Source organism: Astatotilapia calliptera, chromosome 11 (assembly GCF_964374335.1).
Source record: "Astatotilapia calliptera chromosome 11, fAstCal68.1, whole genome shotgun sequence".
Lineage (NCBI taxonomy): Eukaryota > Metazoa > Chordata > Actinopteri > Cichliformes > Cichlidae > Astatotilapia > Astatotilapia calliptera.
Window position 1 is genome coordinate 25,953,501 of NC_137432.1, and position 121,877 is coordinate 26,075,377.

The window sequence follows — 121,877 nt, forward strand, 5'->3', positions numbered from 1 at the left end:
GTGGTAAAGGGTGTCAGCTTAGCCATCAGCAGATGTGAATTGAGTTGGTCTGACTTTGTGGCCTGCTCGATCCATTACCACTTCCACAGGGTCACTCCAGGCAAACTGTATGCAACACTGGAGATGTGCCCCTCAGAAGCTTTATATGTCAAAGATGAACCTCTGAACATCATTGCTTTTTTAATCAGCGGAGCGTCGAAGGGCATCAGTAGTCCAGGTCAGCATGTAGACATCTGCAGTGCTTTGAAAAAAAAACAACGTTCTGCCTTTGTGTTATTGGACGGCACAGCTAGCTTAAAAGCTCATGTGTTTCCAATCTGTGCTGCCCTCATCTTATTTACTTTACCTTCCTCTCTATTAATTCATATACAGTGCTTTTTCCTGGCTCAGAATGGGCTTTTGGGTGGATGAATGACCACACTTTCACCCTCCTCTTTTTATTGACTTGATAAAAGGCTTTGACAAGGCCACGGTAGTCAATATCATCAGCTTTCATTTTTATCCTAAGTTCTTGGTGTTTCCAAAGCTGGTGATTTTACTTTAAGCGCTGGTCTAAAGCTTTTCTGGGGAATCCAAAACAAACCAGGAAAAACTCCTGATGTAAGATTATAAAATAGTACTTTACATGCTCCTTAGTATGAAACAGCGTACCCTCTATCTACAGCTTGAAAATGTCTGAAGTCATTTAAAAAGAGTGTCTCTGATCATTTTCCTTACATTGAGTGAATTTATAAAAGCTTATGTGAGTACAGTTTTATATGATGTGTATTTATGTAGATAATTCATACTTTTTATTATAATTATATAAGCTATAATAAGCTGTGTGAAGCTCTTCCATCTTTACTGGTTATCAGCTGCAGGTCTGGCTGCCAAACATCCCCTGGGAGAGTGGACAGAAATACATAATGAGAGTAAAAAAAAAAATAAAAGTATAAAAAATATACACATATAAAAGTTGCAAAGGAGAAGCTTTGTCATTTGATCGATTTCTTAGTGTGGAGGTCGGTGGCTTTCTGCCTTATGAGGCTTATGAGTCATTTACATGACTCATAACTTCCAGAGTGTTGTTTACTTGGTTCATTGGATTGTTTAGAGATGAGGAAAATTAAGACAGTATTTGATACTCATTTGGAAAGTGGGAGGACAAAAATGGAAGTCACGTGGGGCCTGCAGCACCAATTTGGGAAAGAAGATAATAGTAATTGTGAATTGTGCCATCACTTGCAGTGTTAAACTATCGCCACTAGATGTCAGTCTGAACCAACATTTAAACTATCTCTACCCTTCCTTCAGTCTTTCTTCTTACACACACGCGCACGAATGCACACTAGTCATACTCATACAAAGCATATAGCTCCCCTCAGCCAATCAGCACTTTCTTCTGTTTTTAGGTCTACACATTTCCACTCATTGCCGAGCTGGCGTGTGGACCCGCTCTCACCAGCAGGGGGCGCCGCCCCCGTGAGCTCGCACGGGCTGTCTGCCTCAGCGTGAGTCTGGTCTTTACTACACACACACATAAACACACACACACACAGAGCAGAGGATTATGTAATGTTTACTATTATGCCACTGTATCTTTTGTAAAGCAGCCGCATTTGCCTTCCTCTGTGCGAAGGTCAAAGGTCACAGAGAATGTGCCATGCTTCAAAATGATGGCACGTGCTATCATCTCAAACATCTTTCAGTGCTCGGTGCACAGGTTCATCTCCACCACCAGCATCACTATCACCATTACCACCACCACCACCACTGCCTGCAAAGTTGCAAACACGGGGTTAGCCGAGTTTACGCCAGTCCACGCCCCCACAGTCCAGCTGGTGGCAACACTCGTGATGACTTCACCGCCGCGCGCGACCATTGGCCCCGAGACGCCGCGCACCTGTCCAATAGACTGCCGGTGAAGTGACGTCAGCCTGTACTAGTCCCGTTCACTTTAACAGTAGTGGGCAGGGCGGAGAGGGTGCCGACGTCAGAAGCCGCGCTGTGATTGGCTGAGGGCGCTGAAAGTGAGCGTCTGTTGCTGAGAGAAAAAGGGAGAGCGGTTTGCGTCGGCTGCGCCACACAAACATCTGAGCAGCTCCTAAACTAACTTTCTGAAAACAGCGCACTGGTTTTCTGTGCTCCTTCGTTTTCACTCTTTGTGAGCAGCGATGACATAATAATGATAATTAGAGGCGAAAAAACACATTTTCGATGTGGGACCAACAGCGAGAGTAAAGCCGCGCTGAGGCGCTACTTTCCCGCTGCACCACACTGTTTGTGGATGAGCACAAACAGTTGATGCATTATCACCGTCTGCTCGGGGATGGCACTTGTGCTGTCAATTATGGTAAACATACTCCTTTTCAGAAGGGGAGGGGGCATTTGTGCCTTTCTATTGGCTCTGGGTCATTTGATCCCTCCTCTCGGCCCGCCCACATGCTGTTCCTATGGTTCCCAATCCTCTTATTGGATACTGTAAAGTTTGGGACAGGACACCGGTCTAGCTCAGCATCCACTTCACTATTCGCTAGTCCCCCCAGTCCGTCAAGTGGACTTTGACAGGCCGCCACACCCACTGATCTTTGGCGCCGATGCTGACTGGCTACTGTACATGTCAACGACCTCTCATTGGTCGGCTTGCCCAGCTGTTAGTGGTTCATTCACCATTTTGTGACTGTAGTGGGAAAGAAGAGCGATAGTTTTTTATATCCTTGTTTGAGTTTCTGTGGGGGAAAGACATGTTTTGCGGAGGAAAAGTAAAGAGTGAGTCCGGCCCGCACAGCCACCACAGCCGACAGCCGAGGGATGTTACCATGAGTTACGCGAGCCTCCTCATCGGCAAAATAAGACCATAAATCTTTCTCTGGCCAGTGGTGAAAAGCTCTGTTTGGGTGAGTTGAAACTAAGTTGGCACACGGCAGTGAAGCTAAACTGACTTAAATTTTCCATTTTCAGGAGCTGCGAGTTACCACGACGCGAGAGCCAACTGCCAACGGTCGGTCGTTCGGTTGTTCCGCTACCGTGTGAAGAAATGGAGTGACAACGCGAGGAAGTATCGAGAGAAAGGGGAGGGGTGTGGGGGGTGTAACAGCCTAAAAACTTTCTGAAATGTTTTTACCGCAGTCCCACGGACACCCACGGAACATTTCAGCTCCGTTTCAGCTCCGTTAAAACGGCGAGGTTAGTGTGGAGTACTTTTTCCTTGACCTTAGTTTACGAGTTTTGCGTGGAGCAGCGCTAGCGTAGTAAAAAAAAGAGAGAGAGAGAGCGAGAAAGAAAAACAACCGACCTATTTGCGGCACTGCAGCCCAAATGTTTACTAACAGGCTCGCTCGGTGTTAAAAAAGCGCACTTTAGGAGGAAACGGATAACACCTACAGAGCGAATTGCACCCAGTTTTCCTGCGCTCTGACTCACGGTGTCATTATTTGGGTGCTGTATCCGCTACCGTTTGCGTACTACCACTACTACAACCACCACTACTACTAACGTTACTGAGCTGCTTACTAGAGCGAAACACCAAGACGAAGAAGATTCTGCTTCATTTATTTTTTCCCAAGTTTTTTTTTTTTTAAATTAGAGTGACTGGCACCATTAAAAGGAAGCCTCCCCCGGAGTGGATACGTGCACTCCAGGCGTTGTAGTGAGTATTTGCATGCCAAGAATCGCTGTATAAGGAAGACTTGGGACCGTCTATAAGGGGACAATAAAGCGTCACTTGAAACCGGTTGTTTGTGTTTGTTACCGAGGACCGTGCAGCACGACAGACCGCCTGACTGTCTCGAGTCATAATACTCCTTTGACATTGTGTAGTACTCTCAGAGATCAGCTAAAAAAAAAGATGCACACCGTGTTTTCTCGTCTCTTCCATCGCCAACACTACACTTTTTTCTTTTTTTGCACAGCAATCCTGCAATCAGTGTCGATGCAACCTTGACATCTCTGACTAGGCAGTTTTTAACAGTTGTGTCATGTTTGTCTTTAGGTATTTTTTCAGTGGCAGGAATTGTGTTTACATTTTAGGTTCAGATTTCCTCTTTTTTTTTTTATTAATTGTTGCACTTGTGTGGCCCTGGTGCTGTATAGCTTGTTGAGCTGTTGGCCATTGATATGGCATTGGCAGTTCTGCCATTTGGTCCCAAACAGGACCAGTCGCCTGTGATCTATGCTCCAACCTTCCTTGCTGATCAATACGAGCCAGGATGCACAAATTTCAGCTCTCGTTGTTTCTTCTTTATTAGTCAGATATGTCATCCGCTAAACAGCTGCCGGTATTCATGCTACCTCACAATGGATGCGTCTGTATATAACGCACACACACACACACACACACTTAAAATACCCTAACAACATATTTTTCTTTCTGTGTCAGTTGTCTGTTAAATCACTTCCCACACACTCATGAGCTCACAAACCACAGCATGAGTGTGCATAGCAGCAGAGAGATTTATCTTCTTTTCTTTTTTTAATGTATTTTTTTTGGTGCTGTTTCATGTGAGACTGTGTTCTCCCCGGTGACCCAGTTAAGGGCAAAGGCTCCCTAACACGCTGAAGTGTACGAGGGCCACGGCACACTTCAGTATCATCATCACACGTTCCTCCTTCTCCCGCGTATGTCCCCGTCACTGCAGCCCCTGCGCCCGTACAGACACCCATAAAATGCTTTGAGGAGAGGGATGAGCTGCAGTGTGTGTATGTGTGTGTGTGTGTGTGTGCGCACGCGCCTGCTAACTACGTACACTCATACTGACATACGGTGCAAATGCAGTGCTGAACAAGGTGGACTCAACCTGAAGACCGCTGTATAAACTCTGACATTAGTGTAGTGTAAGTAGCTCTAATGCCACATGTCACATACACACACGTTTTGTGCCACGTTGTGTTGGGGCATAGGCTAAATTCTCTACGACTGACCGAAATAAACTGGCATCAAGGCAGATGTTTATTAGGATTTTATATTCCAGTAATAAACACTGTACAACTCATTTTATTTTGTAGTGTTGACACTGAGATGATGTCGACAAATGCCTTGTGTGTGTGTGTGTGTGTGTGTGTGTGCGTGTGAAATGGGTTCTTGGTAGCACCTATGTTTAAACTGTTCACTAAATTTTCTCTTTGCAAAAAAAAGTGAAGAATTTTCATCTCCAAATTCATTTCGTAAAAGCCTATTTATCCTTATTGTTGTTGTTTTTTCCCCCCCTCCTGCATACGTCAGTGTGGACAAGTGCTTGTACGACACAATGACTGTGTGACAATATATATAGGTCCAAGGGAGATTTTAACAGGGTATGCATGACTGCACGATGAATTCCTGAGAGAGCATTTAATGTGTGTGTGTAAAGTTTGGAGGAGGAGGAGGGGTGCATTATGGGCTCCTGTGTGTTTATTGGGAGAAACAGCAGCTTTTTGCAGTTTAAAGAGGAGTCCAGTCCAGCGCCGTGGAGACGCTGATTATCTGTCTGTTCAAGATTTACAGCAGCTTTAGATCAGACCAGCACATATTCTGCTATTAACCTGCTCTAACGCTGGAAGGTGGAGACCTCTTGAATTACCTAAATTATGACCGAGCTTCTCTCTCCGCTTCACCCAGATTCAGCATTATATTTTGTAGTCCTAATTTTTTGATTAACAATTCATGTTGAAAAGCAACACCCAGGAGGGGATGTTCTGAGTTTCTGGACATGTTTTTTTGGTATTGTGATAGTCTCTAGTAAACAATAAGAGTTAAAGGTCTGCCGTTATTTTCAGGTTAGGGGGTGCACGGCTGAGCGCGCAGTGTGTATGGTGCTTTTGATCTTTCAGCAAGGGATTAGGACATGTGAAACGTTCTTTTTCATTTATTTATGTGGTAACACAGGAATTATAGATGCGTCGTGCATAAATGTATATATTCTTTTTACAAATAAAATCATAGTTCAACATATCTGTGGTGTCTTTAGCAACATTTTTGTGTCATCTGGACATTTCAAATAAGATTTTGTGGAGTACAAGCATGCTTGAAGAATTTAACCCAATGATAAATAAATACACCCGTTGCAAACTTGCACCAAATATCTAACTCTTATGTCCCACGCTGAAACTCCTCTTCACTGCACATAATCTGCTCAGCTGTAGAGTCCCTTAAAAGTTACAGAATGTGAATACACACACATGCTTGCCACTGTCTTATCAGCCAAAGCCTAAAGCATTTTGGAGGGCCATTAGCATGACCAAACGCATTTTTCTGAGCTAAGATCAGATCCTCTCGAGTCATTTACCCAACTAGTCAGTCAGCCATTTGGCCCTCAGTCCTTCCTGTCTTTTCCAGTACTCCAGAGTATCTGTACTGGACCAGCATTCCCAGTCTAGGCATCCGTGTCTAGTCTAATAAAGGGCAAACTTGGCCTGGGAAGGAACATTCCAGCAGTCTGAGATTTTTTCTTTTTCTGGGATGAATGTTTTTTTAAATGAAAAATTTAAAACGACAAAGAGCTTTTTAGTAATTAGGGAGTGAGTAATGTATGTTTGCTTATACCGCCTTTTTATTAGGTTTTGTTTCTGGTGTGTAGTGCACAGTATTTTTGATAAATAAGGTGCATTAATTTCCCTTTGAAGCTGTCAAAGATCGGGATACGTTTACTCTGAAAACATCGAAGAAGTCTGGAAACATTTAATTTAAGCATAAAATAAACAGTGCTCGACTTCTTTTACATACACTTAGGAAGAGTTTTGTAGTTGATGGTAAATACAGTATGCAAAGATATAAATAGAGTGATATACTCAATCTGCATCTGCAGGAAGCCTCGCAGTTACAGTCCATGTGTTAACCTTCACACGTGGCACCCTTGCAGTGAAATAACCAACGTCAGTATCAGCATTTACAGAGGAAATTATGAAGATGTGATTATTTCACTTCTGTCCATCGATATGCAACATAATTACGAGAATGTGGAGTAAATGGAAATTAAAGCCTGTTTGTACAATAAATAATGTTTTGTGTTGAGGGCAGAGGTCCAAATGCAGAGTCAGTGATGAGTGTGTGAAAGACTCAAGTTGTTTATTAGTCATTCAGGAAGAGATGCTTTTCTGCGCTGCAGGAAGTGGAACTGGTGTGTGTCATATTGGGTGTTGTTTTGGCAAACAGATAGTTAACAACAAAGGTCACCTTATTTGTGTGTGTGTGTGTGTGTGTGTGTGTGAGAGAGAGAGAGAGAGAGTAACAAACTTTTCCAGCATCTAGCACAGGAAGCCTGAATGTGTATGTGTAAGTTTGTATCTATTTGTGTGAATTCAGGCATTTGGTCATGTTTGTGAGCTGCTGAGCTTGATCGAGAGGAGCACATATACGCACGTCTGCGTACGAGTGTGTGTGAGACTGTTTGTGCGTGCCATTGTATTTAGCCTGTAATCTTGCATCAGTGAGTGTGCCTGATCCTGTGCCAGCCTTTTAATTTCTCTCATTTTGGGCATATCTTGCCATGGCAGATTATTCCAATTAAATTGTCTTTTTGTACAAATGTGTGTGTGTGTGTGTGTGTGTGTGTGTGTGTGTGTGTGTGTGTGTGTGTGTGTGTGTGACATTGACAAAAGACGACTGTGAAAGACTGAGACATCGAGAAAGGGGGAGAGGGGAGAGAAAAAGAGAGGGGGGGCCAGCGAGTGCTAGAATGACAGTGGAAATTCCCAGTGACTATACAAGAACGGCCTATCTGAGCAAACATCCTAAGAGCCACATGCTCCAGCCTCTTTCTCTCTTTCATGTTGTTGGGTGACCTCACGCAGGCCACTGCCAGGCTTCTAGCTCCCGATGAAAGTCAGGAAAAATAAATGCTCGTTCCCAAGTTGATCACATGGCATCAAGTCTGTAACACTTGTCGTGAGAAAGCGGCCCCGTCGCACGTCGAAGTAGCTGAAGCGAGTATAGCAGAGATCTGTGTGCGACTCGAGTGCATTTATGTGTGCATTTAAAATTGACGAGATGAAGGCCTCATTGAAGACTTGTTCCTTCTTTTTTCTTTCTTTCTTTCTTTGCTGACCTTTTCTTTTAAATCACGCTCACTCAGACCTAACCAGAGTAAACATAGCTCTCAGACATGCTTGACCAGGATTACCTAGGCAGCGATCGCTCATAATCATCACAGTTTAAATCAGCTGGTATCATTAGTAATAAGCTAACTATTAAAAGGTCTTGAGAAGAATAAAAAGAGTGTTTGAGTAGGATTCAGACTGTTTTTGTTTGAGATGCCCTTCAAGTTTATATGTGTGTGTGTATATAAACCCCCTGATGAAGTCTTATCCTGGAGTTTTTTAGGTTAAATATGCCCATCCTGTGAGAGTAAAGGCATTTACAGAGACTGCCTTGGAGTGCTTTGATTATTAGTCTATAGGAGATTATTGATATTTAAAACAAAACCCACCATGTCCTTCATTTTAGTTGTTTTGAAATGTTGTCATTAATGTTATAATCGAGATTTTGTGTTTTGAGTGCACACACTCTGCAGGGATGTGGTGATATGTCGTCCTAAAATAACTAACGCTGTATCGGCAAAAAGATGACATTTACCGATGTCAGTGGCCGATGTTGTGTCACTGAGCTCACTTGTCACATCTGTATTCTGTTGAATAAATGTTCAAAGATAATATGATGATAAGCAGCTATTTATTTATAATTAAAATGCCTTTGTTCCTTTTTTGAGGTAATAAATATCAAAAACACAATACACAAAAAGAAGACAAATATTTTTATCAGCTGCCATACAAACTGTTATCTAAATCTTTGGTATCGGCCCACAGTTTTAGAAAACAGTGCATCCTTAAACTCTCGTTTATACACGTACGCTTTATGGACCAAAGTACGCCTACACATCAGGGCCCATTAATGCTCGACGTTGTTGCCCTCGCAAACAGAGCTGGACCACAAAAGTGACCTCACGTTGATGTCATTTCAGCCGGTCCTGCACTTCTTGATTTTTATGTTTTTTTGAAAGCCTTGCTGTCATCGAGTCAGCGCAGTGTTGGCGACTTTTACGCACAATGCACTTGCCAACCCTGCTCTGTACCTTTGCAAGAATACCACCTAACATTTAATGTCAAATTATCTACGTGGAAGAAATTTCATGAGCTGACCGGTTACAGTGCCCATCTTTTTGAGTTTATACACCTGTGGTAGCAGGAAAACCTGATTCCAGATTAAGATTAAGTACTTTTGTCCTTGTTGTTTATGTAGTTTATCTCGAATCAGGCATAAACTAGGAGAGTGAACAGACTTCAGATATTGAGCCAATGTGATAGCCAACATACTCTTAATCGTCATTTTTGTTCTCTGCACTTCTTGGTTATGAATATAATAAATGACCACTTGTCTTCTGCACCTCTTTTTTTCTTTTCAGATTCCAGTACAGAGGGAACAGAAAAAACGGGCAAAAGAAAAAGTGTCGGAAAACAAGGAGTGCTTTGGAAGTAGAAAAAAAAGGAAACGCCGTGCAATCTGCAGGACTTGGTGAGCAGTGAAGAAAAGATGAGGCCATTAAAGAAACACAGAGGGCGTTCTCCCCCGTTAACTAGAGGCAGAGGGGGGAGGAGGAGAGGGGGCTCTCAGCCTCCCCAAGAAAAGGACCCCAGAAGAGTCAAGAGGGAGACTCTTGTCAAAACCACACAAAGCACCCCTTCCAAACGCAAACACGGCCAACCCAACTCTGACAAGGAACCAATCACAAATAGCAATACCCCCATGAGGGAGGAGCCTACTGAACTGAGGAAACCTGTGGAGTCAGCTGAGAATGGTGGAAAGCAAGCAGAAGAAAAGACAGAAAAGGAGAAGATAGCGGGCACAAATGGAAACAGTACTATGCCCGCTGATTCTGTAGCATTTCCTACCTCTGCCCCAGCGCCACTCACCACAGCTACACCCTCTATAGCCACCAGTCACAGCCCCAGTTTAGGCTCAGTTTCTAGTAGGAAAACAGCCACGTTTAAGGCTCGTGTACCCAAAAAAAAATACACATATGAGCACTTTGCCAACAGTGCAAGTGTTACATCTACCATTCCTACCTCCAGCCCTGCTCTCGTAAATAACAGTTACTGCAATATCAACAGCAAAGTTAGTGATAGTGTTAATAGTCCCAATAACCATTTCAAGACTAGTAACAGTGTTAGTAATAGCATTAATAAAAGCACTAACAGTAGTACTAATAGTAACGCTACAAGTGGTATTAATAACATGAGCAGTAACAGTTGTGATGGGAGCCATACTACTTTTATCAATAGCAGTAATAGCATAAGTAACAGTTGCTCAGGTAATCAGCCATCAGTGCTAACTGTGGACAGTAAAGCTACAGAAGCAAACCATTTTGTCTCCATGGAGGATAAAACCCTCAGGACAGCAGATTCCCAGGAAAAAGCGTCCCAGTCTGGGGAAAATGAGCCTGAGGGGGCCCCGAACTCTGTGCGCTCCTCCTCCACGGATACAGCTAGTGAGCACTCGGCTGACCTGGATGTGATGGAAGCATCAGGACCAAGTCTTCATCAGAAGAACTACCACATCCCAGCTCCTCTACACAACTCACACCCTAAAGAGCCCAATCTGTCAGAGGGGCTAGCTGAAGCTCTGGCCAAAGGCATGAAGAACCAGAGAGTCCTGGCTCGCTGTGTCACAAGCGGTGGTGAGGCTGCGAATAGTGGACACTCACGCCCCCCGTCACATATTTTTAGACCAGGGGTGGTGCGTAGGGTGTGTGGGGGTACTGTCGAAGTTCAGCTCCAAGGAGAGGAGACCCTTGTAAAATATCCATTTCATAGTGGAAGTACAATGACGTCGTCAGGGACTGAGAGCACTGTGGATTTTATTTTAGATGCCCCCCCACCTGGCATGACACCTGTAGCTGTTGGGACCCAAGTGTGTGTGCCGTTTGGTGGGGAGGAAGGAGATTCTCTGTTGTACAGAGAGGGGATTGTTACTGAGGTGGACCCACACCCTGGTGTCTCATTTCCTTACCAGGTGCTCCTGAGTGAAAAAAAAGAAACTCTGGGTGGAGGGGCAATAGAGGAGAAAGAGAAAAGGAGCACAAGCAGCCAGGCTGTGTGGGTGTCCCGACAGAGCCTGAGATTACTCACTCCTCCTTGGGAGGTCTCACATTTAGATGGTGGGAGAGCAAAGGAGAGAGAGCGGGAGAGGGAACGGGAAGAGAGACAGCGGCGGGAGGAGATGGAGGTCGAGAGAGAGGTTTGCCAGCTGAGTATTGGAATGGGAGTGTTGGGAGGTGGAGTAAGGCTGGGTCATGGTTTTTCACATGGCGGGGTCATAGGAGGACATAACTATGGAACTGTACATCCACCCACAAATTCCTCCACTGGGACTTCTAGTGCCGTTACCAGCACAGGTCACGGATGCAGCGATAATTACTCTGATCAAGAAAGACAGAAAGAGCCAAACACACCAGAAGAAGATGTTGAGGTGTCTCGTTTTACACACACCGTTAGTCATAAGACAAATCCTGCAACCTCTCAGCACAACAGCATCCTCTGCAAGTCCAGCGGCTATCCTCCCTCCTCCCCCCACCTCTCTGTGGTGAGAAGCTTGGGACCCCCACACCTCTCCACTGTAGCTAGTCCTCAGCCAACTCCATCCCCAGCCTTACTGGGGTCTGAAATGAACAACACCACTTTAAACCTACCTCCATCCAAAACCACTCCTACTCAGACCCTTACTCCTACTTCTGGTGGGGGGTCCTCCTCTACCTCCTCACGCTCAAGGACGCCCCTTTCATTGGCTCAGCAGAAATACAAAAAGGGTGATGTTGTCTGCACACCTAATGGTATCCGTAAGAAGTTCAATGGTAAGCAGTGGAGGAGGCTGTGCTCCAGGGAGGGTTGTATGAAGGAGTCTCAGCGCCGAGGATACTGCTCTAGACACCTGTCCATGAGGACCAAAGAGATGGAGGCTGCAGGTGCAGAGAGGGGAGGAGGAGGAGGCAGCAGCTCAGGGACAGTCACCCCTTCTGACCTCCGGGGAAGAGCAAGCAGTGAGTTTGAGTGGGACGACACATCAAGAGAGAGCAGTGAGGCCAGCAGCAGAGGAGACTCCAGACCCCGACTGGTCCTCCCCTCCCTCCTCCCTCATGACCTGTCGTCACGGTTTGACTTTGATGAGTGTGAGGCTGCCACCATGCTGGTGTCATTAGGAAGCTCCCGCTCTGGCACCCCCTCCTTTTCTCCCATCTCCAACCAGTCACCCTTTTCCCCTGCCCCCTCTCCCTCGCCCTCTCCACTGTTCGGTTTCAGGCCGGCCAACTTCTCCCCGATTACGGCATCCCCGGTCCTGCAACATCGGAGGCACAGACAGCCCAGTGGCACGGGGGGAGGAGGGGGAGGGGGCAGTAAGGCATCATCCACATCTGGAGGAGAAAGGGAGAGACACACTTCAGGCGTCCAACCCACCTTACAGAGTAACCTTACGTTTACAGTCCCCATGAGCCCCAGTAAGCGAAAGCCAGATGCACCTCTTCCACCACCCCTGCCCTCACATCACCATGATTACACACCCAAAACAGAGCTGGATCCTGGCGACCATAACAGCTCTTTCAGAGTGCTGTCACCCCAAACGCCAGCTTTGCATTCCCGCACACACACTCCCACCTTCTCCCGACCCAGAGGAGTGACCACTCCCTCCTCCAGCAGGCCCCCTTCTTCCACTGCTGTCTCCCCTCCTCCTCTTCTGGTGTCCCCAACTCCTCCTTCTCCTCTCACTACTGACGGAGGGCCTCGTCGTGTGGTCCCTGTTTCCCAACAGGCCTTGCGGGACTCTCCTGTTATTGTGAGGAATCCCGAAGTCCCACTGGCAAAATTTACAGAGTGTCCCCTGGGAAGAGGAGGAGGAGGAGTAGGTGGTGTTGGAAATGAGGGAGGGAAGGAAAACAGTTTGTCTAAAGACATCACCCAAACCCACCTGACTACTCAGCCAGTTTCTGGCCTCCAGGTTCCTGTCCCAATTAACGCTGCTGCAGCCGCAGTACCTAATGGCACTGTCCTCTTACGGAGCCCAGCCCAAACTCTGGTGCTCGTGTCCCCAACACCTTCCTCCTTGCCCACCGCTGACACCCCTGCTACTGCGCTGCAGGCCCTGTCAGTTACTGTCAGCACAACCGTCACAGTTCCTGCTCCAAGTAGCACGGACAGCTGTGGGGAACGAGAAGAGAACAGGGGCGCAGGGTTTGGTGGTGAGGTCCAGCAGCCAGTTCCCTGTCACCCTTCCCCCACAGCTCTGCTGCCCCTGATCCTGCCAGCGGAAAGTCTTCACCCCGTCCCACGCAAGGACATCATCATGGGACGTCCAGGCACAGGTGAGAATTGGCGCAGATGTGTGGGTGTATTTTGTGTGTGAGGGAATAAGAAAAAGTAAGGGAAAGAGACATAAACTGCAAAATGCAGTTATTTCAACAATAGGAGGAAAAGAGATATTAAATATGTTAATATTATCATTTAAGTTCAAGTCAATCATAAAGATACAGATTTATAGATTATTATTCAGTGAAAATAAACTGAAAAATGTTGTTTTATACTTTCTGCATGTTTCAAAATTCAAAGGTTAAGAGTTTAGACTTTCTTTAAAGGATATGTTGTGGTTTTCTAAATACAAATCACTTGAGTTAAACTTTATTCCAGCTTGATTCATATAATTCCTTCTCTGTATTTACAGTAAGAAAATTAACAAAATAGTATCCTATAGTTTTATTTTACTTAACAACCTTAGTATGATTTTTTTTTCTTGCAACCCTAGTATTGTGATGAACTCTCAATGCATAATTAGCACCATTTAGTTTAAATTTGTTTACACATTTTCAGTAAAAAATTTTTTTTTTCTAATTCTCTCACTCTTTAAAAGGTATTCTTTTTAATCTGTGTGATTCTGTAGCATCAGTTGCTGACACACACAGAAAACGTGTCGGCTGTGAATGGCCAGAGATGTGTCGTATACTGACGTTGAACCAGCATTTTGCAACCAGAACCCAATAATTATTTCACACAGAAAATGAGACTTGCAGTGAATGTGAAGCTAAATCTTGTGAAAAGTGATGATAGAATTTTTTTTGCATTATCTAGAATTCAGCTGAAACTGCTGCAAACACACACGCTCTCTCTCTCTCTCTCTCTCTCTCTCTCTCTCTCTCTCACACACACACACACTGATTGAAATATACATTTATTTAAAATCTGTAATTCCAAAATTACATTCGTCTGTCAATTCTAATAGTAAATTGAAAGGAAATAGCTTTGTATTTTGTATGTGTCTCTTCCTGTATATGTACGATATATATGTATATGCATATATAATCTATTTTTTCTATTTCGTTCATCTGAACAATCATCCATAAATCGATCATATTTCTTTTGAACAATGCTGCATAATGTTTTTCTGGTTTACATCATAACGTCCCACTCTCATAATCTGAGAGCAGATGACTGCCATGGTGCATTAGAGGGTTAGATTCACATGGACGTGCCACAACCTGGGTGTGCTGCTGCCCAGTGAAAGGAGCTCCTGTTAGCCATCATGCTGTTGTCCCATATGGCTATCTCGATTTGTCTGTCCACCATCCTCACTTCTGCTGGTAACACTAAACTAAGTGCTAAAGCTGGTCACATGATCCGTGTAAGCTCTGGAGCGAGCACATATGAAACACCAGGTCAGGACTAGACTTGTTCCAGGAGTCACTGCTGATGACTATAAATTCACTACGGTCACTAAAATCACTAGTCAGCACTCAGTGCAGGTAATGAACTCTGATCCTTTGTGGTACCTCTAAGCAAAGGGAGTTTGGTGTATTTTCTAGCGTGTTTTACATGCTGTATGATAATTGCATGTTGCACACAGACATTGTTATGAGAATAGGGAAATTAGCAAAAACAATATTTAAATTGTTCTTGGTTTGGATTTCGCTTGCAAATGCGAATAGGGCAAAAATAATTTCTGTGTGCTAATGTTAGAAAAATGCAAAAGAAGCTCATGGACACATGTGGTTCGCTGTTCTTGTGAGGTCTATAAGGAATAAACTCTATGTCATACAGGATTAGTGTGGTTTGTACCAGAAAGTGTTATATTCCCAGTCATAGACAGAAACTTTAAGTTATACCTCGCTAAAGCCAGGATACAGCACAACAGCACTGATTTGTTTGATTAAAAAGGTATACAAAAGAACGGGGAGAAATAAATGTTGTCACAAGCTGCACACGACATTAACAATTAAAAGCGGGTATGGAGCATGTGGGCTCGATGAGCAGTATGTAGGCCAGTTATAGACTCTTTCCCCCAACTTGTCTTTTATTTAGTCTTTTAAAAAGAGAGAATGAGAATGAAGGAGGCCTCAGTAAAGACGGCAGAATCCTTTTTTTTAAAAAAGCTCAACTGAAATGCATGTTTTGTCTAATTGTTTCTCCTGTTTATTTTTATGAAAAACTCTGACCATTGTGCTTATTATAAGTGCACGTGTGATGTTGACTTCCTGACCCCAGCAGCTGTTATTCTAACTCACTACAAACTATTTCCACTAGCTCTTGCTGTGTGTATGTCCATGCGCTTGTTTGTTTAACAGTGACTCATGTAACAGTATAGCGAAACAAAGTGCGAGCAGCTTTTTTGGACAGGAGTACTGAGGTGGCTCGACTCTAATGTGTGTAGGATATACTCTGTAATTTTCAGTATGTTGTGTGGGAATATTATGGAGTATTATGGAGTACGTGTGTGTGCATACGTGTATGAGAAAGCATTATTCATCAGCTGTTGAAACTAAAAGCTTACTTTTCCGTTGTGTTATATATGGACACGTACTATCAGTAAGAGTAATTCACTTCACCGGGGCCTCTTGCCCTCACCACTGTTCAGACCTTCAGGAGTGTGACAGAGAAGTGGACAGGGAAGGGAGCGCTGTCATTTTGAGTGTACGGTTCGTCCTCAGATCCCCTTTTTTGCAGCTGAAGGGACGCCGGATGAATGAATAGGCTCTCTTTGTGTGAGTGCACGCACACTCGGCTGTGTGCGCGCGAGGATGTTTTCTGTAGAGTCAGAAAGGGTGTGTGAGCTTTTGCATATGGCCGTAGGAGAGTGTGAAATACAACAGGGAAAAAAGGTGCGCGTTTATGTGTGTGTGTGTGTGTGTGTGTGTGTGTGTGTGTGTGTGTGTGTGTGTGTGTGTGTGTGTGCACGCAATCACACGTTTTGCGTGTTTATAATTTGCAAGTACATGTAGGTGTTAGTGTATTCTCATCAGCTTGGAGAATACGAGCAGTTGGTGGAGTTTTTCAGATAATTTTAAATATTGTTTTGTGAATTTGTTATTATTAAAAAGGTGTCGGATAATTTTCCTGTCTTGGAGTCATGGGGAATTGTTTCACAAACGCTAACAGGCACTCTAAACCCTTTGAAAAAAAATAATGTTGACACTCTTCAGCTTCTACTATATTAGCATGATAAGTATGTGAGTATTTGGGTGATAGTATTAGCAATGATGTGGAGTATCAGTATTGTTATAAATTAGCTTGTATTTATAGCAAACCATACTCACACCTGTTAATAAGGTGGCGGAAACATCCTCACTGAAATCCTCATCCTTATCGAAATTCTCATAGATGGGTTACTAACTCAGCAGTGACAACATGTTACAACTGTTTCACGCCCTGAAATGTTTTAGGCCATTAAAAGAAAATAATATGTTAAAAGCTACAGAAGATTAAAAAAACTTTAGATTGATTAGGACTGAACTAAAATTCTGCACCGTAAAAAAAAAAAAAATCCTAAAAAAACAGTAACATTCCGGCAGCTGGGGCGCCAAAATAATACCATAAAATAACAGAAAATAACTTTCTCATGAAAATACGGTTATTTTCAGTAATGACAATACAGTTTGTTGCCCTAATTTTACATGGGATTTTGCCTTTTTCAAGTGCTTTTAAGCATTAAATTAGGAACATTTTAATATGATTAAACAATGAAATTACCTATAAACAAGGTCAATGAATGCGGCAATATGAATAATAATACTTAAATGTACAGAAATATACAGTTAACAGTTGGTTTAAATAGTAATGGATTGCATTCATATAGTGCTTTTTGAGACCCTCAAATTCCACTTTATAATTCCCCTCTGGCCATCACCAGTAGGTGGTAGGTGAAGTGTCTTGCCCAAGGACACAAGGACCGAGAGTGTCCGAGCCAGGGCTCGAACCGGCAACCTTCTGATTACAAGGCGAACTGCCAACTCTTGAGCCACGATCGTCCTAAACAACAATAATAATAATAATTATTTGATGTAAAAACAGTTTATAAGAATCATTTTATATATTTTTCCATAGCATTACATTTGAATTTAACAGTTCAATCTTCAAATAACGGACAACTAGTTGTGAGATTATGATACATTTGTGAATGTATTTTAACAATCTAAATATACATATGTACAGACAAATACATTTAAAAAACAAGAAAGTTATGTTTTATTACATTTACAGTGATTTTACATTAACTTACATTTGAAATGTAAAATCACAGTCTATTTATGTGAATTTAATGATATTCTAGAAGAACAGTACAAAACTGTAAAATACACAGTAAAATACTTTTACATTACTTTTTTACAGTGTGTGAAAAACCTGATACTTAAGCTGCCGCTACTATTAAATAATATCAAATCTAGCATCCCTTAGATCATTTACTCAAGTGTATAGTTAGTGTGTAAAAATAGAAAAGATCAAAGGGACAATACATGCAATTACTTTATTGGTAATCAGTCCTGTCTTCTCTGCAGTATAATCCTGCACACACGCATCGGTAGGTTGTGTTTTCATTAATTCACTCTGAAATAACACAGCAACGCCCTGCCGTGGGTAAGCTGACACTGTGATGTACTTTTTAAGACGAAGCTGCATATGTTCCCTGTGTGTGTGCGTGTGTATGTGTGTGTGTTTCACCATCTATGAGGTGCTAATGAGGCTTTACATTGTCGTGTCTTTTTAAGCACCCCTGTAACTTCCTGCAACATAAAAACAACAACAACAACAAAAAGCTATTAAACAAACCGTCTGAAAAGGTAAAGGACAAGAGCCGCCTTCTTCTTCTTCTCCTTTTTTTTAAAATGGTGTCACATGTGTATTACATGCAGTGTGTCTGTGTGTGCGCACATCTATGAGACAGACTAACAAAGTGTCAATCACTGGGTACCGGATATGATGTGTGAGCGCTAAATGTCTGTTGCCATGGCAACAAAGCAAACATCACACTGATGTAGCTTGTACATAACACAGAATATTCACAAATAGAAAAGGCAGTCCCCCCCTTTTTCTGTGTGTGTGTGTGTGTGTGTGTGTGTGTGTGTGTGTGTGTGTGTGTGTGTGTGTGTGTGTGTGTGTGTGTGTGTGTGGCACGTGTGCTTGTGTCCCTTTTCTCTGAGAGAAGAAGAACTTCAGCAGGCTCACATGTTTTTACTCTCTAACGTGTTACTAACGGCTCCTTCTTTCTTACATCTCGGGCATCTTTAGTCAACATTCTCAGAAAATGGAAACAATCTAGGATAACTGGAGGGGGTTTCCTTTAATTCAGGCGTGTAAAACTCATTTTATTTTATGGGCCACATACAGACTAATCTGATCTCAAGTGTGCCAGACCAGTAAAACCACTGCATAATAAACTATGAAAATAAAGCCCTCCATATTGTTCCCTAGGTGTAAAGAAATGCTCTCAGAATACAGCAGCAGCTGCTTCCTCATCTTCTGCTGTTGTCTGTAATTTTGAAAGTTGTCTTAAAATCAGCAGAAAATACGTGACTTTTTATATTTAATGAAAGTTGTAGCCTTCTTTAGTGACGACTTTCATCAGTTCAGCTCTGAAGTCGGTGAAGAAGATGTTTATGGTGGGTTTTTTGTGTATTTGTTCTCTTGTGTCCAGATCACTAGTTCCTCTCTTCTCTATACGACCATGTAGTGAAACTACCTCTCTGTGCAGACTCATTGTAAGCATGAACGTTTTCTTAAAGAGCACCTTTAATTATTAGATTTATATTTGAATATTATTTATATGTCATTATTCCTCAGCATTTTTACCAAATCTTCATAATTCTTTGTCTCAGTGTCACATGCACACGCAGTTTGTGCAACATGGAGTAAACATGTCACACTCCCTTAAGAACACGTGAATACACTTTTTTGCACTGCTGTTCTGCACTTCGATGCATCTTTTTGACGTTCGCCCGCCTTCGTCTATCTCATTTTTGATTTTTTTTTCTAAACAATTATGAGACTTTTTTTTTAACCCTTTGCTCCATCGCATTGCAGTGGCTTCGCTTCCCCTCCTTTTACACTTCGCTCTCTTCATCCTGGTCTACCCGGATACGGATACCCGGGAATAACATCCCCACTCCCTCCCGTCCCTGCTTTACGTAACGCTTAAAGCCCTGCATATCCTCCCTGGCCATGGCAACAACCACATCTGGATCACGCAGCCCATCTAGACTGGCACCAAAGCAAATGTGAAGCCCTCAAGACTTACCACAAAAGTCATGTGCAGTCATAATCCTGTTTCCTGATGGACTTTGGGGAGATTCTCAAAATGCATTGGTGCACTGGGAGTTTGTAGTCTGAGGTGGCTCCAAGACTTTGAATGCATGTAAAGTTAGAGCGATATTGAGATTTGTTACTGCTTCTTTAAGGTTTCTGTCAAACCCACATTCATTATTCTTTTCAGGTGCTCCTCATATGACAAAGTTTACAACGAGTTTGTAGTTTCCTTCACAATTTCTTCTCTGTCCTTCATCCCACTCTCCTCCTCTCCTTTCCCTTTGCATCTCTACTTCCACAGTCTATGCACTTGCTTTCTGGTTTGTTAGCCATTTATCTGCAGGCTAGTAGTGCCCCCAGATGGTCAGACACATACATTACAAGTTCCCTCACTCGGTTGATGGAGGGATCTGGGTCTTAACTTCGTGTTTCACATATTTTTCCTGCTGCTCATCATTTGATGTTGGTAGCAGTGTTAATGAGTCTTGTAGAGCCTTTTGCATTGATTCTATTCAATTCCCTAATGTGTGTCATTCATCAAAGTAATCACTGAACATAATCTGTAGTCACAGTTTTTGTTTTTTTTTGTCTAACTTTCAATGAAACTGGAACAAAATGAGGAGCGAATCAAGCATCTTAAGAAAGCCCCCACAGAGCCGTCCCTCCTGGTATCCGTATGCCACATAACAGCGATTGGTTTATTTTAATGCAATAGGTGGTGATGGTCAGTAGTAGAGTTGTGACCGCGGGCGACATGGAGAACCTGTGCCCAACATAGCTGTTGCCATGGTAACTGCAAAAGACTGGTGGATCGAGTTATAATTGGACGGAGCAAAATGGTGGGTTGTGGGAGGGAGAGACAGAGGACAGGGGTGGAAGATGAATTAAGGGATGAGAGAGATGGGATGGGAAGAAGGAGCGAAGGCGGTGCTCCGCCTGCACAGTGCCAGTGTAGGTAAAGACGAGGAGGAGGAGGAGGAGGAGGAGGAGGAGGAGGAAAAGTTTCTCGTGTGATGTCACGAGGCGTTTGACAGATGTAATTGGGGGGTAAAGGCATGCACACATATGCACATGAAAAGCATGATGTCTGTGAGAAGAGACAGCACATGAAAGCTGCTGAACACCTACACAGATACTGCACCGCCAGCACAGCAGCAGGGAGAGATGGTGAAGCCAAGCTTTAGGGGAATTTCTCTTTTACTGTTTGTCTTCACACCTTCTATCTTAGTCTTACCAGTCTGCACCACTTATCTCTTGTTTTATGTGACTAAGTGCTAAAATTCTGTGGTTTCCCAGCGTGTTGATTTCGCCTCCCTTGCATATGCAGCTTCTTGTGCACGCGATCAACTGATTTTCTTATCTGCACATCTTTTGCTCTAAAAAGGTATGACGGCCAGAAACCGTTAATCTACTTTTGTGCAAATACATGTGCAGTATTATTACAACACTAAGTGAACTGGAATTGTGCCGTACTCAGACCAGGATAAAGGAAAAACCCATTATTCCGCTCTGAATAATTGGTCAGTTGCAGTTCCAGTTATGTTTACCCAGGGTTGCAACCACTGAACAGCCACAGCAATCTTTCATCTCCACCCCTAACCCTCTTTCACTCTTTTTTCCTTTTCATTCTCTGAGCCAAGCTGTCCAGCATCCCCTCCTTAACACACCATGTTTGCTTGATTGACTTGTTGAGAGTGCAGTGCAGTTGATAAGCTTTAGTCTCTTAGTCTGTGTCAGTGATTAAAGTTTTGTATTTTCCAATTACATTTTATTTATGTTTCATTCTGAATGTTTTGAATTCAGGTCAGTTTCAGTTAGTTTCCAAAGTGGTTTTGCTTGTTTCAGTTTAGTTTTTACTGCTTAGTTTTAGTTCAGTTTTTGTTAGTTTTTCTATGTAATTTCTAGTGTTTTTAAAGATTATTATATTGGACGTGTGCCCCAGGGATAGGTATTATAATACAAGCCCAAGACTTTACAGAAATAGTTGATTTGGTCATGTAGACCAGCGGTCCCCGGGCCTCGGACCGGTACCGGTCCATGAGTCGTTTGGTACCGGGCCGCGAGGGTAGAGGCTCAGGTGTGAAATGTATGGTTTTCAGGGTTTTTATCGGTTTTCAGCGTTATTTTGTTATTGTTTTTATCGTTAACTCGGTTTTCCTGGGTCTTTTCACGTGTGTTATGAATAAATCTTCTTTTTCGGTACCAGTACTAGTTTTATTTTGTTGTATTTATCCGCGACACCTTAAAGGCCGGTCCGTGAAAATATTGTCGGGCATAAACCGGTCCGTGGCGCAAAAAAGGTTGGGGACCGCTGATGTAGACACTCTGATTCTAAATAAATGTGTCCATAAAATACTCGTCAAACAAGTTGTGCTTTTCAGATGTGACGAAAGACTAAAAGTAAGGAAATGTCCTCAATACCCTTGAGTTGCAAACATTTCCAAATACTCTTATAGAAGTGTAACCCAGGACTTAGAGGGTTAACTTTTTTACTACTAAGGGCAGCTGCTGCCAGTGTGTCTCTCAGCCTTATTGGTCAGGTCTCAAGCTCCCGATGTGCTGACTGGCTGCTGGTGATAAATTCAGTCCCTCCCAGTATTGTATTTGTCTTATGGAACCATTAAAAAGGCTGAGAAGCAGTTCTTGCCTCAGTGAGAACCCACATCACAAATACCCATCCTCTTTCTATCTGTCTCATCAGTATAATGTCTATAAAATCTATTTAAATGCTTCCCCTTTGTCTGCCCCATCTCAGGCCTCTCACACCCTTCCTCCTTTTGAAAGAAGTTCTGTTTTCACAAGTTGTTTTCTCTCCACCCCCCATACCTCCCCCCCTCTCTCTCTCTCTGGCTCTCCTGCTGAAAATGACTCTCAGTCTATTTTTACCCTCTGGTCCTCTCCAATGTTAGTCTGTTCCACCCATTTTTTCCTCTCTTTCTAACCAGTCCTGCTCTCCTGTTTTCAATTCTCTTCTTCTTTTCTTTCACTTTTCCTCCTTGTCCCTGTGAGTGTTGCATCAGAACATTTTTAATTCTGTCTTGGAGGAGGCACATTTGCATGATGAAGAGATGGAAAATATTTGAAGAGCTTTTTATTGGGGAAAATTGCACCACTTGCCTCGTGGCTCTTGGCTGTGTTTCTGAAAGCAAACGTGTAGCATCACCAGAAAATGGTTATATGTATTTCAAATTCCTTTTTCGAATGATTTATATTTCTAACTTGTAATGACCCTGCATGCTTATCTAGGTTTATTGGGTGAGGGTATGCATTGCAATCTTGACCCCAAAGTCCTCATCAGAGTCCACCCCCTGTGCAGATTCCCTAGAGAGACCGAAGCAGCGTGATAGGTAAAGCGCAGATAGCACACTAGCGCCTCCCTGCATGTGTGGTCTTTTTGTGTATTAAAACTGGAGCCGAGCATTAGTAAGGGGGCGGAGCTTCTCTAAATTCTGTTAAGCTATCGGTTGGCCTACATCTGAGTGTCGGCGTTTGATACGCGCTTTCACCCACCACTCAAGGTTTACTACGACTCCTCCACCAATGAAAGAAAGAAGCACAAAAATACTCACTTTTGAGGCCTTACACGGACTCCAGCTCGTGTTCCCATATCGATACAGTGAAAATATTTATTAACTATTATTGAGTATTTTAAAGAAGCTTCGAGATTAGAGGGAGAAGAGGTTATAGTTGTAACGCCGGGTGTAATTTGCATATGACTGGCATTCCAGCGCACCCTTCCGCCAATCAGCGTGCGCGGCGGGTAGATGACGGTTCGATGCCAGGGCGAATAGCCGAATAGTATTCGCCCAGGGGGGGCGGGACAAGGCTGGGCGAGGTTGACAGGACGAGAAGGGGAGGGGTACGAGTACAGGAGGTGTGTGGGGGGGGGGCAAGCAGCCTAGTTTACAACAAGAGGAAGAGGAGGGAAAGAGAAAGAAAGGGCCAAGGCTTACGCGCGAGAGAGAGCGAATGAGGCAAAAATAAGGGAGTAAACTCGGGCTGGGAGGTGTGGAGATGTGATACAAGGACTTTTCTGGGCCAAAACAACACGAGTAACAGCAAGTAGTCAGCGGACTGGACGGTGTGCGCGCCGATGTCGTCCGCACGAAGTGGCTAGCTAACCTGCTGCAGACAGACCGACCTCTCAAACGGCTATCACCCAGCGTCGCGGGGTTTAAAGCCCCCACCTCCTTCCACCACCCCCCGCCGTGTTCTGGTCCTGTACTGGGGGGGGGGCATCTACAACCGGTCACTCTTTTGCTGCCTCGAAAGCTTGATCGAGGAGGAGTAAGAAAAATACAACAGCAACTGCGATTCATCTCACCCCCCTCCCCTCCTTCCTTTTCTCCTCGCTGACTTGAGCCAGGAGTCCTCACCGTGGTTGCTTTCATCGCTGTGTTGTAGTCTCATCATTTGCTAGCTAACGTCAGGTTTGTGGCCAGATTCGTCAGGCAGGATAGGAACTGCTAAATCGGAGACAGTACAGGTGGTTTTCTCGGTAATCAAACTGATGGATAGCGGGATTGTGAGCGCAGGGTGATGGATGAATGCACCAGATTTACGGTAACGATGTCTTCTTATGAGTGGGAACAAATACAACTAGTTCGGTGTTTCTTTTATAGGTGTTAACTGAATTGCCTGGTTAAAACAGGTGGATATCGTAATCCCGAGGGGGGTGGGGGGCATATATCAGAGAAACAAGTTTCGGAGTAATGCACTTAACAGACAGTGTTATATTTGATGTCAGTACATTTGAAAATAGGATTTTATAGTTGCGACATGAAAATAATTGCGTTTCTTTTGCCCGTGTCTGTGCGGCGGGTGCACGACCAGGGGCGTTCCCGAGAGGTTGGTCCAATTTGGAGCGGTGCACTTGAGGCTCCGGTTATTGCAAGAGGCAGCTAAATTTGCCGTGATTTCTTTACCCCCCCCCCCCCCCCTCTTTTTCTTTTAAAATGCCCGAATCAGCAAGTGTTGAAAGTCGGTGTTGAGGGAAACGGCGAACACTTGGACATTAAGCAGATTCACAGTAGTTGGAAATAGAAGAATCACTTGAGCTGTGATCAGCCCACTTTGCTTGTTGGAGCGCTGTTTTACCCTGATCGATACGGCGCTCTGTAGCTGTGCGAGTCCGGGACTTCATGTGCTTCTCAGTACCTGCCGAGCCCCACCTGCCCAAAACCGTGTAGTAGCGCAGAGCACGTTTTGACATGGCCCAGAAGGACTGCGTAGTTTCCGGGTGGCTGTATCAATCCAGGCCGTGGATGGGCTCGAGGCCTTGTTAACCCCTTCATGCCCTGCTGTAGTAATGTAAACAAACAGGGAGAGAGGGCATCGGGGGTAATTAGACCAAAGGGAGGCGGAACCCTGCCTTCGATCATAATCGTCTTTTTTCAGTGGCTCGTCTGTACACCGCTACATTCGCACAAATGTAACATTATTTAGTTTTTTCTTACGAATCGTTTACAGTACACCCTGTCCACTGATGTTTGTTCCGTGTGCGTTATTAGATTGCGGCATACTGCGATACGGATATATGGACTCTTATCTCGTATTTTAGTTAGGTTAAAAATAAATAAATAAGGATACCTCTTGAAGACCTCATCATGTCGGGAAGTGATGCAGTTATTCTTCTGAATGATGGCTGCAACCTGTAGGGATGAAAGGGATCCAGACACACTATGAGCTTCCCAGATTTTTGGAGTAAACATGTTCTCTTACCTGGATATCTACATGTTATAGAAGAAAGATTTTAAAAGGACTCATTATCATTACGTTTTAAAAAAAAGATTTTTTCTTTTGAAAACATCAAGGATTTCTTTCAACAATGTTCTCATCAGAGAATCCTCAGTATCTTCGCCAAGGATTAAGCATGTTTGGTTAGTCCATATCTTATTGTTTACCTGAAGTGTAATGCAGGTACACAGTGTAATGCCTTTCTGAGTGTTTTTGTTAATGTATGAAGCATTTTTATCTAGAGATTCTTTCTTTCTTTCTTTCTTTCTTTCTTTCTTTCTTTCTTTCTTTCAGTAAAGGAAATAGTGAGTTATACAGCATTTGTTTTATTTATGACATTTGGTAATGGCTTCTGTTCTCCATTCAGCCTGTTATTGGGAACAGAGAGTCCTTTTGTACATCTGCAGTTTTTGGAATGATTTAACCAGTTTAGTGGATGGAGGTCTGATCTGTTACTGTGGCAGTACTGATATTACTGGTAGCTTTCAAAGCACTGGTTCTTTCTTATTCTGCCATGTAACCACCGACCTTTACCTATTATCCCAGATGTTATCCAGCCTGTGGTTAGATGGCTAAAATGCAAGATGCTACTGTGGCCAAAGTACTACTGCAAGAAGTACTCTGTTGTTGTCTGTCTGATTTTTAGTATTTTTTGTTGTTTTTCCCATCCAAAATAATATAACATTTGTGCTTGATCACATTGTAAACTAATTGGTCATTGAGTAGGAATGCGACTGTTGTGTAAGTGTTACAGTGACTCCTCTAAATAAGTAAGCTGTTTCTTGATTTGTTAGTACGAATGACAGATTGTTTTGAATCTGAATTCAAGGCAAGGCCTCATATTGTGAATTTATCAGGTAAATTAATCTGAATTCCTTTTATCTTCTGCAGTGTGGACCAATGTAGAGCCCCGGTCAGTGCCAGTCTTCCCTTGGCATTCATTGGTCCCCTTTCTGGCACCTACCCAATCAGATGCTACTTCTCAGCCAGGAGAGGGCCAGCACCCAGTCAACCACCCTCAAGCAGCCAGTCTGAAGACGGGTAATGTTTATATTAAGACTGACCTAGAAGCTGTAAGGAGGGGGGGGGGGGGGGGAAAGGTGTTGTCACCAGTTTTGGGTTATTTTCCTTTGAAACTTCAGCAGCATTTACTGCTTTCTTTGCCCTGAATAATTTGTTGTTTTTCCTCAGAGTGTCAGGGGGTGGCAGCGCTGCCACAGGAGCCTGCAGAGGCACCTCCCACTGTAGAGAGAGGTCCCCCATCAAGGCCTCCCCCTGCTTCAGATGAGCCGCCTCCAGAGAAAGAGAAAGGAGATACAGAGAGGGAGAGGCCTGACAGTGAAACTGAGAGTGATGTGGATGACCCGTAAGAGCAGCTTTCTTTCTTTCTTTCTTTCTTTCTTTCTTTCTTTCTTTCTTTCTTTCTTTCTTTCTTTCTTTCTTTCTTTCTTTCTTTCTTTCTTTCTTTCTTTCTTTCTTTCTTTCTTTCTTTCTTTCTTTCTTTCTTTCTTTCTTTCTTTCTTTCTTTCTTTCTTTCTTTCTTTCTTTCTTTCTTTCTTTCTTTCTTTCTTTCTTTCTTTCTTTTCACTGTATTGGGATTTTGTGGGTAAATCTGTCAGGCTAAAAGAACACAGAGAAATAGAGGTAGCACAAACCCTCATGTTTTATCTGTTAAAGTGGTTATGTATTTGTCCAAGCCAGCTTTCACAGTAATTTTCTGTGTGGTGCTGTGTACCCACACATACAGTAAGGGAGTGTGATATTTTCTGTATCCTTGTGCTAATTTGGGCAGAAGAGCTCAATGCCAGAACAAAGCAGATGGGAACAAAAGCATTCCATCTCTGGTTTCTATCACTATATGAAAGGCAGTGGCCAGGCTGTCAGACATTGAAATGGATTAGCTATCTGCTGAATCTGCTGCTGTATCTCATGGGAGATGAACTACTTGTGCTCAGTGTCTACATCTCATAGACTCGCAGCCTTAAGGTAAATAATACCTGATGTTAAGTAGAAAATTACCGGGTTTTTAAATATTAGAGATGGAAAGAGAAGAAGTGCTAATGGGCCAGCCTCCATGCGGGTATGGAAAATTAAAGATTATAGACCCAGAGATGTTTTTCTGTCTCCTTTAGCTTCCTTCCAGGAGTCGTACAAGAGCAGCCTCTCTCTACATCACCAGGAAAGAGACGTACTCAGTCGCTCAGTGCACTGCCCAAAGATGGAGACAAGAGCAGCCCTGGAAAGGTGGTGTTTGTCTTTTTTTTTTTATTCACTGCATCCACAAAAACACAATTCTCAGTGTGTCCTTAATTAAGATATGTCACGTAATATCTGACTGTTTTTCTTGCTCACTCTTTCAGAGGGAGAAGGACCACATCAGGCGACCAATGAATGCATTTATGATTTTCAGCAAGCGCCATCGAGCATTGGTTCACCAGCGTCACCCGAACCAGGACAACAGGACAGTCAGCAAGATTCTTGGGGAATGGTGGTACGCTCTAGGACCTAAAGAGAAACAGAAGTACCATGATTTGGCTTTCCAGGTATCCAGATACATACAGAAAGATGTACATAATTTTAGAAAAATGGTTCAGTCGTATATCAGTTTAGATGCATACCTGTCCCTTCTCTTGGTCTCAGGTCAAAGAGGCCCACTTCAAGGCCCACCCAGACTGGAAGTGGTGCAATAAAGACAGAAAGAAGTCCAGCTCTGAAGGTCGTGGGGTACCAGGGAGCAAAGACATCAGAGAGAGGAGCATGTCTGAATCCACAGGTTGGTCAATATGCAGCATACATTTACAGAGATTCTCATATGCCCGTTATTCTTCAAGTCCTTATCAGTGATATTTTTGCCTTGGGATAGAGCCCCATTCTGTCGAGCTGAAGGGTGTCAGTCCAGGACTGGTGGGCGTGTCCGAGAGGACTACAGGAGAGGGCCATGCGAGCCAGCTTACTCGCCCCAGAGCCTTCTCCCAAAGTGCTGTGCACAGCCTGGAGCGGAGTGACAGGGGTAATACGCAAGCCCTTGCAGAACTGGCACAGGTGAGAGAGGAGAACAGCTCATCAACTGAGAACGTTGAATATTGAATGTTGAAGCTTAGTATTTTCTTTTTAAAGAATAAATGAAAGGCAGCCATTACTGCTACCAGTGCAGTCAGAAATTTAAAGATGTGTTTTGTGAATTCATTTTGTATTCCCAGCAATAGAAGATGTTTTCTACTTTTGCTTTCCACAAACATGAAAAAACTGTTTTGGCAGTAGGATGGTGCATTTTCAGTCCCAGACTGGCATCTTGAACACATTTAACACATTGCTACATCAAACCCAAATAAGGTTACAACAAGAAGGTCATCCTAATATGTCTTTTGTCTCAGATGTGTGGGGATGGTGGCAATCAGTTCTCGAGCCATGCCCCTCCTTTGGCACAGTCTCAGCGTGGGGTCAGCGAGGACATGACCAGTGATGAGGAGCGCATGGTCATCTGTGAGGAGGAGGGAGATGATGATGTCATTGGTGAGAAATGAATACTACTGTGCTCATGCAGCCATATTAGATTAGAGCAATTAATGTGTTAGTAAACTGCTTCCAGCAGCACTGAACCACACTGCGTATTGTCATCTTCTGTATGTTTAAAAAAAACAAAACACCCACTCAGTACTAAGAGGTAATGTCAGCAATTAGTTCCTTGTGAAACAGTCACATGTTGTTTAGTCTCTCCTGTTATTGGCCACTTTGACATTTCAGATTTTAAGAAGTGAGAGCAGTTTCAGACATGCCCCAATTATCTGGTTATTTAAACGGTAATTATGAGCAGCTGAGTGTGAAAAACTGTTCACGTCAGCTTCTCGCTTGTAATTACAAGTCTGAAGTTTCAGGTATCACTGACATTAACAATATCCTTGCTAAATGGCTGCAAATGCACATCATCTGGGATTTGCATTAGAAATAAAATAAAAAATAATACAGCGAGTTCAACCTCTTTTGAAAGGGCTTAACTCTGTAACAGCAAAAATGGCTAATTAAAGTTGTCTAACTGGTCTGACTACAAGATTGCAATGCAAGCTGACAACCTTGGATAAAAGGTGTTCTCTGCTTTCTCCCAGCATTACATGAATGCATCACAAGTTTTCCCTGACCTTTTGAGTGGATGTTAAATTTTAAGGAATATCAAGTGTAGCTGGAGTGTGTGCTTCTTTCCGCAGAGGACCCTTATCCCAGCAGCTCCATAGACCTCAAGTGTAAGGAGCGTGTGACTGACAGCGATAGTGAGAACGGTTCGGGTGATGAAAGCGATCGAAAGGTAATGGTATTGATAGCTATCAGTTTAACACACACAGATTTCTTGAAACATTTTAAAGGTGATTATCCTGTGTAACATCTGTATATTTGTCCTTTTCAGAGAGTTTTTGCTCCAGTCATTTGCTCTTCTGCTTCCTCCTCTTCCTCACACCATACTCCTCATGGTAGGAGTGTCTCACTGTCCTCCTACCCCACCACCAAGCGCTATGATGAGGGGAGATCAGGAGGGGGAGCATTTATGGACCACAGGAGGAAGGAAAGAGCAGAGGGAGAGAATAAGGATGCATTTGGAGGGGAGGAAGGTGGAAGTGGGCAAGCCACTTCTCTCTCCCTTTCTTCTGGTCAGTCAGTCATGTCCACTTCTCCAGCCGGAGGGCCTCTTCCCTCATCAGTAAGTTCGCTGGGGGCGAACCCACTCCTTAGGGTGGCCTCTACAGTGGTGACCAATGTAATGCGTCCTGTTATCAGCACACCGCTCCCTATCGCCAGCAAACCTAGAGATGGAGCCACTTCATCCAACCCTCACCCTTCCGAAAGGAAGTCTCTGACTCCCCAGCAGCAGCCGCAATTCTTGATTGGTTCAGCTTCAGGAGGCGGGGCCACAGCCACAGGGGGTGGGTACTATTCTTCGTCATCACCCAGTCCAGCTATGGGTCCAGGTGGTGTAGTGACTAATTTGGTGTTAGGAGGGGCTTTGCCTCCCCAACCCTCTATACAGCTTGTAACCCCCTCCCCACAACCCCAGCCATCTCAGCCACAGGCTCTTCCACCCACTGCTGTTTCAGCTCAGCATAGCCAAACCAACGGGCCCCTGCCTCTGCCCCTGCTTCAGCCCCAGTTCCTTCCTGCTTCCTCCCTGGCACCCCCTGGGAGTAAGGCCATCACTCAAGTCCAGTACATTCTGCCTACCCTACCTGCCAACACCAACCCAAAGAGTCCACCTCAGCAGCTCAGCCAGCCAACCAGTGTCTTCAACCTGCCCACAGCTCCACCGACACATGTGTCCTTGGCCAATGGAAAGCAGCAGGGTACAAGTCCACTGACGGGATACACGTCCAGCCCAGCAGTAGGAGTCGGCCCAGGAACTAGAGGTGAAAGCTCTAACAGGAGACACAGCACTGGAGCTAATAGTCTGTGTTGACTTCTAATGAAATGCTCATTCCCCCTGTTTATCCGCGTTTTCATCAGTGCAAGCACAGTCTCCGGCGCTCCAGGGTAAAATGCTTGTTCCCATGGCAACAGTGCGGACTGCGCCAGCACCTGCCCAGCAGTTTCCGATTGTGGCTCCACCTCTTCCTGTCCAGAATGGAGCTCAGTCCGGAAGCAAGGTCAGCGGTGCTTCACTGATGACGTGTTTTTAAACTGTAGTCATTTTCTTATTAAAGCTTTATCTGAGCAAAGCTGCAAATAAACATTTGTGTTGGTTCTTCTATCTTTATTTTTTTCCCCCCCAGATCATCCATATAGCTCCTATGCCCGTTGTTCAATCTCAGCTGCCTCAGGGTGGAGCAGTACATCCTGCCAGCCCCTTCCCTGTAACAGTGGGCACAGCTGCTGTGGTAGCACCAGGATCAGCCCCCTCCCAGGCTGTTCTAGTGCCACCAGCACCTACAAGGTAGGAGATATCAAACTGCAGTGAGACAGTGAATATGAATATGGGACCAATAGTTCACCAATAGCACTTGGTGACAGTGGGGAGGAAGGACTCCTCTTTAAAAGAAAGAGACCTATATCAGAAACAGCTCTAAGGAGGGGCGGCACTCTGCTGTAACCAGCTGGGGGTTGGGAAAGTAGATGAAACCAGAAAGAGGAGTGCAGAGATCCCATAAAGAACAAGGAACGAAATAAACACCACCATCACCATGTTGGCACTCTTTAAAAATCATTAAAAAATATTTTTAATTGTGTGCTTGTTTGTAACCTTGTGGTGTCCTATCTTTCTTCTTAATTAGAATCAGTAACAAAATTTCTTTAGGTGCAAAATATAGTAATGTGATTAAAAAGAAAAAAGTTAATGTGTTGAAAACAGAAAATGTTAGTATTTAAAGAACTTATATCATGTCTGCTGCCTTATTATGACAGCTGAGTACACATGCACAGCTAATTCCTCCAACTGTTTCTTATGAGAAAGAAAGCATGATCTGTTGAATAGCCCTTTGAGCCAAAATTAAAAGAGGCATAAGAAAAGTGTTTTGTTCACTGAGAACATTGTTGATCTGGCAGTGCAGGGCAACAATAGAAGAAAAAAAAAAACTCATCTGAAAAGCACCGTCGATTTACCCACATTTGCCCCCCTCTTTGGATTTTCTTTCATTCCACTCACTTTAAAAATGAAAATCCAGTAAATGCTTTACCTATAAATTACACAGCATGTGAGCAAGATGAGGAATTACCCGGCAGCCAAATGTTGACCTATCTGTTTCCCATTTTTCATAGCTAACTGGAACAGCTTTAGTGCTGTCAGCCTGTGTTAAACACATTTTAAATTCTAGTTAATAAATGAAGTGAAACTTCCAGTGTGGTTATTGGGGCTGTTTGTCACTACTCACAGTATTTCTAAACTTTCCACTGCTGTTCATAACAGACGTGTTTGAACTGACATAAAGCATTTATATAATGGAGACTGATGTTTGACAGCTTAAAAGCTATTTTCTAACAGATAGATAAACCCAGCAATGCAACACATCACATGTCTGAGAGCAGCTGTAAACAAATGTGCCAGTAAGGCTTGACTCAGCTCTGATTAACAAGCACTCATTTATAAACATATGCCAGCCCTTGTGCACCCTAGTCCCCAGTATCCCTGAGCTGCAGTTGATCTCTGTAATTGTTCACTTATTGGAAGTGTCTTTGCATTAGGGCTGCAACAATTCATCAAGTAACTCGATTACAAAAAAATCTTTGAGGCAAATTCTTGGCTTCGATGCTTCGTTTGCACTCGGTTGTCACCGTGTAAGCGTGAGCGTTTCACCCACATTTGTGACTAAAAATAGACCCGCAGTAGGAATGTATTTAGGAGCACGTGTGAACAAAAAGTATTATAATATTAAGGTCATGCAGCCCCCAGTTTTTCCACAAAAAGACTGATAGTACAACAGCAGCAGTGAAGATGATGCTGTCGTAGTTTAATGTGGAGCTGTCGTCAAGACGCTCAGGTGGCGTAAAAGAAAACAGCATTTGTTACTTTAATCACTGTAAAAACCTTTACTTGGAAAAAGCTGCATGCAAAGCTTTAAACCCACCTGTTCAACAAGCTGCAACGTTTTAGCTGCTCACATCCACCGCCATTTATCTTAGACTACAAGCTATCTGCGTTAGTGCTATAGAAGTTCACATAAAATATGCAGATGAGCTGTTAACCTAATTTAATACATTTAATTTAAATTAGGCAGATTGATAAAGGCTGCAGCTGGCCACTTTCTATCACAGTGATACCTGCAGCAAGCAGGGGCGAATCTAAAGGGGGGTATAGGGTGTACTAAACCCCGTACCTTCCTTTACAGCTTATTTCAAGGCTCTAGTAATGTAAAATATATATAAAAATAAAAACAAAAGTTAAAACAAAATTCAAAAGTTGCTTTTGTTTTTTTGTTTGCATGGGCAAGTGAAACTCTCAGCCACTGACCTGGGGCTGTTAGGTTGAACACTGAATTATTATTATCACTAATTATCATTAATCATTGATTATTATTGGAACAACCTCCCTCAAAATAGTAGGCAGGCATGCTCTGTGGAGGTTTTTAAAACTAAGTTGAAGACACATTTGTTCACCCTATCTTACATGTCTTAATTTCTATGTCTTTTACTTTTTAAATTCTTACTGTTTTTAACTTGTATTGTGTTTTTACTTGTACTGCTATTTATCCCTTTTTATTTATTCATCTTTTTAGTTTCAAATAGCTGTACAGCACTTTGTTTTAAAGCGCTTTATAAATAAAGTTATTATTATTATTATTAACATCTACACCATCAGAACATCCGTTTTCTGAATTGGGACATGCTGCAGCTCAGCACATGGCAAACAGTTCAGTTCAGAGAACGTTTTTCTTCATTGCAATCACCACATACAAGACTTAAAAACACATACACGTGAACACACAGCAAATGTACCTCATCCAGGAGGTACAATCCTGTCAGAACTCAGTCTGAAGTCTGTTGTTTTTATGTACCTTTTTTTTTTTTTAATTTTTATTGCCAACTGTCCAGGGTGTACCCTGTATCCCCCCCTATGATAGCTGCGATAGCTCCAGATTTCTGTATTTGTTATCTGTCTATTGTTGCATTTTTAATTTTTATTTTAATTTAGCAGTTTAGTTCTGTGGATGGGTGTTTAATTCAGTTAAACTATTAAAATTTGTAATTTCTAAAGTGTAAACCAATAAGCAATCTCATTAATAAGGCAAAAGTATTTCTTATCCGATAACTTACTTAATTGATAAGATACTCGATTAACAAAGAAATCAATAGCTGCAGCCGTATTTTGCAGGCTTTCTGCATATGACAGATGTGCTGTATATATATACACATAAATACTTAGAGGGAACACGTTGATCCTCCCTTTACAGGTTTGCTGCTGTGCTTTCTTTGATGCAACATTAAAATGGAGAAGGCAAGCCACGCGTGCAGCTTCATTCACAATCTGTAGTAAACATCAGTTAACCAGCGATAATTCCCTGAAATCATTTTGAGCTTAAAGACATGCTCTGTCTCCGTGTGCACTCAATTTGGTTACTTCCAAAATAGAAGTTAATCAGAAGGAGTGTTTTTACATGACGATTTTGCCCACTGGCTAGATAATAAAAGGTTTATTCAACAGTTTTAGACCAAATGAAATACTTTCTAAATGGGCCAGTTTATGCCTTCCAAGGTTTTAAAAAAAGGCACTTTAATTCCAAACAGGCTTTTACTGCAGTTAATGGGGAAATAAAACTCTCTGAGTAATCACCAACAATATTATAAGTTAACAGCTGAGTTATTAAAAAACAATATGCTATCTTTTCCTTGCAGCATATAAGCTGAAGCTGTGTAGCTTCTCCATATTTCCTGTAACACAGTGAGCAGACAACACGAGAAACCGAAATTCCAGTAGGGGTGCAGCTGTAACACTACAGCTCTATTCTGGATATGTTAGTCATGCTGCTGGTGGCCCAAGTTGCCTCTGCCTGCCACCCCCACACTACCTCTCATCTCCTCTCTCACACACACACACACACACACACACACGCAGCACTAGTTATCTAGTGCTACTTGCTGTGATGTACACTCACCAACTGACCCTCACTGCAGCACTTCTCTTTTTGTCTTCCTCTTTCCTTCCAATCGTGTCTCTGTTCCCTGCACTCTCAGTCTGCCTCATTATTCTACTGTAACATGGGCTGTCGCTGCCTCTGCACCCTTCCTGACATTTCTTATTACAATAAATGTCATCCTCCTTCCGCCTGCTTCTTCTTCTTGCCTTCTTCTTCTGTTGTTGTTTTTTTCATTTTATAATAATCACCTCACCTGTATCTGTACCTCCTGTCCAGGATCACCTACGTCCAGTCCACTCCAGGGGTACCATCCACCCTGCCTCTAGTCTCCAATGCAACAGCCTCCTCCCCTTCGCAGCAAGCTCTGCCAGTTCCTGGGTCTGCATACGTACCCGCGCCCCTTGCAACTCTTGGGTTCACAGCCATTGCCCCGCCTGGACAGACGCTTGTACAGCCGCTGATTGCAGGTCAGAGCCGTGGAAAAAATAATCCAAAGATCCTGGGTTGTTTTTTTTGTTTTGTTTTTAATACAGCAATTCTGTATTTTGAATACATCATACTGTGTGGGTCACATATGGCCCTCTGAATAATGTTGATGTAACAATGCCAGCATCAAAGTGCATTGATGACTGATGACCTTTTCTGCTAGCTGAAACATACACTAACCCTGCATTCATGTGCTCTTTGGATGGTCCTGAGTTCAAAATATCTGCTTTAAGTAAAACATTGATAGCTTCTTCGTGTTTAGAATTATTTTATTATAGGCTTTTAGGCTAATAAATAACGAATCTAGGTCACTCTACGAGGAGGGCAACAAATCGTTAAAAACTGTCACATGACAAAGTAAATTCAAGCCTAAAAATTAATTTACTATGCATGAGTTTTTATCATTGTTAAACAAATTCTTCTAATGTTCACTTTACATGGTGGATATGATGTTTTTGAGGTTGAGATCAACAACTCAACTTTCCCTGACTTCCCAAGTTGCTTTTTCATCTTGGTTTAGCATTCATTTGAATTTTTAGCAGTAACACTACACTAAAATTACAAAACACAGGTTGTTACTGGTCGATGGCACACTTCGTTACACAACAGTGTCAAAGACGTTGAGATAAGCTGGAGGACAAACCTTTTTGTAAACATGATTTACTACAAAACCATTTGTAAAGCTAGTTTTTGGTGAAGAGGAGCGCTGACAGAACGTCCTGCGTTCAGGGTTAGAGGACCTGCAGGGGAGAGCTGCACAGCCGGGAAGCAGCATGATCAAAGCACCTGGAAATGCAAAGAGCAACACAGCAGAGATGTAGAGGAAAAGAGGGTCTCGGCTAAGATCTTACATCAGCTGGCCGAAGCTGTTACGGTGTTGGGGTATATGGTGTCAGCTGTGGGGGGAAAATGGATGATTTTGTGCCCTCATGAAAGCTCATGTTAATAGTCTGAATTGGGGGATGTTTCTTTCCGTTTAAATGTGGTGCTCCTGCCTCCACATGTAGGCAAGGTAGCCCCTCACTCTGACCCAGAAAACAGGTTTTCCAATGCTCTTAGCTAATATATGAAATCTACTAGACTATTATGTCTCTGAGTATTTCCATGAGCTTATACAGTTACAGGCCACAGTGAGCAAAGTTCACAAACTTGTTTAACTCTTGGCCCAAGTTGTAAATTCAGTCTATTTATAGAGCACAGGGTTCAACAGCTTTTACTATCAAGAGCCAGTTTGGACCCGAAGACAAAAATGAAAGTAAATATAACTTAATGTGGTGTAAAAATAAGAGATAACAAAGGTGACACAGCATTTTAAGTATACATTAACATTACTAAATGTCCACGGGTCATTTTTGTCCTCTAAAGAAATCTTTTGCTATCAAAAATGTATTTGTTATTCATCAAATGGGCTGAAAATAACAGAAGTTATTCATTACTATACTATGAATGATTGGAATAAGTTTCAAGTAATTTGATTTATTTATGTGGTTTTTATTGAATTTTATAACGTTGTTGGCCCTCGTGGACAAAAATGACCCCAAAGTACAAAGTGTTGCAAAGAGCCGTATTTTCACACCATACTGTTTTCAAACATCTTTGATCTTGGATCACTGATGTGTGGGGTCAAGCACTGGTCATAACAACCACAACAGGCAGCACAATGAGGAGGCAGGTGCTCTATATTCAATGAAATTTTATTTATACAGCGCCAAATCACAACAACAGCCGCATCAAAGTGTTTCGTATTGTAAGGTAGACTCTACAATAATACATACACAGAAAGTATCCTCAAAAGCCTCCATTGCACTGGAGATTTGCATACTTTGATGAGCATACTTTTTTTTACCATGTTGTGCAAAGCAATGACCAGTAGGACAAAGCACATATTGTCCTCTAGTATAATGAGGAGGGAGAATCAATGTTCAGGAAGATCCAGGGTTAGAAGATATAGAAAATATTGTCAATATTTAGAGCACATGCTACCCTTTCTCTGAAAAAGCACATCAGCCACCTGCAGAAGTGGAAGAAGGCTATGAAGTGAAGAAAAGTGATGAAGAATCTGAACTATGTTCAAGTAGGTTCTCAGGCATCCAGGACATGGTAGTCTGAGGAGCTTGGAGAGAAAGTGACTGGGCTTCTTGAAGTTTCTTGAATTTTCAGAATGTGAAACTGAAATAGAAGATGTGTCAGAGGACTACACATCATCCATTTCAATTATGATGAAGACAAAGAATCAAGCAGGAAAGAGGAATCAGCTGAGACAGAGGAATATTTGCAGTAACGTGAGGAAACACTGATCTGGTCTTCTAACCTTCCCAGTGACAGACGATGCATGACTCTCTCATGTGCCTCAGAGAAAGATGATCTACCACAGTCCAAGCACATGTGCCAGGTCCCATACTCCTTCAGTGGCTTTTCTACTCGAGTACTGAAAGCATTATACACAGTGTATTCTGCTTGTATTCTGCTTTTTAACGTTCACATGCCAATGGATGCATCAGAGACCAAGTTGGGGTTCAGTAACTTGCCCAAGGACACCTTGGTAAGAACTCCAGACTAGAGCACACAGAGATTGAACCAACAACCATCCAATTAGCAGATGACCTGCTCTACAGCCAACTCAATGATGAACAAGGAGGGACAACAAGAGAGGAAGAAAAATGGACCGAATGCAGCTGTAGGCATATGTGGGTGTGTTGATTCTTACTGCCGTGCATCCAGTAGAGTCGCTACGGCCAGTTTATGACATCCTGAGTCTGGTAGAGAAGTTTTCATGCTGACACAAGATTAATCATAGAAGCACAAAAGGGACATAATTTCTTGATAAAGACACAATAGATGATCGTCGTTCATGACACAAACGTGCTCCCATTTGAGGTGTATGATGTGTGTTGGTGTTGACTTGACTTGAAACACAAGTGGGTGTTCCTCCTGCTGTGATGTAAGATCCTGGTACTGATGTGACTGTATGAGCAACAAGTCCCCTTCATAGGACTCTGTCCCCTCCAACAGAACATCCAAGTAAACCAGGGAACTTTGAGACAAAAACATGGGCAGCATGTGATGCAGGTCCAGCTGTACATGGAACATGCTCGTGTGCGATGGCAAACCGTCTGTCCTGCAGTCAGGACACGAGTTGTCCCTAACATTGCAGGTTTCCAAAAGAAAACAATCACCTGTAACAGCTTGTTTACTGTATATGACCCTTGGCCTGCAACTGCAGAAAGAATGCTGTCCATGATGGGCCCAGTGCAGAGGAATAAACCTGAGCTTCCTCCTGCACTTGGGTCAAATATGGACACGCCTTTGTCCTCATGAAAGTTTGCCTTCACTCAGACTCATGCCCTCCTACCATGCCAAAATATAGAAAACTGTCAGGCAATGAGTTGGAATAAAGTTGAATAAAACCTTGAAACACAGAGATGGATGATATTTTATACTTGTTGCTTCAAAGCAAACGGGGTCATTTTTGAGCCCTGAGGACCACAGGTGTGATTATGTGCTGCCATTTAAAATTTATAAATGGTTCAAAAAAACTTTCTCACTAAAGTTCAACATACAGCACTCTGTATGTTGAACTTTAGTGAGAATTTTTAAAAAAAAAATTTTTTTTTAAATATTTAATTTAATTAAATATTTAATTTTCTTGTTTTATTTTCGCTAAAAAACAGGGTGTATTTTTTGTAAACAAGGTCTGGTGGCCCTAAAATGTAAAATGTTGGGTAAATTATGTGTTAATGTGTTGGTCTTAAGTAAAACTAAGGTGTAACACTGAATTGATTGACAATTTATACTTTTTACTTTAAAAAACAGTCAAATGAAGTGGGGACATTTTGACCCCTGAGGACCACCAGTGTGATTATTTGCTGCCATTAAAAAAATTTAAATGGTTCAAAAAAAAAATTCTCACTAAAGTTCAACATACAGCACTCTCTAGTTATTCAGATAGTCAAAATTATCTAAACAATTAAATATTTAATTTTCTCAATTTGTTTTCGCTAAAAAACAGGGTTTATTTTTTTGTAAAGAAGGTCTGGTGGCCCTAAAATGTAAAATGTTGAGTAAATTTTGTGTTAATGTGTTGGTCTTAAGTAAAACTAAGGTGTAACACTGAATTGATTGACAATTTATACTTTTTACTTTAAAAAACAGTCAAATGAAGTGGGGACATTTTTGACCCCTGATGGCTCACATTGTATGCAAATCGGGAGGACATCACAAGGGCTAATAAGGGTAAATCTTTTACCACTCGTTAGTTCTCTGCAGTGGGCTGTTTATGATTATTCAGTCCGTTAACAATCCCTTTTCATTACAATAATAAATGTTTTTGATTCATTTAGACCACCATTGGGGGGAAAAAAGACAAATGATTTACTTTTTAAACTTTTAGCACCAACAAAATGGAACAGTTGTCAAGTGGAAATGTCCAGTAGCTATGAAGACACACAGGCCATTTTGAATCCTACCTGTGTTTGTACAAATGCTTAAGTTTAGCCTGTTTTGATAACAAATGAAGCTTAAAAAAAGGCCTGTTCCCATTTTAACTAAACTAAACCTTACCTAATCAAAAACAGCCATTTTATAGGCTAAAGTTCAGCTGTAGAAATCCATGTCCATGCACTCTTCCATTCCCCATTTTCCTCTCTGACTTTTCATTTTTGGATTTGTAGTACACAACATACTTGCGTTTATATAGTAGTTTTCTAGTCTTATTAGCCACTCGAGCACTTTAGACTAAAATTCACATTATAAAGCTTTTTCACTCTGTACACTTTTATCATAGCCAGTTAGAGTCACCACTTAACCTAACATGTATGTGTGTAGACTGTGGGAGGAAGCCAGAGGCAAAGGGAAAACATGCACACAGAAAGCACATTTGACAGAGATGAAAAATCTTAATGCAGAACTACATCTCTCAGCTCTTACGAGATATCATATGATTACTTCTTCTTTTTTTTTTGTGGCCTTGAAGAGTTGCAGAGTAAGAGAGCGGATATCTCTCTTGGTATTAGATGTACTGAAGTGCTGGGAAAAGACTAAGCTTGACCTCTTCACCACCTATATATGCATATATAGTAAAAATAAGCCTCTGCATAATTGAATATTGTATACTTCCATTTCATACTCGGTTGATTAAACAACACGTGGATATTGTTTGCTTCCCGGTGTCTCTTTTCAGTAGTAACCTTCATCTGCGGTAAAACTTTTTCCAGCATTTATTTAGTGCATGGTACTGTGGGAGAGTGGATTCCATCGACTCCATTGAACCGGTGATTTTTTTATTTTCTTAGGCCAATTTATAAATCACTACTTTATAGAGCTATTGCCAAAATTAAGTCTGATTTTTAACTATTTTTTATTAACTTGTTAAAAAAATACATGCAACAAACCACAAGAGTCTATAAATAAAGTTATCATTTTCATTTAGGTTAAATGGCCTTTGAATTAAAACACAAATTTTATAATTTAGTCCAAAGCATATATGCATTAAGTAATTTCAGTCATCCATAAATGAAGTGAGTCAGTGTTAATTATGTGCAAATAACCTCATCAGTTACACCCTCAGCCTTGCAGAGCAGCAGAGAAATATACATTAACTTATGAGTAGTTTTGAGTAAAGTAAGCATTAATGCTGTTAAACCTGGGCTAATCCAGTTTGTACATTTTATTTATTCTCATATGACATGAAGGGAATACATGAACAAAAAGTACTGTTAGCAGTGTTAGCTTGTATTTTTGCCTTTAATATTTGCATTTCTATTTTGCTTAAATACATAAACAAACATATCTCAGTAAAATCTTGGTTCATCGAGTCCAGGTGGAAATCTGGATTGATAGTTGTCAATAAAGACTGTAATTTGTCAGATTATTGAGAGAAGAGAAGGAATAGGTATTCATCGTGTTGAAAATGTCGCAGATCATCATAGCAATGTGGAAAATTATGAGGTTATTTTTGCCCTCTTGGTTTCCTGTCTCCTTCATCCAGGTCAACCACCACTCCTGGCCACAGCTCAGTCTCCACAGCCCTCCACCTCAGCCCCTGCTTCAGGCTCCGGGGGCCAGATAGTAACTGCCATCTACCCTCCTTCACCTAGCGTCACCATGGCAACAGGGGTGGTCTCCATGGCAGCAGTACCCCCCAGCGTGGTCTACTCTGTCTCCAGCCCGTCGAGCGCTTCTCCCCACATCCTGCCCAAACACACAGCAACCCCCTCCATCATCACGCACCCACATCCGGACAGACAGACTGACAGGCACCTGCCTCCGGACAGACCTGCGGATCGACAAACTGACAGGCAGACAGAGAGGCAGGCAGAACTGCTGACACATTCGGAAAGACAGCTTGAGAGGCAGACGCAGCCCTCCAGCAGCTCAGCGGCGCCTCCCAGTGGCTCTGCTGGCTCCATAAGGCCCTGCAGTCCTTCGCTTCAGATCCAAACACCCGGTACAACTGCACCCACTGTTTTTTAACCTGCCACTAAAGTTCATTGCTTGAATGAGTGAGCGAATACTTTCATTCATAAGTATTTTTATTTCTTTTCTTTTTTACAGGAAGCACACCAGGCACACCCAAACTCACCCTGCTTCCAGTCAGGGTCCCACAGAAAGTGAAGGCAACAGTGGCCACCATTCCCGTAGGCAGCTATGAAGGAGGAGGCCGAGGGAAGGAGAGAGAGCGTGACAAAGACAAGGAGCGAGAGCGAGAGCGGGAGCGAGAAAAGGAGAGGGAAAGGGAAGCTGCAGCCAACAGTCATTTTGCCTTTGATCTTGAACCGCCGGGGCAGACGGCGTCTCCATCAGCACATCCCACAGAGGAACCAGCATCCTCACTGGAGGGCTCCAGTGCTGGAGACTCCTCTGACTCAAGGAACAGGGAAAGCACAACCGCCAAAGAGGTGAGGGAGCATCACATTCTGGCTTTTACTTCAAACCTCAGATAAACCTGGCTGGTGCTGGCCTTCTGTGATCACTGCGTTCTGCAGGCTGATGGGCAAGATTCCCTCCCTCTCTCCTCCTCAGCAGGCCCTCCACTGGCAGCCGTCTCACCAAAGGGTAAAGCCACCACCTCTGAAGCCTTGACTTTGTGACAAGTCATTGATGCCTTTGGGTTTTGTTTGAATCTCATGGATATATATATATATATACCTCTGAAGAAGACCTTTGACTCTGTTGACAAGTGAGTTAATGCCTCTGTAAACCTCTGTGTTTGAATTATTGATGGACGGTGTATATATACTGTGTATTCTGTCTTTGTGTGTGTGTTGGACTGGAAGGGTGTTGTCAGAGGTGTACTTTGAGGAACGATTTGCCGAGCTGCCAGAGTTTCGACCCGAGGAGGTTTTGCCGTCACCGACTCTGCAGAGCCTGGCCACCTCACCTCGTGCCATTCTGGGGAGCTATCGCCGCAAGAGGAAGAACTCAACAGGTCACACAAAGCACTTTGGGATACTTTGAGGCTGGTGTCTGTAGAGCAGTTTCTTTGGCTTTCTGCTGATAATTCCTGGACTTCAATAGTGCATTATAATTTTTACTTTAACATCTAAACTGTTGAAAATAATGCTCATTTTATTTATATCTCTCATTGTGTTTGCTTGGATTTAAATTTGTCTCCCTTCTGCTTCTAGATTTAGACTCTGCTACAGACGAGCAAATCTCCCCAAAGAGGAAGAGTCGGCGGCGTTCCAGCTGTAGCTCCGAGCCCAGCACGCCTAAAAGTGCCGCTAAATGCGAGGGGGACATCTTCACCTTTGACAGAGCAGGTAGAGCACACAGAACAGCAAGGACAAGATGCAATATTCTCATATACTTAAAGTGGACCTGTCACTTCCAGCTTTGCATGATTCACAGTTCAGAATTAGTGCAGACTAAAACAAGCTGATTTAGCTCCTCCCACTTAAGCCAGTTTTCTTCTCATTGGCTGCCTGTCACACACAGATCAGAGCAGGTGGGGCTCCTGTGATCACAGGCAGAAATTAGATCTCTGTTCTCAGTAACATCATAAAGACAGGAAATTAGAAAGACTGTCTATACCTATGGCCTTTATAGCAGTACGAAGCCTGAGCTTTAGGTTCACAAGGTTCAGTAATCTCTACAGTTCGATCATACCGTTGTCCTCCTTGGTGATAGCTGGTAGCTAACACCATCGTTACTGGGGTGAACAGGAAGTAGGTTAAAGTACCCTTTTAAAGAATCGTTGTTCACATTCTGTAATGCCTTAAAAAATTACATTTAAAAATCAATTCAACTCTTATCAGGATCATAAAAAATAATCTATTTTAATGCATTAATGGGGAAATTAGCTAAAAATCAATGGTAGGCTATTGCTGATCACACTGAATATTATCCCTAATTTTTTACACGCTAACCTCATTATTTTAAACTTGCCTGTTTTTAATATGAACATGCACTATTGTAACAGTGGTATGTACAAGACAGTTAAGCATGATACTGTAGGTCTCCTTTAATGTTAATAGTTCATAGTGAGCTGTGATGCCTGTCTTGATGTAGAAATGTAACGAGAGGGTTAAGGATTAATGAAGAGCTTGTTTTTAGGTGGGGATTTTTATCTTTTGTGTATTGATGACCTCCTTTTTAAATTCATTTAATTCGTTATTATTCAATGTCACTGTGATGTTAAAATTAATTCAAATTCCTCTCAGGGATCTAATGGTTTATAATCTCCAGCTTCTTTCCCAGCACCAGATGGAGAAGACATCTTGACTGAACTGGAGTTTGATAAGGTGCCGTACACTTCCCTGCGCCGAACGCTGGACCAGAGGAGAGCACTGGTCATGCAGCTGTTCCAGGAGCAGGGCTTCTTCCCATCAGGTAAGACGCACCCACCAACCTTTCTCTCTCTCGCACACACAGTCACAGATTTCTGGTTCTTCATTCTGGTTGTAACTTCCTGGTGATTTCATCTTTTGTCTACAGCTCAGGCCACTGCAGCCTTCCAGACGAGATACTCAGATATATTCCCCACCAAGGTGTGTCTGCAGCTGAAGATCAGGGAGGTGCGGCAGAAGATCATGCAGACAGCTGCTCCTTCCGACATCTCTATTTTAGGCGGCTCAGACTCAGCCGGCTCCATCGCTGGACCTTCTGGGTCTCAGTCAGGGGAAGGATCTTTGAGAGCGGGTGGAGACCCACAGGATGAAGACATGGAACACGGGACAGAAGCGAGCCCGGAGGATCCTCGTGATTCACATGATTCTTCTAGATGAGGGGAGCCGGCGAGTTCAATTGACCCAACCGGTGTCTGTGTGCCACCTCCCCCTATGCACTTTTCCTTATCAATAGTCTCCACTCTGCTCTTGCCAGATCACGATTTCTTCCCATCATCGGCATTCGAATTCTGAGAGTGAGAGACATTTGTATGCAATGTCGGGACCTATTTTTTTTAATAATCTGTGACCATTGTACCAAAAAATAAACAAAAAATTTAAAAAGAACATCTTAAAAACCAGTGGCACAAAAACCACCACACATACACCCTGGAAAACTTTGAATTCTCACACTTGAATTAGCACTCTGTATTAACCCACCTTGGAGAAAGCTCCCATTGATGCCAGTAAACGAAGGACCATTGTGTACAGCTGCACTCATTTGCCTTGAAGAAGAAAGTCTTCCCGTTTTGGAGGGAGAAACACGCTCAACCCTTTCTGAGACAGTGAAAAGCGGGCGGTTTTAAGAGAAGACGTCGTAGGGTTTGATATTTGTTTTGTTTTTAATAGTTTTAGAGGAGTAAAAGCAGTTCAGTACCTGCTCGAGGAACAAACCTGTACCTAGTGACTAACTGTTGTGAGCTCGTCTTTGTTTTTCTGCTGACATTCGGGGGCTGGGCCCTCAACAGCCAGAATTGATTTGAATTTGACAAGTTGTTGCAGTGGACCTGGAAAAGTTCTTGTGGGGGGGGGTCCACTCATATGTAGACCTTCAGGAGAGGCCTACTGGGAGTGACTGAAAAACTGACTGAAATTTAAGTGGACTTCTGGCAGTGCCATCATTCCTGCAGTTACCTGACTGGCCTCCTCCCTCCTCGCGACTGACCCTAGCACATGCCAGCGGGTAGGGACGAGCATTCCTGTGCCTCTCATTCGCTAGCCATTGAAGGAAGGAATGTCAGAGTCATCGGGCACATCCAGGCTCTTACTCGTAGGACCTCGATCCTCTGTTGCCAAGCAGTTTTATTACCGTTTTGTTTTGGGTTTTTTTTTTTAAAGTAATTTGATTTGTATTTAACATTGTCATATTCACTTTGTTGTTGTACTATTCCTATGGTTACTATTATTATTATTATTATTATTACTACTACTACTCATATCATTGCAGTGAATCCCTGTCCTTAGTTCTTTTTATCATTGCGGGCAGATGTTTCCTTTCTTTCTGTTTTTTTGTTTTTATATACTTTTGGAGGCAGGTGAGAGATGCTGCTCCACACCTGTACAGTTCCTCCGTTGTAGTCTTCCCTTGGCTGGCGTCTCACCTCAGCAAGGACCTGCGGTGCAGTTAATCTTTTTTCTTTTATTCTTTTATTATTCGTTTTAACAGAGACAGACCTGACGTGGACCTTTATATTCATTCAGCAGTAATAAGCCGTATGGTTTTTAGACAACCCACACCCACCCCTCCAGCAATGCCTCTCTGTCCCTCGATAAGTTTGACTCTATAGCCTCAACGTACATCTCCTTCCTCCACCCCTTTCCTCCCCTCCTTCCTCCCTTTGTCACTTTATTGCTCTTTCTAGACCTCCCTTTTTTAGGCCGGGCGGAGAGAAACCCGGGGGAAGTGACGGGAGGGTGACAAATCAAAGAGCGCTGGGTGGATATAATACTGGTTGTGTCTTTGTGCAAGACTTGGTTGTGTTGTAAATAATTACTGTAGAGTCAGTAGACTCGTTATATTATTGATAAGGAAAACTGTCATTGAACATAAGTTGACTTTTAAGGCACCATTACTGAAGGTAAAACACATGAAATGGGAAAAAAAGCAACTATAATAAATATGGCTATTAATGTTTTTGTGTTTTACTCCTTGTTTTGCTGTTCCAGTATGCAGGAGAGGAATTTATATAAATTAAGTTTGTATCTGTATCTTTCAGTATGCAAATAAAAATAGGTGTTCAATTAAAGTGATTTTATTGCTGGCATTGTGAAAAGTGGGGTTTTATGGACGATAGATCAGTGGCAGATTAAAGGAAAAACTCAAAGGCACAGTTTTAAGACCATAAACCTTTTTTTCAGCAGGGTTTAAGACTGGGTGTAAACTGTCTGGGAACCAAACATGGTGAGGTGCTGGATGACCTTATACCTTTAGCAGGACAACAGTGCTGCTTAGGATGGAGCTTCAAAGTCTCTGAAACTCCACAGGAGGGATGGAGCGCCAGATTTGCAACATATATTCCCTCATTTGTTGTTTTTATCATGGAAGTGTTCAAATCAGTCATCTTTAAGGTTTTCCTGCACAGAGTAAGGATTCAGGCGAGGTGGTTTGAACTTCTAACTCCCTAACTATGTGATGATATTCATTTTCCAAGTGGGAGAAGGCCCTGGGCTAGATCCAGGACATGCTGGCGAGTTTTTAAGTGCTGTCAAACTCTCTGAGCACCAAGCTTCTCCTTCATACCTTTCCTTGACCTTATTTGTCATCGAGATTGAGCTGGAGGAGGTGGCTGGGGAGAGGGAGGTGTAGGTATCCCTAATTAGACTGCTCCCGCTGTGACAGGACCTGGATAACCATCAGAAGATGAATGAATGAATGAATGAATGAATGGGGAGAAAAAATGTTGCAGCCAGAGCCACAGGAAAACCAGCAGAGTTGTAATAAAGTAAATGTTTTTAAACCTGTTTATTTGAGAATATTCCACTTTTTTTTGTCAGATTGCTGTTGAACGCAACTCATGCAAAGACACCTCAGCCTGTTTCATTGCAGGTTATTATGAACAACTTCAGAGACCCAAAACATGTCAGTGAAAAACCCAAATCAGAGCCACGAGATCTCCTGGCTGTCCACGCTCTATTTGCTCTTAAATTTCTCCCACCAACGATGTGAGAAGAGCGGGCGAGGTGAAGGGGATTTCCCTAAAATATGTGTGCCACAATGGCATCGTAAACTTTTGTTATGACCCAACTACCGCTGTACTTATGATGTACTTTATATTTTAGGGGTACTTTTAATTGCACATTTGATCATCTTAAAAATAAATAATGGACTGGCTGTTTGAAGAGACCACCTCCCATCGTGGTTTGTAAATTCCATTTCCCTTGTTCTGGGTCACAGGCAGGAGGACGGAGAAGAGTCGCCGCAGATTAGAAAAATGGGGAATGTGATGAACACTTATGATCTTAAAAAAAAAGATTTATTAACAAGCTGACCAAACATTTAAACAGAGGAAAACAAAATCACATCCAAATGATGAAATATACCATTAATAATACAAATACGATCTGTGGCACAACCAGTAGTCCTTATTCATCACCAACAGCAAATCCTTTATTTCAGTGAACATCGTTTCATTAGATTTTAATGCCGAGCCATCTCAGAGGTCACTAAAAGAGGGGAGGAGGCGTACTTTGGTCTGTTTGCCAAAACTATTTCATCTCTTGTTTAAGCACTCTTATCTAGTCGTTCATTAGCTGGTTTCAGTACTCAAGTCTCCTCCTCACAGTAGTCGATTAGTCTTTAAGTCACAATTAGCACTCGTGAAAGCTTTTAAAGGTAAACTTATTTTTTGGTGATTCAGAGGAGCTGCAGTCCGTCCACGGCGACCGTGTCCATGGCGAGTCCGTTCTCCAAAGCTGTGTGATAAATCTCCAGGGCCTGCTCCAGGGGCAGCACTGCTCCCTCGCTGGTCTCAATGATGGCGATCGTCTCCCCGAATTCATTACACATGATGGTTGGTGCCTGTGAGGAGGGAAATTTGAAATATCAATATAGACTGACCTCAACATGTGAACCTTTACCTGTGTTAAAAAGCATAAAAACAGGCCTCATCTAAACCAGATTAAAATTTAAGATTAAAACAGATTAAAAAGGGGGGAAATCATCTCTTACCTGCTGTAGATCAGAGGACTGGATCTGGATGACCTGAGGCTGCCCGTTGGATACTTCCACGGCCGAAGCGTCCACCACGGCCACGGCAGAACTGACCTCCAGGGCAGCTTGAGCAGCGGCCTCCTCGTCCAGCCTCTGCTGCCTCACGTGGGTCTTTTTGTGGTTCCTCAGGTTAGAGAAGGTCTTGAAGGCTTTGCCACACAGGGGGCACACGTGCGGCCGCTCGCCTGTGTGCGTTCGACGGTGCTCTGCCAGGTGCATGCTCTGGATGAAACCCTTTCCGCAGATCTCGCAGCGGAACGGCCTTTCACCCGAATGCGTGCGCAGGTGTTCTCGCAGGTGCGTGTTCTGACGGAAGCGCTTTCCGCACACTTGGCAGGGGAACGGACGTTCACCTGTGTGGACCCGCTGGTGAAGCGCCACTCCGGAGGACGACACAAACAGTTTGCCACAGAGGGGACACTGGTGAGCTTTGGGCCTCTTCCCCGGGGTGCACCGTGGCCGCCCAGGCCCCAAGGTGAAGTGGCTCAGCCTGTGAAGTCGTAGATTGGCGGGAGAATTGAGCTTCTTCCCACAAACGTTGCAATCCAGGCTCCCTCTCACATGGCTGGATGAATCCCCGGACTCGGACGTTGAGGTGGAGGGCTCCGAGGTCAGATCTTTCCCTGCATCTGCTTGGCTGCCATTCTCTTTGCCCTCCTCTGACTCTTTAGCTGCCTGGACCAGCCCGGGGTGCTCCTGCAGGCAGTGGCTTTCTCGCTGCCTATTGGTCAGGAAGCCAGCCTCACAGTGAAAACAGGGAAAAGGCGCTGGAGATCCCGGATGCTGTGTGAAGCGATGTGCTGCCAACTTAGTGGGCCAGCGGAAAGTGGCGGGACAGTCTGGGCAGCTCAGCGTGGCTGCGCTCGAGTGAAGCAGGCTGTGCTGACGGAGGTTAGACGACTGCGAGAAGGAGCGGTGGCAGACGTCGCAGCGGTACGGCCGCACGCCCGAGTGGATGAGGTTGTGCCTCGTCAGGTTGGCAAGAGATGAGAAGGTTTTGCCGCAGTCCGAGCACTGGAAGGGCCTCTCGCCGGTATGCGTGCGTATGTGGTTTCGCACGTGGATCTGCTTCTTAAAAGACTTTCCACACATGCCGCACACAAAGCTGCGCTCGGGAACGTGGGATTTGCGTCGGTGTTGTACGAGCTGCAGTTGCGAGGTGAATGTTTTAGGGCACGAACGACAGGAAAAGGACCCCTTTTCCGATGGTGTAGCCGAGGCAACGTCTGCTTCGTCCATGGGGCTACAGGACACCGCCACACCCGCGTCACCCCCGGCAGCAGGCTCTGTAGCGGAGCCATCTTTCACCTGCTGCACATAATCAAGTTTTTCTTCACATGGCTCAGACACCTCCATGCTGTTTTCCCCCACCTTCTTCTCATCTTCACGTCTTTCTGCTTTGCTCTGAGGGCTTTGTCTAGTATCTCCCAATTTTACCGTGTCTTCCTCGGTGAGAGGAGCCAGCAGGTCTATTTTTGCCTCATCATTGGGGAAATACTTCTTCATTCTTGCTCTTTGTAGGATGGCAAGAGCAGAGGCAGACGCTCGTCTCGGAGCCGAGACCTAGAGAAGACAACAGGCACGCGTCAGATTGAAAAGTTGTTTTAACTTGGAAGTTTGTGGAGACAATAGGAAGGTGGTGTGCTGATTTTACTACCGCAGGGACAGGGATGGATGCTCCAGATGTGTCACGGTTGAGGTGGATTCGACGGTGGTAGAGATACTTGGTCATGTTAGTGAAGGTTTTATTGCAGAAATTACACTTATGAAGGGGGTCTGCAGTGTGGGACTTCCTACAAGAAATCAGGAGAAGGAGATAGAAATAACTAGATCTTAAAAAGTGTCTGGTCTCTTTCCAGAAATCATGAAAATAAACAAATAAATACACAAACCTTTGTGTTAGTTCCATGTAGGAACCATTTCCTTTCTACTATTTGCTTCTACCAACTAAAGAAATGAAGAGCGAGTTGAAGAAGACATCACTAACGCTTAGATCCTGTCACAAGCGTGAGGCTCTAGTCACAAGGTCATGAATGCTGTCTTTGTATAGTCACAAAGTACTTCTACACAAAGCTCCCAGTTTTTTAAAGAGCAGTTAACCAATAAATGATCATCTTCAGAGAAATGGTTTATTCAAACTCATCTCAGTACAGAAACAATGTTAGTGAAGGTTACAAATGATCATCTTGACAGTGGACTCATCTCTGAGCTTGTCCTGCTAGACCTAAGTGCAGTGTTCGATACTGTTGACCATAATATTTTATTACAGAGATTAGATCGTGCTGATAAGATTTCAATTTGTTCATGTAAATTGGCAGTCCTCCTCAACAACTGAGATTAATTATGGAGATCCAGAGGGTTCAGTGCTAGGTCCAATTTTATTAACATACATCCTTCCCTTGGGCAGTACTATTAGAAGGCATAGATAGCCAGCTTTAACTTATTTTTCATGGATAGATAAACTGCAGGAATGTCTCAAAGACGTAAAGACCTGGCTGACGTCTAATCTCCTGCTTCTAAATTCAGATAAAACTGAGGTTATCGTACTCGGCCTTCTCTTGGCCCCCAATAACACTGAAGAATGTTGCATTTATTCTTGACCAAACAAATATGCAGCACTGCTTTCTTCCATTTGTACAATATCTCTAAAGTTACAAATATCCTGTCTCAGAATGGTGCTCAAAAATGAGTTCACGCATTTATTACTTTCAGGCTGGCCTACTGTAATTCATTATTATCAGGATGTCCAAAAATCTCCCTGAAAAGCCTTCAGCTAATCCAAAATGCTGCAGTGAGAGTACTGACAAGGACTAGAAAGAGAGAGCATATTTCTCCCCTACTGGCTTCTCTTCATTGGCTTCCTGTTAAATCCAGAATTGAATTTAAAGTCTTGCTCCTCACATACAAGGTCTTAAATAATCAGGCCCCATCTTATCTGAATGACCTTGTAGTACCATATCACCCTATTAGAGCACTTCGCTCTCGCACTGCAGCCTTACTTTTTGTTCCTGGAGTGTTTAAAAGTAGAATGGGAGGGAGAGCCTTCAGTTTTCAGGCCCCTCTTCTGTGGAACCAGCTTCCAGTTTGGATTCGGGAGACAGACACTATCTCTACTTTTAAGATTATAGGCTTAAAACTTTCCTTTTTGCTAAAGCATATAGTTAGGGCTGGACCAGGTGACCCAGAATCCTCCCTTAGTTATGCTGCAATAGGCGTAGGCTGCTGGGGGATTCCCATGATGCACTGAGTATTTCTTCTTCAGTCACCTTTCTCACTATGTGTTAATAGACCTCTCTGCAGTGAATCATACTTGTTATTAATCTCTGTCTCTCTTCCACAGCATGTCTTTTGTCCTGTCTTCTTCCTCTCTGCCCAACCGGTCGCAGCAGATGCCGCCCCCCGAGCCCGATTCTCCCGGGGGTTTCTTCCTGTTAAAAGGGAGTTTTTCCTTCCCACTGTCGCCAAAGTACTTGCTCATAGGGGGGTCTTATGATTGTTGGGGGTTTCTCTGTATGTATTATTGTAGGGTCTACCTTACAATATAAAGCGCCATGAGGTGACTGTTGTTGTGATTTGGCGCTATATAAATAAAACTGAACTGATAAAGTATATAGTTTGGCCTGGTTTAGGTAACCCTGAGTCCTCCCTTAGTTATGCTGCAGTTTATGATCCAGCAGCGGTAGTCGATCTGCAGTCTGGGAATGGCCTGTATACCTGCAGTGAGCTCTATTGTCAGATGGAGGCAGTTTATAAAATATGTGGTACAACCAGCCTTGAGGTAACTGCTGCTGTGAACTGGTGCTATATAATTAAACCTGAGTTGAATTTAAAGTGCTCACAACTAGGTTTGTGAAATTTTTCATGGGTTGTGAGAAGATATGAGAGGTTAATCAGAAGCCATACATTTCCATTCTATTCAAGAAAAAGGCAGAAAATTTCTGGGAAGTTCACCTCTCCATAATTCAGACTGACAAACAGCGCTACAGGTCAGAGACAAAACATTTGATTTTGGGGTGAAAGGTTTTTTGTCTGCCTTGGTGTTACCAAGCACTCACCTGTGCATGATCAGAGTCATCTCGGTGGTGTAGCCGTTGCCACAGTCCACACAAAGATATCGGGCCACGCCAGAGTGCGTGCGCATGTGCGTCTGCAGTGATGTGGCCTTCTTGAATACCTTCCCACACTCCGGACATTCGTGTGTTCCCTGTTCATGCACGCGCTTGTGAGCGGCCAGCCGGTTGACTGAGGTGAAAGTTCGGTTACAGAGCTCACACTGTTGGGGTTTAGCCCACACAGCAGTTTTTTTCTCTGCTCCTCTGATGCGTATGTCATCCACCTTCTCGGTCATCTCCTCCCTCCATCGCACCTCCTCAATGCCACTCATGACCCCTGGCTCGCCGCTCTCTTTGTCCTGGCCCAGGAAGTGATCTCCCTGGTGTTGGAGGAAGTCCTCCGGTGTCTGGAAGAGAAGGGAGCACTCTGAGCATTCGTACGGGTGGATTACCACCACCTCTGTTGGCTGCTGCTGCTGGCTGTCAGGGTGGACACCTGGAGCCAGCCTCAACTCCAGTCTCTGGATGCCATTCTCCAGCTTTACTGAGGAGCTGTGGCCCACAGAGGGTAACAGAGCGGGCAGCTTGGAGCGCCGGCGACCAGGAGTGGTGGAGCTATCTGCCAGAGCTTGAGCTGTCAGGATCTGTAGGTGCATAGTGGCAGATCCTGGAGTCGGAGTTACAGGAGGCAGCAGAGAGGAGCGGGAGGGTGCAGCAGGTTTAGATGCAGAATGGTGTTTCCTCTGCTGTTGTTGCTGCTGCTGATGAGCGAGCACCTGCAAAACACACGGAAATGTTCAGAGAAAAAATTCAAAACAATTCCCACACCTGTGTGTCGTCTCAGGGTTTAAATCAAAGTACCTGAGCCAAGATTTCTCCAGCCTGCTGCTCACTCAACACGTAGTTCTGCACGTTGGTCAGTGGAGTGACGGTGCCGTCCGGCTGTAACATGTACTCCTGTTGCAAGGCAACAAAAACATGAATTTCTGAATTAAAAGCATCAAATGCACCACAAAATAAACAAAATTGACATTTTCTCCTTTCCTAAGTTCCTCTAATTATTAAATATTTGATATATTTTTGCAGATTGGATGTCTTGAGGCTTGACACAAGAACAGCAGAACTAGAACTACGGTCACAGGAACACACTGTGCTCAGACGTTCACATACATTCATCATGGATGTGAATGTCATGGTGGTTTCTGGCTTCTAATGATTTCTTTGAACTGTTCCGTTTCAGGGGTGGAATGACTTTAAAATCATATACATGTATGTTGTGCAAACTTAAATGCCCCTCATCAAGTCGCACTTCAACCAGATGTTTTTGGTTTTTCCATCATCGAGCGTCTGGCTGGATATTTGATCACTCTTCTTGGTTGGCTTCCTAGCACAGACCTGGCTTTTAAACTTAGTCAACAAATTTCCAATAGGACTGAGGTCAGAGCTTTGGGAAAACCATTCCAGAAGTTAGCCTGCTTTATCAATTTAAAGCCAGTTTTGAAGTGTGTTTGGGATCATTGTCCTATTGGAAAACCCAACTGCATCCAAGTTTCAAAGTCTAGCTGTTGGCTTTAGGTGAAGTTAAAAGAATTTGAAGGTAGTCCTCCTCCTTCAATATTCCATCCCCTTTGTGAAATGTTCCAGTACCAGTGGCAACTAAACAACCCCAGAGCATGATGCTACCGCCACCACCATGCTTGACAGTTGGCCTCACCATTACACCTCCAAACACACCCGGCCAAACACTTCAACTTTTGTCTTGTATTTGTAATAAGTATTTGGCTTGTCCATGTGGGCATCTGCAAACTTCATGGTTCCTGGGTTATTCCTGAACATCCTGACCAAATTTATCTAATGAAGGTGACAGTTTGGGAAATACCTCTAACTTATTTTATTATCTCAATCATCAGCACCAGAGTCTTTACCAGGATTGTCTGAAAGCCTGACAAAAGGAAATCCTGGGACAACCCACCCACCCCACCCAAACAAACAAACAAACAAAAAAACACAACCCCAATAACCCATTCACATTACACCATCTGTGGGACCAGCCTGGAGGGGAACCACATTGGTTCTTTTGTTTAATTATACATATTTGAGACATTAACAAATGGAACTACACCTGCCATACTAATGAGTAGAACACCAATTAATATTTTAACACTGTGTCACAGTGTGCTTTGGCTCTCTTACTGTGGTCTCGGTGTTACTGTGTGTGCTGCTCCTGCTGTGGGTCCGCCGGTGCTCCAGCCAGGTCTCAGGTGAGTCAAACAGAGCCAGGCAGTCAAGACACTGGTACTGCACAGGTCCCGCCACCTGGGCCTCTGATCCAGCTTCCTCCGCCTCCATAACCTCACACAGCTCTATACAATGGTCATAAACAAAGGTGGTTAGTGATGTCTTAAAGTAGCCATGTAAGTGAAGCACCAATATCCTAACACTCCAGTTTTTCATACATGATCAAAAACACAAATAAATCTCATACCTTGTTGCTCCACCTCAATTCCAACCTCTCTCATGTGCATCTCCTGGTGCTGCAACAGCTCCTCTGGGTTCATGAGGAGGCTCCCACACTCCAGACACTGGTACTGCTGACTCTGGCCCACCTCTGGGACACCGTGGATGGTCATGGCCTCCGTTACCTCACCCTCCCCTTCTCCTTCTTGGCCCATGTGGATCTGCTGATGGACCAGCACATCCTCCAGGGTGTTGAAGAGCTGGTGGCACTCGCTGCACATATACTGGTGCTCCACATACACTCCCTCCGCTTCCTCCTGTTGCTGCTGCTCAGCCATTATAGCAATGAGTTTGGGACAAGTGAGGCAGTAGCGAGTCCTACACTGAAACTTCACCTGTAGGAAACAAAATGTAAAACGAGAAAAGCCATAAACGTCTTATAATAAGGGATTTTCATTTTTACTTTTAATCTTTCGTGTAAACAAACAAACAGTAATACTCGTACACATATTAGGGAGAAAAGCCGGTTTCAAACAAGGCAATTTTCAGTCGTCAACCAAAATCAGGGCCTCTATCACAACACCAGGATCTTTTACGCTATATAAACTAACAAATCCCTGTCTGATATCCTCACAAATGTGATCCATATCAGTGTTTGCCGCGTGTGATGGCATATGGAGAGCTGTTGGCGGCGCTCCCTCCGATATTGCAGACCTGTTTCTCGGCACCGCGGTTTCCTGATGCCAGCTGCCCGCTTCGTCGGGCGGTCCGTCAGGCGGCGCTACCCACTTTTCCCCGAAGCTCTCCGGCTTCAACGGCCGGGCCCTTCTTCCCCCTTACCTCTCATTTACTCTCGTTGGACAATCCCTCGTGTAGTCATCACTCTTGGTCCACACGGCCTTTTGATTAATTTTTTTGTTAGGCTCTTCTCACCGTGGGTAATACTGAAATTAAAAAACTAACAAGCGTCCACGGGAATTAACATTACAAAGCGTGTAATGAAACGTTTGCCCGCCGATCGCCTCCATTCTTGTGATACTTCGCCCCGCCCAATGCGGTAGCGTTAACATTTTAGACCCTGTGATTGGACAGGTTGATTGTCAATTACAAACTGCGATTGTTTCCCGGGGATTGTAGTTTTTTCAAAGTAGAAATACTTGTTTTTGTTTGGTTTTTGAGTACTTTCAACTTGTATTATTATTATTTTACTAAATCACTAAGTCTTGGTTTACTGGTTTATTTATGGTAACTATTTTTAAAAATATTACTCTTATTAAACACGTACACACGATTAACTCCAGCTTCAAGAGCATAATTGATTTTGTTAATATGGATTCCACTATATGTCCGAACCCGATCTTAAACCCAGTTGCAATGTCTACATTTCTACTTTTGTGGTAAAATGAAACGGGTTTGTTAGGTTCGTATTTTAGACTTAACGACCCAAATAACTCATTTTCCCATGAAGCCTTGCGAACTTTACGTCGTTGTGCGTCAACTCCCCAGTCCCCCCTCCCCCTCCCCATCATCACTGCTCTACAGAGGAAGAAAGGGGGAGACGGGTAACCTACAGTGAACGTTGTAAGTGTAGTTTTTATTTATATAGTATATTAAAATACACAGACACAGCTTAAATATCTGCCGGCGTGGCTGCTAATAACGTCCGACCTAGCCCCGGCTTTAGTTCAAATAAATATGAGCGGCAGCGGGCGGCCCAGGACCAGCTCATTCGCTGAGCCTCCCGGAGGTCCCGGATCTGCTGCGGCCGGTGCCGGATCAGGGGTAGCCGGCGGAAGCTCGACAGGAAAGTCCGGGGGTTCACAAGCCAGTGGAAGCAGCTCGACTGGCTTTGGGAATTTGAAGCTACCCAGTAAGTATTATGTTATATTTTTACCACGTGCCCAGTTTACACGTTAAGACGAAGACTTGGACTGTTGGTTATTTTTTTAAAGAAACGTGTCGGGAATTATTTAATGCGGTGGAGCTAAATCTGTTAGCAGGTTAGCTTTGTAGCCAACGCTAGCTATGTTTTTCATTAAAGGAGCCTTGCGATCGAGGGCTTTTATCGACTTGCTAACATTGTAGTTAGCTATGAAGGGAAGCTTAGAACTAAGCCGCTGATATTTCGACTTTAACTAACGTCATGTCATATTTTTAATAAAGATCAGTGGTTATTAGTGCATTGTAACCCAACAATAGCGTTGTTTTAAGCATACACGCTAATATATTGGTCATTAATATCAGATATAATAGTTAGCGGTCTTGCTAACATATTGAAAACCATCTTATATAGGTTATTAATCGTTGTTCTCGGTTGTGTCTTATCTTGTGCTGATGTTTTGCCCCACACCGGTAACGAGTAAGCTGATACCTTTTGTGGTAACTTGAATTCATGGAGATAATCGTCAGCGAAAATCTCTCAATACTGTTCAATCAACTGTTACGTTTGCTCATTAACCAGCAAATATTGACCCTATCTTATCTAAGTGCTCCTTCTGGATGCCTACACTTTAGCAAACAGGGGCTCATCTATGCATGGATTTAGACTGTTACTTTAGAAAAATAACCCCACTTCAGGTCATCTTTAAAATCTTCTGTCTTAGTGTGGGGTATATTAACTGTGTACTTTTTTGCTGGGAGTTGGAACATAGTCACTGTCTTCACCATTTTGCCAACATTTCTGGTGCTCTGGACATCCTGGTTTGCCAGCAGGACTTCCTTCCAGGTAGTCATCCAGGTGTGATGACAGGAACTTGGAAAATGCTCATGTTGCAGTTGGCTTAAACCAAAGTGTGCATAAAATGAAAGCGGCAGAAAAGAATAACATCACATCTCATGTGTTAAATTTTGAGTTTAAGCAGTTACCTATAATTACAGCAGATGAAACGGAAGGAGGGCAAAGAAAAATTTCCTTATCTTCATCCATTTAACAATGAGCACAACTGTGGATAACTTCTTCTTTTGCGTCCCTTGCCTTCTTATTTTCCACAGTTTAATGAATTTCCCCTCAGGGGTTTTTCCTGGCTCACGTTGGCCCTTTGGGGGTGGGAGACTGAATACACACAAACACGACTGGTCTGCCTATAGTTAAGAAACTTGTAAATGTTCCTAATACTTTTAAGCATTTTATTATCATACATAGATTTAAGATTGACTTAATTAAACTCCCATTTTAAAAATAAGACATTATGACTATTGCAAAAAACAATAATCATGATTGTTTTGTTCAATAATTCTGATCTCGGTAACACAAGTATTCATAAACTTTGCAAACATGTGGTAGCTAAGTCTTTTTCCTAAACTCGAATTATAGCTTTGTTCAAATGAAGAAAATATAATCAAGGGAGAAAAGGTGGTGAACATAGTGAAAGATGCAGTGTCACCTGATCAAGAGTTAGACCCAGATTAGCATGGGTTTTTGACCATAAACCCCCGTCTTGCTAGTAAGCAGCCTCAATGGAGTTAGTGAAAGTCCCAGGCAGCAGCAGGCTCACAGGAGAATGGGTGGCCAGGCAGTGAATGACGGAAAGTCGACAGCCAGTGAACGCCTTGGTTGCACGCCACCAAAAGCAGACCGGATGATAGAGCCTGTGAGGTCCAGACACAAAGACCGTTACCATTAAAGTTTCTTCGTAGGTTCACCCATGTGGATTTTACAGATTTTACTTCTAGATGCTCATCAAAGGCTGTCTTTATATGATCTTGGCTAAGACTTAGAGAGACAAGTGAAAACACACTGTACTAAAAGAAAGGGTTTTGTCTGTAATGCAAGATAAAGCAAAAATGAATTTTAACAAGTAATAATTTACCAAGATGTTCATTATCATGAACATCTTGTTTTCATAACTGCTGGAAGTTAATATTGTAATCACTACCTGGACCTCATAGAAACCCAACCCAGTGTAATGTTTAAACTACATGGACTCTAAGCTCGCTCGCCATCTCCATGTTTTTGTCTTTCATCCAAACTTAACCCTGGCTCAGTTCACACCTAAACATGGTGTGGATAACCAAGAAAACTCCAGGCTAATTGTTAATCTAAAACGGAGGGGGGGGAAAACAGATTTTCCTTAAGTAGTAATTTAGAAGCATAATGTAATTTACTATTGTTAGATAACTTTTCATTTTCCAAATCTGAATTGTAGTTTCTCAGAAAGATTTCTTAAAATAAGCTGTCAGAAAGTAAATATGTGCCACTTGCTGTATTGTTTAATAAAGGGGATCACTGAGCATGTTATCAGGGAGAGGCAGATCATCAGTTTCACAAATTTGGGGAACGTAGAGGGTGGGTATCTGACCTTGGAGAGAAGAGCAGGAAAGCAGAAGAGCGTTTTTTGACGCTCTGCAACTGATCCAGATGCTTTTTTTTTACAGACCTTACATCCAGTTTACAGTCATTTGATCAACGTCTTTTGTTTTTTAGTCCAGCAGTCAGGGAACGTTTGCTCTCGATTAGTAAGGAGCATTAACAGACTGCAGTTATATCACTGCTTATAACCCCTTTTCAGTTGTATAACCTTAAAAATGTCAATCAGAAGCACTAATTGACCACTGAAAAACACTTTGTGATCACTGATGCCAGAGGTAACAGAGCCCAGCTGCAACTGAAGGGAAAAAACTAAAATGTGTGAAATTAATTAGATCTAATCTAAACACAAATGGACAAAGACGTGATCAAATAAATAAGAACACCAAACTGATCGAGGACTCAGTACCAGTTTTCATTACACGCACAGCCCTTTTTATTAGTGTAACAGTAACATTTTTGTTCATACAAAAAAAGCCTAATGCCTAAGGTAGAATCACTGTTTTCTATTTGTGTCTGTTGCTAATGTTGAATTCTTAGTTGGACAAGAACCTCAAACTATACCTCTCTGTTATAAAGTGCCTGTTTTTTAGAATAATTGAGCTATTTTCCCTGAACATTCTCTCTCTCACATACACACACGTCCATAATTAGTGATATAACATACTGTCAGGAGAGGAAGTGGAATGATGTCAGTCCAGCCACACCAACCTCATTAAGCAAACTGGTATCATCAAGACATGACAAATCCACATTAACAACATTGTTCATCTGTGATATTATGAAGTTCAGTGTTTCAGCAGCTCTGAGTCAGCACTGAACTCCACAGCATCTCTGGGTGTAACCCATTGCTCATGGTTTCCACCCAGTGTGGTATACAGACTTCAAATATAGCAGTAATAGAGCTCTGTGTAAGGTTATTACTGAGCACTGGCAGATACTATTTGAGTATCTTTTTCCATTTACAATACTATACACATACCTTGACTACATTTATCTGATCAGATGGAGAATACTGATCTAATAGTATTTTTCTATGTGGAAGAGAAGGAATTATGCTTGTGTACGACCTCAGGTTCAACATAAACAGCATTCTTTGTAAATTAAAGTGCTACAAATCAATAGATCCAAAAGTATAATTTTACTTGATTTGTGTTGGTGGAATAATAAAGGATGATATCAATCAGTAAAAATTAAGTGGCTTTTTTGGCATTATTCATGTAGTTTATTTTCTCCTAAAACAAAAAAGGACTCTGCGACCGAACATAACGAGTGAGAGAGAAGTTAAAGCATCAGCTCATCTGAGCTTTTCAGCCGCGTTGACCACAAGTTGCAGTTTAGTGGGAAAAAAAGGCTCAAGCATAAAACAGAAATCTGGAGCTGGTACTGGTGTTACACACCTTTGAAGTGCTGCTGTGGTGAAGTAAACAGAACATTGTTATATATATTATTACAGTACTCTGTTTTTGGTAACCATTGTCCTTGATGTAAATATGTAAAAAATGTGTATGTTTCTGTTCTATGTCTTGTGTACTGTTTGTTTGTATATGTGTATTTCTTGCTGCTGTTACACCCAAATTTCCCCTTGTCGGACAATTAATGCTGGGCATACACTGTGCGATTTTTGGCTCGTTTTGAGCCGATTTTCCAGTCGTGTGACCGTTTTGGTGATTGGCCCGAGTTTCGCCTTCATCGTGTGTCGTGCATCGTGTAGTATACGTGGGGTAAGGGGAGCGATTAACACCTCACGACCAGCTCCCAATCATCAATCGCTTGGTCATAAGAAAATCAAACCTGTTTGAAATCCTGTCGGCCGTCGTAAGGGTGTCACCAAAGCCTCTCACACTGCGCACACGCAAACACAGAAATGGAAGTGAAAAGACGGAGCAGCACGGCAGTGCAGCGTGTGATCTGGACACAAGCGATGGAGGCACAACTTGTAGAACTTTGGCAAGCTCATCCGAGCCTTTTTGACCACAACAACCGTGAAAATAGTTGGATTTACATTGCTGCTCAATCACAGCTGCCTGATCAATGTTTTTCATTAGCAATTTAGCAAAGTTGATGGTGGTGGTGTGCGCGTCTGTGTGAGTGAAAGACAGAGGGAGAGCAAGCGACAGATTTTCTGTTATAACCTTCATTTTATGGACGCACAGTGTGAGCACTCAGGTCACATCAGAGCATCGGGTCGTATAGTGTGAGACTCTGCATCGTGACCTACGAACTTCTAACTAGGGCTGCTCGATTATGGCAAAAATGATAATCACGATTATTTTCACTGAAATTGAGATCACGATTATTTGACGATATTTATTTCGTCCGCCAGAGCTTATATATTTTTTTTTTACATGCTGTAGTGCCATTTGTCGGAGCATTTCACGTTGCTATACATCAATACAACTGTTATAGCCCATATTTTTAAAATGTGTATGTATTAAGTCCATAGTAATTACATTAATTGCAAAAAAGTGCAATAAACTACAAAAAAAATTGAAAATCGTTTTTGTTTTGTTTTTTTACATATATTTCTACTTGGAGAAATTTAAGAGGTTTATCCCTCAAAACTTTAAATACAAAAAAGTTGCAAAAAATAGTTTACAACAACAGGAAATTTATTTTGAGTGTCTTCATAGTTTTATTTTTGGAGATACAGCAATTTTTATATACTGCAGGAAAAACAAAAAAACAATCCTATGATGCAAATTTGCAAAGAATGTGCATGTGCATCAAAATAAACTATTTCCAGCAGTGCAATTCGAGTTCTAAGGCCTACAAGTAAAAAAACTACATTTTCCGCGAAAATGACGTCACTTGCGATAGTTCGCGTTGACGTCTTTTTCAATGTGGGAAGTGTTATGAACAGCTGATCGGATCGGCAAAGCGTGTTTCTGGAATATTATGTTTTTGTTCCTGCAAGCGCTTTTTATGCAATTTTTGCAAAGCTATATGTGGAAGGAAACCGTGACCTAGGACAAGCTGATGGCATAAGATGTAACTCCTCTGGTTTCATATGGAAAAAAATTTATTGTGCTAGCTTAGCGGTTCAGGTTCTACAGGGATTTAAAAATAGTTATACAAAACGAGCATGCTGCTCTGACCGGCTTTAAAGGGTTAAGAATAACAATGTATTGAATAATGACTTTAAAAAATAATATAAAATAGTGTGCAAATACTGATAACAGTGCAAGTGTTTGCAATATAAGAAATAAATGAAAAATGTGAACTTTGCAGTGTTGCTCTGTGGTGCAGCTACGACACCATAGCAAAGTTTACACACTGTGTCTACTTGATCCACATCTGACTCCGCGAACCCATAATGTTTCCACACCACTGAAGTTTTTTTTTCTTTACCTTTCTTTTCAACCAACGGCAGTCACTCTCCTCTCCAAATAACTTCTGCTTAGCTTTCCGAGCTTCCCTCGGGTCCTCTTAATTGTTGTGACGCGTGTTCGAAATGCAGAGCAGTGCGCTTGATTTGCCACACGGAGCAGCGCGAGAGTAAAGCATGAGGGAGGGGCTAATAATCGGCTCAGTCATTTTTAATGATCGTTGAAAGCCCAGATCGTAATCGTGATTAAAATTCGATTAATTGAGCAGCCCTACTTCTAACCCCTGCGAGTCAATCGTGCAGTTTGAGCAGAAGCTGAATAACGCGACTGAAAAAATCGCACAGTGTCTGCCCAGCTTAAAGGATTATTCTTACTCAACATTCTGGAATTTGCTATAAGAATAAGTATCGGACTGATATCTGATCTATCAGAAATGGGAAATGGAGAGAAGCATTTCTGGCTGTGCCACATTCAGTTTGAAAGCCGTCATGGTTGTACTGTGTAGTTTTGTGACGAGTAAAATCTGTACTGTATATAGTATGATTAGCATCGTTCAGGAAAATGAAAGATGAATGGATTAAAGGGACCAGTAGCTTTGGTGCAATTTCTTTCTGCCACTTACACGCTTATGGAGAGTGCTAATAAACTACTAATGATCAAGTAGTAGCAACCACAAATTATTTTATCAAGTTAAGTGTGTGCTTGAGCTTTTTTACACTTACAAACAAGCTCAAAGGTAATTGCTTATTAAGTGGGGGTGTGATCAGAGTCACTTTGCTCGTCCGTTTGCTCTTATTAGAAACCAAAGCCCTTCACTGGCAGAGGAGCAGACTGCTCATCTTTGTATTCATTATTCAAGACCCTATCATGCCACAGCTGCTCCATATTTAATGTGCTCCCCTGTGACTTAACTTTTTCTTTCTTTCGTTTTTTTAAGGGTGTAAAAATGATGCTAAAATAAAACACAAAGGGGCAATGTAATGTGCAGCTGTACAGCAGTGTGCAGACACCACACCGCGACTGATCTCAAAGCTGAATATTTCCTGCTGACTCGAGGGTAGAGATCAGATCTAGGCCAATCATGTGGATATGCTGCTGGCTTCTATTTACTGTTAACCTTGAAAAAGTTTTGACTGGAAACTTTAGAAATGGGCAAGTATAATTTTTGCCTTTGGTCAGCACTGATCATTCGGAGGTGGTAATCTATCTGACTAAATAATTGTTGTCTAAGCATGTGCTGGAAGGGCAGCTGATGAAGCCAAATCACTTAGGCTAGTCGGGAGAAATAAAATGTTTCATTGTCTGATTCCATTTTGTAACTCAAAGACATAGCAGAGATCAGGAGGGGTCCTGTTGAGACAGGCGAAGTGAGCAAGCCCAGGAAATGGAAGCACCTCTGGGTGTGCTACTGTCCATGCAATGTTATCACAGGCTCTGACAAGCCTTTTGGCAATGGGCTTCTTCTCTGCTCTTCATCCCCTCCCAGTGTCATTGCTTCTGGTGCCCATTTGTCAGATAATTCTTGAACCAACACTTGCACAGTCATAAAACTCTGAGCAGCTACTTGACCCTAACTAGAAGTGTCAGATACTGTTGGGTCTTAAGCTTCTCACTTTGCCTGATTTCCACAAGGTCGAACATTAGCCTGACAGTATCACTGCTCAACCGGTTGGGAACACATACAGTCCAGTTTGATCTAAAGTGGGAAGGTCTAGTAAACCATAACCTTAATAGCCTTAATAATTTTAATGTACAAAGGTAAGCATTCATATTTAATAACTATCCATTAGTAGGACTCATTATGAATGGACTGCAATGTCTTAAAATAAATACAATATGCCACATCTGTACCTGCAGACATCCTTTAGTACAGGAACCCCTGGTAACGGGCTGCCAGAGTTGAGGCTCTGGTGTGAAATTTATGGTTTACACAGTTTTTATTGTTAACGTGGTTTCCCTGGGTCTTTTCCCGTGTTGTAGTTGTGTATCTTATTTTGAAAGAAATATTTAAGCATTACCATAGCGACCAGAGAGCATTAAAGGGCAGACAGGAGGCTGTTACTCTCTATGTTGTTAGCGCATTTCAGGAGGACGCTGCTAATAAAGTTACACAATTACACGGTGAATTCACTTTTTTTTTTTTTTTTAATCATATTTGCAAAATACCACAGTTTTTTGTCTTGGTCGTATCATTTTATTTTGTTGTATTTATCTGCGACACTTTAAAGGCCGGTCTGTGAAAATATTGTCTGAAATTAAACCGGCCCATGGTGCAAAAAAGGTTCTCTATTTCTTTATTTACTTTTTATTTTAAATTGCATTACATTTGAAGTTAAATTTAGTAACTGCATGATGTTGAAGTTTATTAAAAATTGTATTAAATAATTAAGACTATATATTTTGCTAAGATCAAGCCCATGCTGTTTTATTTTCTTTGGAAACTATTCTGCTATTTTTTTTTTTCTCCAAGAGTCTCACAGCCCCACACAGGTTTTACCAATCTAATGGCAGATTTGCAAGCTCTTCTGTTTATTTATTTCAGTGGTTTAAAGGTGGTTGGAAAAAACCTGTTGATGCATTAAATTCTACTAGACGATGGTAATGTGCTTTTACACACGCACGCACGCACGCACGCACACAAAAAGAGTTGCATAAACTGTGATTTTTGCCATGTTGTTTTATCCTCATTAATTTTGCTTTTCTGTCAGACATATGCCTGTTATTTAAATATGGTATCGATCGAATTGAATCTGCAAAGCTGAAACTGTGATTGATACTTCCATATTCGGTTTGGTGCACAGTTCCCAACCTGACTGTTCTGCTTTAGCCAGGTTGTGTAGCTAAAGCAGCAGCTACAGGGAATTAATTATATTGGTTAATGTAGTCAGTAATTAGTAAATTTGGCTTTTAGCTGTAATATTTTTTTGGAAAACCTTTTTTGGCCTCAGGTTTCAGGTATTTGTAACAAGAAGGGATTAATCATTGATAGCAGTGTTGAATAAATAGATCATTTTAATGCATGGGTCCAGTATGAAAGACGTTTAGGCTGATTTTCCTCAAGAAAGCAAGGGCAAAGTGTTGTGAGAAGAAGTTCATTATCAGTCTGGATTGTGCCTGAGGAGCTTTTACTTTTACATCATTTTTGATCTAATTTCAGTAGTATTATTTAAGTGCTAAGATGTGTAACTGTCAGGTAAAGCCAAATGTTTTTTAATAATTTCAGGATCTCTAACAAGTTTTTTTTTTTTTCTTTCTGTCATCCACAGGAGACAGTGGCAAAGTGACGACGGTGGTAGCCACACCCGGTCAGGGCCCTGATCGCCCACAGGAAGTGTCCTACACAGACATAAAGGTTATAGGAAATGGCTCGTTTGGAGTGGTCTACCAGGCTCGCCTCATCGACACCCAGGAGATGGTGGCAATTAAGAAAGTTCTCCAAGACAAGAGATTTAAGGTATGCTTAGACAGGCTTACCTGGACAGATAATTACAGTGAAGTAAATGCTAGTTTTTCACCTTGTGCAGTTCACTCACTTTTCCTTCGTCTCTCTTTTCCTCTTGCAGAATAGGGAGCTGCAAATTATGAGAAAATTGGACCACTGCAACATTGTCAGGCTACGTTACTTCTTCTACTCCAGTGGAGAGAAGGTGTGTTTGCACTGACCTGACATTTTACGTTGTATATTGTAGAAACTTAGCAGATGGAGCACTGTACTTCCACTCCCTGGCATTTAATCTTCCATGCATCAGTGATGATTCACAGACATGTTTTGGACAAGCCGATCTTGGTCTTTGTTGTACAATGAATAGTTGAATACTTGGAGTTGATGGGGTCCAAGCTCTTTATTTGAATCGCTCAGATTATTGTGGTTTTAAAGAGAAATCACAGACTATGCTTGGCACACTTTTTAAATCTCTGAAGACTTGAGCAAATAATACTTGAGCAGATGACTTTGTGACACACTGACTAGTGAATTAATCTTCTGATGCTGTGGGAACAAATGTTTCAGTCCCTGAATTCCTCAGATCTGGATGCTTAAGCGATATTCTGTTCTTTTAGTTTTTAGCCAAATCTAGTGTAGAGTCACCATATGACTCAGTCTGCCTCTATCATGTCAAATCTGAAAGTAAAAAAGTTAATAAATTAGCTCTTTGCTGGTGTTATTTCAGCATTTATAGTTTAATTTACTTTAGAAATATTTACAGCAGCAAAGCAGTAAACTGTGATCACACTCATAATTGCGCATTGGTTTTAGCATTTAAGTCAGCATCCCTCATTGGCCCTCCTCAGGCACACTGAGTGCTGCAGGTACCACTGCTACAAAGAAAGAATTTAAAGTTGTTCCACAGTAACTAGCAGCTTTGACAGCATACAGATGGCTCTTATTTTAACCTCTTTTTAATTCATTGGCTTTGTGGCTACTTGCAACAATCCAGTGCTGGATGGTAGCAGCTGAAAAAGATTCTCCCATGTTGAAGCTTGTTGAACAGGTGGTTTGTGGGACTCTTATTGACTTTTTAGTGTCTAAGGTTTTGATTGTGACCACAGGGATTAGTGCTACTGCTTTTTCTTTTTTGTGGTGACTGCAGCTTCAGGTCAAAGTATGAAAGCGTTGTTGTCCATACTGCTGTATATTTTTTCCAGAAGACCAGAGGCAGAATCTCCTAAAAGTCTTTATTCCCTCTGAGATACATTTTACAATCCACCTGCATCTATTTTTAGCCACAAATGCAAGTGACATTCTCACACTGTTGAGTCAACAACCAGCATTGTCTTCATGCTGTGTTTGCAGTCCCACTAACAAGAGCCTCTATATTTTTGTAGCCTCATATACTGCTTTTAATTTGAAAATAGCAGGAAAATATTGCTCGTTGCTCAAGGTAGCTTTCGTCAGGTTGTTTCACAGGTAAACTTAACTGTGGTTGGTGGAAACACTGTCATTGGGACAATGACGGTCAATCACTTTGTCCGACATACTTATTACTAGCCCCGGGCCATTGGCTGTATTGACTTCTGCTGAAGTGTATCCCCACTGTCTGGTTGTATCAGCTATATCTTTCTTTCTTTTTTTTTACACCCCATGCACAATACACTGTTTCATTACATTCATTTGATCTGGTTTCACTTTTGGGACTCGATTTGAAGTGGTTAAGATTCATTTTCCTCCAGTAATCACACAATCCTCTTTGCTTTTGTTCCTCTTTACCAGAAAGATGAGGTGTATTTGAATCTGGTGCTGGATTACGTCCCCGAGACGGTGTACAGGGTGGCTCGCCACTTCAATAAGGCCAAGACCACCATCCCCATCATCTATGTTAAGGTGGGTAGAAACACACACACACACACACACACACACACACACACACACACACACACACACACACACACACACACACACACACACACACACACACACACTGCTGCTCACGTGAGCATTTCCCGGTCACTGCTATCACCATGTCACTGTATGCATTGAAAAGTGAGTGGTTTATTTATTACTGCCATGTTTAAATCTTGTATATTTCATTTATTAAAAAGGACATTATAACCATAAAGACATATTGTGAGGTGTGTTTGTGAACGCAGACACTGACCACTCTGTTTATCTTCAAACAGAGTTTTTAACTGAGTATCGCTCTCAACCAAGTTGAAGTTTGTAAATGAGGGGATGTTAGAGTTTCAAATTGATACCATGGATGCATCTATTAAAAATCTCTGACAAGTATAAATCCTGGTGACCTTGAATTCAAGGCCAGTGGTAAAGTTTTCTGAAAATCTTGTGAACACGAGAATGAGGGGACGTACGTTTTTCAAAATCTCAGACAAATTAGAATCCTGGCGAACTTGAGGTCAAGGTCAAAGGTCAAAGTTTCTGAAAATCATTAAGGATTAAGGTTTTTTAAATTTAAGCCATTAGTGCACCTACTGGGACGCTCTTGGAAGCTTTAAAAAAATCTGTTGGAAACTGGGAGTAAATTTTAGTTCAGTAATTGCTTGTGGATGTAATAAAAACAGGCAGCTCACCGTTTCAGGATTATGAAAGCAGAAAAGAGGAAGGATGGTCCCAAGGGAAGTGATTTGTTTGCAGTCTTCTTGGCTGTCTGTTTCGGGTGCTCAGTTTGGAGAGTGTTTGCGTGCTTACTGTGTGCGAAGCAGCAGAGGACATTATAGCTGTCTCATGGCCCATTTCCCTACCTCAGCCTCCTGCTCCCCTGTGCCTTTGAGATGCATACTGATCTCTGTCACTCTTTCTTTTTTTTTTTCTCTAACCGTCTGTCACCATATGCAGGGTCTTCTCCCCCCTCCATGTCTCCCTTGGTGTCATGTTCGCCATTTCATCTCCTCTTACCTCTCTCTGCCCCCCTTTTAACTATCATCTCTTATCCCTCAGTCATCTTGTCTGCAGTATTTTATAATCTGGCCAGCCTGCTGTCAGTGCATCATGTGGGCAATAATGATGATAATGGAGATGATGACGAATTAAGATGCTTACTGTCTGTGTGTCACAGGCACATTTAATGGGCACACACTTAACTGTGTGGTGAATTTCTCATTCCATAACAACATCATCGACCTCGGGTGTGTAGGCAGATGCCAAATAGGAGCTGGCCGTAGATCTTCAGGGAGTATTTTTCACCCTTGTGTTATTTTGGTATAGAAGCACAACACCACAGGCTGCATGAGACAAACGAACAGCTGCTTCTTTCGACAAACCCCTTTACATTGTGCCCAAAAACAGAATTGGGGCACATGTTGATGTGACTAACATATGGTGAACATCTATACAGAATCAGCTGTGCCTACAGATTAAATCATCCATTTTAGTAAAAGTTTAACAACATTTAATTTGCAGCACAATACACGCTGCCCGGTCTCAGGGCACAACGTAGAATGCTGATGAGAAAGTGATCTATTTGTTTGGACACAATCTGTCCAGGTTTCTTTTTTTCCCAACAGTCAGCACAATTGTCAGACTAATGGGAAGTATGTTTCCTGTCTGAAGCACGCTTGTCATCCACACTCATCAGCACAGATTTCTCTCCATGGCAACCAAGAAAACAAGCTTTGAACAAAGTGGCAACTGTCGTGTTTTAAACCAAACAATGAGCTCTTTCTGAATCTGAGTAGTTTTTAAATGCATATAAACCTAACAAGCTGGTTAGCTATTGGTAACTAGAAAAATTTGCATTTCCTGCGAAAATGCAGTGTGGATGCTTAAAGCTGAAGCTGTATGCAAAAAGTAGCTGAAAAAGCTGAAAAGTTGCAGAAATTGTAAAAACTTTGCAGAAGCAAAAGAAGTTTGCTAAAATGGAATAACTTAGCAGAACTGCAATATCTTAGAGGAAACATAATACTTGGCAGAAATACAATAGCATAGCAGAACTTAGCAGAAATATTGTAACTTACCAGAAACATGATAACTTCTCAAAAATACAAGAATTTAGGAGAAATAGTATAAGATAACAGAAAGAATATATTTAGCCAAAAATACTTAAACATTACAGAAACACTATGATTTAGAAAAATAGTACAACAGAGCAGAAATATTGTGATTTACCAGAGACACTGTGATGAACTATGAATATTGTAATTTTAAATTAAGACTATGTTTTAGCACAAATATTATAATTTGGCAGAAATACTATAATTTAGCAGAAATACTATATTAAGCACAAATCGTATAAAAAGCAGAAATGGTATGATTAAGTATAAATACTACATTTAGTAGAAATACTTTGTTTTAGCACAAATCCTATAAAAAGCAGAAATACTGTACTATGATTTAGTAGAAAAACTATAATTAATCAGAAATACTAAATTTAGCACAAATCTTATAAAATAGCAGAAATAGTATGATTTAGCACAATAGTAATAACTTAAACAGAAAAATTGGAAAAGCAAAATGGACAGCTGAAAAAATGCTGAACATGCTGAGGGTCCCTCAAATATACTTGTTAAATGAAAAAAATTGGCAAAAAAAAATATAACAGCCACACAATCACAAATATGGACACATATGGAAACACACATGCACAGAGAGAGACACACACAAGATCCAATTCAGTCAACCAGTCTAAATATATTGAATTTGAATCTTACAATGAGATCATCCCATAAAAAGGCTCTCTCTCTCTCTCTCTCTCTCTCTCTCTCTCTCTCTCTCTCTCTCTCTCTCTCTCTCTCTCTCTCTCTCTCTCTCTCTCTCTCTCTCTCTCACACACACACACACACACACACACACACACACACACACACACACACACACACACACACACACACACACACACACACACACACACACAGAGAAGTAAGTTTCTAGCTCAGTCAAGCAGCCTTGCAGCTGCTGAATTTGAATCCACCAATCAGAGAGCCAAAACAGGAGAGACACAGGATTTTTGCAGTCTATTTCTCATAATGACGACTCCCCTCAAACAAATGACCATAATTTCCTAACTGTAGGGGCTAGAACGGTCATTCTTACACCGTTTTGTTCAGAAGAGATGGGGGAATCTTAAAGTGTTGACAATTTATCATTAAAATATGAATTATTAAAGATAATTGACTTCTAATGCACCATAACTGAGTAGAGCAAAGCAAAAACTGCCTTGACTTGCCCTCAAACAACGCTTTCTAACTCTAAATCTATTTGGAGTATCAATATCATTCTTTCACCGTAAGAGACAGCAGGCTTTGGTGAACAATCATGGAAATTTTCAGGTCTCTGTGGAAATCCATTAAAAAGATATGACGAGAGAAAAAAGTGGTTCATTTCCAGAGTTTGAAATCTGAAGAAATCTGAGCGAAGGACGAATTTCCTACCCTCAAACAAGTCTAACTCATTTCAGAACGGTAATAGGTGAGAAAATAATTCTTGAATTGTGAGCGTCAGGAGTGTCTGAAGATATACTGGGACAAGCCTTATGTCTTAACTTTGCTTCGTTAAGGAGATATGACGATTCGAATATGCCTCTCATTACAGAAATCAAGCGGTGATTTTGAACAAGCTCTCCATTGACTTTCTATGGAGAGTTTTGCGACTTTGTGTTGGTCTGAGGAGATTTGCCAAAATTCTATAAATCCCACAACAATGATAGTGACATTTTCGGAAACCCAGCAAAAATACCTACGTTTTGATGTATAATTTGTGGAAGTTGAGTGAAGATTGAGCAAGTAGCAAGAAGTTGTTCGGACATGAAGAGAAGACTGCAAAAGCTTCAGTGGCACACTGGGAGCCAAGTGCATAGCAACCATAACAACGCATGTATTTTGTGAAAAATCACAATTTTGCAACTGAAAACTTTAAGAGGCATAAAGGTAAAACGGTAAAAGATTTGAAAAAGCTGAATCATACCTGAATAGCCCAATAATTTGAGAACATTTTAAAGTTTGAATGGTTGTTCTACGTGAAAATATGAGGAAGTAGTTAAGTTTCAGAAACAAGCCAATTTTATCAGAATTGCAGAAGTTTCCCATTCATTTCAATGGGACAAATTAAGCTTAATATTTTAAAAAGTATAATAGTGAAAAATACCAAAAGACATAGCAGGAATTAGCAGAAATAGCAGAATAGTTTAAAATTTGAACGGTGAAAATCGGCTGAAAATTGTGGAAGTAGTTAAGTGCCAAAAAGTGTACGGAAGTCCCAAGAGGAACTCAATAGTGTGGATGCTTAAAGCATCCACACAATTAGTAACTTATTTAAAACAACACAATTGACGCATAAGCTTCTGCTCGTTGTAGGAAGTGAACTATGGTCTCTGGTGGAAGCGACACCATCACTAACACCATGTGGACTTTTTCACCCTTTAAATGTGGAAAGTAGGGCTGCCACAAACGATTATTTTGATAGTCGACTAGTCACCGATTATTTTTGCGATTAGTCGACTAATCAGATCATGCATCCATTGGACGTAAAACATACAGCTTATTGCACCAGCAGCATCTGCTCTTATATAACTATCATTAGCTTACAGCTTTAAGTGTTTACTGTATGTGCTAACTAAAAATAAAGACAAGATGATAGTTTATTAAATTTTAATGAAATTTGCAGATTGTTTCGGTGAAGTAAACTCCTTGCTATCTAAAATATAACGGGACACCGGAGTATATTCTCGAGCATCTCACACTTCTGACAATCAGCTGTGTAAAAACTATAACTTTAATCTCAGCCAAACCGATTTACTCAGGAACAAATAAAATACTGAAAAAAGCCAAACAATAACATTTTGAAGTTATCTAAGTGACTTATATATATTTAACCTGAGTAGCGAAAGACAGCAGTGGGTTTGAAAACGATTTGCCGGGAGTCCGGGGTTCTCACGGGCTCTAGTGAGCCTTGCCCCCGGCTAGCTATCGAGCTAGTGGGTAACAGACGTCTCCGAAAACGCCTCCTCTGCACCCTGGTGACATATCCCTACTCCAAGGCCCTGCATGTGTGGGTGGTTGTGGTGGAGCGGGAAGAGGGAGGCAGCTGGAGAGTAGGGGTATGTCACCAGGGTGCAGAGGAGGCTACACCACTCCCCCCCCCCCCCCCCTCCCCCTCAGTCCCCTTCTGGCTGCCTCTGCCTCAATTTTATCCCACAACTTAGACATTCACATTACTCACACTCTCATTACACATACATATAGGATCTTGGGGCACGATACACGGAGTCCAAATTACCATCAGGGTGTACACCTCACCCCTGGCGTCGTTGCCCACCTCTCAATTTTAAATACACGTAGACATTGAGGGCTAGCAGGAGGGACTATGCGCTTACCTGCTGCTCTCTGGCAGGTAGCTCCATGCCCTCCTGGGTTTTAAATGCACCTTAGAACACACATGCATCAACACTACAATGAGCGGGTGGAGGGAGGTTTGGAGTCTTCTCTCACCCCCATTCTCTGCGGCCTGCGGGGGGGGGGCTAGGAGGAGGAGTTGGCCGTCCGACTGCGGTCTGGAGTGTGGGGCCTCCCTGCTGCTGCAGAGTCGGGGTGGTCTGCCTCTCCCCACCGCAGGGAAAAGGGTAACACCACCTGGGTCTGGGTGCAGTTCCCCCCTCCAGGGGCAAGGGTACCTAGACCCGGTTTGTAGAGTACGCTTGGGGAGTGTGATCGTGTGTACAGTGTCTCTTTATGTCTGTCTCCACGTTGGTTGAGTGTGGAGTAAGTGCATATGAGAGCATGAGGATGGGAATGGCTGTTTGTATCTGTGTGTGCCTGTATGTCTGTGTCTATATGTCAGGTTGGGTATCAGACGCCACCTCTCTGGGGACATCTCAGGCCCTCCAAGGTTTGGAGGCCTATCTCCACCCACCACCACTTCCCCTGCCAGTGGCGGACTCCCTCAGGTGTCGGTGCGTTGGTGGTTCTTTGTGTCTGGGGGTGGGCGTCCGGGTACACACCGGCTCACTCCTTGGCGGCCGCTTATCGGGGCCTGGAGCCTGGGGCTCGCTCGGGCCACTTCGGAGGTGGGGTGCCCCCGGCCTCTCGGCCTGGGGCTCGGTCACTCAGGCACAGCTGGCTGCCGCCGGAGCTCACGGGCGCGTCACTGCAACTCCCCCTGGCTTCTGCTCCGCGGCTGCTGAGTGAGCCCTCATCTGGGACTCTCCTCAGCTCTTTCTGGGACAGTGGCGCGGCTGCCCCTCTGTTGGTCTTCCTTGGTCTCTTGTGTTCTGGGGGCCTCTGGATGTCTGGAGTTTTGATCTCCTCCATACCTGCTTCATACCCTGGAGGACGGGGCTGTGGCTCCCCACACTCCCTAGCAGATCGTTACATGGAGAAACCTTTGGAATGCAAGCATGCTGATCCACACAGGTATGCACTCGGGTGTACACACGGGTATTCACAGACGCGGACTACAGCTTTCTTGGCTGCTGCCTCAAAGCACATTGTGCGCTGTCTATCTTGCGTGCTGCACAATATCGTTTATTACTTAGTATCTACTGATATCTACTGCTAGCTAGTTTATTGTGATGGTGCTGTGTTTTTTTATTATGTTGCTCTTTGTTGTTTGCTTTCTCTTCTGTTTTTTTTCTCCATACAGGTGACCCAGGTGTTTTGTTTTGTTTTTTTTGTTTGTTTGTTTTTTTTTTTCTTTCTTCCCCCCCTTCTCACCGTCTCTTCTCCCCTTTGGTTTTCTTTCTCTCCCTCTCTTTCTTTCATTCTTTCTCCCTGTCCTATCCACCAGTCATGTCTGTCCCATTTGTAGCAACTGAAAATAAAATAAATTCATAATTATAATAAAGGTCAATCAAATGGACCAATATGGCAAGGCCATGATGATCCACTTGGTAAAATAAATCCGCTTGGCATCTTTCTTGGCCTTAAGACAACAATTCTGATGGCTAAAGATCCAAACGGGACAAAAAAAAAAAAAAAGTTTATAGGACCAAATCCCCAGGAGGAGTTCGTTAAAGTAGGAAAAAAAAAAGAAAATCATATATCACTACATTAACAGTCATGGCTATTTAGCAAGCTGCTATGAGACTGTGTTGGTTCATCTGCACCTTCGTTTTTGGCTCATTCTGATCCTTTTAAATGCAGAGTGTGCACTTAAAATTCCTCCGATTTTATAGCACGTTATTTATCTTCACCAAAGCCATTAAATTTGTGATACTGGGGCGTCCCGGCTTGTCAATCTTCAGTTTAGTATTTAAAAGAATGTATGCAGTGAAAATAATTGGCTGCTCTTAAAATGTCTAAAAAATTTGCTTTTCTCCAGATAGACAGGAATACTGTTTTCTCCTTTGTGGGATGAAATAACACGCCTATAATAAAACATGGAATTGCAGTGTAAGTTCACTGTGAGAGAAGCTAATAATTCTTTTCTTTTTTTGTCGTCAGTCCTGCAGCAACAACTTGTTAAACTGAAAACAATGAACTATTTATTGATTATTTTTATTCATCTATTGATTTTCTTCCACTTATTCGGTTCATATCTCATTTAATTTATTAAGTCATGCCTGTATTGTTTTTCTTTCAAACTTGTATATTGTCCTAAAAGTAAATTGACTTGCATTTCATGTGATCTTAAAAAACATGAAAAATGAAAACGGTGCAGGAATCCTGATGGTGGCTTGTAGCTAGGACGTCTCCAGTGAGATATAAATGGCTTTTGTTCTTAAATTGCTCTTTTTTTTTTTTAGATTTGTTTGATTTTTGTCTGAGTTGTTAAACACTGTTGGGCATCGTGTCTCTGTCTCCTCCTCAGGTGTACATGTACCAGCTGTTCCGCAGCCTGGCCTATATCCATTCCCAGGGCGTGTGTCACAGAGACATAAAGCCTCAGAACCTCCTGGTGGACCCAGAATCGGCCATCCTCAAACTCTGTGACTTTGGCAGGTCAGTAACATTTCCCGCCTGCGGGCAGATCTGTCTGTCTGCATTTTTCATTTTTGCATTGTAGTGACCATTTCTGTCTCATTGTGGATATTTAGTTTGCTGTCTGTTTGTGTAGCGCTCTTCCTCGGGCTCCGCTTTCCCTGTGTGGATCACTCATGCCTTTTTTATGTCTGGGTCGCTTACATGCTACTGTGAAAACAAACACACTGGCAAATCCAAGGTTCACACCGACTGCGAGTCTCATCCTGAACTGTCTGTTTTCTGAATCCTCCAGTGCAAAGCAACTAGTTCGAGGGGAGCCAAATGTTTCCTATATTTGCTCGCGGTACTATCGTGCCCCAGAGCTCATATTTGGTGCCACCGACTACACGTCCAATATTGACATCTGGTCAGCCGGCTGTGTGTTGGCCGAGCTGCTGCTGGGTCAGCCCATCTTCCCCGGAGACAGCGGTGTGGACCAGCTAGTAGAGATCATCAAGGTACAGTAAGAGTGCTGTAAACAGTGGTACAGCTGGGCAATACCACCGCCTCTTCTTCCTCTACCTCTTTGCCCCCCCCCCCCCCCTTTTTTTTTTTTTTTTTTTTTTTTTTTTGCACAAGTCGAGGAGCGTGTCAGGTTACATTTCACTGTGTGTTATACTTGTATAACTATGCATGTGACAAATGAAGAACCTTAAACCTTGTAATATTGTAAATGTAGGATTGTTTATAAAGGAACTGCATATTGAAGAAATATGGAGGAAAAAACATGCTTGGTCGAGGTCAGGGCTGCACAACGTTTTTTTTTTTAACTTGGTCCTTCAAAAGCAGCTCTGTCTTAGAAAATGTTACCTTTCATTTTGTTGTGTTTAACAAACTTAAATATTAGAAAACATCTCTGAATGAAGAAAATATAAATATGCACAGATGCACATTGTGAACAAACACAGAGCCGTATTCATGAATATGAAAAAACTCAGATAATGATCTTTTCTGTTATGACCTGTGACTCTTAAGTGCTTTTGGTTTAATACCACTCAACAAAGAAAAGACCAGGATCTTTTCCTATTAGTATTACTATTTATGCATACATTTTTGTATGCATGCCGTGTTTCAAAGCACTTTTAGGTGTGTTCACTCAGGGTTGAAGTATGAGTCCATTTTCCCACACTTAGCTATCTGGGCTTCCCGGGTAAGCTGTACAATTTATTTATTTTTCATCCACCTCAGACAACGACTGGATCAATTTACTAGCAAACAATTCCCTTCCCTTCTTGTGTTTTCATACCATTATTATATTGCTGTTGTCCCCTTAGACTCCCTCGTCTCACTGTTGGACAGGCCCCAACACATATTGAGATGGGTTTATTGTAATGTTTAAAATCATTAGGTGTGTACTCATATTTGATGATAGCTGGTATTAAATAGGCAAAAGACAGCCTGAGGGCTAGAACCAGTCCAAAAATGATCTCAATACAGCTTTGCAGCATCCTAAAAGGAAAGCAAAACAATCCATCAATAATTAATAAGAGGCAATATAATGCAAAGGAATCTCAAGGTTGTCTGCAAAGAGGCTGGACTGCCATTTAACTTAATACCAATGCAGTGTGTTTCATCTGTGATCTCTGAAGTAGTGCATATCAGACAGTTGCAAGATTCAGACTCATTTATATAATGTAATGCAAATAAATGTTAACATTTCACTCCTGTTTGGCAGGTTTTGGGGACGCCAACAAGGGAGCAGATCCGGGAGATGAACCCCAACTACACAGAGTTTAAGTTCCCACAGATCAAAGCACACCCTTGGACAAAGGTATGCTCCCATTACTGGACAATATTGACGTTGAGAGGTTTACCTCTCTGAATGCAGTTACTGTTGCTCTTTAGAGAAAACGTCACACTAAACTAATTTTAATGAATCCAAATTCATGCTAGCATTGATCATCGATACATTTTCTTTCTATCTCCTATCAGGTGTTTAAGCCTCGTACCCCACCGGAGGCCATTGCTCTCTGCTCTCGACTGCTGGAATACACGCCGGTGACCCGGCTGTCGCCACTGGAGGCATGTGCGCACGCCTTCTTCGATGAGCTGCGCCAGCCGAACACCCGCCTCCCCAGCGGACGAGAACTTCCGCCCCTATTCAACTTCAGTCCCGTTGGTCAGCATGTCCTTTTTTTTTTTTTCTTCTTTCCTGCAGTCTGTTTCTTGCACAGATTATCAGCTGTTATTTATATTGTATCAGTATCATTAATCATGTTTTCTTTGCCCTGTTCTCTCAGAGCTGTCCATTCAGCCCCAGTTGAACTCCACACTCATTCCTCCTCACGCTCGTGCACAGACATCGCCTGCATCACACGGTACGTTATTAAATGGGCTTTAAAAAAAATTATATATATATATATAATTTTTTTTTTTTTTTTAAAGGCACTGGTGTCTGTAATTGTTAAAACTTGTGCTTCCTCTTTTCCCCTGCAGAGGGCAGTGTGTCAGACAGTACCGCCCAGCCCAGCTCAGCACCTAGCTCCATCAACAACAGCACCTGAGCATTCATCCCTCTGTCATATTTTCTGTTTTGTCTTCCCCATGTTCTTTTTACTTTCCTCTGCTCCTCTCCCTCTCAACCTTCCTCCTGGCTCCAAACCCTTACAATACAAGGAAAAGAAACTAGATACACCCACGTAAAAACTCAGCACTGCTATTTCCCCTGAATATTTAACCATTTTCAATAAAATGCTGCACCTGCAGCTGTGGGTTGAGGACATTTAGGTAGTTGTGCTTGGGCTTATTTATAGGATGCAGGCCCAAGTCCAGGTTGGCTGCTGTCTGACCTCTTAGGATCTTTAGGAGATGAGGAGGGGGCTTGTATATATTATGTGGATTATCTGTAATATAATCAACAGTTGGCTTTTATCCCTTTTTTTCTTTTTTAGTTCATTTTATTTGAATTTTATGTGTGGCCACAGTGCCATTGATTGGGATCCTGATTGGCTAGTTAGTGCATAAGGCCCGACTGGTAGACAATCATCCTTTGTGGGGTCAAAAATGCCACACTTATACTGTACAGCTAACTCTGTGGACTGTCTGTCGCTTTCCACTTAAGTTGTCAGTTCACAAAGGCCACTGGTGAACAGATTCACCAGAGGAATGATTTGAAACAAAAAAAATCTCCCAGCGAATACAGTGTTGGCTCAAGATTGTGCGTGTCATTTTAGATAAGAGGTGGTTTTAGATTTTTATTACAGAGAAGAGCTCCCCAGCCCGTGTTCACCGTTTGTTTTCGAGTATTAGCTCCAGCACTGCCTTTTACGTGAACGAGAGGGAGTTTTGTGCGAGCAGAGCGCACATCTTCAGTTTTTTCTGTATAAGCTCATGTCGTCATTTAAGCTGGAAACCAAGAGTTTCAATTTAATTCTCAAGTGAGTATTGCACATCTCTAAAAGGGAGTAGAGGGAAGCAAATGTTGGTGGGGGGCTCCGGCTACATCTCAGAGTAGCCTCGGTGCCTCGCCGTGTTTTGAATGATGTTGCTGTTCGTATCAGCCTGATTATGTTGAAGAATGCTGTTTTCGCCGCTCACACCATCACTGGCGCCGCTTATTGTTTGTGCTGGAGGATGACTGTGATTTCATTTTGTGTGTCGCCAGAGTGTTGAAACCATCTTCGCCCCTTCCCAAAGCAAGTCCGCCTGCAAAGCTCATATCATGTTCTCCGCGCCATGCGGTGATGGTCGGGAATGATTCACGCAGCTGGCAGTCCTCTGTGGGCGTGGCCAGTTTCCTCTCTTCCAACACGCATGTTCAGCCCATGTCGACCACGCTGTTTTACTTCCACTAATATCAGTAATAATCTGACCAGAAATTATGCTCGAACCCCTGAAATCCAACAGCTTTTGGAGCCTCCCCCCTTACATCCCTCCTAGTCTTCATCCCTCTGGCTTCAGATTCCCCCTTTTCTTCTTTTTTTTTTTTTTTTCCCCTGCCCACTGCTAAACTTGTAAATATCAAGTACCTTTTATTTTATTTTGGGTTTTGTCTTTTTTTTTTGTTATTATTGTTATTATATTGTTGTTCCTGTAATTTTTTTTTCTCCTCTAGTAGACCGGCGCAGCAGCGTCCGGGTGATTATCCTCAGTCGCAGTCTGTAAATACGATTTCATTTCAGTCCCTGGTTCACGAGGGGAAAACAGAACAAAACGTTTCATTTTTATTCTCTCTCCCTCCACTTCTCTCTTCAGAGCGGCCCCTTTTCCCCCATAAATGTTGTCATAACTGTTTTATTTATTGTGTTGTGGGTTTTTTTTTTTTTTTTTTGATGGGTGGGTAAAATTGAGGGATTCTTTTTTGTTTTGTTTTGTTTGCGTTTTTTTTTTTTAATTCCACATTTTAGTCTGGCAATTTCACATGCAAAATAATTTCACATCCAAGATACTGTACTCGGATCCAGATGTTGGAGCGCGTTGTCCAATCCGTGGTCTCGTATGAATGCAGGTGCACTTGCTCGCCAACAGGTGGAACTCCAGTTTTCCATTAAACTTCAATGTGAAGGGAATGTTACAAGCCTCTGGATCTGTGGGGTCGTGGTGTTGGGAGGGAGCACGGGTCACTGTATGCGTGTGTGTGTGTGTGTGTGTGTGTGTGTGAGTCTGGAGGAAAGGGGGGAAATTAATTTGTCCATTGGCATTTATCATCTCCTTTGTCTGACTCACCTGTTTTTTCATTTCTCTGTGCGTCATGTGACTGTAACGGGCTTGGCCTGTTAGTACGCTGTGCATGCTTCACAGATGGTGAGTTTCTCGAGCACAGCAGCAGGGAATATATGTGTGTTTGTATGCGTGCTGGCAGACCATGGACATTATTACCTGTATTTTTTCCAAAATGAAAAACTGGCTATATGTGCTGTTTTAATATCTGTTTTTCCCCGTTCTGATCTGTCACACTCTGTTGTGACCCTGCTCTTTAAACCACCCCTTGTCCAAGAGTGGAATATACTAGATGGGAACAGAACAGTTGGATAAAGGAGATGATGATGATAATTAGAGAGGGATGGGGGGAGAGAGACAGTTTTTGTTTGTTGGTATAAATAATTAAACTCATTAATAAAGTGATGAAACTGTACCTGTGTCATGACTGAGTTATAATGGGTAGTTGAATTGTATATGGAGGATAGAGGACATACTGGCATTACTATACAGTTTACAATACTGTGAGATTTACTTAATAATTTTAAAAAAAATGATTGTAAAAGTTCAACATTAACCACAATATTAACAGACATACAGGCTTTAAAGGGGAACTGTTGTCCAACTAAATATTTTCATTCTTTCATCATGCCACAATATACGCTTTATTTATCTTATCCCGATCCTTGGCTCAACCCCAAAGTTCATCCACTGTAGCTTCTCTCCCTTTAAAATCCTCCCATATTGGGTGAAATGACTCTAACCATTCATTTATGATACATAGTGATATGAACCTTGAAATCTGAGTCAAAATGCACTTTTGAAGTTTCTCCACTGTATTATATCAGTGCTTGAAGCTGGTTATAGAAAAGTCAGCAGGAAAAAAAAAAAGATTTAGACTTAAGGTGTGTGTGTGTGTGTGTGTGTGTGTGTGTGTGTGTGTGTGTGTGTGTGTGTGTGTGTGTGTGTGTGTGTGTGTGTGTGTGTGTGTGTGTGTGTGTGTAAAAAAAACTGGTTTGGCTAAAGTTTTTCAAGAATGTTTAACACAATGAATCACAGCCAGAAGGTGAGATTTGTAAGGCTCAGAACTGCTGAGGACCAAAGTTCAGTCCACCCAGGTGTACTTTGAAGGGCCTCTAATTTGAAAAATGTTGACAGTAGGAAATTAAGTAATTATTAAAAATAAATAAAAATCAGCTAATTCTGAGGTTCTTGGAAATATTTTTCAAATTTGTTTGATCTGCAATTAGACACCAGAACTTAAGAGGTCTTTAAAGTGTGTACATTTTTTTTTTTTTTTTTGATAAACCGACTATTAAAGGCTGTTAAGTTCCAGGATGCTTTCTTTCCCGTATCTGAGGTTCAATGTGTTTTCAAAGTGTTCTTTAATGTTTTGTACAAGTTAAAAAAGCTTCCGTATTATTCAGTCCCATTATCTGAATGGCAATCTACAGTAAGCTCTGAGAGGGTGGTTTACTGATTTACTGCAGCTCAGTTACCAAACAGAGCTGAAGACTCAAAATACTAAATAATAACTGAAAATAAAAACTGAGAACAGAGACTCGCCAATAATAAACAATAAATCCAACTCAAAACGCTGGGACCAGTCAGTGACTGTGACAGCTTCAACAGGTTTGTCCTACAGTTAGGTAATTGTTATTTAACTTTAATACAGATGATGTGGATCTGAACTAAATGTAAGGCAGTACATATTTATGCATTTTGATGTGTAATTTTTATAAAGTTGCTCATCAGGTATGAGTCTCTGGATTTTGCTTTGTGTGAAACCTTTTTAATGAAAAGATTAATGAAATGAAGCTCTGCAGCAGAGTCAGTGTGGATCAGCGAACTCTGGAAAGGATCATTTGAATAATGAAGAAATCAGAACTGTTGTTATGGAAACCATGCTATCGCAAATGTCACTGAAAATGTTTTTGACCTTGACTGATGAAACCTGCTCCTCTGGCTGTATCACACGCATCAACGAGGGGTTTCTGGGATGGCTTTCTTTTACCTAGTTGGCCCTCTTTTGGCTTCTTGTTTCAAGATGACCTAGCATCACATTGAATTCAAGTCTCATTCGACTCTGTGACCTTAAGGACCTCAAACACGGCTGAATTTCTTCATGGAGTCTTAACAAGAGCCCACACTGCTGCCTCAGAGCGACTCAGACTTTTCAGTCAGACGAGTAAAAGATGGAGAGAATTTAATGAAGTCTCAGGTTGTCCTTTGTTCTTTTGTCTTACTCAGTGTTCACTAGAAAATATTTATAAGCACTTGGACAACCTTTGCTGCTCAGTACTAAACTTTCATGGTTTCCCTTAAGGCTGCCCCTCAGGTTCAGCTAACATTAATTCATACTTTGTCTTTGTACAGCCGTGCAAAGGCCTTGTTTGACTTTCAGGATGAAGTCTAATTGTCTGATAACTGATGAGGAAAGAGTTAAGTTTACAAAATATCAGCACACTCTGCAAGTTACAGTTATGTTGGCATTTTTTGCACAAAAAGCTATTCTGAATTACTTTTGTTGATATAGATTTTTTCTGCCACCAGAAGTTGACTCCAAGTTATTTTAGTGACTAACATGACTGACATAACATTGCTGTACCTGAACTGTTTTCTTTATCTACGACAGATATTTCTAAAGTGTTCCAATATAATTATGGCTTTCACTCATTTTTATGCATAAAGGAGTTTTGGCATCACAGTTTCAGCAGATCTTTATGTCAAACTTAGCTAGTGTAGGAGGGACTCACTGCCTTTCAGCTGCCTCTGAAAGTTACAAACTGTTCATCCACACAGTGATCAGTAACTAGTCCGTAAAAATTGTACAAATATCCGTGAAGGCTGTAAGTTTGTCTGCTCTGGGTGTTCGGTTGTCAAACCTTGTGTAGTTCAGGATACTTGTGAATCTTGTTCTAGGTCTGTTAGCCATGATTCACTTCAACACATTATAATGTACTGAGAAGAAGTAGAAATTTACCTTAAAATCAAAGCCTATAATGCTAAGAATTCGTGGCAAATCTATGGGTTTTTTATTTTATTTTATTAAAAATATCACAGCAGCTCATGTAATCCTGGATTACAAATGACCCCAAACGGTCACATATCACAACTACAGTGGGGCAAAAAAGTATTTAGTCAGCCACCGATTGTGCAAGTTCCCCCACCTAAAATGATGACAGAGGTCAGTAATTTGCACCAGAGGTACACTTCAACTGTGAGAGACAGAATGTGAAAAAAAAAAAATCCATGAATCCACATGGTAGGATTTGTAAAGAATTTATTCGTAAATCAGGGTGGAAAATAAGTATTTGGTCAATAACAAAAATACAACTCAATACTTTGTAACATAACCTTTGTTGGCAATAACAGAGGTCAAATGTTTACTATAGGTCTTTACCAGGTTTGCACACACAGTAGCTGGTATTTTGGCCCATTCCTCCATGCAGATCTTCTCGAGAGCAGTGATGTTTTGGGGCTGTCGCCGAGCAACACGGACTTTCAACTCCCGCCACAGATTTTCTATGGGGTTGAGGTCTGGAGACTGGCTAGGCCACTCCAGGACTTTCAAATGCTTCTTACGGAGCCACTCCTTTGTTGCCCGGGCGGTGTGTTTTGGATCATTGTCATGTTGGAAGACCCAGCCTCGTTTCATCTTCAAAGTTCTCACTGATGGAAGGAGGTTTTGGCTCAAAATCTCACGATACATGGCCCCATTCATTCTGTCCTTAACACGGATCAGTCGTCCTGTCCCCTTGGCAGAAAAACAGCCCCATAGCATGATGTTTCCACCCCCATGCTTCACAGTAGGTATGGTGTTCTTGGGATGCAACTCAGTGTTCTTCTTCCTCCAAACACGACGAGTTGAGTTTATACCAAAAAGTTCTACTTTGGTTTCATCTGACCACATGACATTCTCCCAATCCTCTGCTGTATCATCCATGTGCTCTCTGGCAAACTTCAGACGGGCCTGGACATGCACTGGCTTCAGCAGCGGAACACGTCTGGCACTGCGGGATTTGATTCCCTGCCGTTGTAGTGTGTTACTGATGGTGACCTTTGTTACTTTGGTCCCAGCTCTCTGCAGGTCATTCACCAGGTCCCCCCGTGTGGTTCTGGGATCTTTGCTCACCGTTCTCATGATCATTTTGACCCCACGGGATGAGATCTTGCGTGGAGCCCCAGATCGAGGGAGATTATCAGTGGTCTTGTATGTCTTCCATTTTCTGATGATTGCTCCCACAGTTGATTTTTTCACACCAAGCTGCTTGCCTATTGTAGATTCACTCTTCCCAGTCTGGTGCAGGTCTACAATACTTTTCCTGGTGTCCTTCGAAAGCTCTTTGGTCTTGGCCATGGCGGAGTTTGGAGTCTGACTGTTTGAGGCTGTGGACAGGTGTCTTTTATATAGATGATGAGTTCAAACAGGTGCCATTCATACAGGTAACGAGTGGGGGACAGTAAAGCTTCTTACAGAAGACGTTACAGGTCTGTGAGAGCCAGAGATTTTCCTTTTTTGAGGTGACCAAATACTTATTTTCCACCCTGATTTATGAATAAATTCTTTACAAATCCTACCATGTGAATTCATGGATTTTTCTTTCACATTCTGTCTCTCACAGTTGAAGTGTACCTCTGGTGCAAATTACTGACCTCTGTCATCATTTTAAGTGGGGGAACTTGCACAATCGGTGGCTGACTAAATACTTTTTTGCCCCACTGTACATGGATTTTTTTCTCTCTTTAAAAGAACTCAACGTTGTAGTTCAAGCAGCACTGAACACAATAACATGTGTACTCTCTCTTAGTTTTTGGGTTATTAACTTTTAAATTATGATTAGACCTTTTTTTTATAGTATAGTTTTCCCTTCCTTCTACAACATCATACCATCATATCTCACTCAAAGGCATTTAAAATAGCTTGTGGCTGAAGGTGGCTTTACAAATAAATTTGCCTTCATCCATCTGTTAGAACATAATTAAGAAAAGTATCCAAATCGGATTTATTATAATTATAATTTGTTGTAAACATTCAGTGGAAACCCTAAAGTTGATTACAACATACACTGAATAACATGACCTTAATACAATAACCTGTCACGTAGTGTCGTTACTTACCTGAGATTTGAAGGATGCGCCCTCTTTCAATTCTAATATTTGATGCATTAGGTCATAATACAAATAATCTGATTCTTAGAAAAGTGTCCTTTTTGAAAGGCGAGACCAAACACTTCATACCAACCATGAACTAAAGTATTCTGAAGTCGAATGTGAGGCCATCTGTTCGACAGCTAAGGCTTGGGCCAAATTGGGTCATGCAACCAGATAACGATCCCAAACACAGCAGCAAATCTACAGCAGAACGGCTGAAAAAGAAAACGGTCGAAGTCCAGGCCTCAACCTGCAGGATCTTAATAGAGCTGTGAATAAGCAAATATCCACAAACCTCAATGAACTGAAGCAACGCTGTAAAAAAAAGACTCGTCCAAAGTTTCTTCAGAATGATGTTCTGAAGAATGTTCTGATGTTCATTTTGTTTGAGTTTTTACTGAATTAAAGACATCACAGGGTATTATATCGCATGTTGCTGATCAGGTTGGGTTGTGTTTACCTTATTTTAAGACCTCGTAGGGACTAGATGTATTTTCATTATGTCCTAACATGGAAAACCTACATGGAAAATACAGGATTTCATGCCAGCCCATCCTGTCGCTGAGTGTAGTGATGAACACATTAAAATGATCACCTGTAATTCTGTTTTTAATGTATTTTCCAGAAATTGTGTGGTTGTAAAGTTGTTTGTATGCAGGTCTTTCACTTATATCTTGTTATCAATGAAAATGCCATAGCAGTTTATATCAATGCCATTTAAAATCAGTTTGCACCTGATTTGAAGTCAGTGTGAATAATGAGAAGTCCTCAATGTGCTCAGGGGCAAAAGGGTTCAGTGACATCTGTGCAAGCTCAATTTACCTTTAGCTACATGACTATTAACCTGTAGCCACTCGAGCACACCCACAGCTGAAACTGAGGTCTAACCGAGGGAGATGTTAAGAATGCAGAACAAGATGATGCAGGTGAGTAATCAATGCAGCGTGACAAGACCGCCCTGTTCTCCTGCGAGGTGCAGTCTCTGAACCGCAACAGTCAGTGAAAAGTTGTCATCATGGTGACACGATGCGTCAAGTTTGAGTAATGTTATTCTGTCTTTGTGTGCCCGTGTCTGTGTGTGACCCTGACACATACCATTTGGAATCAAGTTTAGCACTCAGGTATAACAGTGCAATTTTAAGAAATAAACAGAGCGGACTAAACTTGAACTGACTTTTATATCTTATATAAGGAATTTGCAATGTATTGCAGTTTATATAGCACAGAAGAACATTTCTATTAAATTTAATTCCACCCTTTTTTTAAAGGGCACTTTTCAGTCCAGTTCAAAACTATTTTATTTATATACTGCAAATTTACAACAACAGGGAAAAGAGCAAAGAGAAACAAGACAAAAATTGACTTTTGAGTCTGAGCAATAAACTTGGGATATTCCAATATCAATAACAACAGACAAAATGCAATAAACCATGAGTCAAATCAATTCTTTCTTTTTTGTGTGTTTTTGGCTTGTTGCTGTACTATGGAATACATTTCGGGCCTCCGTGATGGTGTTATGCAATGAAAAAACAAATCTAAACATTAAAAAAAAGAAAACCTTTGCAGTGTTGTATGTGTAAACAAATACTGTTTGTCTATACACACATTTGCTATATTACCAATGATGCTGAAGGTTTCAGTGCTGCATGTACTAAACTTTCTTTAAATAACTGTGACAGAAAGACTTCAAATATAGTAGTAAGAGGAGTATTCATTTTAAAGAATGTTTAAACGTCCTAAGAAAGCCAGGACTTTATTAGTTGGTCTAAATTCGTTTGTAAAGTGCGATCACTTTAAAATAGTGATAAATTGATGATTTGTGGTTAAACTTACAGACATATTTGTTTTGTAGCACTGTTAGTAATTGAGGGCCAATGATTGACCTCTTCACGCGTCTTGATGCTCCTGGCGCGCTTTTCGACTACAAACTCTCCGTGCTATGTGTCCTCGAACGCTATTGGCGCATTAAGTGACCGATCGAGCCAATCAGCACGAACCTTCTAACATACGGAAAAAAACTGAAGTTGTCCTATTTCCTCGACAAGCAATGTCCGAGTTAGGTAAGTGTTATTGAATATATTTGGCTTATTTTTACAAAAATACTGCTCTTATGGTCTCATATCGCAAATTGAGATTTATGTATGGAGGATTTCAACGGGGGGAGACAGCTAATATTAACTTTTAGTCTGTCGCCGCCATTATACCACCGAAGAAGCATATCCCGCCCTTCTTCTTCGGTCTTTTCTTCTTCTTCTCCTTGATATCAGAAAGTAAGCACCAGTGGTCCAAGTGGTAAAAGGGTTTAGTCGCTAGCAAATGCGTCGTTGACGCCCGCTGCCAAGGAGTAAAACGCAGGGTGTTTTATTAGCTTCCGAGCTAGCAGGATAGCTGGCTGCCACGCCGCGGACATGTTAGTAGCTTTAGGAAGATGGCCATCGCTGCATGTTAGCAGCAATCTGGTGGTCCGAGATAAAGCTCTTGGGCTGCTAACGGTTAGCCTTCGTTAGCTCGCTGATTAGCTTTCCTCCCAGCTGTTTCATATCAGACCTCCAACAACGAAGCAAACGGGACGTTTTTGAATGCGTGAAACATGAGTGACTTTTATTTTTTAGATCACCCCTCATCCGAGTCACATTGTCTCTGCAGTAACAGCTCTGAACTAACGGCTAGCATTTGAAATAACACAACCGTGGCGCAATATTAGCACACCGTAGGGAGGGAAATAATGATAGGTGCTTGCAGGTAAATTGGCAACTGTATATCACATTTCTCTTTCTCCCTTATTGCTTGACTGAGGTGTAGTCAGTAAGACGTTACAGTTTCTGCAGGTAGGAAAGACCCAAACAGACACAGTGTGGGGCGTTACTGGTATGCCATGATATCAACAAATGGCATAAAACGAGATTTATCCATCCATTTATATATGAAGCTTATTGCTTGACTTTGTTTTTAAACGTGTGTAAAATGTTCATTTTCATGTTGTAAGTCAAGGCCAGTTAAGTTACTATATATGGTTTCTCACTGTTTGGAGTAAACATTTGTGTGTGTGTGTGTATATATATATATATATATATATATATATATATATATATATATATATATGAAAAAAGCTCAAAGAACTGTTTATCTAGGGTTTTTTTTTTTTGTTTTTGGGGTTTTTTTTTTTTTTTTGACTGATGCTGGCATTTTGGCATTATTATTATTATTTTTAAACATATAACACAAAGCACAATCCTGTCCAACTGCTTCATGGTACTTTGTGATGGTACTGTAAGGTGGCAGTAATCTTTAGGAAGATGCTGAACATTATACTTCAAAGACTTAAGTTCATTTTGGGATCATGTGTACACACTGAAATACAGGCTGTATTATTCTGTGGAATGTTACATGATCAGCTTTCTTACATAAAAGACCAAAGTGGATTTCTGTGAAGGAAAGTAGTACATCTGAGTGAAAATTGAGGCCACTTTGAAGGAAAAAGAAATCATCAATTGTAGATCTACTGAAAAAAAATACTCATGTATAACAAAGAGTGGGGAAAAATAGAAAGATAAATACTGGTGGTACCACTTATTTTTTTTTTTTATACAGAATTAAATGAAAACAAATATTATTATTATTCTTCTTATTAATAATAATAATAAAATAATAAGTCAGTTTTACCAGTAGTAATACCTGAAATAAGAAAAACAAATATATACAATTTAAGTATGATTTAAAAACTGCTATAAGTAGGGCTGTTCGATATGACCATACATATCGGATGATGATATGAAAACATCTATCGTTTCATGTTATATCGCTTGTTTCTTGGTGTCGTAAAATAGACTGTTTCCGGCAGTATTTTTTTCATTCTTTTGCTGATCACTGTAGTAGCTATATTAATTTCTTAAAGTTCTGTCTTGCTCTTATATTTACAATAACCACACTACAGACGGACAAGTGACTTTTTTTGTTAGTAACAATGGCGGTAAGACCATTGTGTGGCTCCGCCGTCCACTTGTTTATTTTCCACATGGTTATGAAAAGTCTGTACTATACAAGTTATGCCGCAAACCGGTCCGCACCACAGACTCAAACATGACAGACCTCTTCAACCACCCACGCAAGAAGAGTATGGAGAAGGTTTATGGATTAGGAGCAAAAAAGCCGTCAGGTGCTCAAAATAAACCTTAGACTAAAATGTTAGACTAGGCTTTTTTATGCAGCACACCATGTAATAAGTACAAAGAAAAAGGCAGCTGTTACAACTTATGTCTAAAAATGTATAGCTTCATGCATCAGTCAAAACACTCGACTCCACGTACACGGCGCCCAGCTGAGAACACTTCACGCAAGTTCAGTTGCTCGAGATTCATAGAATTTACAGAAAATGTAAAATTTCTGCGATTTATATCGTTGTCGGGATGAGAAATCTTTTTTATATCGGGAGGTTTTGGTCAAATTGCACAACTATAAGATCCTAAAACAAACAAAACATTTTACCATTTATAGCTTAAAAATGTCTGTAATGGGTTAAATCTCACTGTATTACTGGTTAGTGTGATATAAACTTTTGTAAGGTCCATTGACAATGATGTTGCTACTTTGTATTCTTTAGAAATAGTGTTTCGCTAGACACAACTACTGTAAGTCTAAAAATGGACTTCCCACCATTTTTATGCCATTTCACAAATTTCTAAAATGCTACACACAAATTACACACCTGTCTTAACATTTAGAACAACTGTTGAACTAGATAATGTATAATGGGATTCATCAAAATACAGCACTTGGTTTGGAAGTTATGACCACAGGTGAGGAAGTAGGTAGGGGCCAAAAAACATGATTTCTAGAAGAACACTGAAGTTTTAACTGCTCCGGGGCACTGCTGATTCCTCTCATGCAATGATACCGCTATCTGTCACGTAGCCTTATCTTTATTGATTGGCTGGGAGAAATCCATGTGGTTCTACAACCTCACAGTGAGGCATAGAGAGGCCAATTCAGATATCCATTAAAGATACTAGTTGGATTTTGGAATACCTGTGAAAGCTCATTACATTGTTAAATAAAACTATTGTTGCTCAAAAACCCAAAATCAGAGCAGTAAGACACACTTTTTTATGGCTTATCTCACATACATCACCATGCTGTAAATACTAAATATTGTGTGCCAATAGTGTGTGTTTCTTTCTCTGTATGTTTTTTTAATGTCTAATGGCTTTATTTAGACTGGTAAATAGGCTGTAATCAACAGGATTTAGGAAAGAAGTTGCATGTAATATAAAGAAATGGCTTGTTTTGCAAGTATTTTTTTGACTTTGCATTATTGTACGTACTTGTGTTCTACACTGTAATCAATCTGGTCCTTTATGACCACTTAAAATATCTTTATAAAAATGTTATATTGGAATTTCTGCTGCCCTCTTGGCCAGATCTCTTGTGAAAAAGACATTTTAATGTCACTGAGAGTATTTATCTGGATAAACAAAGCCACTATTGTTAAAGGCACTTAGAGAAAAAGTGATTGCAGCTTACATCGCAGGACAGGAATTTTCTTTCTGGCTCATACTTGACTTGGTATCTTTCATGAGATATATGTGGATTTGTTTGACAGGTTAAGTTATTTACGACCATATAGAGAATCAGAATCAGAAACTTTATTGTCATTGTCATGAGAACAACGAAATTAAGAATGGTCCCCGATCATTGCATCATCCCTAGCAATATCAAAATATAAATAAAACAATAAAATTCAATAAATAAAATAGATAGAATACTTAAAATACTAATAAGATATAACAGTAAAACATTCACATACATTCCCACACACATGCTTCAGACCGTGCATAGATTAACACAAGAGTGGCGTGATGGACATTTTTTTGTAGTATTCAGATGTGTTATTGCAGTTGGATAACAGCTGTGTTTGAGTCTATTAGTCCTTGCTCTGATTGCCCTGTACCGTCTGCCTGAGGGCAACAGTTCGAACAGGGAGTGGCCAGGATGTGAGGTGTCTTTTATGATGTTTTGGGCCTTTTTAAAACAGTGGGCGTTGTGTAGAACTTCCAGTGTGGGGAGAGGGCAGCCAGTGATCTTTTGGGCGGTGTTAATGATCCCTTGGAGTGCTTTCCTCTGAGCCCCTGTGCAGCTAGTGTACCAGATGCATATGCAGTAAGTTAGAACACTTTCAATGGTGGCTCTGTAGAAGGACACCAGCAGTCTCTGTGTGATGTTATTCCTCCTGAGAATTCTCAGGAAGTACAGTCTCTGTTGGGCCTTTTTCAGCAGCTCGGAGGTGTTCACACTCCAGGAAAGGTTCTCCTCTATATTGACTCCCAGGAAGCGGAAGCTTGCCACCCTTTCTACACAGTCCCCATTTATGAATAGTGGTTGGATCTCTGCCTTTTTCCTTCTGAAGTCTATTATGAGTTCTTTGGTTTTTGAAGTGTTGAGGAGGAGGTTATTGGCCTTACACCATGACGTCAGCTGCTCCACCTCGTCTCTGTACGTAGACTCGTCTCCCTTGGAAATGAGCCCCACCACTGTGGTGTCATCTGCAAATTTCACAAAGATGTTGCTGTGGTGGCGAGGAGTGCAGTCGTGTGTGTAGAGAGAGTAGAGCAGTGGACTGAGCACACAGCCCTGGGGTGAGCCAGTGCTGAGACTCAGGGCTGAGGATGTGTGATGGCCAACTCTGACTCTCTGTCTACGGCCCGAGAGGAAGCTATTGATCCACATGCAGGTGCTGTATGGAAGCCCCAGGTCTTGTAGCTTGGCCACCAGTTTGTGTGGAAGGATGGTGTTAAAAGCTGAGCAGTAATCCACGAAGAGCATCCGCACATAGCTACCATGCTCTTCCAGGTGAGTTAATGCAGCATGGAGTGCTGTGGCTACAGCGTCTTCCGTGGATCGGTTTGCTCTGTAGGCAAACTGGTGTGGATCCAGGCTGCGGGGCAGGGCTGCTGTGATGTGTCTGCGGACCAGCTTCTCAAAGCATTTCATTACCACTGGGGTGAGTGCCACCGGTCTGTAGTCATTCAGGCCGGTGATGTGGGGCTTCTTAGGCAAGGGGACTATGGTGGAGGACTTCAGGCAGAGTGGGACAGTCGCCTGTGCGAGGGATTTGTTGAAAATCCTGGTGAAGATCCCAGCCAGCTGTCCTGCACAATCCCTTAATATTCGACCTGGCACACCATCAGGACCCGCCGCCTTCCTCGGGTTAACAGCCTGCAGGGTTAATATAAATACCAACAGTGGGTTTTTGGCACAACACTGGGTGTACCATTTACTTTGTGTGTGTGTGTGTGTGTGTGTGTGTGTGTGTGTGTGTGTGTGTGTGTCCACTCCTTGGGAACATTTACAGGGAGTGCAGAATTATTAGGCAAGTTGTATTTTTGAGGAATAATTTTATTATTGAACAACAACCATGTTCTCAATGAACCCAAAAAACTCATTAATATCAAAGCTGAATGTTCTTGGAAGTAGTTTTTAGTTTGTTTTTAGTTTTAGCTATTTTAGGGGGATATCTGTGTGTGCAGGTGACTATTACTGTGCATAACTATTAGGCAACTTAACAAAAAACCAATATATACCCATTTCAATTATTTATTTTTACCAGTGAAACCAATATAACATCTCCACATTCACAAATATACATTTCTGACATTCAAAAACAAAACAAAAACAAATCAGCGACCAATATAGCCACTTTTCTTTGCAAGGACACTCAAAAGCCTGCCATCCATGGATTCTGTCAGTGTTTTGATCTGTTCACCATCAACATTGCGTGCAGCAGCAACCACAGCCTCCCAGACACTGTTCAGAGAGGTGTACTGTTTTCCCTCCTTGTAAATCTCACATTTGATGATGGACCACAGGTTCTCAATGGGGTTCAGATCAGGTGAACAAGGAGGCCATGTCATTAGTTTTTCTTCTTTTATACCCTTTCTTGCCAGCCACGCTGTGGAGTACTTGGACGCGTGTGATGGAGCATTGTCCTGCATGAAAATCATGTTTTTCTTGAAGGATGCAGACTTCTTCCTGTACCACTGCTTGAAGAAGGTGTCTTCCAGACAGTAGGCAGTAGGACTGGGAGTTGAGCTTGACTCCATCCTCAACCCGAAAAGGCCCCACAAGCTCATCTTTGATGATACCAGCCCAAACCAGTACTTCACCTCCAGCTTGCTGGCGTCTGAGTAGGACTGGAGCTCTCTGCCCTTTACCAATCCAGCCACGGGCCCATCCATCTGGCCCATCAAGACTCACTCTCATTTCATCAGTCCATAAAACCTTAAAAAAACCAGTCTTGAGATATTTCTTGGCCCAGTCTTGACGTTTCAGCTTGTGTGTCTTGTTCAGTGGTGGTCGTCTTTCAGCCTTTCTTACCTTGGCCATGTCTCTGAGTATTGCACACCTTGTGCTTTAGGGCACTCCAGTGATGTTGCAGCTCTGAAATATGGCCAAACTGGTGGCAAGTGGCATGTTGGCAGCTGCACGCTTGACTTTTCTCAGTTCATGGGCAGTTATTTTGCACCTTGGTTTTTCCACACACTTCTTGCGACCCTGTTGACTATTTGATTGTTCGATGATCACGCTTCAGAAGCTTTGCAATTTTGAGACTGCTGCATCCCTCTGCAAGATATCTCACTATTTTTGACTTTTCTGAGCCTGTCAAGTCCTTCTTTTGACCCATTTTGCCAAAGGAAAGGACGTTGCCTAATAGGGTGTTGATGTCATTAGACCACACCCCTTCTCATTACAGAGATGCACATGACCTAATATGCTTAATTGGTAGTAGGCTTTCGAGCCTATACAGCTTGGAGTAAGACAACATGCATGAAGAGGGTGATGTGGACAAAATACTCATTTGCCTAATAATTCTGCACTCCCTGTAATAAAAACTAGGGGTCCACTCGGTGTATGATAGAAGAAAAAATATAGTAAAGGATTTTTTTTAGTGTTCATTTTGAGAATAAAGTGGAAATGTCAAGAGTAAAGTCAACACCCTTAGTCCCTGGGCATTTTGCAATGTGCCTTCATGTGGACTTGTGAAATACCATCAGTCGCAGCCTTGTCTTATAATGCAACGCCCCCCCCCCCCCCCCCCCCCTTCTGACTAGACACAATTTTCTGCATCACATTTTTAATACTTAACCCCACACTGTATTTATGTTCTAAGAGAAATAATTTAGTTGTTCTCTAAGGTATGATTTTAATAACTCATCTGCACAAGGCATTTTGTTGGGATTTCACCTGCCATGAACATAAATTTGACATCAGTGTGACTTGAAATTGGCCGCTTGATTAGTGCGCTTACAGTAAGAGATGTCATAGATGGTCGTATTCCTTGTGATGCTTCCTCCTTGAGGTCTACTGCAGAAAAGCAGCTATGGTTTAACACACAGTTCCCTCATGTGCTGATGCAGAATTATAGTCTTTTCACAGTAAATTTGGAAACAGTCCTCATGCACAGCTTTTGTCCACATCACATTTTCCCTTATCCAGCGATTGAAAAGAAACTTCTTTTCAGTGTCTGACCACAATCCTCTGACAAGGTCTACAGGCTGTTTGTCATAAATTAGAAAAAATTAGTGCCAGAGTTATCTGTGTTAATAACCACAGGTTTATCTTTAAAATGAAAGAATCAATTTTAGTTGAGTACGTCCTATTAGGATAGTTGCGGAGAGGCCGCACTGAAGATGTCTACAGCAGGTTGTTTGCTGAAGCAGTCACAGTTTCTTTAAAGAGTACTCTGGTTTGTTAGTGTTTTCTAAGGTTATTTCTCACTCAGAACGAACTTTCACATCCAGTGTATTGTATGTAGCTGCATTTTCATTAAATGTAGTAAAGAGTGCCAACGCTTTTGAACAGTTGGCCCTGCAGGCCGTGATCAGAGATCACTTACTGTAAATGGATAGTAACTTCATGTATTTGCTTGACACGCGTGGTTTCATTATGATTACCTTTAGGATGAATTAACATTGCATAATTATCAGCACCCTGACCTATATCAATACTTTGGCACTGGTGAGTCTGGTACCAGTACCAATTTATTACTGCTCTTAAGTCCCTATGCTTATTCATGAGATGTCTCATCAAAACGAAATCTAATTATATCGCCTGTATTAACCTTTATATTTCCTCGTTGTCTGCCAATTAAAAAGATAAACCAGAAAGTGCGTTGTTGAATTGATGTGTTTCAGAGATAAACACGTGTGCCTCTCACTGGGTTTCTTTCATTTTGAAAGGTTTCTTTTTTTCCAAAGAGGAGCATTGCTTGTGGAGGTCTAAATGCTATCTTGTGAGTAGGAAGGCTTACAGACATAGTGTTTTGGTTATTACATTCGACAGGAGTGTGAGCTAGTCTGCACCACCAGTGGGTCCAATTACAGAACATATCTAATTGATGTTGGAGCTGAACACAAGCTCAGGCCGTGAAATGGCACAGAGACAGAGAGAAAGAGTTGGCAAGGTCTCCACCTGAGCAGCAACCTGCATGGTCAAAATAACAATTAGCTCGGCTCAGTGCATGGTGAGTCATCTTGGCAATCCCACAGTTTGCATACTGGCAATTGTGTCCAAGCTGCTGTGTTGATTAAATATGCAGACACTTCTTTTCATCAGAAGAGGGCAATGTTCACAACCAAACTCCAAATGTAAAGCACTTACAGATCTGTATAAGATTCACGTAGTGATGTTACTTATTCAAAGCATGCATTCGTTTTGAGAACTGTTGCACTTTTATCTACATCAGCTTGCATTGCTGCACTTCTCATGAAATGTTTTTTAATTTCTAATCCCCCTACAGCCATGGAGAATTCGTCCGTCTACATGTGCTTCCCCTGCTACCAGGAGTTTAACACCCTGGAAGAGGTCCTCAAGCACCAGTTGACATGCACTGCTGGCGATGAACCGCCAGACACATCTGGAACCAACGCCGTCACCATCCCGGTGCTGCAGACACAGGTGAGTGCTGACACAGTTGCCACTCCGCCGTTTTTGTCATGTGACTGTGATTTTTAGCTGGACAAAAAGGCGATTAAAAACCTTAAATTATGACAGCGTGGCCTGAAATAACCATCTGTGTGATCACATAAAAGCCTCTGAATCATATCTGGAGAGTGACTTTGAAGTGACACGTTTAACTTTAGTCATAAATTCACAATGCACTGCTACTTATCAAAGTAATAGTGACCTTGGTGCGAGCACTTAAGATGGTGTTGTTTGTGATTATTTACTGACATATTTCAAGGTGCTGCTGCATATTAGTCTCTGATTTATGTGCACCCTGACATCATACCTTTAATCACAGAGTAACCAGTAAGTCTTTTTGGGTTAGTGGCAGAAAATTAGCTGTAATATAAGTTAACAATGCATTTGCGTTGTCATTTTTTTCTTGTTTGCCCATAATGGACATTAAAATGAAGAGAATCTCAGTTCATGATGGTTTTCTATTACATATTTACTTTGGAGAAGAGAAAATTCTTCCCATTTTGGCTCTGGTTGTATTTTGACTGAATTAGGACTAGACCCCTAACCTTTACTGTTATGTACTCACAATAGTTGTGTGTTAAGGTAAGAAGATTATTAAACAGTTCAACTGCTTCCTGTCCAGTAATGAGAAAAGAACACATTTGCATGCTGTTCGTCTGAGTAATGAGTCACTACTCAGGGAGACGTGTGGTTGTGCGTTAAAAGTAGATTAAGAATAGACTGTTAAACTATTAATTCAAGCTTTTTATGTCAGAATGAACAACAAAACATGCTTTATAGTTTGAATAAGCTCTCACAGTCTGTACTTATCAGACTTGTAGGCTAAGCCCTGTTCTCAGTGTTGGTTTGTACAAGATTTTCTTTCTTTTTTTAAAGAAATATATTAGGTTATGTCAGTGGTTCCCAAACTTTTTTTGCTAGGCCCCCCTTTGTTTTACAAGAAAAATGTTCGCGCCCCCCGCACACACACGCACAAACACATCCTCCAATCACACACACCTAAATTTTGCTCCATTGCAGTTTCTTTCACACCTCAAACATTTAGTAAAAAATTAAGCAAATACAAGTAATCTGCAATAGATGACAGGTAGTAATAAAATAAACTGCTAACTCTTTTACGCTACGTCCGCACCTACACGGGTATTTTTAAAAAACGCAGCTGTTTCATCCACACATAAACAGCGTTTCGAATCACCGAAAACAGAGATTTTTTAAAACTCCTTTTTTGCGTTTACGTGTGGACGAGGAATACAGAGTTCGTCACTATCACTATGAATACATTTTTCAAAAAATGCCTCTCTGTACAAAATGGGTTTAAAAACATAAACAACTGTGGGATGCTGTTTGTCCATGATTTGAACCGGGGGAACAAATCGTGGCAGGATCAACATGATATTATTTGTATCCCACTGTAACTTTACTGTATAAAGAGCTAACATCTCCAGAATGCCAGGAGTAGTTAGTCATTACAAGTGTTTGTGACCTAAAAATCAAGAATGTGGGATACTGTTTGTCCCTGATTTGAAAAGCCCAGCGCTGCTCACAGGGAAAACCAATTCTGCAGGGAAGACCTACCTTGGCACTTGTGCAGGTGAAACCAAAGGGAAGATATGCTTCACCATATTTTCTAGTCTTTGGCTTAGAATGAAGTTGGTTTGGAAACATATTCGGCAATGCTTCATCTCCTGCTTTGCGTTTCTGTGGGCGCCCCGTGCTAGCAGTGTCCAAGCGTTTTGGTTTTTTTCCCCCCTTTTCATACTGCCCCCCCCCCCCCCCCCCCCCCCCCCCCCCCGCCCCGCCATGGCTCTGCGGCCCCCACACTTTGGGAAGGTCTGGGTTACGTGATGCAGTAGCTGCAGGATTAAAAGAAAAATGTGCCAGAATTGGTTTATTTTTGAGATTTAATTGGATAAACCAGAGCAGAGGAAAGTGGAAGAAGAGGAGGACGTGCTGAAAGTGGCAGACCAGATTGAGATCCATGATGCTACATTTACATGTTATCCAATGAGGCTGGCTGAATCACCAGAGTGGTCCCCATGCTGCAGTAATAACGAACAGACTGTTTTCTTTTTGACCACCGTACCCTTTTGCTTCTGTGGGTGAGCTTTGCCAGCTATGCCATTTTTTCACCTTAGTGTTTTCCTTCTGTATTGTTTCCTCTTGTATGTTAATACTGCTGTTGTTTTTATTCTTTGACTTGGCTTTTAGAGGGGTGCAGATATTTACATAATGCACTGTATTCACTATTTCTTACGGTGTGCTTTCAGGTTGGTAAATACTCTTTGGGAAAGCATTAGTCTTCTGAAAATGTGGTCTGAATTGCAGGGTTTGAAAGTTGCATAATGAAAAGAGTTATTCCATTTAACTTTGACATGTTGAGCTGAGTCTTGTGAAGTAGCTGCCACTTTTCTTTTTTATTATTTTCTTTTATTTGCCATTCCTGTGACAGCTTCAGAAAGCCCGCAGGGTTAAAAGCAGTCACTGCCCCTCGTTTAGCAGTAGGGCACGGCTGTCAAAGCTTGTGCCTGGACTTCCATCCTTACAGTCTTCACCATACGTCCATAAAGCGGCGGCGCTCATGACAGACAGATTGCATCCTGAGTCGCCAGCAGGAAGAAGAGCAGGAGAAATGCATCAGTCAGAGCAAAAAAACCCCAATAAATTAAAATAAATCCCCATAACTCAAATAAACATATTGCTCACATTTAACATCAGATGATATTTAGCGTTTTACTGCTTTTGTTTATGACACATTCAATTAATATTTTTTCTGTAGTAGGAAAAAAATACAAATTGTGCAAACTGCTTGAGCGTTACAGCACTGTGGATTTGTAGAGTAAATACAAGCAGGCATTATTGTAAAGATGTTTGTTTAAAGAGCACAAACACAAAACGATGCTATCATTTAAAATAAAAAGTCAGTGAAATTAGTTTTAAAACGTGAGTCAAAAGGCAGTTAATGGCAGCATGTGTATTTTGCTTTTTATTTATTACAACAAATGTATTATATGTTATATAATGTTTATGCACACTATCAAAACTACATTCCTAACTTGGGTATGGATGCAGGGCTTCCTGGTCGCGGTTTGCAGGATTGAGATTTGGGGAGTTTGGAGGCTGGGTCAGTGCCTTGAACTCTTTGCTGGAGAGATGTTTCTGCTATCTGGGAGGTACATAAACATTTCCTGGACTAAAACAACCCTCTTAAGGGACTTACCCCCCCCCCCCCCTCCCCCCGCGCCCACTAGGGTTTAAATAGCTGGCACGCTCCATGATTGGAACTAAAGAAGCCATTGGATGAGAGGCTAAACATCTTCAGGAAATTTTGAAAAGTCCAGTTGCTTTCTTTTCTAGCTCCTTAGACCTGGACTGTGTTTAGGTACCTCACATGTGTCACAGTACCATCCATGTGAGGGCTATGAACAGTTACTCTTAATTTGATTATTGAAGTTTAATTAAAACCAGATATTTGGTTGTAAAAATTCATAATTTTAAAACAAATTAGCACTGTCAGTGCCGCCTTTGTTTTCTGAGCCACCCAGCATTTGAAGCTTGATTTCTCCAACAAAAGTTGTTAAACCCAGCGTTGCTGTGTGGTTAGCGGAGCGCTATCCATCCATAGTACTGCATCCTGTGTGAGTCAAAGTCACAACAGTGGGAATTTTGAATGAAAAATTAAGTGTTATTTTTGGCCACATTTGAAAGCACTGATCCACACGAATGCCAGAAGCCAAGGTTTCCCAGCAGGTCATTGATTTTAACGAGATGATCGATGTTACTCACTTTGCCTACCAGTGGGTTCAATGTTGTGGGTGATGGCTGCGTAGGTGTGTGTGTTGTGAAGCAGCTAGACCACATCTGAGGGTGGTCTTCAGTTCTCACACTCCAGAATACCACAACAAAGAAAATACAAATCATTACATGTGAGACATGTTGAACAGCTGTGATTGACAGCTCCAGATGCCTTTAACCCCGACCTTGATGCTCTGTTTTTATCATCCAAATGGGTGGAGGGCACGAAGGTAAGACCCTGTGGAGTGACCCTTGCAACCCTGATGGGCCTTTTGATTGTTATCAGCCAGGCTGAGGCCTTATCTTGGTTGTCTGGAGCTCTCAGGGGAACCTTGGCTCTAAGCACACACTGCTTTAATTGACCTGAGTACCCCAACACTGAATTCTCATCTTTCATCCTTTAGAAAGAATAAAACTGGAAAAAAGGAAAAAACCCAAAGCGTATTGACTTGTTATTGCAACAAGTCGTTTTATTTGTATAAACAAAGATTTTAAAAACTGTCTTTATTCTTTTTCCTTTCTTGTCTTTGCAGCAACATATAATAAATATATCAAAGACAGATGCACTCCCACAGATTGAAGTTCAAGCAGAAGAGCCGTCTGTGCAGGCTGTTGAAAGTGCTCCCCCTGAGGATGAAGTCAGCACATCGTCAGATCAGCCCAGGATCCTCTACCAGTGTGGGGATTGTGATGAACTTTTCAAAAGCCTTGTACTTTGGCAGCAGCACCGTAAAGAAGGGGCATGTCAGCAGTCTGACATGTCTGAGAACAAGTCAAAACCAGATTCAGAAACTATGCCAGAGACTTCCTCAGTCCAGAGTGCAACCATACCTTTATATTCAGTCGCTGAATCCTCTTTCTCACAGCATGAAACTAACAAAAATATCAATTCAGATGCAGTTGAAAAAGCTTTGCATGAGCTGGAGCAGCAGGAAGGTACAGAGACCAATTCATCTCAGAGCTCTGATCCTCCTATTTCCGAGGTAGTTTCAGTCTCTAATCCAGATGAGTCGTCACCTAAGAGAAGAGGGGCAAACAAAAAGCCAAAGCCTGAACCTGTGCTCTTGTGCGTGGACTGCGGCTCGTGCTTCGGCCTGGTGTCAGAACTAGTGGCTCACCGCAAGACCCAGCACGGCTTTGAGGAAGCTCTGCACCGCTGCTCCGTGTGTGGGGAAAGCTTTCTAAATACCACTCTCTTCCTCTACCACCGAAAACAGCACCGACAGAAGGGCGAGGAAAAGGCGGTAGAGGTTACCGAATTGACTTCAGAGGTTTTTACTCAGAGCAATGGCGCAGATCAGCAGGACCACGGTGCACCTTCTGCCTCCGCCAGTGTTGACGCCACTTTCACACAGCCCGAGCTGTTCGTGTGCACCCTTTGCCTTCAGAGCTTTAGCGACGAGGGAGGGCTGGTTACACATCGTAAGCAGAAGCACAACCTTAATGAGCCGCTACACACGTGTGCCCACTGTGATATGAGCTTCATGAACACCACCCAGTACCTGTATCATTGGCGGCAGCATCGCTTCATGCCAGTGACAGAGGTGGCTGATGGGGCAGAAGCTGTTGGTGAAACAGCCACCACCAAACCTCAGGATAGTCCACAGAGCACAAAGCGACTGCTTTCCTCACCTGGTTCGGCTGGTGAATCAGGTTCCCCCCTTCCTAAGAGAAGCAGGCCTTCCTTCAGGATCCTGAGTGCTAATGCACTCAAAGGTAAGTGAAATTCATTACTTTAAAACACAACTACAAGGCAGTAGTTGTTTTGTTTTTTTTAACAAGAATTTTTGTTCTTTACTCAGGAAACAAGAGTTCAGATATTAAAGAAGAATTAGAGGCCAACACTGGTGCAGACTCGGACAACACCAATCACCCTCCGCCTGCCAAGCTGCTACAGGACTGGGCTCGAACACCACTCCCGCACGTGTGCCCGTACTGTGGCAAAACCTTCACGAGACGCGTCTTCCTCCGCACGCACGTCTACAGCCACACCGGAGAAAAACTTTTCACCTGCAAGGTGCCAATCAAACATTCAATCAGGGTGTCTCTGTCTCGAGTCTCAGGAATGACTTACATTTTTTGTGCAGAAGACTTTGATGAGATGATGTAATGCTGTGAAGTGAAGTGAAGGCTGACATCTCCAGCCTCATTATGTTTGACAGATTCCTTGGTGTCTTTGCATAATGACGTCTGTTTAAAGTACAAAAGTAGAATCTGAGCAAATGTAGATATGAAAATGTCCACAAAAGTTTGGGCATCGCTGAGCAAGTTACAGGTTCAAGTAAAAAGAAGACGGCTTCTACAATATAGAACTGATGAGACGACAGGGAAATAAGTGTGTGTGTTTGGTAAATTTCTGAAACATTTCAAGAATTGTAATTCTCTTACCTCTTTTCATTTAAAAAATTGGGATATGTGACTCGCTCAGAGGTTTCCGTACTTCAACACGGCTTCATTTGCTTGCAAAAAGTGTTTAAAACTGTTGACACTAATTCTGGTTATTGTTTTTGTGAAGGTCTGCACAAAGTCCTTCACCAACTCGCAGAGCCTGCTGCGCCACAGCATGAGCCACACGGGCAACAAGCCCTTCAGCTGTGATGTCTGTGGCAAGAACTTCTCCCAGGCAGCCACCCTGAAGAGACACCAACGCATTCACACATCGACACTACCTCGCCGCAAGCGTGGCCGCAAACCGGTACCAGCTCCGCCATTTAATATTAATCACAATAGCTCTCTGATTGAGCATTTTATTTCAAAATCTTGTAAAATATCTTAATATTCGTAGATATTGTTGAATATTATTGATATTGGAAGTGATTTTGATAGTAGGTGAAATGGTAGATAATGTGTTCTGTAATAAAAAGCTACATTTAAGTTTAAGTCACTATGTGAGTATCTTGCTGGTGAAACCCTTTTTATCGATATTGATTGTTGTGTCTGTCAATGCAGGTGTGCAGTTTGGACAACGAAGGAGCTGCTCATCTCTTCCCTTGTCCTAACTGTCCTTCACGCTTCAACACCGAGGATCAACTCAACCATCACAAGTAATAACACTTTTTTTCTGACGTTATTTTTTTACTTTCGGCACCTTGTATTTTGCTGGTGTTGGTGGAAATAACTAGAACGTGTCAATATTCAATCAAATTCAAAATCTGTTTACCGCATAACTACATTAGAATTACATTAGCAAACAGAAGGCAGGACAGGATTTAGATAAACCTCCCTCCCTCTTGCCGGGAGCTGTAGCAGCTGAGCCGTGTCCGACCACTGAGCAAGACCTTTAAGCTGTGTAGCAAACACACTGAGATGTCTGTGTGCCCTTGAGCCACATATGATTGACAGACGCAGGCCCAGTAAATTAAGATGAGAACGATAACTGCACAGAACAGGAGAAAGAGCCTGGTCATGTCCTACCTGGCTGAACAAGGGGGATAGGATGTACACTACAGTGTGTGTGTGTGTGTGTGTGTGTGTGTGTGTGTGTATATATGTATATAATATTGACTTAACATGATCTAGTGTGCTAAGTACTATTGTCACTATTTCTTCCTCATTAAACCCAAAGACTTCACCAAAATGTAATCATTTTAAGTCTTTTAATTATCTTGATGTTACGTAAAACACTGAAATGGTTACTGTTACAATATCTAGGAGGAAAAAATCGACATAATTGTAGGAGATTAATAAATTATTATTTTGGTGAACAGGAACATGTGGAAAATGTGGAGGGGCAGAAAAGGCTCATCTCATTGTCTTGATGACATCCTCGAGTTCACTGGTTTCTGTGAAAAACTCTTTAAAACCTGAACGATCTCATTTTGAAACGGTGTTAACTCAAGGTTCTTTACTACCTTTATCCTGAGCTTTAAACTGCAACGCACACTCTTTATGAGGACACACAATACTAAGACCTTGAGTTAAGATTGTGGGTTAGTTTTTTTTGTTTTTTTTTTTAAATGAATTACATTTTTTTATATTCCCAAGCTCAGAAATAAACCTTTACACATAAAAAGATGAAGGTATCAAACTTCTCCTGAAGCTTCCAGCAAGAAAGCAAGTAAGAGTATTTCCAAAGTGGTAGAGAGGAGAGTACGGACGTCTTAGATGTTTACGGAATCTGCAGCATACAAATGTGTCTCATTTGCATGTAAAATGATTCAACATTGAGCTCATTTTCTGCTGATTGAAATATTGATGAATCAACAGGGTTTAAATTAGGTGTCAGTGTACATCTAATTTAAACCCTGATACTTTACGTGTGACGTGACCCCTGCTCATCACAGAACATCTGTCTTGAAGGGGGCGACCCTGACGGGGATTTTAATCCTTCTATCTGGCTCGAGGTCAACTGTCCCTGAAATATTGAATTCTCTTGTCGTTTAACAGGGAACAGAAAGACTCTGGCCTTGGATGGTCTTTGCACATAACCTCTAGCTTCCAATTTTACTTTGAATTAGTCATGTGGTGGATTAATACAGATATTTGTTTGTATGTAATATTTAGCAAAGTTGTGGAAACTGAAACATCATCCCTGCTTGTTCTGATTACGCGAAGCTGCACGCACAGCAAAGAAGTGTTTTTTTTGTTTTCTCCTTGTAAAAACAGGCCTGATGCAGGAGTAGGTGAATACATCCTAGCAGTTCTCTCCTCCCCTAAGGCTATACTCAGTGTAACGTTATGCAGAGGATAAATATAGTCTTTCATGTCTAACCCTGACGCCTCCCAGTTTACTGCTGTTCTTTTATCTCCGGTTGTTTGTACACTACGCCGGTACCCCTCATTTGACCTGACGTACAGCTAAGTACATACGAGGTGGCAGATTAAGACCAAATCATGACTTTAATCACACACTTTTATGTGTCTCTGAATTAGGACTGCTTAAGTATTTATATTGGGAGCTATAATTGTTATATATGTATGTTGTATATGTTTATGTCCTTGGCCTATGATTTCAATGTTTTTGGCTCTATTTGAATGTAGCATTAATAAAAATCTGTTAATACTTCTGTGTTTGAACAGATTGTTGCACACCAGCCACCCCTTCCCTTGCGGCGAATGTGGAGAGGCCTTCAAACGTAGGAAAGACCTGGACCTGCACTCTCTCATACATCAGGGTAAGAGTTCAAGACTTGGACTTGTATTTTATATTTTTATAGTTAGCAAGCAGTAGCCCGATTTTTCTTTGATATTGATTTTGGTGTCTATTATTCTGACCTTATTCTTTGCCCGAGTTCTTGCACTGCGTCATGTGTTAATCTTACTTCCATCAAAGAGGAAGAGAAAAAGTTTTTTGTTTGTTTTTTTTAAATCAGCAAGCATTGATTCAATGAGAACTGAAGAAGCTAATGAAAAACAAAACTGGCATTCGTTTATTCATTACGACACGTTTTACCTGAAAACTTTCTGGACTACAAGATAGCTGTAATAAATCATGGATTTTTCTGGAGAGGAGAACAAGTGAGTCTGTTTTATTATTGTTTAGTTATTTACTAATAGCTAGCAAGCTAATGCCAGAAGGGCTTCTCCTGGGTCTTAAGATAAATGCCTCCTTGAACAGAATAAATTGTAGTGATAGTCAAAGCTTTTGCGTTATATAATTACTATCAGCATCTTTTAGACACACCAGATATCGATATTGGTAGTAATGCTAATACACAGCTTTTATGCCAATTTGGCAAATGATATGCTTCTGTACACATTTTGAGCATTGTGTAAGAACGATAATCAAATGTCTATTTTGGAGATTTGGAACCCAAATTTAAAGATGCACAAGATGATGATAGTGGTCACACTTTACTGCTTAATGCCCCTAAGGTCCACCACACAGGACACTTTGTATCATCTTATTACTGTGTGACCTCTATCCAGCTTTCACTTGTTGGCTCAGTCTTTAGCCTTCGTATAGTTTTATCATGTTCAGCAGCTTTTTATGACCCTATAGCTCAGGAATTTAATATGTATATATTGTATTTTTTTGAATAGGTGAAAACAGAATAGTAGCATAGCAGATGTTAGGGAGAAGGTGCTATGTCCCATTGTTTACTAACGACACAATAGTTGAAACTGACCCAGTGTTTCAAAGATTACTGTCCTGTCAAAAAAAGGATAATTGACTTGTCGGAAATCAGTCTGCAGAAGCCCTGAAAGGCTCTACTCCAGAGGAGAATATCATAGTCATTACTACGGTCAGAACACAGTTAACTGTGTAGTTGTCATTGCACCTTGTAGCTTGATAGCATTCATCTCGGAAACACCTGAAAATACTTTCCGAGGCGCTGCCAGTCAATCATACTCCCGACAGGGAGAAAATACTGAGAACCTGTGCTGTTCTGTGTAACCTAAGAGAAGATGTCATTCACAAAGAAGCAGAATGAGACGCTGAAATGTCCTCTACCAATGCATAGCTTTAAAACTAACATTATATTAAAATAAAATCAATGAAATCCCTTTATATGAGATTCTGACAAAATATTTCCAATAAGTGGGTAGAGCCAAACCCGCTTGGCATCTTTAGTTAAAAGAAAGGGACACAGCACTGCCACCTTCTGGTATGATTTAACTAATTGTATATCTTTATTCTTACTCTGACCATGAGTTAATGTTTGCCAATGTGTGTAAATAAATAGAATTAATCATTTTCATGTGATTATTTTATAACAATTTGAGAAATGGGTCATTTTAAATAAGTAATTTCTTTTACAATCCCCTAATATTAGGAAAACAAAAGCCATCTCACACCATTTATTGTACTATTACAAATGTTTTATGTCTGGTTGGCATGTTTACAGTTTACAAATTTTTCTGGGTTTAGTTGTGACATAAGTTAAACCCCTCTCGTTTCTGCCCACGGGCGGCTCATCAATAACACGTCAAAAGATATTGCATCAAAAGTACTCGTCATAGGGCATATTGATAAGAAACTGTTGAGCATGACTTTGAAGCAAAAATTTGTCAGTTTGGAACATGCCAAGCTGAACATGTTAGTTGCTCATAATGACGCAATGATATTCTGGACAGTTTGCTCTGTTCATCCTCTGACACATCATGCGTGTGTCGTCAGCGTCTTGAGCAGCTGGTACCAGCAGACCACTACCATGGCAACATTATGGGCTGCATTTGAGATGATATATGTGGGTGATATTTGTGCTTCAGGTCAACATTACACACTTTTGTTCGGTTCACTGCTCATTTGGACGAGACTGTTCCTTTGTTCTTTTTGGCGAGACTCACCTGCACTTGAGTGCTTGTGGTCAGACTTCAGTTCACTATCATACTGACTAAAGGGGAAAGAAATGCTATGTCTATGAGAAGAAGACGAACAAAGTACAACACTTGGTTTTCCCAACTTGCAGTTGGGCATGGTGAAGATCGAGAGGATGACTATGGGTATGCTACTGCAAACGGGTCTTTGCATATTTCATCAGAGGTCATCTGTCTTAAAAGTGTGATAGGTTGCTTTGGTCAGGATACTCAGGGACATGATGTCCCTCTTGGTGTCACGGAGCCTCCTACACTACAGGTATTACAAAGTGATTGAGGATATGTGTGTGATTTTTGCATGTCACTGGTTGCTGTTGGATGTGAATGTTTATTGTTGACATCTACGTTAGCTAGCAACAAACTGGATAAATGCATACACTTCTGTCTGAACTGGAGATAAAAAAAAAAAGTGGCAGGGCACCATAAGGTGAACACAGTGTCCCATATCCTTACTTTATTTCCAAAGTTTTACTATTTATCATTGAAGGGGTTTTAAATTGTGGTGGAGATGCCGAGAACCCAGCTGTTTACATATCTTGTTGTAATAGAAAAACTAGAGATGATTTTCTGAATGATTGTAGAATGATGCAGATTCAGCCAAAAATGGCTCTAACCATTTGCTTGTTGTTAATTTACAAAAATATGCCTATGGTATATGCGTTCTTCAGTGCATTAGGTCAATGACTTTCTATTGATTAGCGTGCCATGTGGAGTGGAGGAGCAAGGTGGAGGCAAATGAATTGGGTCAACATGTTGACACTTCATCTTAATCAGGGGGTGTTGGCACACCAACCTCATTAGTTACGCTTGATAAGTCAGCGTGCGGCAGAGGTCAGAGGTACAGGGCTCCTCTGAGAAAAATGTTTGGAGAGATTGATCTATTGATCCATCCAGTGCCATAGGCTGAGATTGCCCTTGTTAAAGGTTTAATTAGACGTTTTCGATAGGGAGCAGAGTGGATCTCCCCCACTGGGACAGACTGTACAGATGGTTAGCAAATTGCAAGTTATTGGCATGACGTCCTATGGATTTAATGATGAACCATCAGTGTCAGCAGTTTCCCAACCAGATTTTTGAAAGCTATCCAGGGAGCGAGGAAGTTTGGTTTACTTTGGTTGTGATGAATCAGTTAGATGATGAATGATCTAATTGACACAATTTTGCAGTTTTATAATGTTGTATAGCTCAAATAGGTAACAAGTTAATCACGGAAATTAATAACTGATTAACCAATAAATAATAACAGCTTTTATATATTAAACAAGAAATGAAATGCTCATTAAAAGTATGTTTGACTGTGCGACCAGTTGACTTGATCTGTAAATGTTGTTCCAGTCACTAGTCGGCAACAGCAATACTAGTTGGTTAAACATATGATTTTTTTTTTTTATCATTTTCATCTTAGATGTTATGCAGCTAGCTGGAGCTGCAGCTCTGGGAGATGGCAACACCCCATTGTGTGATGGGAAGTTGTAAATAAGCGACGAGTACAGTTCTGCTGTACCTTTTGCAGTTTTATGTTGGCTGTTTCAAAATGAAAAGCAATCTGGCATATGACAACTCAACCACATTCTGCACACCTGAATAAAAAAGGCTGGTGGCGGTGCTAATGTCAGCCACACTTGGGAAATTAATGTGACGTGACTCTGTGTGCAGCAAGTGTGAATATGTGCCACAAATTGGCACACATTTGGGCATCATTTAAAATACTATTTGGTTATCAAATAATGGGATTAAAGGTTTCAAATAGCTCTTGAATACATGCAGTATTTGTGCAGGCAGCATTTGACCTCATCCATTAGATTGCTCCCTTTTGACTGTTATCTGAGTGTGTTTTAATAGACTTGACTAGACAATTAATTTCATTTACATTTCTTCTCTCACTCAATCAGCTAGTGCATTAGTCGCTGGAAACATCCCTAATGAAAAGTTCTCAGAGCCCAAGATAAACTAATCAAATTGCTTATGTAACACTCCAAAAGCAAATAATTTTTAATATAGGGTGATGTAAATGTAAAAAATGTTGAAATGCACTCTGATAATTTTTTGAATTTCTATTCACAGGCATGATTGTGATACCTTACGTAGCTTTTCTACAAGTCTGATTACTATACTGATATCAACCATTCCCCTGAAGCGTAACGTTTCTATACTTGGCTTTAAAGTCTTCAGGATCATTTTTATCTTGTAGTAGCATAACATTAAACAGTCAGTGACCCACTGACTTGATGAATGCACTAAAAGTTAATAAACAGTTCTTCAAAATGATATTGATAAAGTAACTCTGTTTGATGGGGATCGGTTACATCTGGCCAGTACTCAATATGTTTAATGAGATCCACCTTGATGTCATCCTGGTGATGCAAAGAGCAGCAGCTTGTCACAGCTGAGCTCAATAAATGTTAGTCGCTTTTGTTGTCTTTGTGAATCATTATAAAAAGGGCCGCTGGTCATTTTTTAATAGGTGAGCTAAATGACGGGTTGTTTTTGGACTCTTTGCAACAACTCATGTTTTGCATCTTTTGGCACCGATTTGCCAATTTGAATCATAAACGGTAAACAGAGGCCACATTATTTGTTGACTCTGGCTGCGGCGGATTGTTTGGCCACTGTTGCCGATTCTGTATGCACCACCTGTCACTGCGCGATTGCTGGCCCAACATCAGGCAGTCGGCAAGCTCAAACCAGCCATCAGATTTCAACACGGCCATTAGCGTGTAGTATGACGAGAAATTATGACCATCTGTCTAAAATCCGACACTGTTCCATTACAGACAAGCAGCCAGCGACATGCCCTCACTGCTCATCCCAGTTTATCAACCAATCAGTGCTGGAAATCCATCTCCAGCGTTGTCCTACTACCGAAGAGGAGAAGAATACCGGTCGTGGGAGGGGCCAGGGCCGAGGACGCTGCACTGGACAGGTTGGAGACATAAAGAAATTTTTTAAAGAGAGGATGTGAGCCAGAGTGTGATTTGTTTTTTCCAATCGAATAGCTGACGGGGTTAGTGAGGGAGTGGCGATGTGTCTCACGGTCCACATTTGGAGTTGGATTGTGACATTGTACTTTAAATAAGTAGACAAAAATTTAGATAATGACGACACCGTTTCTGTCATTTCATTCTGGTTTGTCTCCCTCTCGTCTCCTTTCCCTTCCTTTTCTTTATTCCTCCCTCAGATTGAGTGTGACCTTTGTGGACACCGTTGCATGACCCAAGAGGGCCTCGACCTTCATCGTTTATCCCACACAGGCCAGACACCTCTCAAATGCCCAGTGAGGCCATGCCGCCGCCGATTTATCTCTAACAGTGCCCTGGAGGAGCATGTGCTGGCGCATTTTCAAGGAACGCTCAGCAAGTCCAAAAACCGACCCCGCTTCCGTTGTCAGATTTGCCACAAGGAATTTGCCTATAATTCCACCTTCAACGTTCATATGAGGACACACACTGATGAGAGGCCCTTTGAGGTAAGAAGCACTGTGGCGTGTACTTGTGTAAAGGTAGTTTCTTTCAGTCTTAAGAATCCTATTTCTCTCTCTTTATACAAGGTCTTGAAATCTTTTAAACACCTGTATTTCAAAATGAAACTGAGAACTGCCTCATCCCCATCCACGGTCACACCCGCTCATAGCTGCGGCCATCTCTCTGGTTCCGGACCATGGCCATTTGTGCAGAGTGTGTCCTGCGGGTGTTTTCTCCCTCTCTGTGTACCTGTGATTAATGGCAGGGCTGAGTTAGGGCCTGTCAGCTCCCCTCTGTGCCTGTTACTATTCTGGGATTCTCTCCCTCTCTCTCTGCTGCTCTGGTGACGAGGCAGGACATCAACTATAGACCCACCCAAGCCCATCTCAGCTTTAGAAATTGATTTAATATTTGTGGCTTCGCTTTGAGCCATGATCTATCAGGCAGGGTGAGGACTGCGGTTCAAGGAGCACCGGTTCTCAAACACAGAGGCAGTTACGGGGATACATTTTAATTGATATCAAATATACCTTGTGTTCCTGGAGGAACATATGTGTTTGCTCAGTTTATAAAGAGCAAACTTCACAGGAAAAGTAATTATATTAGAGTGTATTTCACAGAGATACTGAAACTGCAGATCTGTCAATAGGGATTGCAATTTCAATCTGAGTGTCCCCAGTGGGAATCAAAGCAAAGCTCAATACTGTTACTCCCCTGTAGTGCTTCAGGTTTAATCATCTATCTACTTTTATTTCATTGTCTGCGCTCATTTGGGAGTGAACAGAACAAATGTTGGTGTTGCAGGAATGATGCCGTTGAACTGTTGATTACTAAAATGATTATTTAGAAAAGTCAAGCTCTTAGATCACTGCTAATATTTTTTCTGTTGTGTAACTCTGTGTAATTTATTACACTCCCCTTACACGCAGAGCTGCAGGGTTTAGTCAAATCGATTATTTCAGCGACAGAATGTTCATCATTAGCCTGTGACGAAGCTGAAAATGACAAATGTTCTCTGGCTTCTGCTTCTTATTTGCTGGTTTTTCAGCTTTTGTCAGGTAAAACACGATATTTGAAGACGTATTTCCTTCATTTCTTTTTTCATCTGGTGTGTGGATGTCTTATTGACCAAACAATTAATTGCTTGTGTGGGACTGATGATGATGATATCTTTTTATTGCTCTGTATTTGTCCTTCCCCCTCTGTCTTCCCTATCCCATTTTCTTTCTGCTCTTTCTGTGTCTCAGCCAGGAGTGCTGCATCTGCAGAAAAATGTAAAGAGAGGTTTTAGGAATTAATTGCAGTTGAGTTTGTGTGCTGCCAGAGTTGTGAACTTAACTTTCTCGCCTCTCTCTCACCTTTTCCCCTCTTCTCTGTTCTTCCACCAGTGCGCCACATGTGGTAAGCGCTTCCGCCAGCTGCCCCATCTGCAGGATCATGAGCGCATCCACAGCGGCGTGCGGCCTTTCTGCTGCTGGATTTGCGGCAAGAGTTTCAGCGTCGCCGCTCGTCTCACCGAGCACGCCCGCACCCACAGCGGCGAGAAGCCTTACCCTTGCCCTCACTGTCCCGCTGCCTTTCGGTCTCGTTCCAACCTGGATAAACACATCCGACTTCACGGGGACCTGCCTCCGGAAACAGCGGAGCAGGTGGTTAATGCAGCTGAAGCTGCTCAGGTCCAGAAGGTGCTGGAGGGAGCCAAAGCATTGTCATCTTTGGCCACCATGGAAGAGGTCGAATCTGGCTCTGTGCAGACCATTTACGTGCTGCAGGGAGCTGAAGGGGCTACCGAGACCGTAATGATCCCATCCGATCAACTCAGCAGTTTAGAGGGAGCGTCGCAGGTTGTCATTCTGCCCTCCTCTGTACTGGGAACTCAGGCCATCACTGTTCCCACCATCACAATGGACGGCAGTGAAATCACCATGGTGGAGACGAGCCAGTCACCACAGCATACCATTGAGTTCATTATGGAGGAGACTGTTTGAAGGTAGCTTAGTAAATCGTGGACAACAAGGACATGAAAAACACTGAATGATTAATCGCTAATATAGACTGCTGGTGATCTAAATATTTTGACAGATGAAGCCAATACCCTGTACGTTTATTGTCTGGCAGATTTCCAAGAGAGTTTAAGCAAAACTCCCCACCTGTTTAATAAGTTTTCTTGAGCAGACAAGTGAATTTATGACATAGAGGAGACATTGAGCGGAACACTCACACGCTAAATTAGCTTTTCAGACTAATAGAACTGATTGTGTGCATTTACTGCCCCTGTTTATTAGGGGACGACGTGGTTGCCTATGAAGTGTTCTCTGCTTTCTTTATAATAAAACGTTTGAGCATTCACTCTTGTGAGCGTCGATCATTTCATTAGGTGGATGACAAGAGGGCATTGCCCCCGTCTCATCAGATGGGACAGACTTTATAGGTCCTGCTGTAAATTGGCACCTCAGCCAACATTAGGAAGTAGCCTGAGCTGAGAAACATAAAGACCCGCTCAGCAGCAGTCGCTGTCGAGATTTTGAAACCGCTGTTTCTTTCTGTCTCACACACACACAGACACACACTGATGTTAGCGAATGGCACAGCGAAGCAGAGTAATGTGTGTAGATCAAGTCTAATGCTCCAATAATTTGTAGGACATTACGTTATTGATTTGTTTTGTGCTGTAATTAAATACAATAATAATAGGGATACGGCGAGATTCATGATGATTTAACTGAAGTACAGCATTATGCAGTGGCAAGTTGTGTAATGAAATTATCCAGCACTTGCTGTATAGTTATCAAAAATAATGATCCTATTTGTGTCTGAATTGGAAGAGGCATAATGTGATATAAGTTTTGCCAGCGCTGCAGTAGCCCATTATAGGCTTCTAAAGTGCAGTTTATGGCTGTCTCCTACCCAGTGATTGCTGACAGGGGGGTTTGAGACCACATACACGCAGAGGCACTCAGTCTTAGTTTGTTTTCATGTCATAGAGGCAGAAATGCTGATGATTGTGCGGGTAACTGAAATGGGGAAATGGCAGCATTTCTGCAGAGTGAGACGCACATCAGGAAATAGAGGGCTCCTGAGGAGCAAAAAGAAGCCGGTGCCAAAACTTGAGGAGCTTTTCGCTGCTTTTTTTGAGACACTCAAAAGCCTGTGAGTCAATAAATACATGTTTTTTTTCCCTCTTCCTGGCAAATCATGAGAGCTGATATTCTGGTGGAGTGCCATTTATTATACCTGCTGCTTGACATTGAAACAAAAACACACAAACACGCAGACATAATGAAATTGTTGATGCTGGCGGGGAAATCATGAGACCGGTGGGGCACACTAACTGCAGCGCGAATGTCTTTTTGATCTGTGGAAGACGGTATGTCATCAGTAGATCAGACTTAATCTTTTCATGGTTTTTAATTTAATCCTAGTCATTTAGAAAAAAGTAAAAGTAATTTAATCCCTACTTGTCTGTAGTTTAATGAGGTTTCTCATGCAGTGCAGTTTCTTGCAGTTATGCTAACTACTAAAAAACCTACAGTACTGTCTGTAGACACCCCTCTTTATATTTTGTCTTGGAAATGGAAAACGGGTGCAGTAGTTTACTGAAGAACTGAGTTTGTGCATTTCAGTGAATTGCCCAGGAGTTTTTTGCCACCTCTGTACATACTGATGATGATTTAAACAAAAAAATGTGATTAATTGCTTCACAAAATAACTCCTACGTCTGTTATGTGTAGTTGGAACACTGTTTCATTCCTTAAGTTAGGAGGCTTCAGTGAAGGATCAACTGAAGGTCCGCATCAATTTATTTCTGTTTTTTAAGGACACAACTTTCATATTCTCTTCTCCACTTACCCAGTTCTCAAGTTTTAAGGTTCCACTGCTCAATAGTTGGGTTTTTTTGTTGTTTTTTTAGCAGCTCTTTGAGAATCAACTTCTTGGTCCAGAAATAGACTTTTATGTCAAACTTTGCTATGTTTGGCTTTTTTCTGTAGATTTAACTGAATAAATGAGAACAAATGTGTTTTTTGCAGCAGGCTGTAGTAACAAAGAGCCTAAAGACACAATTTAAAACTGGTTGTTTGCCAAGTTGTCTGTTATGTGTAGACACGATTCTGGTTCATCCCTTGAGTTATGTGCCTTTTTATGTTTGAATGATTCATAGGTCAGTGTTAAGTGGCTTAAAAAGTAAACATTCCTCTGAAAATGGGACAAAGGCTGGACTGAAAATGAGTCGGAAATGTCCAAGGCAATATTCAAAGTCAAGATCGCCTTAAAAAGTAAAAGTATAAGAAAGCCTGGCTCATGAAATCGGGTGAATATGAAGAGGTAAAGAGTGGCTCAAGTCTTTTGCAAAGTGCTAAACAGAGTGAATGTGCAAATGCGGCTGAAACGAGCTGCACTCATTAAAATTATTTACTATAATAGGAGAGTGATCAGATCTTCCATTGTCAAGTAGATTACAGTGTTTATGAAAATGGAGCGTTTAAAATAATCGGCATACAGAAATAGATCTAGTGTTTAAAAAAAATAACCGCTCATTAAAATGGTGAGATGTTCAGTCATTATAGCATCGATCGGAGGAGATATAACATTTATAAAACCGAGTTGAGTTTATCCATCCATCTATCTAGCTGTCTGTCTGTCTCAGGCAGCACAGTAACTGATTTTTGTGTACACTAGAGTAGTAATATTATGTTAATATTCTTGCAAGTGCTGTGGTGATTTTTGCAATTATGTTTTAAAATTAATCATGGCTTGTATAAGCTATTAAAGCAGGGAGAGATAAGGGCCTTTTCTTAATTTTAATACAAGCAAATGAAATGCTGCAACTATGCAGCCACATAACCGACATATTCACGAGTGTCCTCATTGCAAACAAAACAGCCCGAAACGAGCACACGCAGTAGCTTCTCTCACCGTGGGCATCCCTTTGATTCCCACTTCTGCTTGTATCATAAACACTAAAAATACCTAAGTGACCCTCTGGAGAGGATGTGCATGTTCAGCTTTTAGCTCGGAGCAGCAAACTCGCTGACATCACAGTGTCCCGAGCAGGTGGAGGACGCCACGAGCGCTGTTTCTGGCTTTCATCTCCAGGTATGCGCAGCACTGCAGCTACCGAGTCAATATGGAGTTTTTAAGTGTGGCCTAAAAAGTAAAAGCAGTCAGCAATATTTGGAGTACTTTTTCATTAGAGGCAAGTGAGTGAGCTTTATATGTGTTACCTTTAAACATTTTAGCATGACGTGTGCAGGTAACTCCTGCCAGGTGTTTTAACCGTGTCTCACTTTTCCAGCTAACCTTTTAGCTAGCTGCTGTTCCAGCCACTTATTTTAATCAACTTCGCAGTGGCGTGTCCAGCGGGGTGGCCTGGGGGGGCACAGGCCACCCCCCCAACCAGACTGGCCACCCCAGGTGCCACCCCAAAGGCAAAACAATAAAATTCAATCAAATATCAAATGTACGATTATGTTTTCACGGTGAAGCTCAGATATCCGAGTGTAAGTGAATGCAGCATTGGCTTCTGCGCTATGTGCATCAAGTTAGCAAAGGTAGGAGAGCCAAGCACGAAAGACGGCACTGCACGGAACAATTTTTCGGTGAAAGAAAATGAGGACAGAATAAATGTCCCGGTAAGTAATATTAAGTTTGTTGAGTTTAGTAAACTTCGGTGAAATTAGAATACCAAGGAAAAAATTACACTTAAAGAATTATTGCAGCCGTCGAATATTTCAGACAGTATGCTACTGAGGGCAGCTAACATAAGAGTTATGAGTTATAAGATATCATCTAAGTCGTAACATTGCTGTATGGAGCTGCAGATTTGGTTGCAGGTTAACATAGCTGGACTGGCCATCGGGCATACCGGGCATATGCCCGGTGACTTATTTTTTATTTTTTTTTGTAATGGCATGAACAATGAGAGGTGGTGGATTGGCCAGATGTGTAAAAATAACTCAGTTGTTTGGTGGTGGCTATGGCGGGGCTTCCACAGAGGCCAGCAGGTGGATGAGGGAAGGGGAGGCAGGAGGAGAGCCCCGAGGCAGCCGCCAGTCCGAGTGTCAGGTGAACTGAACTTCAGGTAAGAAGTTATGACCTGCAGTCTATCTGGGTCAGATATGAACCAAGTTTAGGTGGAGTTTATTTTTGTTGTGCTGACTTTTTACTGTCAGTTACAATAACTCGTACTGCGTTCTAGCCAGCTTGACGGAGTTTTTATACAGCTGGGTGGGTGCTATGATGTTACTGATAGTGAACTTCTCTCATTCTCCCCCCTCCCTCTCCTGTTGCTACTTCAATCATGAAACTGATCAATGATCAGCTGATCGGCTTTTTTCTCTTGTTTATTTATCGCCCACTTTGCGCCAGAAAGGAAACCAGCAGATGTCGCGCTAAACAACAGCAGCACGTTTAAGCTTGATCAGCTTTTGTTAGAATTTATTTAATATTAATTTCTAGTATCAGCTGATGTTGGCTGGAGCCACAGCTGTAAAACCTGCTGGTCATGATGTCGGTTTGGTTATGTGGTGAGAGGGAAACATGAAGATGAAACCAGGAGATGTCCTTACTGAATCATCAGAGCTGAACAGATGATGGAGAAACAGGTTTACCTTTTAGGTGACATGGATGAGTTGAAGGGAAGTTATGAACTGTTTCTGAGAGACAAATAACACCAGGATCCTTTTTTATGTAGCTGACAGCTGGTAACTGTGCAGGGGCGGGTCTAGGAAAGTTTTGCCAGGGGGGCAGGTAGGGCATTAACAGGCAAAAGGGGGGCACAAAGAAATACCTTTCTTTCTTATTCTCATTTAAAATGTCTAGCTTTTATTAAATAATTATCTAAATCTTACAACCAAAGTTTTTATCTGATGTAAAATGTATAGAAATCATACATATACCAACAAGACGGTGTACATATGGAAAAGATATATATAAATTTTATAAAGTTTGTATCTGTCTTGTGTGAAACTTGTATGAAAAGCATACAAGAGTAAAAACAGATATAAGATCCCTTGAAATATTATATAATGAATCTTGTATGTTTTGGATACTAAAACAACATATGAAAGTAATAAGAAAGTGGCCACTTTCATGAGTAAATCATGTAAGTTTTTACTATTTCTTTTCCATATGGGACTGTCACAACAGCATTTGTTTTCATTCAAAGGCTTTATGGCTTTAATACCTGGTGGGCCGGTCTGTAGTCAAAATGCCCGATTTTCTGTCCCAGTCCAGCCCTGCAGGTTAATACTGGCAGTGTCACCATGCCAGCTGACTGTATTTCATCATCAGCCAGTGTTGTTCTTGATCAATATTACCAAAGTTTACCATAAGGCAGCATAGAAAGTATTTACTTGCTTTCAGGTTTCATTCAAATGTTAGTCTTTTCAGTTGTTTCCCCACTTTTTTCCTGTTTCAAAATCACCAGTTTGTGAGAAGATTATCTTCTTTTTTTTAACAGGCAGATAAAGTTTTACATTGGAATTGGCTAATTTGTCAATTGTTTGTTACAAATGTTCGTATTTTAATATTCAAAAATGTTTTTGCCCAAAACATATGTGCACTATATGTCAGTAAAAATACTATGCAAATATTGCTGTCCTTGAATGCTGAGTAAACACTGACAAAGCACTGATTGTATCTCTTGTACTTTATCAACACAGTATCTAAAAACTTTGCACCGTAGTGGTTAAAATCTCATTCGAATAAGAGTTAAAAGCGCATTCGGTTATTAGGTTTATAGGGTTATTGAATTATGGTTAACGGTTGGTAGGTCTGTGAAGGTTCTCAGTCATCCAGGTCATCGTAATCAAAGGAGCTTGCAAGCTCCTTTGATTAACGGTTGGTAGAATTTTTTAAACTTTATCTGCCAATTACATCTGCCACCCTTCTCCAAATCTGTGCCCCTACCTGGCCCCCCCAACAAAAATTTTCTAGACACGCCACTGCAACTTCGATCATTTGTTTATACTTTAACAGAGTCATTTAATGTTTAATTTTTTGTTTGGAAATGACTCGAGCAATTTAAATATGTATTTATTAGTTTAGCCTAAGATTTAAGTTTTCCATCAACATTTACACAAATGTAACTATTACTTTTAGCCATCTTATTGTGTTGCTCGTTCAGCCACTTTTTTTTCTGTTTAAATAGAATTTTACTGGAGTTTATAAATAATTATAATATTAAGGAGAGCTCTCCAGCAATCAGATGATCACCTATGAGCAGGATGACCAGCTGTCATCCTTAACTCAGCATTTTTTTCTTTGTCCCCTTCTCACATTTTGAGATAGTCTCCCACATTTTGATTGCTTTCTCAAAAAGTCTGGCTTTTACCCAAAGTATATGAAGGGAAGGCTTTTTACTATATTCAGAACTTCAGCCTGTCTAATGCCACACTCATCAGGGAAAGACACCAAAAAGTCACAGGCTTTGCAGATTTGGGTGACTATGATGGAAGCTGCCATGAAGAAAATAAAGCAGCAGTATATTCTGAGAGACAGGAGGGGGTATGGCGTAAAGTGACAGAATACATGTATGTCATAATTTTATAATAATAGTGACACTTGTCAGATATGGCTAAAAAAATAGAATAAAAAAAACAACTATGGATAGATCCAAAACCTGAAGAGCAACTGAAATAACAGCATGGAAACATTCAGACTACCTTTCAGCATTATTGATGTGTCCCACTTTGTCTCACAAAAACACAGCGGTTGCCTCACATTTAGTTTGATCTGGCCACCCTACCTGTGAGCACCACATGGCGATGGTGGGGAGGAAAAAAAGCTCCCTCTTACTAGGAAGAAGCCTCAAATCAGGCTCAGGGAGGTGCAGCTGTCTGGCACTGCTGTCTCGGTTTGTGGGGACAGTAAAGGCATAAAAGAAAAACAGAGAGGGTAGAAACAATAAGCAGGATGTGATGACAGCCCTAAAAATCCAAAGGCATTTGGCCATGATTTGCCAACTTGTGGCAACATTGCTCTGTGTGTACACAGCCCTTCAAAAGAAGAAAAAAGATTTTTCTCAAACGCTACACTAACGTGATAAAACAACATGAATAAAATGTATTTTACAAACGTTACTATGACATTACATCTGATCAGAGACCAGGAAGATGCACAAATTCCTTTGGGGGTTTCCCATCCAGTGAAAAAATCTACACAAATCAAATATCCAGAGCCATCTGCTGCAACGACCCTCTGTGGGTAAGAGAGCAGCAGAAAGAAGCGTTGTTACTATGGTTGTAGATCCAAGTCAGGGAAGTGTTTTTACATCAAGTTATCAAATGAAACATCGTGCTATCATTTGTATCATTGTTGTGAGAAGCTTTTGTTATAATAAGAGTGAGGGGCAGACGCCCTGGACAGGTCTTTTGCAGGGCTAATGCCAGATTTAGACTTTGTAGAGCCTATGACGTAACCTACATAAGTGGCCGACATCGTCGGAGTTTATGTTAATACACACTCACATTACACAGTACATAATAATTACCGTGAGGTCGTGTCCCGGTGTTTTATATGTGGTGCCAGCCAACAAATAAAATGCTGGTACTTTTACCTCCTCGTCCTTTGTTGTGATCATTTTTTTAGGGGCAAATATATTTGTCTCTCAAATTTCTCTTTTTCTGACATTTGTGAGTCCTTATGTTGATGCTGAGACGATGATTGATACATTCTCACTGATAAATTTAGAAACTGTGGCAAAAAATAGCTGGAAATGACAAGGAAGAATCGAGGGTGCCGAACAGGCCAGTCACAGTCGTTGTGGGCTATGTCGACTCGACATGTAGTTACACCGTGGCGCACGTCAGGTTACTCTGTAGATTTTCCAATTAAGTATGAATCCCAAACATTTAGACCTATGGCTAATTTAAAAACACCAGATGATCTGACATGTTTGTCTTTGTACTGTGAGAGGAAGGGAACCCACACAGGCACTGGTAAACTCCGTGTGTGTGTGTGAGTGGGTTCAAACCAGGACTTTCTGACTGTGGGATGACAGTGCTAACCACCGCACCACTGTGCTGCCCAGCATTGTGTAATATGAACTTTAAGTAAGCACAAGAGACCAATTGAGGAAGTTAACACTTAGCTGCCCTAACCACGGGTAGTTGAACCGACTATCCTGAAATATAATCATGGCATTTTTCTTTTTTAAACTACTTGAAATAGAATTACTCTGTATTTTTAGTTTGGATTTAGTGGTGAAACACCAGTAAATGCAGTGTAAATAAAACCCACAAATTACTCAGGCAGTGTGCTCTTACAGCACATGGCCTGGAGTTATGCTCTAAAAGCAGAGTGAAACTGAGGTTCTTGTAGGTATATCTTACAATGATCTGGGTAAAATTAGCATGTGCTTTCCTGAAGCGAATTATAGTAAATATAGCATATGTTACACACCAACAGTATTAAAAAATAACAACACAGACCTACAGTGAGTTCCACTAAACCCACTTAATACTGAGTCTCTAGAGAAGCGTTAATGTCGTGTTTTTTTTTTTTTTTTTTTTTTTTTTAAATGGCATTTTTATTGACATCTTGGCAAGTTGTGGATGCCGGGAAAAGCTTTGTTTCCAAGGTAACATGACAGAAAAATCTCGTAGCTGACATAGATTAGCCCTTGTGTTTTAATAAAAAAGGAACATTTAATTTAGCATGGGAGCCGTCTAATTTATATATGGTAATTGGTGTTTTCATCTGTCATCTTTCCAGTGACACGCATGACACGTGTCTTCAAG

General features: G+C 41.8%; 4 protein-coding genes across 7 annotated transcripts; 3 read left to right on the forward strand and 1 right to left on the reverse strand.

The window, feature by feature from the left end:
- The first annotated feature begins 2,484 nt into the window (after window positions 1-2,484).
- cicb (capicua transcriptional repressor b) lies at window positions 2,485-46,404 on the forward strand. Its single transcript, XM_080308288.1, has 21 exons — window positions 2,485-3,165; window positions 9,354-13,301; window positions 26,131-26,280; window positions 26,431-26,605; window positions 27,372-27,483; window positions 27,600-27,782; window positions 27,880-28,012; window positions 28,103-28,281; window positions 28,614-28,752; window positions 29,442-29,539; window positions 29,639-30,629; window positions 30,727-30,866; window positions 30,993-31,153; window positions 35,064-35,254; window positions 41,260-41,718; window positions 41,826-42,212; window positions 42,366-42,450; window positions 42,548-42,699; window positions 42,899-43,033; window positions 43,971-44,102; window positions 44,208-46,404. The coding sequence occupies exons 2-21, from the start codon at window positions 9,482-9,484 to the stop codon at window positions 44,495-44,497; spliced, it is 8,112 nt and encodes a 2,703-aa protein (XP_080164414.1). The 5' UTR covers window positions 2,485-3,165; window positions 9,354-9,481; the 3' UTR covers window positions 44,498-46,404.
- A 1,208-nt stretch (window positions 46,405-47,612) lies between these two features.
- znf526 (zinc finger protein 526) lies at window positions 47,613-55,925 on the reverse strand. Of its 2 annotated transcripts, none has more exons than XM_026185905.2 (8): window positions 55,718-55,925; window positions 54,906-55,272; window positions 54,614-54,783; window positions 53,282-53,377; window positions 52,424-53,196; window positions 50,026-50,161; window positions 48,327-49,931; window positions 47,613-48,176 (listed from the first exon to the last, which is right to left on the reverse strand). In XM_026185905.2, exons 2-8 carry the CDS (start codon window positions 55,213-55,215, stop codon window positions 48,012-48,014), a joined length of 3,255 nt encoding a protein of 1,084 aa, XP_026041690.1. In that variant the 5' UTR covers window positions 55,216-55,272; window positions 55,718-55,925; the 3' UTR covers window positions 47,613-48,011. The 2 variants fall into 2 exon arrangements, with proteins under 2 accessions (XP_026041690.1, XP_026041691.1); XM_026185906.2 differs by lacking the exon at window positions 55,718-55,925 and adding an exon at window positions 55,383-55,616.
- A 142-nt stretch (window positions 55,926-56,067) lies between these two features.
- Window positions 56,068-80,930, forward strand: gsk3ab (glycogen synthase kinase 3 alpha b). The gene is made up of 10 exons (XM_026185918.2): window positions 56,068-56,747; window positions 65,779-65,966; window positions 66,076-66,159; window positions 67,722-67,832; window positions 75,705-75,835; window positions 76,110-76,314; window positions 77,532-77,627; window positions 77,789-77,975; window positions 78,097-78,174; window positions 78,293-80,930. The coding sequence occupies exons 1-10, from the start codon at window positions 56,573-56,575 to the stop codon at window positions 78,358-78,360; spliced, it is 1,323 nt and encodes a 440-aa protein (XP_026041703.1). The 5' UTR covers window positions 56,068-56,572; the 3' UTR covers window positions 78,361-80,930.
- A 6,621-nt stretch (window positions 80,931-87,551) lies between these two features.
- znf574 (zinc finger protein 574) lies at window positions 87,552-113,487 on the forward strand. Of its 3 annotated transcripts, none has more exons than XM_026185916.2 (10): window positions 87,552-87,708; window positions 96,441-96,598; window positions 100,951-102,133; window positions 102,220-102,434; window positions 102,933-103,112; window positions 103,367-103,461; window positions 105,437-105,531; window positions 110,452-110,600; window positions 110,856-111,143; window positions 112,527-113,487. In XM_026185916.2, exons 1-10 carry the CDS (start codon window positions 87,696-87,698, stop codon window positions 113,124-113,126), a joined length of 2,976 nt encoding a protein of 991 aa, XP_026041701.1. In that variant the 5' UTR covers window positions 87,552-87,695; the 3' UTR covers window positions 113,127-113,487. The 3 variants fall into 3 exon arrangements, with proteins under 3 accessions (XP_026041701.1, XP_080164141.1, XP_026041702.1); XM_080308015.1 differs by lacking the exon at window positions 87,552-87,708 and adding an exon at window positions 87,897-87,918; XM_026185917.2 differs by lacking the exon at window positions 87,552-87,708 and adding an exon at window positions 87,994-88,390.
- The last annotated feature ends 8,390 nt before the right edge of the window (window positions 113,488-121,877 follow it).

Excerpts from the sequence above, each read along its gene's own strand:
- znf526 (XM_026185905.2), bottom strand. The coding sequence starts at position 55,215 with ATGGCTGAGCAGCAGCAACAGGAGGAAGCGGAGGGAGTGTATGTGGAG. Across the intron at positions 53,378-54,613 it reads ACAGTAACACCGAGACCACA|GAGTACATGTTACAGCCGGA; the intron begins GTAAGAGAGCCA and ends GCCTTGCAACAG. Across the intron at positions 50,162-52,423 it reads ATGACTCTGATCATGCACAG|GAAGTCCCACACTGCAGACC; the intron begins GTGAGTGCTTGG and ends GATTTCTTGTAG.
- cicb (XM_080308288.1), top strand. The coding sequence starts at position 9,482 with ATGAGGCCATTAAAGAAACACAGAGGGCGTTCTCCCCCGTTAACTAGA. Across the intron at positions 30,630-30,726 it reads AGTCGGCCCAGGAACTAGAG|TGCAAGCACAGTCTCCGGCG; the intron begins GTGAAAGCTCTA and ends CGTTTTCATCAG. Across the intron at positions 35,255-41,259 it reads TGTACAGCCGCTGATTGCAG|GTCAACCACCACTCCTGGCC; the intron begins GTCAGAGCCGTG and ends TCCTTCATCCAG.
- gsk3ab (XM_026185918.2), top strand. The coding sequence starts at position 56,573 with ATGAGCGGCAGCGGGCGGCCCAGGACCAGCTCATTCGCTGAGCCTCCC. Across the intron at positions 65,967-66,075 it reads TCCAAGACAAGAGATTTAAG|AATAGGGAGCTGCAAATTAT; the intron begins GTATGCTTAGAC and ends TTCCTCTTGCAG. Across the intron at positions 75,836-76,109 it reads AAACTCTGTGACTTTGGCAG|TGCAAAGCAACTAGTTCGAG; the intron begins GTCAGTAACATT and ends TGAATCCTCCAG.
- znf574 (XM_026185916.2), top strand. Across the intron at positions 102,134-102,219 it reads GAGTGCTAATGCACTCAAAG|GAAACAAGAGTTCAGATATT; the intron begins GTAAGTGAAATT and ends TTCTTTACTCAG. Across the intron at positions 102,435-102,932 it reads AAAAACTTTTCACCTGCAAG|GTCTGCACAAAGTCCTTCAC; the intron begins GTGCCAATCAAA and ends GTTTTTGTGAAG.